The 144,179-nt window shown below is 36.6% G+C and overlaps 9 protein-coding genes, 1 long non-coding RNA gene, 6 other non-coding genes and 1 pseudogene across 16 annotated transcripts; 10 read left to right on the top strand and 7 right to left on the bottom strand.

Moving 5' to 3' along the window:
• Window positions 1-1,270: 1,270 nt before the first annotated feature.
• LOC113283633 (rhodanese-like domain-containing protein 7) lies at window positions 1,271-5,342 on the top strand. The gene is made up of 5 exons (XM_026532962.1): window positions 1,271-1,947; window positions 3,845-4,096; window positions 4,188-4,286; window positions 4,392-4,676; window positions 4,848-5,342. The coding sequence occupies exons 1-5, from the start codon at window positions 1,486-1,488 to the stop codon at window positions 5,220-5,222; spliced, it is 1,473 nt and encodes a 490-aa protein (XP_026388747.1). The 5' UTR covers window positions 1,271-1,485; the 3' UTR covers window positions 5,223-5,342.
• An 835-nt stretch (window positions 5,343-6,177) lies between these two features.
• LOC113283632 (E3 ubiquitin-protein ligase SHPRH-like) lies at window positions 6,178-15,339 on the bottom strand. Its single transcript, XM_026532961.1, has 21 exons — window positions 14,250-15,339; window positions 13,931-14,131; window positions 13,748-13,809; window positions 12,845-13,337; window positions 12,514-12,714; window positions 12,028-12,283; window positions 11,636-11,876; window positions 11,394-11,563; window positions 10,695-11,300; window positions 10,237-10,403; window positions 9,926-10,142; window positions 9,630-9,836; window positions 9,321-9,437; window positions 9,001-9,243; window positions 8,691-8,901; window positions 8,385-8,587; window positions 8,124-8,275; window positions 7,787-8,015; window positions 7,360-7,670; window positions 6,921-7,168; window positions 6,178-6,757 (listed from the first exon to the last, which is right to left on the bottom strand). Exons 1-19 carry the CDS (start codon window positions 15,089-15,091, stop codon window positions 7,407-7,409), a joined length of 5,082 nt encoding a protein of 1,693 aa, XP_026388746.1. The 5' UTR covers window positions 15,092-15,339; the 3' UTR covers window positions 6,178-6,757; window positions 6,921-7,168; window positions 7,360-7,406.
• A 38,891-nt stretch (window positions 15,340-54,230) lies between these two features.
• On the bottom strand, window positions 54,231-54,303 carry TRNAK-UUU. The gene has a single exon. It is a non-coding gene; the product is annotated as a tRNA-Lys (tRNA).
• Window positions 54,304-57,718: 3,415 nt separating this feature from the next.
• LOC113283631 lies at window positions 57,719-75,554 on the top strand. Its single transcript, XR_003327546.1, has 3 exons — window positions 57,719-57,812; window positions 57,968-57,969; window positions 75,545-75,554. It is a non-coding gene; the product is annotated as an uncharacterized LOC113283631 (long non-coding RNA).
• On the top strand, window positions 59,976-63,275 carry LOC113283630 (annotated as a pseudogene).
• Window positions 63,542-66,531, top strand: LOC113283629 (uncharacterized aarF domain-containing protein kinase At5g05200, chloroplastic-like). The gene is made up of 10 exons (XM_026532960.1): window positions 63,542-63,868; window positions 63,963-64,105; window positions 64,205-64,327; window positions 64,497-64,685; window positions 64,769-64,924; window positions 65,008-65,273; window positions 65,361-65,458; window positions 65,669-65,847; window positions 65,952-66,065; window positions 66,168-66,531. The coding sequence occupies exons 1-10, from the start codon at window positions 63,607-63,609 to the stop codon at window positions 66,354-66,356; spliced, it is 1,719 nt and encodes a 572-aa protein (XP_026388745.1). The 5' UTR covers window positions 63,542-63,606; the 3' UTR covers window positions 66,357-66,531.
• Window positions 69,987-73,078, bottom strand: LOC113283628 (protein ENHANCED DISEASE RESISTANCE 4-like). The gene is made up of 3 exons (XM_026532959.1): window positions 72,821-73,078; window positions 72,407-72,609; window positions 69,987-72,292 (listed from the first exon to the last, which is right to left on the bottom strand). Exons 2-3 carry the CDS (start codon window positions 72,579-72,581, stop codon window positions 70,164-70,166), a joined length of 2,304 nt encoding a protein of 767 aa, XP_026388744.1. The 5' UTR covers window positions 72,582-72,609; window positions 72,821-73,078; the 3' UTR covers window positions 69,987-70,163.
• Window positions 75,555-85,373: 9,819 nt separating the features above from the next.
• TRNAA-AGC lies at window positions 85,374-85,446 on the top strand. The gene has a single exon. It is a non-coding gene; the product is annotated as a tRNA-Ala (tRNA).
• Window positions 85,447-90,254: 4,808 nt separating this feature from the next.
• On the top strand, window positions 90,255-90,327 carry TRNAA-AGC. Its single transcript has one exon. It is a non-coding gene; the product is annotated as a tRNA-Ala (tRNA).
• Window positions 90,328-95,139: 4,812 nt separating this feature from the next.
• Window positions 95,140-95,212, top strand: TRNAA-AGC. The gene has a single exon. It is a non-coding gene; the product is annotated as a tRNA-Ala (tRNA).
• A 152-nt stretch (window positions 95,213-95,364) lies between these two features.
• Window positions 95,365-96,153, bottom strand: LOC113283627 (protein NETWORKED 4B-like). The gene has a single exon (XM_026532958.1). It carries the CDS (start codon window positions 96,054-96,056, stop codon window positions 95,586-95,588), a length of 471 nt encoding a protein of 156 aa, XP_026388743.1. The 5' UTR covers window positions 96,057-96,153; the 3' UTR covers window positions 95,365-95,585.
• A 3,863-nt stretch (window positions 96,154-100,016) lies between these two features.
• On the top strand, window positions 100,017-100,089 carry TRNAA-AGC. The gene has a single exon. It is a non-coding gene; the product is annotated as a tRNA-Ala (tRNA).
• Window positions 100,090-104,902: 4,813 nt separating this feature from the next.
• Window positions 104,903-104,975, top strand: TRNAA-AGC. The gene has a single exon. It is a non-coding gene; the product is annotated as a tRNA-Ala (tRNA).
• Window positions 104,976-105,127: 152 nt separating this feature from the next.
• LOC113283626 (protein NETWORKED 4A-like) lies at window positions 105,128-108,230 on the bottom strand. The gene is made up of 4 exons (XM_026532957.1): window positions 108,049-108,230; window positions 107,758-107,967; window positions 107,488-107,632; window positions 105,128-107,078 (listed from the first exon to the last, which is right to left on the bottom strand). The coding sequence occupies exons 3-4, from the start codon at window positions 107,600-107,602 to the stop codon at window positions 105,349-105,351; spliced, it is 1,845 nt and encodes a 614-aa protein (XP_026388742.1). The 5' UTR covers window positions 107,603-107,632; window positions 107,758-107,967; window positions 108,049-108,230; the 3' UTR covers window positions 105,128-105,348.
• Window positions 108,231-112,462: 4,232 nt separating this feature from the next.
• Window positions 112,463-114,893, bottom strand: LOC113280032. Its single transcript, XM_026528670.1, has 5 exons — window positions 114,739-114,893; window positions 113,973-114,124; window positions 113,578-113,819; window positions 112,803-113,486; window positions 112,463-112,537 (listed from the first exon to the last, which is right to left on the bottom strand). Exons 1-5 carry the CDS (start codon window positions 114,891-114,893, stop codon window positions 112,463-112,465), a joined length of 1,308 nt encoding a protein of 435 aa, XP_026384455.1.
• A 14,308-nt stretch (window positions 114,894-129,201) lies between these two features.
• LOC113283625 (mannan endo-1,4-beta-mannosidase 6-like) lies at window positions 129,202-131,468 on the bottom strand. The gene is made up of 5 exons (XM_026532956.1): window positions 130,678-131,468; window positions 130,379-130,579; window positions 130,151-130,273; window positions 129,858-130,069; window positions 129,202-129,770 (listed from the first exon to the last, which is right to left on the bottom strand). The coding sequence occupies exons 1-5, from the start codon at window positions 131,326-131,328 to the stop codon at window positions 129,335-129,337; spliced, it is 1,623 nt and encodes a 540-aa protein (XP_026388741.1). The 5' UTR covers window positions 131,329-131,468; the 3' UTR covers window positions 129,202-129,334.
• Window positions 131,469-134,341: 2,873 nt separating this feature from the next.
• Window positions 134,342-137,895, top strand: LOC113283624 (receptor-like protein kinase FERONIA). Its single transcript, XM_026532955.1, has one exon. The coding sequence runs from the start codon at window positions 134,717-134,719 to the stop codon at window positions 137,513-137,515; it is 2,799 nt and encodes a 932-aa protein (XP_026388740.1). The 5' UTR covers window positions 134,342-134,716; the 3' UTR covers window positions 137,516-137,895.
• The last annotated feature ends 6,284 nt before the right edge of the window (window positions 137,896-144,179 follow it).

Below are 144,179 nucleotides of genomic sequence, written 5' to 3'. Positions count from 1 at the left end.
TTTGGCCCATATCACCGCCCATAACGAAGTCGGAGCTTCTGCTTCTTCGATGAAGGTTGCGAAGAAGTTCCCATATTTAGATCCTTTGAAAGAGGTTATCCAATTACGATAAATGATACCAAAGCCTGGTTTAATATTCGCAGAGATCCATGATGCATCGTAATTAATTTTAAAAGCATTCATAAATGGTGTTGTCCAACTTAAATTTATGTTCGGAATCATGTTTATAGTACCCTGCTTTTCATGCTCTCTAGTTGGTTGCCAAATGTAATGTCTAGTGACATACATTGAACTTGCATAAGTGTGTTGGTTTCATTTTGGAAAACTCTCAGGCACACTCGTTCCAAATGAACCAGCATTTGGTTGAAGCCAAAGCCATTGAGATTACATTCTATTTACTTGCGACCCGTTCCTTAATTTTCAAGTAAAAAAGTACAAAACTCAGAGTTAGAATTTACTCCTTATGTTGTTATTGGAGGCAGTTGCCAAACTTTCTTTGCAAATGCACAATAAAAAAAAAGGTGATGAATAGTTTCAACAGATGAATTGCGAAAAACGCACTAAGTTTCCACATTCAGAATAGATCCCTATTTGTTTTCTTATTGGTAAAGCATCATGAATACATTTCCAAACAAACAATTTTATTCTTTCAGGCATATCCATGCTCCATAAAGTTTTCCAGATCTTTGGAGAACGAGATGAAGCTTGATTTTTTGAATTTTTCAGTTTAGCATATGAATACTTGACTGAGAATTCGTAAGGTTCCACCTCCGTTTGTCGTTCTTTAAGTTCCCATCTTCGGAGCCGTATAGCTTTATTTTCATAATATCTTCCACTACCGGAGTACTAAAAAGATTGTCTAAAGTTTCCTTATTCCACTTTTTGTGTTAAGAGTTAATTAAATCTGACATAAGTATTATTGTGAATATCTCTCTGCTGATTAAAATTATTCCCCGATGCATCTACTATTATCTTTCTGCTGATTAAAATTGTTCTATGCTTTAAAGAATACACTTCCTTATACATAAAGTTTTATCCTCCTCTTCTTTGTTAGTAATGACCCTGATTTCTTTTTTTTCTTTGATCGGTAAATTGAATAATGACCCTGATTTTTTGAAGTACTTTTCTTTCGGAATCCTAACTCGTAGGTCATTTGGATTATCAACTAATTTCTAGACTGCTCTACCTAACATTGTTTTTTCCGCCTTCCAGCTTCCTTAAATCCCAAACCTCCCATACCAATTTTGTTTGTCAAGAAAAATAAATAAAAATAAAATAGATCCACGAATCCTCGGTTCCCAAAAGGGAGGCACCAGGTGCTCTAAAGATTCCTTGGGGTCGGAGCCCCGCCGCCGGTATTCAATTGTCTTGTTCCTGCCCGGACGTTGGAAGGGAGAAACGGTGGGCATATACGGCGGTTGTTGCTCTTATTTCCAGTTCCCAACATCTTCTTCTACTTGAAGCGAGACAGAGAAGAGAGAGTAGATGCTAACAACATCATCTCCATTGCAGCTCCTCTTCCTCCAATTCAAGTACCCAACATCTTCTTCCCCAATATTACGACTACTCAGGAGGAGGAGGAGGAGGATGTTATCTTCATCTTCAACAACAAGCCCTAACCCCAAATTTTCACCTTCAGTGAAAATCCCTTGTGCTGAGATGCCTTCTACTCATCCTCACAACTCTAATCATCTTCCAATCTTCTCCACCTCTAATTCCAACCCTAATGGCATCTCTCACCACCAACAACAGCAGCTCACCTCTATCTCCAAACCCTTTGTTGCTAATAGGGTTTCGAATCAGGCAATTCCAGTTACCACCTCTCAATCATCAGCATCCGAAGCTCCTCCTGCTTCTCCTCTTGTAGTTGTTTCTTTTTACAAGTTTGCTGATTTTCCCGACCATGCTGATTTGCGGAAGCCATTGAAGAATCTCTGTCAACAGCTGGTGAGTCCTTCTATTTTTTTGAATTAGGGGTTTGGTTAAATTGATTATTCCTTTGACTGCTGAGTTAATTTTGATCCTGGGTTTTGAATTTTTAGTGTTTATAAACCATAAAAATTGCTCATTTTGACCTTTTAGACCTGATTAGGTTTTCTCTGTAGAAATCAATTTTGAATGTTTTGTGATGAATTGGTTCTGCACCAATTGAAGAAGATTGGAAAACCTATCATTAAAATAGTAGTTATAATCGATAGTCCTCAGCGAAGTTAGGATGTATCTTAAACTATACCAAGCCAATTTCAAGTAACCCATGCTGTGAACTGTAGTTCAATGTGTGCAGTAACAGTAACATTGTGTTGGAAGACAAGTTTTTATAATTGCATTCTTCAATTTTGTACATATAGTTGCAGCAGGAAGGGTGAGGAGACTTTTAGCCATGCTGCTAGTGTTAATGTTAATGCAGTGAGTGTTGTGGTAGTATCGGTAGAACCTGTGGTGGTGAGGAGACTTTTAGCCATGTTAAGAAATTTTGAGCTGGTTGGTAGTATCTGTTCAGTTTCTTGGTCTTACCGACAAAGGGAACGTGCTTTGAAGGAGGGGTCAAATTAGAGTTCCTTGTAAGAGTTGCATATTGACTTTATATGGCACTTTCGGATGTCGTAAAGAGAGCCCTTTCTTGGTTTTTTGTTTTTGGTAGTTAAAATATGAGGTTTAGTATAGGTAAGTAACTTGAACAGTGAAGTCCCTAGTGATTGTCAACTGCCAGTGAAGTGTGTCTATGCCTTGAATAGGAAATTTAATTTAGTTGATACCTTGATATCTGGTGCAATGTGTTGTTTCTCTCTGTTGGAACATTTCTGTAGCTTTTAGTGTATATAACCTGTTGTTACATTTTAGGTTTGTTATAATGTTTTATATGACTTCATCTACTTTGTGACATTTTGAGTGTCTAGAACTGAATCTCTCAAAGACCAGTTTTGAATGTTTTGTGATGATTGGGTTTTACACCAGTTGAAGAAGCTTGGAAAGTCTAATTACTAGAATGGTAGTAATGAGTGGTTATACACGTTAAGAAGGTTATAATGAACTATATTAAGTGGCTCTATGTGGTTCACTATACTTCCTTGCTTCGTGCATAACCGCTTGTATAGTTCATTATACCTCCTAACTTCGTGTACAAAGCCACTTGCCATAGTATTCACGAACCGGTTTACTTATAGACACTGCTATCTAGCAAAAGAGATCAACAATTTTGAAACAAACTAGCCTTCGTCCGTCACCTTCGTACATAATTTTTGACTGTATTTACAACATATTTGCATTCTTCGACAAGGTGGATGTGAATAAGTTGTTTCTATGGTGCCCATGTGATTGCTTGTAATAAAGTTTCTGATTCTGCCTGCTTGCTATCCTTAGTTACTGTTTGCAGTGCTTCAGCGCTTGCTATCTTTAGTTACTGCTTGCAGTGCTTCAGTGGAGCATCAGAACTATAATGCTATATAACCCCCCAACCCCTTCCCCCACTCCCTTTCACCATTACGTGTCATGATGTAGGTATTGGGCCTGGATGGTGCCACCTAGTGGTAGAAGGGATTGGTGGAAGGGGTTGGTGGAAGTGTAGCAGCTTCGGCATCAGAATATGTCTGCATGCTGTGAGCAGCCCAATGTCTGTGTAATAGCATTGGTAGGAAAAGTAATTTTTATGAGTGCATTCTTCTATCACATGTATAGTTGCAGGAGGATCGGGAAGGTGTTGCTGGAACATTGCTGTAGGTTTTAGTATGTGTAATCTGCTGTTACGTTTTATGTTTTCTATAATTTTTTATATGACTTCATCTACTTTGTAACGGTTTCTGTTTATACCTTGTCATTGGTCCCTCACCTAGCTGATCTTGTTCAGCGTGTTTCAGGTGGTATTATTCTTGCACCTGAAGGAATCAATGGGAGCATTTGTGGGATAAGAGAATCAGTGGAAACAGTTCTTGGTTTCATACAATCTGATGACCGGTTAAAAGGCCTTAGACAGATCGAATCCCCAGTGAGTCCCGAGGAAGAAGCCATCCATCATGGACACACTAGCAGTTCCCCTCTTGGTGCAGGAGAAGATGCACCTTTTCGATGGGATCACGTGCGAGTCAAGGTGAAGAAAGAGGTACTGACATGCAACCCGTTGACCCCTTCTTCCTTTCCATAGCACTTTTATTTGGTTGACATCTTATCATCTAGCGTATCTGTGTGGCCAGATAGTTTCTCTTGGAATGCCATCAGTGTCACCCATCGAAAGAGTTGGAAAGTACGTGGACCCAAAAGAATGGAATGAACTGATTAGTGACCCTGAAACTGTGAGTGATTGCTTTTAGTATCTAGTCATATAAACCATCTGTTGAACATTTGCCTTGATAACCTTATACACGTAGTTCGAATTTGCTGCCATTTGACTCCTGCAGATAGTAATTGATGTTCGAAATTCGTATGAGACTAGGATTGGGAAGTTTAAAGGAGCTGTAGATCCATGTACAACGGCCTTCCGTAAATTCCCATCTTGGGTGGATGATAATTTATTACCAGCTGGCTCTAATGGCGGACAACAGCAGATGGAGGCTGATGGGTCAGATAAAAGTGGAATAGAACAATCCAATGACCAGGCACCACCACGGGTTGCAATGTACTGCACTGGCGGGATTCGATGCGAGAAAGCTTCCAGTTTTCTCATGAGCAAGGGCATTGAAGAGGTAGGTATCCAACGGAGCTCTTCCATTTCCTTATGATTAGTACTATTGAACTTTTACAAGTTAAATGAAAGACACCCAATCAATCGCCCCTATTTTTCTCTTGTTCACTTGAATTTGCGAATTGTATCCCGTATTCACATAAACTTGAGTATATTTTTATTTGGTTGGAAGGTTTACCATTTAAAAGGTGGGATACTGAAATATCTGGAGGAAATTCCGGAAACAGAAAGCCTCTGGGAAGGAGAATGTTTTGTGTTTGACAAAAGAGTTTCAGTTGACCATGGATTATCTCAAGGAACTTTCAAGTTGTGCTACGGATGTAAGCAGCCTGTGAGTGACGCAGACATGGAAGCTCCAGAGTGGGAATATGGAGTTTCATGCCCATACTGTTTCTCCTCGAAATCTGAAGAAGAGAAAGATAGGGCAAGAGCTAGGCAGAGGCAATTTGAAGCATGGGGTGTAATTGGTGGTCCTGATAAGGGTCGCCGACCTGTAAAGGCTGATGGTGATAGTACCAATAACCCTCAAGATCCCCAGTCAGTTTGATATCTTCTTCTACAGTAATTTAGGTCCTTAAAATTGAGGTGTTGTTGTCTTTTAACTAAACCCTTTGATGCATGAAATTTTGTAAAACTTCTGTTTTATTAGATGGATCATTTATCACAATCTTCTAAAAGTATTAAACTGACATAAAAAAAAAGAAAAGAAAAACAATTACTTGATTTAATCATTCTCCATGTTTGAGAGCCTGGAAAACTTTGGAGCATTTGTCAAAGATCTGAGCCCTTCTGTTGTAATCAGTCGCCTCTCGTCCTCCACCATCTTCATCATCATCGCTGTCATTCCCGATTTGTAGCGCCTGTTCTTCCAACAATTCCAGTCTCTCTATAAATTTACTGTCAATCTCCATTTCCTCATCTTCTTCAGATAGATAACTCTGGTTCTTCCTGGGTTCGACGGTGGCAGTGTCAGTCTTTGATGCTAAGGTTCTTGAACTGGCGGGCATCTTGGACAGTCTGGTGCTCAAAATCGGGCTCACTGTTTTTTGCCGAATCCCCTTAGATGATAAACAACAGCAACCATTATGATGAATACGGTACTGAGGAGGATGAGCTGTTGCAGTCTTGCAAGGTGATGGAACTAACGAGATTGGGTATGTGCGCGGGACAGCAGCAGCAGCAACTTCCATTGCAAAACAAATTTCAACTTTTGAGGATGGACTTTTTTATTTCCCTAGAGAGTTGCACTTGAGCAGTCTGGCCTGTCTATCCTAGAGAGTGGTGTTTATATAGATAGAGAAATGCAGCAGCTACGTGTCAAGGAAAGTGATGACCATCACCAGAGAGGAGGCACGCGCTTCAATGTACTAAACAACAAGTGGACTATTATGATAAGCTTTCTTCTCTTATATTGTTAAGTAACTAGACAGTCTGTCTGTCTGCATTGTTTACATCAAAACTGTGCCCTGTTTTTGACCAGCCCAGAAAATACTACACTAAAATTCAATCTGTTACTCGTGTCATGAATCATGATGACTACTACTGCGCATTGATTATGTCATCATATTACATGGAATGGTGTAATATGTTATCAACAAATATAAAATTGGAGCTTTTTAAGTTTCACATGTTAGTTAAATGAGGTGGGTAGCCAGATTACAGAGCATTTTTCATTTTGGACCAAGAAAGAGACGCTAATGCTTCAAAATCTACAGTGGTAAAACTATTAGCAGTGTACAACCACTGCAGAATGCAACTTAACATTGATGGTCAGTTAAGTTCACCATCTTTACTCTTCCTGGTAGTTCACCTCTGAGTGGACTGGTGACTGACAAGTCGGACTGCTTTTTGTGACTCACCTGTGCTTGAAAACCCGCCTCGCAGCGAGAGTAGACGCCTCTTTGGATGTTGAAGTCAGCAACACTAGAAGCATCATCCAACTGTTTACCAGAGAAACTCGAGCATTGCTGGTGTGGCTGAAATGTTTGAGCTCTGGACCTCAAGGGTTTATGGTCTTTGCCAGTTTTCAACGGCAGAGCCCCAACTCAACATAGATGATGGAACGTGATAACCGCATTGAATCTGTATAATAAATAACACAATCAAAACATAATTATGACATAACCAAACAAACACTTGGAAACAATCAAAATTGATTTGCTAACCCCTAAACGTTTAAATCCACAAGAACTAGTAACAAAACCAAACAAACACTTGGAAACAATGAGGTTTAAGTTGTATTTACCTTGAAAGAGTAATGAAGCGAAAAGCTCAATTGTGAAAGCAATTATCTTCTAAGAAAATGGGAAATCACGAAAGGCCTTGTGACAAAACCAATGGCATCAACCAACTCCAGGGAAACATGGTGAAAGGGGAAGTTACGCCGGGCGTCAGGTATTGTGGGTGGTGGTCGCACCGTTGAATTTGTAGTAACTGCTTTACTTCATGTTTGGTACCATTCCCCAGTTAGTTGCCTAAATGGTACTCCTGCTACTGTTAAGGAAGTAGAAGATAGACTTAGGGAGAAATAGAGCTAGAAAAAGGTTCTCGATTCACATGTATCAAGGCAAGTACTGATTTGACTAACAGAAACAAGCTGCTGGATGGAATCCGATATACGCTAGGTAACACAGGGCATCTTAGTGTCAGTTAGAAAATGTAAGATATATAATCATCGCACTTACACTCCAGTCTGCAGATGATTTCTGAACCTGAGAGATGATGCTTCGGCTCACATTGATCGTGTCAAACTCTCCTTCAATCTCCTCTCCGCAGCTAAAGCAGCAGCAACAGCAGGAGGCAAGTGTTTTAGACTTCCTGTCTCAACATTCTTATCTTCTAATTGCATAGAAGGTGTTGCTGAAGAAAACAGAGACTCCACATCTTTAAGCGTCAGAACTGACTGATCTTGATTCTTAGTTTTCCCACTTATAACTGAACTAGTTGATCGGCCTCGGTTCAATTTATATATGCTTTCTTCAACAGTATCTTTCACCTGATAATGAGAGAAAAATGAAACACATATTACAAATAGTGATACATACTTGTTAAAAATATCTTACAAATAGTGACATATACTAAGGGTGCTTAAATATGCTTTCTTCAACGTACTATAAAACGATGAACAAGAGTTGTTTTGTCTTGTCCAATTCGATGCACTCTGTTGATTGCTTGTGCTTCTGTTGCAGGATTCAGAAGTGGCTCTATAAGAATGACATGTTGTGCTTCCAAGAGATTGAGACCATTAGCTCCATGTTGGAATAGAAGCAGCAGTACTTGAATAGACTTTTCTTCTGGTTCTCTTTCACCCTTGAACTTCGAAAGTGCAACATGTGATTTCCTGCAATAGCAGAACAGTAATTATTCACCATCCATATAAAATGATATTCCAGGAAGAAATGATATATGAATAAGAAACTAAGAATCAGTTCCTGGTAGATCCTGTTACCTGCCCCCTTTCATCCGAATATGACTGATGTTGTTAGCAGAGAATGCATGTTCCAATACATCAAGGACATCGTTCCAACTTGAGAAGACAAGAACTTTTGCTTTTGGGTCTGTAGACTTTATCCAAAGGATTCTCTTTGTCACGGCTTCTATCTTCATTATACAGACAGACAAAAATCACAGAAGTTGCAGACATCACATAGCATAGTAGAAGAAAAAAATATGCAAAAAAAAAAGCTAGAGCTAGATAGACATTACAGACCTTTGTTCCATATGAACCTTGAACACTAATAGAAGCTTCGACCATTTCATGACCTTGGGACACACTTGATAGACCAGAATTACAGGCTTTGCTCTGGCTATCATCAGCAAGGGCAATATTCCCAAGATCTGTAGGTTTCCGACAAGTTGGGCACATAATCCATTTATTTCGAGACTTTGATCTCTCTGACATTGCAACCAAACCTGCAAAGCAGTATGCAAAGAAATATGTAGCCAGAGAAAGTTCAGTCAATTAATCTGTGATAGACAAAAAAGATGTAAAAGTTCAGAACCCTGAAAGACTTACATCTACAGCAAGTAACATGCCCACACTGGAAAACCATTCTCTCGTGCTGGAGTTTGTCTTGACAAACTGGGCAAGCCTCATCTTCAGCTTTATTTATAAACCCGTTTTGTTCTCTAGTGTAGGGAGAAGCAGCCGATGAGTTATCAGTGTCCACGTTCGTGGGTGAATTAGGTCTATCTAGTTGAACCTTTTGCTTAGAAAGAATTAATCCCTGAAATATAATTTCATAAAACGAGTCCTTATCAGGGTATATCGGAATTTCATAATATGAAAAAACTAATGAAGTAAGACAGGCTCATATTGGTTGTACCTTCAAATAACGAAGTTGCCCTTTTATAGTGGACAGCAAGGACAAGGAAACAAATTTCTCATTAGAGAATTCGACATTAGCTGCGACTAGTTCTGCTGAACTTAAAGCATCAAGAGAAGTGTCATTTTCATCCTCCCTTAGACGCAACCGTGAAGTTGCCATCTTAATCTCATCATGAGCACGCAAAACTTGAGACTGAGCTGTGGCCAAGAACCTTGCTTGGGTGAACTCCTTCCGCATACCCTAAATAAAAAAAATACACAAATAAATAAACTGGATGCCTTTAGAAATAAAAACATACAGAACCGTTATACAATTACCTCAAGCAGACGTAGATGTTTGTTAGCCACTGACAAAGCTTCTTTTCCTATCAGAGATTTAGTATAGCTTTTTATAACCCCAAGCACAATCTCTAATTCAGAAGGAGATCTTGACACCTGCCCACATACTCATATCAGTATACCAACACCAAATTACCATCAGATACTATGAGCCAAAATGGCTACTACATTGAACTCGGGTCAACCGTCCGCCAAGTGGATAGGAACTAACCTTGAGAAAACAAATTGTACAGAAAATAAAATAATTACAGCTAAAAGAAAAGCAAACAACGGAAAGAATTAACTAACCACTACTTTCGCCCTCACATCCCTCTGCTTCTTATCCTCTTTATTACCATCAAGGGATGAGGATGAGCCATCCTTGGGACGTGATAATCCCCAATAGAAGCGATTCAACTCAGATTTCTTCTTTTGCAAGTCAACTGCCTCCTCAGCGGACGCAATCATCCCTCCATCACCTCCTTTTGTAAGGCGGAAAAGTCTTGCCTCATATGCCTGCAAAAGGCAAGGTGCAGAAATAGACAAAATAAGGATCTCACCTTTACTTGCAAGATAAATATTCAGGGAAAAAATGAGTTATTGACCTGAAATAACTCGTCCAACTCACAAAGAACACATAGAGGACCATCCTTATTATCTTGACAATTTCGACAGTATCTCACACGTGCAATATCCTCATCCCTGGGTTTCTCCATTGTCAGATCAATCTCCAAGACCCTTCCAAGTAAATCTTGTCTAGAGGCTTCTAACGAATCCAGACACGTCTGGATTACGTACTTCAGACCACTTGTACTTTGAAACCTGGTCGTACCAGCCATAACAAATCCAAACACATATTAATGGCGTATCGGGCTAACAGAACATCATGTGAAACATATTCTTGAACTAAAATTACCTTGAAGCAATTCCAGGCGACTTGGAACTATTTAATGTCCCAGAGATAGCATCACAAATTCTTCTGATCAACTCATTTGAGGAGCTCTCTTTCTGCTCCACAAGCTGAAGAGCTTCCAGCCACCAGTTTGTAGGCTGCTTTTGTTGCTCGCCGAACGCGTTGGATACCTTTAGAGACATAAAATGATTACTGACATCAAATACATCTACGAAAAGTTTTATATTCCACATTCAAACAGATTAACATAAAACGGCGTCTATTGGGTTGCTTGTATACTTAGTCATATTTTCTGTATCTTCCCTCAAAGAATGTTACACAAATGTTAATGTTTTGTACGATTGGATCCTTTTATTCTGTTTTGCTAGAGTTATGTCGTGGGCCCTATTAAACAGAAGGTGCAAATCCTAGAGTTATCTTATATGGAGAAAGATGATGTACAATATGTAACAGAGACCTACCTGCATATGTGCATTTCGAAACTCTTGCTGAGCCGAGGAAAGCTTGGAATTGAACATAGACAAGTACTTTAATTTAGTATTTTCACATTCTCTCAAACAACCTTCAGCAAAGGATCTAGATGACATTTGCTGCTGGACATCATTATCGGTACCTTTGTTCCCTTGGGCACCTGTGTGTTCCAGCTCAGAAGCAACATGTGATTCCTCTTGCTGCGAATTCTGACTAGTTAGATATGAAGAGCTATTATCCTCACTTATCTTTTGTCTCTTCATAGGGTGTTGACCAAACTCACTAACTCCATACAGTTTAGAATCTCTCTTTTCAGCGTTATCAGAGAGTTGTCCTCCCATTGAGCAGTGCTCTTGTGAATAACCTGAAGTGACTGGGAGTATCTCAGCCAGATTATGATGAATGTGAAGATTCAGCAAAGGGTCCAAGCGAAAGTCATCAGAGTACTCTTCAGCTAATGCCAATGCTTCTCTGTACATTGATACTGCTCGAGATGGGTCTTGCTCAAGCACAGCTATTCCAGCCAATCCGTTCAAAGAAACAATTAGTTTTCTCAGAGCTTCCTCTCCCTCAGTCTTGGTTTTGCCCACAAGAACCTGCATAACGGGTCCTTTAAATAAAAAACAGGGGGGGGGGGGGGGGGGGGGGAATCAAAGTATCAACTGGGAAACAGAGTTCTTAAGTGTAACATCCAGTATCTCCTGCATTGTCATAGGAGAATGTTGAATAGAACGCAACCCAGAGCTCCCAACTTGAGGATGACAACAGGCCTGACGAAGCTTCAATAAAGACTGCAGCAGTTTCGCAGCCTCATAATGGGTGAGTAAGTGATCGGCTGAGCGCTCGATTGATTCAGAATCTGAAAAGGAAAAATCTTTTAAACGACATTCTTCCATTGGTACTTAAAAGAAGCATGCAAGTTATTAATTACCATGTATTTCGCTTTGACGGGCATTGTCTTTAAAGCTTCGAATAAGTTCACGAGCGTAATTAACACAAGTCTCGTGTTGCCTCTGGTAAAAATGTGCTTCAATAGCTGAGAAAGTAAGCCATGCTACTGAATCTTTTTGTGGGGGAAGCTGCAATTCATCTGATACATCTGCTTTTGATGAACGCCACATGATTTGCTTAAAGAACTTGTGTGCTAGTTGTATCGCACCGGTATCCTTCCTCTGAGAAAAGAAGAAATGCAGGTCACGGAGTAGAAATGAAACATGGATAGTTGTTCCCAGAACAAATTTCAACATAGCAAGATGGGTAGTCTCAAATCAAGATTTAAGAATGGAGCATTTGTTCTAACAGAAAAGAAAAAGGTGTATGTACCTCATATGGATCTCTTATAACTTTAATCCACCACTTGTGAGTGTCGTACGGAGTAGCCTTAAGGAATCTCAAAAGTACATACAAGTCATCAAGGCGACGCTGTATAGGAGTACCAGTAATACACCAATGATACCTAGCATGCAGCCGTAATGCCATTTCCGTAGCATAACCTACATTACTCTCTACCATTTGTGCCTCATCCAAGCAAATCCTCCACCAAAATATTCTTGTGAGGAGTGTGGGTACAACCGGATACCTGCAAAAAGATTAATTACTCCAACGAAAACAAATAAAACAAGAAAGTTGTAACTCCAAAGACATAAATAGTTACTCCTCTTAAATGCTCACTCGTAACTCGTAAGATCTGTTCTAAGTACTAACAACATCGATTCTTAGAAGGAAATATTTATAAAAAGAACAAAAAAACTGTAAATATCAAAAGAAAAGCCAATATCTTGATATCATGGAAGGAAACTTGTGATGTACCTTTTCTTGAATCTCATTAAGCGGCGATCACCTTCATGCCTATCACCATCATGCGATAGATCTCCTTTCAGAACATCGTATGTTGTCAAGACAATATCAGCATTGATAAGTTCGCATATATCCATTGTAGAAGTAGCTGAAAGCGAAGCATTCCTCACACCTTCATATATACAAATTTTGAGCGAACCTGGTTCTATATGACTAAAACAAAGAACGTAAATATATGTGAGCTTCATTGCAAGTTTTTTCGCATCCATTTTAAACAATTCAAAGCCATGCAGAATTTACAGTTCCTCCCAAATGTGAACAATAATTTTAAGACAAAACATACCGAATGATTTCTGCATTCCACTGTTGTAAAATTGAAGCTGGACACACAACAAGAGTTGCCCCAGTATTAACTGGAGAACTAGAGGCTTGAATCAGTTCCAAGCACAATTGGCAAGTAAAATTCCCATCATCTTCAACTATTTTGGTTGAGCTGCTTTCATTATTCTTCACAGATGGAACCTGCTGATGGCCTGTACCCTCTGCAGCTTCATGAGAATCCGAAGGACTACTTACTGTTGAGTAACCAACACAATCTGCATGCTGCCAAGCATCGCAAATATCACATTGTACCCATAATCCTTTATATTTATGGCTCTCATTCACAGCCCCACATATGCATTCGACACGTTCTCTTTTTAATCTCTTTAGGTTACTAATCTGATGTCGGTTAACTTGCATTTGATTGTTAAAAGTTATGTCGCCATCAGATGTTGGCCTGCGATGAGCAAAGATGCAAGCGAGCAGTTCGACAGTTTTTCCCAGGCCCATCTCATCTGAGGTTGCCAAACATGAAGCACGGTTAACAATTAAAAACATGTCAGAGGGAACAAAAATTACTAACAGCGGAGGATGGCAATTCAGCAGCATGAACATGAAGCTAATTTCAACTCATGCATTGTTAAATGTCACCCCATGTGACTAAGCCAAATACCAAATACACACAAAAGTCAAATGTGAGGTATCACAAGAAGCATGAGCTGAAATCCTAATCAACAAATTTCACATATTTCTTAATCATCTCTTGAAAAAACAAAACTTCTGTACTGTTTGTGTTCATTTAGTGTGCTGCTTACAATCTAATTAATGTCGGTAAACTCAAGAGTCATGAAATTCCCATCTTTCAAAACTCAGAAACAGCTGTAAGTTGTAACTGTAAAAAGTAAACTAGACATATAAGCCTTACCCGCAAGAATCCCGCCAGAGACGTACGACGACGATGATTCTGGATGCAATGAAATATTTCCACTGAAAATATATTACAAAAAAGTGGAGTCGGTAAGCAGAAGAAAAGCAATACATGTTTGTATGGCGGCATAAACTCAACATTTTCAATTTTTCAACGGAAAAATTAGAAAAGAGAGAATACCTGTACGGATTGTAAAACATTTTGGACTCTGTATCTAGGAAACAAACAGTTACACTGAGCGGCCTAAAAAATTGATTTTGATAATTCAAAATCTCTGAAGCTCCTTTCTCTCTTTGTACCATCCAATTAGCTGCACGACGCTGGTAAGGTCTCAATGTAGGACGCAAGTCAGGGAGTTCATCATCTAGCATCGGCTCTCCCCTGTGACCACGACAGAATAGTAGTATTAGTCAAATCAGATAACTAATGGCTAATTTGTATCATAAATCTACAAAATGTGAGGACTGCTCAAAAGTGTAAAACCTTAAATATAACTCACTTGGATGGTTTGACTGAATCATAGAACTCTGCAACATCGAATCCAGTAGTACTATCTCTTGGATCACATCCACTACTCCCTTCTACTGTCTCATCCATACAAGCATCAATCTCCATATTCTCAGTTTCCTCAATACCAGTATAAATATCTCCACAAGTCGTAACTTCAGGTCTTAACCAAGACATAACACTCATCATACTCTTTTTCCACGGCTTCCTAGAAGTCTCCAAAAGTGATCCACACAAATCAAATGCAGTCTTCAATATCTCCACTCTCAACGTGATAGATACAAATTCTTCCTCCTCGGAAACCCTAACCTCTTTCACCGGTCTCACCGCCAACATCTTCTGACTAATCAACTGAACAAGACTAGAAATCCCTTCATCTGAACCATCAAAATTCCCCTCAAACACAACCACTTTATCACCCTCACCCATCTCCTTATCCACTAACAACTCCAAAAAGATATCATGAGCAGGCATAACCGCGACATGCCCGAACCGAAAACGATTCGCAAATTCCTCTTGTAAATTACATAACCTAAACCTAAGAGAAAACTCCTTATCTTTTTCAAAATCAAATAATCTTTCATCTCTAGACTTGTAATTAAAATCTTTCAAAACAATTTCAGCAATGTCAAGATGCTCATGAGTAGAACATAATGTCTGATCAATATCTACTAATAAGAAAGGTTTAACTTGTGGTTCTATGTTCTTATTCGAGTCTGCATCTAGGGTTTTATCTGAATTTAGACTACCAGTAGTACCATTAGCTGTTGTTAGTGATGATGATGATATTTTCCCACCACCTGACCTATGTGGTCTGGCTTTCTTCCTACCCATTAATCAATCAATCAATCACACTCTCCTTACACAAAGAATTCCAAACTTTTTACACAAAGAATTCAAAATTATATCGATAAATAGATTGAATGAAGAAGAAATTCAATAACCTGGCAATTTAAGTACTCCAATTTGAAGATGGTGATGAGAATTAGGGTTTTATTTCCTGATTTCTCGCGCGCTTTCAGTCGTCTCCGTCGGTCCTGGTTACTTGAATAGAATTACCATCCCCGCGGTCAAGAGTGGGATTTTTGGGGACTTGATTGTTTTTATTTTTTTGGGAATTACCAGATCGCGGGCCCGCGCGTGGAAAGGTGAAAATTTTGACCGCTAAAACCATAAAAGAGGGCAAAGAAGAAGTTCAAAAAAACCAAAGTCAATTCCGGTGACATAGATAACGTAGAAACGTCATACGGAGGACTCTAAATAAAAAAAAAATGGCCAAAATAAATCCATTTTTCGAGTTTTAAATTGAATGGGTATTAGTTTTTTTGGTACAGAAAAAAACGATTCGTAAAAGAAATTTCATCTGGGGTGTAGATTACGTCGGTCGTTCCCAACTTCGTAGATCGAAACTTTTTGACGCGCCACTCGTAGTGTAATAATTGGGTCTTAAAATTCTAAGGTTCACCACGCAAATGCCCATCCATTAAATTGATTAGTCCATGGATAAGGATTGTCTTAGTGCTTTCTTTTTTCTTTGTCCTTTAAGAATAAATCTCAGTCGTTTGGATCCGACTAAAATCACCTGATTCGGCTGGATTTGACTCAACTGACTCAAAAATAAGCGTGGCAGTGGTTTTGGTCCATGAATCTGGACATTTTTCCAAATGGGTCTAAATCGGGGTTTATGACTGAGTTACGTCGTGAGTCAGATCTGACTCAAACTAAAAAAACAAACAAGTTTTGATATGGCATAGTCAGATCCAAACGTCGAATCAGCAAAAAAAAAAAACATCATGTAATCATGCCCTTTATATTTGTATTAACCTTAAACTAAACGAAACTAATAACGCATTATATATTTATTAACCTAGTCACAATCTCAAATCAAATCAAAAAAACAGTTTCTTCCTTTTTCAGAAACTGGTCGAATTCATTTATTCTCTTCTTCTTCTTTTTTGCGTAGAAAAATCCATCGTCGTCAATTGATTGTCGATTCCAATATAAATGATCCTCGACTAATATCTTTTATATATTTGTCGTACTAAACATATTGCTAGGGATAGGACAATGAACCGTCACTTGAAATTCCATATTAATAAGAATAATATAGCCATATGTTTTACATCTAAAGCATCTTTCTATGGGTTCTATGTTCTGCAGTCGCCTTCTCCTCACAATTACGGCAAGAAATAAGGTTAATTGGATGGTCCAAATCCGCTTCTCAAATGTGAATAGAAACTGCATCTGGTCTCAACTGTTGTAGCTCAATCGTTTTGAATTAAAAACTGATTTGTGAATCGTCACATCCAGAAATATGAGCTAGTTTAAGAGCATATGTTCTTCGACAAAAAAAAATAAAGGAAAAGGATTCAGTTTTACACGGAGAAAAATATGCATCAGAATCTTCATAAGAGAGTTTATTGTTATTGCATTGCGTTTAATGTTTGGTGCTATTCGAGTGCAAAACCTTAAACACAGTCAAAATATTCTGACTAACCAACTGAACAAGACTAAAAATCCTTTCATTTGAAACATCAAAATTCCCCTCAAACAGAACCACTTTATCACCCTCATCCATCTCCTTATCCACTAAAAACTCCAAAAAGATATCATGAGCAGACATAACTGCGACATGCCCGAACTTTAAACGATTCGCAAATTCCTCTTGCAAATTACATAACCTAAATCTAACAGAAAACTCCTTATCTTTTTCAAATTAAATAATCATTCATCTCTAGATTTATAATTAAAATCTTTCACAACAATTTCAGCAATGTCGAGATACTCTTCGTTAGTAGAAGATAATGTATGATCAATATTGTTAGAGCAGTGCTCGGTCAAAATCGCATGCGTTGCTATCTCAAGCATGTTTGTCAATCTTGGTGATCAAAATTATAAAGTCTTGATTTCTAGTCTACTATAGCTAAGGTCTCGGACTAGGATAGAAAGTGTAGTTGAGATCAAGAACTCAATGGCAATCATCATACAAGACGAAGGACTACTCAAGGAACCAGTGGATCTTCATCGACTAAAAGGTATGTGGAGACTTGAACTTATCTATCACTCAAAAGTCTATCTACTCTATCTCCTATCTTGAGACAAAAGTCGTTTTACTATATAGACTAAGAATATACACATGTGACATTTCGAGCTGAGTATATCTCGCTTATCTATTTCTCGAAATGGGTGTTGGTAAAGCTTTCGCTTTAGCCAAGTTCATCTTTACCTAGTGACGAAAGTCATGTTATGTTTCAATCATTTTGGAAATCGCTCTGACGAAAAATAGTTTGTGAATAACAACTATATAACGCCCTCTGAGAATGTTTCAATGATTGAAATGAGAGTTTAGACTATATAACCATTGGGGGATATAAATATTGTTGTGGCAACACATATATGTATAAGTCCTTAGCACTTGAACCGAAGTTTGCGAACTTTGTTGATCAAGTGGAACCGGAACGTGAGAACTCAACTCAGTCCGCGAACCCAGTCCGCGAACTGGTGTAGTTCTCTAACCCGAGAATATCTGCTGGAGTTGAAGCTCAGGTGCAGTCCGCGAACCCATTCCGCGAACTGACGGAAGTTCTCGAACCCGAGAATTTCTGCTGGAGTTTGTTAAATTTAACCGGTAAGCTTGAGTCCGCGAACTAGTCCGCGAAATCAAGAGGTTATGTCTGAAAACGTTGTTCGTGAACTTATCTTAAATTACTAAGGAATGCTTTGGCAAACCGTGGCTTTATAGTTCATGAAATGATTCGAGTGAATCACATCATTTTTGATTCAATTGTATCTTGTGTAGTACATGAGATCTCATAGCAATTGAACAACTCTCTAACTAGTTCATTTGAGTCATTTGGACTAGTTATGATGAAGAAGAATACGGTTGATATGAAAGTTATCATTTGCCTAACCATTTGGTTGACTAATATTGAACCAACCATTGTACACGTTTGGGTACGGTTACACAAACCCAAAACGTCAAGTACATGTGTGTATGGCAAGCTAAGTTTTCAATCTAACGGTTGAGAGATATTAGCTTGTATCTAATCAGGTTTTCATCTAACGGTGAATATTGAATGCTTTGTTAGCAAGCTAACATTGATTGCAAACCCTGATTTGAAAGACTATATAAGGGAAAACTTTATCAACTGGGAAACCTAATCCCCACACATTCTATATGATACTAGTTTGCTAAGCTAGAGTCTATTCTCCTTTAACCTTTGGTTTTCTTCTTCTAAAACCAGGTTAACGACTTAAATACTTCATTGGGATTGTGAAGCCAGACCGATACTACTTTTATCGTAGTTGTGTGATTTGATCTTGTTGTTTCTATCGTACGAGTACAATTGTAATAATTGGCTTGAGATTTCTATCTCCTATAGGCAAGATATAAAAGTAATCACAAACATCTTCGTCTCATTGTTTGTGATTCCACAATATCTTTTTTTCGCTGCGTCGATTAAGACTATTGTGGGGTGATTGATAAAACTGAGTTGTTCTTCGGGAATATAAGACTGGTTTTATCAATTGGTTCCTGTTCACCTTGATTTATCAAAAGAGGGAACAAAAACTTGTAGGTTTATTAGTGGGAGACGAATTTATCTATTACCTGTAGACTTTTCTGTGTGAGACAGATTTATTTATTAAAGTCTTCGACTTTGGGTCGTAGCAACTCTTGGTTGTGGGTGAGATCAGCTAAGGGAATCAAGTGCGTAGTATCCTGTTGGGATCAGAGGCGTAGGAGCATAACTGTACCTTGGATCAGTGTGAGATTGGTTGGGGTTCAACTACAGTCCAGACCGAAGTTAATTTGGAGTAGGCTAGTATCTGTAGTAGCTTAATACAGTGTATGTTTAATATGGACTAGGTCCCGGGGTTTTTTTGCATTTGCGGTTTCCTCGTTAACAAAATTCCGGTGTCTGTGTTATTTCTTTTCCGCATTATATTTTTCTATAATTGAAATAATACAGGTTGTGCATTGTTCAATCAATTAGAATATCCGGCCATTATTGGTTGTTGATTTATCTTGATTGACACTTGGATATTGGTCTTTGGCACCATCCAAGTCATCTCTCTTTGATTAAGACTCTCGAATCATATTTTCTTGAGTAAATCAAATCGAGATATTGAGATAATAACTTCTTGAGTATTTTCTATTGATTGAGTCTAACTGTCTAGTTGATTCTCTAGAAAACAACTCAGAGTTGTCCATACAGATTGCTAATCGAAATATTGGGTGAGGTTGTTAGACCCCCGCTTTTTTAATTGGTATCAGAGCAGACAAACAGGCTTAAGACCTTACAAGTCTGTGTTTGTGGCAATCTGAGTCTGTGGACGAAACCACTGTTGCGCATACTAAAATGTGTCCTAAAGCTTTTGACCATGTCAAGTGTCTTGGAAACACCTCAAAGGATTATTCCTTAGTTGATTCTTCTGAATCCCGAGGTAGAAAGAATGTTCAATGTGATAATGACATTTCTTCCTCTCATGAGGCATGTGACACTCTGGCAGAAGCTGAAAAGGAACTCACCAGAATTTCAAAACATACGGCTGAAGAGATTGATTTTAATGATCATGATCATCTCATTGATGAATTTGAAAAGTCTCTTAATCGAGAACGTGATCTCTATAATATCATAAAGTCCTTCTCTAAGAATATTGAGAAACTTCTTCAAGAAACTACTATTCAATGTGAAAAGATTAGTACTCTTGAGGATATTATTAAAGAGGACTCAATTAGAGAAAAACGTTTGCTCGAGACTCATTCATCAGATCTCAACAGACTTCGTGCTGAAAAAGAGAAACTTTATGCATCTCTTACTCTAGCCCATGAACAGAGTAAATCCTTGGAAAAGGAAAACTATGTCTTAAGGAGAAATTCTTCTATGATTAATTCTCATGAATTACCATATACGAAGAAGTGTTCTCCGGAAGAATATTGTGTCAAGAATAGTTTGCATAACTTCCAATCTTCTCGTATGGCTATGAAGTTTAAACAGGTGCCAATTATTTCTTCACCTCGACGAACCTGTACCTTTTTTGGGAAACAGAATCACTATGCTATTCATTGTTTTGCAAGAAGGAAACAAATTTCTAAGCTTCGTAATTTGCTTCTCTTCACTGTCAATGGAACAGATAGTCAGTCGACTAAAGTAGTGAATCGTATGCCCACAAGAAATCAGAAACCTTATGAGAATGATCTCTACTCTAGATATCATCACAGGGATAAAGTACTTTCTGGCAATTCTTTTTGCAGTATTAATAAGAACATTCCCTGTACTTATAAGGATGTTTCTGATAAATCTAAGTCTAGAAAATGGATTCCTATCCATTCTGATCCTCTTGAACCTATTGCTAGAGGTCCTAGATTTAGTCCTTAGAGAAAGTCATCTGACGGATTTGTGGAAAGAGCCTTGTCTTATCCTTCAAGGATACAAGTCAACCGAAGAAAGGAGAAGAGCACAAAATTCAAACTGTCTGATGATATGTACAAAACCTTTCTCAATGGTCACAGTGGAATCTGTTTCCACCCAATCACCTGATTCCAGGTAATTGTTTCCTTGTGTCTAACCTGAGAGATGCAAGAAAAATAATGAGAATAATCAAGTATGTTGTATATTATTTCAGTTTGAGTTATTTTGTGATTAGCAGTCCGCGAACGCTCGTGACCTCCTCCCGTGAACTCTTAGGGTTTAAATTAGAGTTTATCACTCTTGTTCACGAACGCATATATATTCTTATATTGTGTGTTATTGATCCCTAACTGTTATGAAGAGCTCTGCAAGATCTCAAGAGATTTTATGTCTTGACATGGAGGAATAAAATCGGGAACGTGAGTCAATTCAAGAGCTGGTTCTGAAGAAGATGCTTGAAAGAAAGGATCATAACTCCTGGATTGATGATTCTGTCAAGGATTGAACTCGTTTTCAGAACGATTCAAAGGTCGAGTTTGCAAATCTTCAATTGCAAATGAACCAAATTCTAGATGGTCAGGCCAGAATTCTTGAAAATCAGAATATTCTGATACGGAATCAAAAGAAGCTCATCATGGACTGTGCCAAAGCTAGGCAGCTTTCTCGGGTGGTTGATCGCAAAGTTAGTGTTCTAACTCACGAACATGGTGTGTCTACGGTCAAAAGAATAAAGAAGATCGGCGATACATTCTTTGATGGTTTCATTGAAAGATATGAAGTTCTTAATGAACTCTGATTTCCGTAAGTCTAGTAAATCTTCTATGTTTTTCTATTTTGTTTAGAAGAATAACTAGTGTTTTGGAATAGCCACGATTGTGATTACACATAGCTATATCCAATGATTTCATCTTCTTGTTTTTAGATTTATTGGTTTAAATTCTAAAGTTGTTTGGAAGATGATGGTTGCAGTATTAATCTTTATGATTTTATATATTGCAATATTTTGATGGGATTTGTGTGTTTACGTCCGTGAACTTGATTGTCCCATATTTTGTCAAAAGTAAAGTCGTTCACGAATATATATGCAAATATTGATAAAGGAATGAATGGAATTTTGACAAACACAAAAGTTAAGCTTATATTGTCAATCTTTGATGTAAGATAGGTTAAAATCTTTTGTGATTCAAGGATTAAGTCTATTATGTTGTTATGAATTTAACGATGGAAAAATAGAATAAATCCTTGTTTTGTAATCCACGGTATAGAGCTTAATTGTTCCATATTATTATGTATTACCGTGAGGGCTCCATTGTGTATCTTATGTTGAGCACGATACGACCAAGTCGATTTCCTATTGGCATAGTTGGTTGTTCCATGAAGATGCAATATGTTGAGCATTAAGAACTAAATTGATCAACTTGTGTGGTTATTTAGTTTGTATTCCATGAGTTTTCTCATGTTGAGTACATGTACGGTTAAGGTTGTCATTTCCTATGATAATCTTAGTCGGGGTTCCATAATCTCTTATGTTGAGCCCAAATGAACTAAATCAATCATCTTGTGTGACAAAGGGGGAGATTGTTAGAGCACTGCTCGGTCAAACTCGCATGCGTTGCTATCTCAAGCATGTTTGTCAATCTTAGTGATCAAAACTATAAAGTCTTGATTTCTAGTCTACTATACCTAAGGTCTCGGAGTAGGATAGAAAGTAAAGTTGAGCTCAAGAACTCCATGGCAATCATCATACAAGACGAAGGACTACTCAAGGAACCAGTGGATCTTCATCGACTAAAAGGTATGTGGAGACTTGAACTTATCTATCACTCAAAAGTCTATCTACTCTGTCTCCTATCTTGAGACAAAAGTCGTTTTACTATATAGACTAAGAATATACACATGTGACATTTCGAGCTGAGTATATCTCGCTTATCTATTTCTCGAAATGGGTGTTGGTAAAGCTTTCGCTTTAGCCAAGTTCATTTTTACCTAGTGACGAAAGTCATGTTATGTTTCAATCATTTTGGAAATCGCTCTGACGAAAAATAGTTTGTGAATAACAACTATATAACGCCCTCTGAGAATGTTTCAATGATTAAAATGAGAGTGTAGACTATATAACCATTGGGGGATATAAACATTGTTGTGGCAACACATATATGTATAAGTCCTTAGCACTTGAACCGAAATTTGCGAATTTTGTTGATCAAGTGGAACCGGAACGTGAGAAGTCAACTTAGTCCGCGAACTCAGTCCGCGAACCCAGTCCGCGAACTGGTGTAGTTCTCTAACCCGAGAATATCTGCTGGAGTTGAAGCTCAGGTGCAGTCCGCGAACCCAATCCGCGAACTGACGGAAGTTCTCGAACCCGAGAATTTCTGCTGGAGTTTGTTAACTTTAACCGGTTAGCTTGAGTCCGCGAACTAGTCCGCGAAATCAAGAGGTTATGTCTGAAAACGTTGTTCGTGAACTTATCTTAAATTACTAAGGAATGCTTTGGAAAACCGTGGCTTTATAGTTCATGAAATGATTCGAGTGAATCACATCGTTTTTGATTCAGTTGTGTCTTATATAGTACATAAGATCTCATAACAATTGAACAACTCTCTAACTAGTTCATTTGAGTCATTTGGACTAGTTATGGTGAAGAAGAATATGGTTGATATGAAAGTTATCATTTGGATAACCATTTGGTTGACTAATATTGAACCAACCATTGTACACGTTTGGGTACGGTTACACAAACCCAAAACGTCAAGTACATGTGTGTATGGCAAGCTAAGTTTTCTATATAACGGTTGAGAGATATTAGCTTGTATCTAATCAGGTTTTCATCTAACGGTGAATATTGAATGCTTTGTTAGCAAGCTAACATTGATTGCAAACCCTGATTTGAAAGACTATATAAGGGAGAACTTTAGCAACTGGGAAACCTAATCCCCGCACATTCTTTGTGATACTAGTTTGCTAAGCTAGAGTCTATTCTCCTTTAACCTTTGGTTTTCTTCTTCTAAAACCATGCTAACGACTTAAAGACTTCATTGGGATTGTGAAGCCAGACCGATACTACTTTTATCGTAGTTGTGTGATTTGATCTTGTTGTTTCTATCGTACGAGTACAGTTGTAATAATTGGCTTGAGATTTCTATCTCTGATAGGCAAGATATAAAAGTAATCACAAACATCTTCGTCTCATTGTTTGTGATTCCACAATATCTTTTTTCGCTGCGTCGATTAAGACTATTGTGAGGTGATTGATAAAACTGAGCTGTTCTTCGGGAATATAAGTCTAGTTTTATCATTTGGTTCCTGTTCACCTTGATTTATCAAAAGGGGGAACAAAAACTTGTAGGTTTATTCGTGGGAGACGAATTTATCTATTACCTGTAGACTTTTCTGTGTGAGACAGATTTTTTTATTAAAGTCTTCGACTTTGGGTCGTAGCAACTCTTGGTTGTGGGTGAGATCATCTAAGGAAATCAAGTGCGCAGTATCGTGCTGGGATCAGAGGCGTAGGAGCATAACTGTACCTTGGATCAGTGTGAGATTGGTTGGGGTTCAACTACAGTCCAGACCGAAGTTAATTTGGAGTAGGCTAGTGTTTGTAGCGGCTTAATACAGTGTATGTTTAATCTGGACTAGGTCCCGGGGTTTTTCTGCATTTGCGGTTTCCCCGTTAACAAAATTTTGGTGTCTGTGTTATTTCTTTTCCGCATTATATTTTTATATAATTGAAATAATACAGGTTGTGCGTTGTTCAATCAATTAGAATATCCGACCATTATTGGTTGTTGATTTAGATTGATTGACACTTGGATATTGGTCTTTGGCACCATCCAAGTTATCTCTCTTTGATTAAGACTCGCGAATCATATTTTCTTGAGTAAATAAAATTGAGAGATTGAGATAATAACTCCTTGAGTATTTTTTATTGATTGAGTCTAACTGTCTAGTTGATTCTCTAGAAAACAACTCGGAGTTGTCCATACAGATTGCTAATCGAAATATTGGGTGAGGTTGTTAGACCGCCGCTTTTTCAAATATCTACTAATAAAAAAAGGTTTAATTTGTTGTTTTAAGTTCTTATTAGAGTCTACATCTAGGGTTTTGTCTGAATTTAGACTACTAGTAGTACCATTAGCTGTTGTTAGTGATGATGATGATATCTTTCCACCACCTGACCTATGTGTTCTGGCTTTGTTTCTTTCTACCAATCAATCAATCAATCAATTACACTCTTTTAATTTACACAAAAGAATTCAGAACTTTTCACGCAGAATTCAAAATTGTATCAATTAACACATTGGATGAAGAAAAAATTCAAGAACCTGATAATTTAAGTAATCTAATCGAAGATGGTGATGAGAATTAGAGTTTTGTTGATTTCTCGCGCGCTTTTTCATTCTTCTTCTCTTAGTTATCAGTATGCGCCCCGCGGTGGTTATATGTGGAAGGATGGTGACACCTCCTTTGATGTGGTTATCTTGCGCGCTTTTTGTGTTACTTTTGTTGATGGGTTTTTTGTGGAAGGATGGTGACACCTCTGGGGTTATAACTCGCGGACCGTATAGTAATTAAATTTTATCAAGTGTTAGCATTTGATATATATAGTAATTACTTATATATTTGGATTTATATATATGGTAAGTACTTATATATTTTCTATATATATATATATAAATTACTTTTTATCAAGTGTTAACATTTCATCCAACGTAGAAATGGATTTATGGTTTTGTACTAACTATTTTGATAGTTGTTAAGGATCTAAAATCAATTTTGTCTATATATTTGTGAATGTAGTCACTTCCAAATTTTTGAAGAAAAATGTTACATATAAAAAATTTATCATATGAGTATTGTTCTTTGTAGATGAATTTACTTTACGCTATAAAGCCCCCTTTTTGCATATAAATATTCGTCAGTAATATTTTTTAGTATACAAGTATTACGAAAAAAGAGTTTAAGAAATCATGTAAAAATTCCATAATACATTTATATATTCTTATTATATTTATTATATACATTGATACAAACTTAAAATTAATTGTCTCATGTATTAAAAACATAATTATAATACAAAATGGCTTGTGGTTTTCAGGACCGACATATACGATTCTCATAAAAGGAAACTCAAGTAATTCTAATCTTCGGGAGTTTCCTTTTGTGAGAATGGAAACAAACATATGGGAGTTTCCATTGATGAGAATGAACTGGGAGTTTCCTTTTATGAGAATGGGAAGGTGAATATAATTAGGGATGGACGATCGAGAGTAGAAGAATACTAAACTGAGAATTCAAGGGGAAAGATAAGCACATAAATTACGCATTGAGTTTATTTTAATTAGCATACTGTTCTTCTTCTTCTTATCCTACGAATATATGATGCTAACCAGAATCAGGAACTACCCTTTAAGACTGAAGGGATGAACATCCATAGCTTGTTGCAGTTAGAAATTGAGATTCATCAACTTGGTATAGAAAATTAAAAATTCATGCGAATATTCACAGTTTGGGATCCACGATGAATAAAATTGTTTTAAGAATCAACCACTTGTATCCCAATTTACCTGCAACACTTCCAAATTTAGTAGAATACGATATAAGAGCAATGGTGAGTAGCCACAATCTGATTCAGACACAAGCCAAAGTATCATCATCGGATCCAAAATAGTAGTTCATTATATCTAAATTAGTTATTCTTGTCGAAACTTTCATATTAGTAGGAACTTGATACAGTATCCACCAAACTTTATTGTCGAAGCATTACATGCTGACAGACATTTTGCAACAAGTTACAGTATTTAATAAACTTTTTGTTTGCATAAAAAAAAAGTTATTCTCGTTGGTAATTCTTAACGAGTTCAGCTTTTTGCTTTTATTTTAGATAGATTGATTTAGTGGGGAACCAAAAAATTTGATGATTTTTGTACATTTAGTGTTGTGGTGTATCCCCCACCACCACACACGCACACACACAACACACACGCACATAGGAGAACGTTAGATGCAAAAAAAATATTGACTTTCAGCTAAGTAAAAAATTTCGAGATGGAATTCCTCTAAGAAAAATAAGTAAAACCTAGACGAAAATCAATGTCACTCTTCTTATATGAGAACAAATTGAGGTTTGACAATCATTTTTTTCTACCAACCTAGACGATTTTATTTTTGTATCCACATAAACTTCAATCTTCTAAATCTAACTCTAATATCCAAATCTATAATCTTATATGAATATTATCCAAATATTTTAGTTTAGGATCAAGGCATGGTTTACATGGGACAATATCGAAAAGCCTTTTTTTTTATAGCAGAAATATTTTAGAATCACCAAGAAAAAATCATGTTAAATTTTAGTTACAAACAATTTACGGTTAGGTCGATAAAAAAAGGGTTTTACATTTTCTACGGTTAAGAAATGTGGAACTCACTAACCGTAGGTATGTTTATTCTTCGTAAATGAAGAATTAACCAAGTTGCGGTTAAGATTTATTTTTTCCAGGATGTGGACAACAAAGGTCACAACTTTGCTAACTATATGCTATATTTATAGTTGTAGAGAGTTAAGGCATTACATATTTTTTTAAGCATAGTTTAATGTTAGGAAAAAATGTATTACATCTAATCGTTGATGACTTTGTTATTTTTAAACCAGTGCAAGTGGAGTCTACATTTAATTTTCCAAGTGATAAACCTAATCAATTATGGATTACAAACTTTGAACCAGAATCGGTTAAGTTTGAAGTTTTCAATCTAACTATAGATGAAATGTTCTTTATAATTGACTAGTTGTTCGTTAATTTCCCAGCCGATTAGAAAAATATCGGTTATGATGTTTTCTCGGCCTAGGCGACTTCGGGGTCGAAAACTATACAAATCAATGATTTTTACATATTCAGATGAATTTCAAGTAATAAAAATGAAACTCGAGCTCATTTTAAACGTGTATATATATAAGTATTTGCAACATTAAACTCTTCACATGGCTAATTAGATTTTTCATGTTGGCTTTGGATGGAAAATTCGTACTAAGAAAATACATAATCTACTAAAGATAATTCCATGTTTGTTTGCATCTGACTCACGATCAGGATCTGAGTCAATTCCTGACTCGTCGCGATTCAGATGTCATACCATTTGTTTTCTATTTTGAGTAAGATCTGATTTGATCCCTGACTCAGACCTAACCCCTGACTCGGACCTGTTTGAATCAGGTAACAGATCATCCTTGACTCATGGAACCAAACCACTGTCTCACATATTTTTGAGTCAGATGAGTCAGATCTGACTCAAAACAAACATATTGAGTCTGATATGACTCAAGTCAGGTGATTTCACTCAGATCCAGACGACCCAGACACATACGACTCAGATGAATTGGGAGTAAACAAACATGGTGTAACTATATTCTAAGTTTAATCTAATTCCCTCAATTAACTATAATAATTAACTACTAATTAAATAAAAAAATAGTTCAGACTTTACACAAAATTGTGATAAAGGGTTATTGAACTTACTGTCAAATAACATCATTTCGTCTTATATTTCAGTCCCTCCAAAATTTTAGAAAATAAATAAATCCTAAGAATCGCTAGCGTGGGATGCCAAATTACTGGGAAGGTACCAAAATCTATATAAAACAGACGACTCTCTAGCTTGTCTTATATAGATTTTGATACCGTCTTAACAAACTGATACCCCATTAACATATGAATTTTGGTACCCATTGACAGTGACTCTCATGAAATATCGTTCGGAAAGAGATTCTTACTGGACTTCGACAACTCTAGATCATGTGAATTTTGGTACCTCCTGCTTGGTCCAAATCATGTGATGTTTGATCATACCACTAACTTCATGGATTGGCTAAACTCTTGGTTTAATCCAGGAACAACAACTCTAGATACAATATTTTTGCAACTGCTTGCTGGTACATCTGGAAGGTTAGGTGTGACTTTATCTTTAGTCATATTCAGCCAAATTTTAGACAAACTACCATCAGTATACAATAACATCTATGCAATCATAACAGAATACACCGTAACCAAAACCACCTTCTTATTCAATAAGAAGATAATGGGTTAAGAAATATTGATCCCACAACTTTCTCTCTGTATTCTGACAGTGGAGGAAATTTTTGGTGTAACTAATAAAATCTGTACCTTCCAGGATCCAGAAAATCTAAAATCACTGCTCCGGATTTTGCAGGAAAGATCATTGGGACTAGGATATCCAGGATAATATGGAAAAGGAGGAGAAATAAGAGGAGTTGATCTAGATTTTGCTTGGGGTTAAGGAATGGCAGCACACCAACATAGAAGTACATGCTGAATCCATGGAAATCTTAATTCATTTCAACATGCTCCACCATACTGCAGTTCAAGGATGCTTCCACCTAAGCTGCCATGAAAGAAGTAGGAGGGAGGAGAATTATGAAAACAATCCAAGGCTACATTTTATTTTTTGTGTCTTGGTAGGCCTTAAAGTAATCCACGGACTCCACAACTTAGAATCTTTTAATTTGAATATGTTATGTAAGAACTATAATAGGGAGAGTAGTGGATATTCTTTGACCACTAGCTCTCTTGTGTATTCCTCTTAGGTATTTTTCTAAAGCCCAAGTTTTTCTATAAAAAAAAAGTTATTGCAAGAACTTATCCAAGTATATTTTTGAAATTAAAATCTGTTTCCTTGATCAGATCTTTCACTTAAAGTCTTTGGACTGTTCGAGAGCACCAATTAAGACACAACCAAAAAAAAAGTAAGTAATTTTGTAATGTATTTAATTTGAAACTTCCCAAAGTTTCATTTAATTTGAAAACCCTCCTATACTTGCACAATTTTGTTATCTGTTTTTATTTAGAATCCAAGCATGGTGGGTTAGCATCCACGGTGTTGCGATGGTAAAGACGATACTCCTAGTAGTAATGTGAAGAAGAGTAAGACTACACTTTCAGGTGAGACGGTTTTTCATAAGTGTATGTGCACTTTTCATCATCCACCACGTGTACAGGAAGAGACACGTGGAAGGCATGCAAAACGAGATATCAAAACATGATAACAAGCATCTCATCAGAAAAAGTCACTGGTCAGTAGATCTGAAGGTCAGGGACATAGGATCACAGAGGTATGATGGCTTAGAGGAGCACCAGATAATACCCCTTGGGTGTTAGTACATCCAATCCCGAGGGAGATCCCAGATCAACGGCTGAGAGAGAATTTGACTGACACGGATGTGACCAGACTAAGAGACACTTGTCTGACACGAGCAGACATCCATCTACCCGCATTAAATACCAAAGAGATATACACGTGTCAATCATCTCATGGAAGAAGCGAGGATAACCCTTCGTATTCAATCTTAAACCGCAGCATATGCCGAGACCTCTGCGTAATGGGCACAAAGCACAATAAGATAAGGTTACAACGACACCTCAGAAGTAGGACCCACGTTCCAACCCTATAAATACCCCTCTCCACTAAGAGAGAAGGGGTCGACCAATCCAGAGCAAAAATAGGAAAATATAGGAGAGAGAAATAGGAAGAGTAAGTGATCCCCCTACTTCCGCAGATCTATGTGTACTCTAAAGTCATTTGACTATCTTTGTAATCATTCAATACATAGTGAAACACCAGCCCCGTGGATGTAAGCCTTAGTGCCGAACCACGTAAATCTTTGTCGAATTTATATTTCAGCACTTTACATTCAGCATTGAACGTCATGTGCTTTACATTTATATTTGATTCTCTGTTTACCCTTTTATACGAACATTATTTATGATAATATTCGACTAGACAATGACAAGCCCGAAGGTTTAGAGTCGATGAATCGATATAATCATCCCCTTTACATATACGACGTACAATTTCAGAATTAGAATGTATGCGAATATTGTTTGTGAACACGTGGATGGCTTCGAGATTTATGTGTTCACAATCTGGCGCTAGAAACAGGGACTTTGTCCCGGTAAAAGATTTATCTTATCCTGTGATTTCACCTTAAACGCACATTATGTCTGTGCTCTATTTTGGGCTCAGCGTGCTTTCAAAACCTTTTTTTATTATGGGTTCATGGTCTTTATTTTCACAAACACCTTTTTAAAGCAGACAAATCCACGGCTATCTATCACATATTTTCACGTGAGGCGTTTTTCTTTTTAAAACTAAGACTTAATAATCGGATTCTTGAGTTTTTGCTACGGATCTGCCTTTTCAAAAGTAGTATGAAAACAAGATCCATGATTTTTTATTAGAGGATTTGTATTGCGAAAACAAGACCGATGAAATCTTTATGTTTCTCTTTTATTAAGGCCCTTGGGCAGCTCATTTCTTTTTATTCCACAAATTTTGCGGGTACGAATGGCACCAACCTGATCCTCGTGGATATCTTTGGTTCTCTTTATTTATTCCCCTATGCAGAAAAGGACTAAAAATGGAAAAGACACTAGAGGCAGGAAAAACCAAAGCATCATCAAAGGAGACACCGAGGATTACCCCGGTCATGACCCGAAGTAAGCAGAAAGGAGACAAAGCTAAAACAACTAATCAGAGGCAGGATGCTGCGGAAATCACCTCACCTATGAACACTAACTCCATTGCATCCGCGACTCTCAAAGCAGCAGCAACAAAGAACAATGCAACTATTGCGGCCCTCCAGACTGCAGAAGCTAACAAAACTTTGGTTTCAAACCAAGTCCATCAACAAAGAGAAGGGGTGGCAGAATCTATGACACATCAGCCGCGCATCCGCCAGCCTTCGGAATGCCGTCAACCAACGGTCAGAATCAAACCATACCAGTAGTTTTAGCACTGCGGGTGGAAACTCAACCGAGGGGACCAAACCTGGAGATACCAACAATTGAAGCTGATCCTCAACCACCCTTAATACACACAGTAGACGAAGGGGGAACCATGGCCGTAGGGGTACAAGCCGGAACTCCCAATCAGGGATCTAACCAGTCCCACCGACTGATGGTAGAGCTCGAAGAATTGAAAAAGAGCCAGCAGGTCTACGCAGATGCCGTAGCTCTTCTGGCCAGAGAGAACCAAGACTTAAAGATTGGATTGCCCAAAGCACGAAGACCAGCCAACAACTGGACGAAGCAAATTCTAAGGCACCAGAGCCTAATCGAGACCGAAGAATCATCCTAGCAAACGCCGCTAGGAGAAGCAATGCATCTGATCCGGATTATGCCGCCGAAGACTCAGATTATTATGACAGTGAAGATCGAAGAAAGAAACGCTCAACTGAGCACGAGAACATGGGACATTACCACACAATGAAAGAGCTGCGTGATGAGATGATGGCTGAGATCATGCAGTTAAAAGCCAAAAGAAATCAATACAGTTTTAATGAAAATCAATTTCGCAATAAGTATGCACTAACAATCCTCCATAATAGTCATAAAACGGTAACATTATAATTACCGAAAATCAATAGAATTAATTACGGAATATTAGGTTGAAAAAACCGTTTTGGAAATCAAGAGTTAAAAACAACAAAAAATAAGTTTCTGGATCAGCAGACCTCCCAAGACAACAATAATTTTCTGGAAATCGTTAAGTTTTGATCACAATACAACAAATACTCCATAAAGAAGGGATCGATGATTCAATTATTAGAATGAAACTTCATTGTAAGATAAAAACTAAAAGAAGATAAACATACCCAAATCGGAACAATTCGCACAAAACCTTTCCTTGATTTTTTCTTAAAAATTTTGCATAACATTTTCCAACCTTTTACCTAACAATGACAAACATAGAAGGTAACAAATAGTATTTACTTCTTACATTCCAAAATAAAATTGGAGAAGAAAATTCAAAGAAGATGGGAAAAAATTATTTAAATTTACAGTGACTAATAATAACTTAGTATTCTCAGGATATATATCAAGACACGACTGTTTTGATATATAGCTTTTCGTTGATCTTTTTTCCTAAGTACCAAATCAACGACAATACCAATGCTAATAATCCTAATTGTAGTTATCTGAAAGGCTTTAAGGATGGGTTAAAGACCCGTTATAGCATTGGAGAGCTCGCCACTCCAGGAAAAGTATGGTGGTGTCATTTTATCGGCTACTTCAATCGATGCGAACAATGACATGTTTCATGTTGCCATTTACATATGCATGAATACTTGTTTTGGTACTTGGGACAAGTTTCTTTTCGCTATCGCGCCGTTTCTGAATGGAGTGGGTAAGAATATTTTATTTTTATTTTCCGAGATTTGACCGCTTTTAGAAAGGTGGTGCATTGTACTCTTCTATGTACTCATGACTGTAGTTGCAGGAAATCCTACACTACACCCCTCATATGATTTCATTGTTGATCAACTCATTTTTAGGTTTACACTCTTAATTTTATTGATTAATTTTTGAATGTTCTTACAAGAAAGATAAAGAAGTCAAGAATGATCTCTGCTCTGAACTTTCTCTCTCATGTTTACTTGTTTCTTACTCAAAAAAAAATATCTCCCCCCTTTACAACTCGAATGACTATTTATAAGGAAATACATAGTGGATGACAGCTAATCTGTCCTTTATTTTCGGATATGGTTTGCGACATTCTCGCAACCTTACAAATGTTAACTTCGCAAGCTCTCTAATTTTCGCAAGACTATCACATCTTTCTCATGATCCTTGCTGACGTCGTTTCTGAAATTGTTCTGCGACGCTATTGTGCAATACCATTGATAATTTCGCTGAGACATAATTGTTGCGAGATTATGATCCTACATCTTGCCTCTTCTCATATATTCTCTGCAAAGTAGAGAATGATGTGAGAAATGCCTCAACTGCTTATCTTTTCATATTCCACATTTATCACACGTACTCTCTCTTCCATTTATTTCTCGACACGTCTTTTGTAACCGTTACTTTTTAACCGCTTAAATCTTTCCTATTAACCGTGTTTATTTTCTCGAGGAAAAATTCCCTTTATATATATATTTCTTTCCACTCTCTTCTTCTTTCCTTTTATTCTCTCTGGAACTTCATCGTTCTTCTGCAAATTCCATTATTGCAACTTTTCTTCTTTCCTCTTCAATCTTTTTAAGTTCTTCTTCATCTTCAAACTAGATCTTCATAGTTCGTGATCTTCTTTGAGAAAATCTTTCTGCTATCATTTTTCATGGATTCATCAAGGTTAGTCTTCTCTTTTCTTCCTTATGAATTTTGCTGAAATTGATATATTTGAAATTAATCTTGTTTATTGCCTTATGTGATGTTGTTTATGTGATTCCCGTACTCTTGTTATTTCATCAAAAGCGGCTTCAACACTAAATTTACAGTTCAGAACCCTAACAATCCCAAATCACATCATAAAGTTGTCGCACATAAAAGAAAGTCTGCGAATGAGAAGGTAGTAAGAAACACTATCTTTTTCTAATAACAATATTGTTGCCTCTGTTTCTTATCTAGATTGTAATTCGCAGGGTGATAAAGATCTTCATAAACCTCACAAGAAATCTCGCCACCTCAAGACTGTTCCAACTTCTGTTCCCTTCCACCTACTTATTTCTTCCAAATCTCTTGCGACATCTTCACAAGATAAACCCTTATCTCCAATTCGTGAAGATGTTGCCTCTGATTTCATTTCTTCAAAATCTCCTACGACATCTTCGCAAGATAAACCTTTATCTCCAACTCGCGAAAATGTTGCCTCTGATTTCATTTCTCCAGTTGATCTTTCTATGATTGAAATTCCCCTTGTGGATCCTTCTGCGAATGAAACCTCTTCTCTTCCCATTGAGAATGTTTCTCAACCTTCTATCTCTACTAGTTCTCTGCCCAAGTCTCTTCCTCTGTCGAAAGAAACCGTGGAAGGGATAATATTGCTTTCAAGGTTTTATCTGAGATTCTGGATGATGGCAAGAAGTCTTCTACTGATCCCATCAAGTCTAATGTTTGAAATTCTGAGCAAGCATTTGGGTTCTGAAAAGCTGCTTCGCAGACACTTTAGAAAAAGAATGTAATGCTCTTCGTCTTGAAAATCAGAAACTTCAGAATGTTTTGCTGGATCGTGACAATCTTCGCAAGAAGAATGATGAATTAAGAGGTATGATTTCCTCATCTATGTCTTTAATTTGCCTTTTCGATGGTTTTATCCTTCCCATGTTTAATTATCCTTTAAATCCCTCTTTCGCATGTTAAGCATTAAATCAGAAACGAGTAATGGAGAGATATCAATTTGAATCTGCTGTTGAAGAAGCCCGTGTTGATAAAGAAGTCTTAATGGATCAATATAACCAATTAGATAACCTCTATTCATATTCTCTTGATCAAATAAATAATCTTACCAATGAAAATACCCAATTAGTTCAAAGACAAGATCTATTAAGTAATGAAGTATCTCGTCTTTCTTATTCTTTAACCAAAGCTAATTTAGGGATGGAAACTTTATCATGAGAATAAAACCTTATCTCAAGAGAAGCGAGTTTATTTAAACAAGATGGCGATATCTTCGCAACAACTTAATATTCTCCAAAAAGTATGTGCTGACCAAGAGAAATCTCTTCGCTCTTTAAGAAATGAACTTAAAGAAGTAACAGAATCATCTATCGCTGAAAGAGATACACTCATTCAAGGTAGAATAGCTTTAAGTGTGAAGGCAAATCAGCTTAAAGAACAATATTCCAAATTAGAAGAATCTTATTCTTCTCTTGCGAAGAAAAATGCCTTCCTTGTTTCTAAAGAGAAAAATCTTCAGTCTCGACTTAAAGGTTTAGTTGGAGATAAATTTGATGACGCAATGGACCATTGGGAGAATAGTTGTCTATCCTTGATTCAACACCTTATTTCGCAAAAGGAAGGTAGTCATAAAGTTTGACTGCCTTAATTATCTTTTCTTTGTCATATCTCTCTGAATTCCTTATTTTAACAAAATTTTGTATTCTATTTTTCGCAGAGTCTGAGAAGAATCTTCATTCCTCTATTTCTGACTTGGAGGCTAAATATGCTAAAATTCGCAAAGAGAATGCCTTGCTCGTCTCTACCCTTACTGGTTCTCGCGATCGAGCAGAAAGAAGACTTGATTATCTTGCTTTTTAAAGATATTCAAGATAGGAATCATCAAAGAGCACTTCTTCGCCAAGTTCATCTCCGGCTGAAGTCCTTGTAAATGACATCTTACTGTCCAACTCTCTTCCTCCTACATCAATTGATCCTCTAGAAGTAGATGATGATGAAGTTCCTCGTCCTGCTGATAGTGATTATGATTACGAAAGCGGTGCAGAGGATAATTTCCTGGAAGATGAAGAAGAGGTTCCTTCTAAAGAAGTATCTGCTGGTGTTAATCAGAATGAGAAAAAATTTCTCCTGAAGAAGTAATTGCTGGCGATAATCAAAATGCTAGTCATGGCGAAGATCAAAGCCGAAATGAAGGAGAAGCTTGCGAGAATGTTGGCGAAGAATTTCTGTCATCTCCTGCTACTGATATTAATATTGAAGCTTGAGCTTTTCTAGCTTTGTTTTCTTGAACTGTCTTATTTTTATCACTTTTGAGAGCTACATTTTTCAATAACTTTGAAGTCAACTTTTCCTTTTAATATTTTGTTGATAAGAAAGATAATGCTTCTTGTATATCGATTCCCATACTTGCCTCTCATTATCTTTCTTGCACAAAATAATCTGTTGTGAATGCTTATCATAATTTTTTTATCATATGGTCTTATTTTCCTTCCTAATTAAAGGTCTTATTATGCCATCTCTTGTCATTGCGACAAAATCGCAGGACGTCCTTGCATTTTCATACAAAAACCCATTGATCTTGTCTTAACTTTTTTTTGTATTATGGCCTCTTCAGGAATGTTGCGACAATATGACAGGCCTAAATATTCTTGCGAAAATAAAGCCCCATGACATTGTCGTCTTGCGACGAAATCGCAGGACGTCTTCGCACTTTCATGCGAAAACCCATTGATCTCGTCTTATCTTTTCTTTTGTATTATTGCCTCTTCAGGATTGTTGCACAAATATGACAAGCCTTAATATCCTTGCGAATAAAAAGCCTCATGACATTTGCGTCTTAAGACACTTATCAGCTCCCTAATGGAGGGTGCCGCCCTTATCTCCCCCTGGTTGCCCCTTCAAGGAGGCGTACTTCTACCATACAAGGTTAGCTCCTCCCATCCAGTCTTAACAACAACCAGTTGTTTTCGCAGCCTCTTATCCCTTTTGCCTATAGGGCTTATGGTTACGAGACTGCACCCTAAGTGGGGTTTTCTTCAGGCCGAGTGCAGTATAAGCCAAGACTTGTCAAGAATGGCAAGGACGCTTCAAACGCCCCGGCACCCTTGACTCAACCGTGTACCTCGGCGCCTTGATCAGATTCTGCACTCCTTGAGAGAGTCCTTATTACCTTAGTCGCGCAACCTAAGTCATATGCTTAAGTTGAGAATCCAAGGTGCCTCTCCCGGATGGGCTTTATTGACCCCAAATCTCTATGACTCAGGTTCCCGTGGCTGTGTAGCCTTTCCCTGAGCCATGTAACAGGTACCCTCTAATATGACGTACTTTAGGTCTTACATTTGCCCCTTGCGAAATTTTATTCGCGAACTAGGGTGTACGCCATAAAGGTTCGCCTCTTTCTTTTATGTCATTGTTCTGTGGTTATCTCTGCGACAATTTTGCACATCATGATCTTCTTTTGATATGAGTAATTCTGCAATTATTTTTTCAGAATTCATAACTTCTCAACGCTTCTTACTGATAATATTTTTTCAAATACAACCTGTTCCATGGTCTGTCTAATCTATGACCAACATCTCTCCCTTATGGATCCATTAATCTATAAGCTCATGTTCCAACTATCTCCTAAATGATGTAAGGTCCATCCCATTTTTTCGCTAATTTTCCACCATTTTCTCGCTGATATATTGGTGTTTCTCGCATAACTAAATCTCCTGGTTGAAATTCACGTATTTTGACACGTTTATTATATTCTCGAGCTAATCTTCGCTGATAATTCTCCATATGTTGTAAAGATTTTTCTCTTTTTTCTTCTAATTCATCAAGTTTGTTTAAAATTAAACTCGCACTAAGATTTTTCTCCCAAGCTTCTCTTTTTGTTGTCGGAGTAACATCTTCTGTTGGTAACACCGCTTCAACTCCGTATGTTAAACAAAAAGGTGACATTCCAGTAGCTTCTCTTCTAGTTGTATTATAAGCCCATACTGCATTATGTACTTGTTCGCACCATGGTCTGTGATGTCCTTCCAATTTCTTCTTTAATATATCTGCAATTGTTTTATTTGTTGCTTCTACTTTCCCATTAGCTTGTGGATACAAAGGAGTGGACTTTCCACATTTTATCTTGAATGCATTAAGTAACATTTCTATATTCTGCCCCTCAAACTGTTTCCCATTATCAGATACCAACTTTGCAGGAATTCCAAATCTGCAAATGATATTTTCGAATATGAATGTAAAGATATCTTTGTCACGAATATGTTGTACTGCCTTCACTTCTGTCCATTTTGTGAAATAATCTGTTGCGACTATTAAGTATCTTCTTTGTCCAGTTCCTGGTAAAAATGGCCCCACAATGTCTAAGCCCCATTTTCCAAAGGGCCATACACTGGTTGAAGATGAAAACGGTGTTCCAGGTGCATGTATTTTCTTTCCATGTCACTGACAATCTTCGCAGCGTCTTGATATTTGTCTTGCATCTTCATGCATGTATGGCCAATAAATAACCTTGCATTTTTTCTCTATGTGCCAAAGATCTTTCTCCACTATGATTGCCAGCATCTCCACTATGTAATATTTTCAGCACCTTTTCTCCTTCCTCTCGTGTCAAACATTTGAGTGATGGTCCACTAAAGGATTTTCGGTATAGCAACCCATCTCTTAATTCATAATTAGTTGCTCGGCTTTTTAACTTTTGTGTTTCCAATCTATTTCTATTTCTTGGTGTTTCTCCTTTCGCCAAATATGCATGAAGTTTCATTCTCCAGTCTGCGACATTGTTCAATTGTTCTTCTTTTTCATTATCTATCATCATCACATCCATATCTTCCTCTTCTTTATTTATTGATGGTGACAGAAGTGTTTGTATTTTTATGCATCTCGCAGTTGGATCTGTCATCATGCTTGAGATGAAAGCAAAAGCGTCTGCGAGTCTATTATCCTTTCTTGAAATGTGCCTCCATTTTATCTTTGGGATTTTCGCTGATAATTCTTCAACCAGCTTCTTATATTTCTTCAAGGACGGTTCATTTGTAGTATATTCTCCTTTTATCCGGCAAATAACTAGCTGCGAATCACTAGTGATCCTGGCATTTTCTAGTTTCATTTCTATTGCGAAATTTAAAGCATGTATCACAGCTTCATATTCTGTTTCATTATTAGTGGATGTAAATTCCAATCTGAATGAAAAGGCCATCTTTATTCCTTCTGGCGAAATTAAAACAATTCCAACTCCATTTGATGATCCATCTACCAATATTTCCCATCTATTTGGTTCTGTTAATAAATCTTTTGGATCTCCATGTTCTTCTTCTACATCCATCATTTCTTCTACTGCTTCATCTTCTTCTAAAGGAAATTCTGCCAAGAAATCCGCAGCAACTTGTGATTTTGGTGAAGACAAAATTTCATATTTAATATCAAAGTGGCCTACTTGTGCATTCCATCTCTTTACCCTTCCTGATCTTTTAGAATTCTTCATCACTGATTCAATTGGTACTTTTGTTAATACCTTTATCTTGTGTGCTTGAAAGTATATGCGGAGTTTAAATGATGCATAAACCAATGCTAAGATTAATTTTTCAATCTTTGAGTAATTCTTCTCAGCAGTATTAAAAGTTTTGTTAATGTAATAAATGGGTTTCTCCACTCCTGCGTCTACTCGCAATAACACAACACTTAATGCATGCAACGTTGTCGCAATGTAAATCAATAATTCTTCTCCTGGTTCTGCCTTTTGTAAAATAGTTGTACTCATAAGATGTTCTTTGATTCCTTGAAAAGCCTTTTCACCCTTCTTGAGTATATCGAAAAAATATTTGCATTTGTCTGATGATCGCGAAATGAATCTCCCCAGCGAAGCTAGAAGCCCATTTAACTTCTGTACATCTTTTATTGTTGCTGGTGTTGGCATGTCACGAACTGCTTGCACTTTTTCTGGATCAACCTGTATTCCTTCTTTTGATACAATGTAGCCTAAAATTTTCCCGATGCAACTCCAATAGTACACTTCTCAGGATTCAATTTAATGTTATACTGCCGCATTTGTTCAAAAATCTCCCTCAAGTCTTGTACATGGTCTTTAGCTTCTTTACTCTTTACTAACATGTCGTCCACGTATACTTCTAATGTTTTATGTATCCATTTTGCGAACACCTTCTCTACCATTCTTTGATATGTCGCTCCCGCATTTCGTTAACCAAATGGCATTTTTGTGTAACAATATAAACCTCTAGGGGCAAAGAAAGCAGTATGTTCTTGATCTTCTTCAGCGAGAGGAATTTGGTTATACCCTTTGTACCCATCTAAAGATGATACCCTATCATTTCCCGCTGCAGATTCCACCATTTGAGGAATATCGGGTAACGGAAAACTATCTTTGGGGCAAGGTTTGTTCAAATCAGTGAAATCTATGCAAATCCTGATTCCCTTGTTTTTCTTTGGGACAATGACCATATTCGCTATCCATTCTGGGTATTTAGCTTCTCTTATAATTCCTGCCTCAAGCATTTTCTGTAATTCTTCTTCTATTTGGGAATGGTAAGTTGTTGCGATTTTTCTTATTCTCTATTTAAATGGTCTCGCATTTTTGTTAATCTCCAATTTGTGGCAAGCAATTGATGGATCTATTCCTGGTATCTCATCCATGTTTCCTGCGAAAATATCTTTATATTCTCGCAACAAGTTGACAATTCTTTCTTCTTCTTCTATATCAATTTTGGTTCCAATTCTCAACATTAGAGGCTCCTCTACAGTCCCAACATTTATTTCTTTTGTTGGTTCTGCGGCAGTGTAACTGGGTTTAGGTTCTCCCATTGGTGTTGGTTCTTTTATTGCTTTTATAGGTTCTTCCCCTTCTTCCTAAATTTCGCTGGGTATTCCTTTTCCTTTTTTTGCCCTTATCATATATACTCTAAATTCTTCTTCCTTCTTTGCTTCATTTGCCAATTTTCTGCAAAATTGTTTCTTTTTTGCTTGTTCTTCATAATGTTTTACTTCAATTTGATGATATAATTTCGCATTGTCAACATCTCCTCTAATTTCACCTATTCCATTTGGAGTGGGGAATTTAATACATTGATGCAACGTTGATACCACAACTTTTATCGTATGTATCCATGATCTTGCTAATAACATATTATATGGCGATTTCATATCCACCACGCACAATATTACATATGTTTCGATTTCTCCAAGTGGAATTCACACCACTATTTCTCCTTTAGGTTTTGTTGTGTATTTTCCAAAGCCGTGAACAAAATATGCTGAACTGGACATTTCTTCATCTTTAAATCCCATTCCCCGGAATGCATGATAAAATATTATATCAACTGAACTTCCTGTATCGATTAAAGTTCTGTTCAACATCCATTCTCCTGCGGATTTTATTGTTGTATCCTTCTCTTTTCGTGTAATAGGCACTGTGATGACCAACAGAGATGTATGGTTCAAATTTTCTTTTGGTATTTCTTCCGCCATGAATGCAATTTTTTGCTTTTCCCACTCTTTCAAGGGTGATATTTTTCCTACCGCTATAACTTTCTTTCCTTCAAAATTTCGTTTATGTATTCTTCCTTTGACGTTTTCATGAAATTCATTGATCAAGTTTTTTGTTATCATATTACACTCCAATCTTTTGCCATTTTCATTAATTCTGCTCATCTTTCTTTTAACCGATTCACTGATTTATTTAATCACTTTCTTGATTTGAATATTCTCAATCAACAATCTTCAACTTTCGATCTTCAATCTCCCTGTTTCTAGCGCCATTATGTAGTTGTAGGAAATCCTACACTACACCCCTCATATGATTTCATTGTTGATCAACTCATTTTTAGGTTTACACTCTTAATTTTATTGATTAATTTTTGAATGTTCTTACAAGAATGATCTCTGCTCTGAACTTTCTCTCTCCTGTTTACTTGTTTCTTACTCAAAAAAAAAATCTCTCCCCCCTTTACAACTCGAATGACTATTTATAAGGAAATACATAGTAGATGACAACTAATTTGTCCTTTATTTTCGGATATGGTTTGCGACATTCTCGCAACCTTACAAATGTTAACTTCGCAAGCTCTCTAATTTTCGCAAGACTATCACATCTTTCTCATGATCCTTGCTGACGTCGTTTCTGAAATTGTTCTGCGACGCTAGTGTGCAATACCATTGATAATTTCGCTGAGACATAATTGTTGCGAGATTCTGATCCTACAATGACTACATAACAAGAATGTTTAAATTTGTCTAATGAACCTGAATGTGTTCCTTGCAGGGCGTCAGCTGACTGTTGAAAACAATTTCAGGAGTCATTCCCAAAGACTTTGCCCCGATCAATTGGTAAGGGTATTGAAAGATCACAATTGAAAAGGCGAGGGTACCCCAAATATACCTCAAGCTATAACTTTTCCTTCCTATAAGTCCTTTCCCCGAAAGTGATTGTCTATGGACTGAGTCGAGACAATACAACAAATCGGTTCACACTTTGTGTGATCGTCTATGGATACGAGATCGAGACAATACAACAACAAAGTATGTTTACTTGATACAAAGGTTCGGACCTAACCAAAGTCAATAGGATTCATGTATCAAGTAAATAGGAATTAACGTTTATGCAATTTATTTTAATTATAATAAAACAATTATAATGCGGAAATATAAAGTAAATGACACAGGAAAGATTTTGTTAACGAGGAAACCGCAAATGCAGAAAAACCACGGGACCTAGTCCAGAATTGAATACACTCAGGATTAAGCCGCTATACAAAATAAGACAACTTCGTATAGTTGATACCAAGCAATTAAACCTATAGTTCACCTAGTTCCGTCTGTATTCCCACGCCTCCAACCTGTAAACAAGTCACGTACTTGGACCAATTCCTTTGGATCGTATTCCAAACAGTAAAGGAACAACAAATCTGTTTGGTATCATCTCTCTTCAACCAAGTGATATGAGTTGCGCAGAGCTTCCCTTGTTTATCTTAACATAAACACCTTTGCCAGGTTCCAAGATCTATCTTACGTTGAATCACCCAAAGGTAATCACTAAGATTAAGCCAACAACACTCTTCAAACAAGTGACATGTGTTGATGCCGATCTTACTCAATTAATCAATCCAATCTTCCACAAGGATAAACTAATTATTAATTGGATCCTTTTTTTCCCAAAAAAGTATTGTGCACACCAAAGATTATAAAAACACCAAGTAAGAAATCTTTAATATCTTCTTCGTCTTCAAATCTTCTTAGATCTTCAATAAACACTTGCACATAATCACTTGAATCTCTTGTGATCAATCACGCACAAAACGGAGTCTGTTAACAATGGATTATCACAAGATCATCTTTAGATCTAACAACAGTCTAAAGATCCCTATCGAAACCTTGAACTAGTTTGAGTGAATCTTATATCAGAAGAGAAGATTCTCAAGCATAAACAAACTATGTGCAATCAAGATTCAACCACCGTTAGTCAATCAAATCAATACGGAAACTAAAGATAAACTGCAATATCTAGTTTCCCACCAACGGGTCGCGCTAGAGCTTCTCAATCCCAAAGAAGACTTTAAATTGATTGGTTGTAAGAGATTTCACCTAATTAGATTACTCTCCTCTCCGATAGGCGGCTCACCAGTAACAAAGACAAAAGAGTAAGTCTAATGTTACGAAGGATTAGTTTGCTAGAAATGCAAACTCAAAGTATTTATAGACAAAGAAGTTTGGACACCAAGGAATTTCCAAAACCGAAAATATACTCAATATATTTTTCCATAATTACCCAAATTCGGTTTTCATAATTCCTGTGAATGCACTGTCCAAAAATACGATCCAAATCCTCTTGGAAAATCTTTAATTAGCAAATGCACATTACTAATTCTTATTTTCCATATATAATTAAAAAACCTTAATTAAAAAGATTCTTAACTTATTTAAATTCGATCTTGGGATTTACTTCCTTCTTAGCCTTTAAGGAATATCTATGAACAAAGTAGAATAAGCATTAATGCACCGTGTTCAAATAGTGACGACATCTTACTCTTGCAAGTCTTTACCATGCTTTCTCACTTGAGACCGATTTACCACACTTCCAAACAAGTTTAGAATTGGTTCACTTGACTTTCAAGAACTACGTGATTGATTAAGTTCAACTTAATCACAACTCATGGGTTTACGATTCTATCAAAACAAGTTCGGTTCTACCTCCATGTGTGTACTGTGCATAGTTACACTAGCTTACCAAAGATATGGATGACTAGGTACTAGGATCGGTTCCCCACATATATTTTTTATCTAACTTGTATGCACTGCACATGTCCATGGGATCGGTTCCCCCTTTCCAAAAACGTGTTGCACATGTTCATAGGATCGGTTCCCCTTTCTTCCATAAACCTTGATGCACTTCGTACAAGTATCGGTTCCCCTTGTGATGCACTGCACCTCTTAATAGGATCGGTTCCCCTCTTCCCAATAATAATTTCAGGCATACACAACCCGATCATACCCCAGGTGATTACTTAAGATCGGTTTCACTAACAAGAGTCATACCAATACATAAGTCAGGCCTCATGTAAATAGTTTTACCAAGAACACAAACAAGTCGGGAGCGGTTATACTAATCACACATATTAGTCGTTCATAAGATATGCAATGAAGAACAGCCCCAATAACGCCTGGCGATTTCCTTTTCGGTTCACAACACATATCATGAACTTACTTCCTCAGAACACATGTAAACATTGTTCCCTAGGATGAAATCCTCACCTCATACCCATACATAATCACAATAGCATTCATACGATTATGTCGATGTCTTATATACAAAGTTTAATGGTTAAGCAAGAAACTTCATATTGTATTCCTTAATACTATGTCTATCTAGAGTGTTCATGCTTCGCAGTTTTATGTTTTCAATATGCACTTCCTGAAAGATACGTTAGGTAATGAAACAGTTCAAGTCAAATATCACTAACCTCAAGTGGAAGGATGATGTTGTCTTTGTAGCTCCGCACCTCTTCACATCTTCAAGTCTTCGCAATACTTGTAATGTCTCACCCTAATACTTTCAAGCTAACCTATACGAAGTTGACTCTAGTACATACAAAATCAAGCAACTCTTAAAAGAGTTTTGGTTCACTAAAATATAACAACCAAACTTGACATACCAACGCTTGGTGGGTTCAACCGGGAAATGCTCTAACAATCTCCCCCTTTGTCAATTTTAGTGACAAAACTCTTACAATCATATGGATAAACAAATTACAAGAATTCATTACACATACGCTTGATTCCCGAATCCACAGCACATAACCTGCATTCATTCAATCCACAAAAATGCAGCAGCTGCATTATAATAACAAAGCTTATACTCCCCCTAAAGGTGAGATAGGTAGATTTTCAATCCGCACATCTTTGTTATCCCAATCACATGATATGTTACTCCCCCTTAATCTATGCTTTTCCTCATTCGTTAGATAAACGTTCAAGCACCATTGTCCTCTTCCCTAGTGACACCAATCAACCATAAATTGATACCAGCATCACTTGTTTACTCCATATATTTCTCCCCTTTTTTGTCACAAAAATGACAAAGAAACGAAAAAATAATGTACAACACGAAAAGGATCTTACAAATCTCAAAAATAGACTTGCAACCTGTTGAGTTAAGCACGAGGATTTTACACACCATTTTTGACAACCAATATCAAAACCGAAACTACAAGTAATCACGTTTTGATATGTTATCATGGAAATAATTGCCCGAAGCAATTTTCCCAACTAGTTTAGAAAACCAAAAATCAACTAAGAAACTTAGTCCCTTTGGTAAACCGATTGTATAAATACAACCGCTTCATTCGATAAGACCAAAACAAAGATAAACTCCATTTTTCTCATCAGGTTCTAATTATCCATATAACTTAGACCTTTATATTTCAAACAAGCCAAATACTAGGTTAGTTAACTAGCATTTCCTTGTTTAGGCTTTCGGCCAGACTTGAATAATCGAAACCTCCACTTTGATAAGTCTAACTAAGATCAGAATTAATTTAGCTTAGCTTATCCGGAATCGAATTGGACTAAAAAACTCATCCCGTCAACATATTCATTCGTTAAGCCATAAATAATTCATACAAACCAAAAAATCAACTTGCATAATTATTCACCTCAAACGGATACAATAGAAACAACATATATAAACCAAGGTTTCACTATTGCACCGAAATTTCGTAAGCTTAAACAATTGATACTACACAATAAAGCACAAGTAACAATTGTTTTACTTAACTGGAAGCAATTGAATTAACATAGATATAAAGCACCGCAATTGCACCAAATTTCATAAGCCTAAACTAATGATATCATACAACAAAGTAAGATAACAAAAGTTTTACTTAACCGGAAACAATTGAATCACATAAACATCCACACATACATAATGGAATAAACACACCAATTGTACCAACAATTTCTTTTAAGCAATATATATATATATTATATATATATCAAATAAAAATAGGCTTTTCTTAAAACAGGAAAACAATTAACTAACAAAATTGTTACCTCAATTTCGCATCCAACTTCTCCAAATATAATTCCATCGCTTTCTTCTTCCGGGAGAATTGATATCGAAATACCATCATGTTGTCATTCTCATGCCAAAAACAAAAGAATAACAACAACCAACCTTTACCAGAGAAAGGTTGAAAATCGGTTTTAACAATTGCAAGCAAAAGTTGAAAACCGTCGAAACACATATGCTATTATGCTAAACCAAAACCGATTCAAGATATCGTGACTTTTTCACATATTGTTTCTACAAGAACCCCTCATTATCATTTGATAAAGCCTACCAACATGGGCTAGAACCTAATCCTGCTAAATCAAAAAGTCACCCAAACCATAGGGGTACACAACATATTATGAGATCGAATATCAAGGTAATAAAACCGAAATCAAACATCCCATAAACATACATAGCAAATAAGATAAAGCATTAAAGTACCGGCTATGTAAATCAAAAACTATCACAAGAAAAATTATAAATCAAATAACTTTAGTCATAATAGTTTTTATTCAAATAGACTTATACAATCAATGAAAGAGATCACAAATTGATGTCTATTATTCTAATCTTATTTTTCAAAGATCATCCTCAATTTCCTCAAATTTTTTAGGATCTTCATCAACAGCATCTCGACTGATATCTCGAATTTTACACACAGTACCTTAGTTATGTTCACAGGCTAGAGCATTAACCTTTCGATTAATATTACGAAAGAACTTCATATTGCCGATTCCAAGTTTGATCAGCTTCCTTTGGTTACGAATAACAGTTCTCAGGAGTGCTGCCTGTCTATGATGAGTTTCTATGGTACTGAGGAGAACCTGACAAAGATTGATAATATCAATCTTTGCATCCAAACTGTTTCGGACAAGGAGATTAATAACATATTCCTTTTCTTTTTCTGCATCTTCACAACCAGATTTCTTGAACGCATTATCAAGATGAATTGTTTCCCTATAAGTCATTCCACTCAAAGCTTTCAGTAAATTTGCTTGAGATCTGGTTTGAGAATACATTCTTTTGTATGCTTTTTCAGACACGCTGAGAACTTATACTTGAAATACCTTTAACACATACCAAACATAGATATCAGCCTTACATAAATAATTCTGATTAGATTTGAAAAGATTTTTGTATCTAATGTGTTATACACAACTTTCTCAAAGAGATTATCTTCGAAAGTAATATCATGGGATATATTTTACCACAATTCTTACACGAGTTGTTGTAACACAACCTTTATACTTATAAGATTATCAAATGTTCTTAAGGTAGATCGTGTAATGTCTCTATATTGAATAAGAGATGTTATTAGGATTTTAAATGCCCGGCTACATGTGCTTCCTTACATACGAAGATTGGGCAAGGTAAGGATGCACACTCTAATGCGTTTTAAGCATCAGGATGAGGATTTACCTCATCAAGTCCCCTTTTTGAAGACACTTTCTCCCGATCTTGGGTGTTGAACCCTTCCTCTTTATTAGGATTATTTCGAGATGCAATCTCTTTAATCATCTCCTGAGCCCAGGATGGAATGTTCTCTGAACTAGAAGTCGTGTAGTCACGATCATCCAGTACTCGACACATTATCAATGTTTCTTGTTCCAGACATTCAATATGTTCCCTCAAGGTGTTCATTCCTTGTTGGAAATAACTTTCTAAACACCTGTCTAGATACAATTTTTGACATTGTCTTGTGAGAAAATCCTCAGTAAAGATTTTATTCCTCAAAAGTGAGTGTTCCAGCAAACAAGAGAGAGTTTCACACTCTGTAGTCTGCAGATGAACTTTGTTGCACAAGTTCATTATTTGTTCCTTGCAATCGATTAGATTGTTTCGGAGACAGAATGTAAATCGCTTTTCTTCACAAATCCTTACATATAATTGAACTATAAGTTATATAACATCGTCTAGACTATCAATGGATTTTCCTTTTTCTGAAAGGTTCTCGATTTGATTGAAAAATCACCTCATATTTTTCCCGGATTCAGAACCTGGGCATACTAGTAAATCAAATCCCTTTCCGGATGATTTTTCACGAATTGGACTTGAATCCAAATCAGGTTTCTTGAGTTTTGGACTAACCCCTTTTCGATCAGGAACCTGATATGCAATTGAGTCTTTAGTCATAGACTTTTTCTTTGTCTTTTGAAAAGACTTTTGAGACCGGTTTTTATTGGCCTTCTCTGAGATGTAGTTCTCATTATCTTGCCCCACGTTAACTGAGTTCTTCATAAGTTTAGCTTTGCTTTTCTTATTTTGACTCATATCTTATAGGATGGATCGCACCAAACACATATTGTTAGATATTTTCGTGTTTTCCTGCTCTGATACCAATTCAAAAGGCGAGGGTACCCCAAATATACCTCAAGCTATAACTTTTCCTTCCTATAAGTCCTTTCCCCAAAAGTGATTGTCTATGGATTGAGTCGAGACAGTACAACAAATTGGTTCACATTTTGTGTGATCGTCTATGGATACGAGATCGAGACAATACAACAACAAAGTGTGTTTACTTGATACAAAGGTTAGGACCTAACCAAACTCAATAGGATTCACGTATCAAGTAAATAGGAATTAACGTTTGTGCAATTTACTTTAATTATAATAAAACAATTATAATGCGGAAATATAAAGTAAATGACACAGGAAAGATTTTGTTAACGAGGAAACCGCAAATGCAGAAAAACCACGGGACCTAGTCCAGAATTGAATACTCTCAGGATTAAGCCACTATACAAAATAAGACAACTTCGTATAGTTGAGACCAAACAACTAAACCTATAGTTCACCTAGTTCCGTCTGTATTCCCACGCCTCCAACCTGTAAACAAGTCACGTACTTTGACCAATTCCTTTAGATCGTATTCGAAACAGTAAAGGAACAACAAATCTGTTTGGTATCAACTCTCTTCAACCAAGTGATATGAGTTTCGCAAAGGTTCCCTTGTTTATCTTAACATAAACTACTTTGCCAGGTTCCAAGATCTATCTTACGTTAAATCACCCAAAGGTAATCACTAAGATTAAGCCAACAACACTCTTCAAACAAGTGATATGTGTTGATGCCGATCTTCCTCCATTAATCAATCCAATCTACCACAAGGATAAACTGATTATTAATTGGATCCTCTTTTTCCCAAACAAGTATTGTGCACACCAAAGATTATAAAAACACCAAGTAAGAAATCTTCAATATCTTATTCGTATGAAAATATTCTCAGATCTTCAATAAACACCTACACACAATCACTTGAATCTCTTGTGATCAATCATGCACAGAACGGAGTCTGTTAACAATGGATTATCACAAGATCGTCTTTAGATATAAGAACATTCTAAAGATCCCTGTCTAAACCTTGAACTAGTTTGAGTGAATCTTATATTAGAAGAGAAGATTCTCAAGCATAAACAAACGAGGTGCAATCAAGATTCAACCACCGTTAGTCAATCAAATCGATACGAAAACTAAAGATAAACATCAGTATCTAGTTTCCCACCAACGGGTCGTGCTAGAGCTTCTCAATCCCAAAGAAGACTTTAAATTGAGTGGATGTAAGAGATTTCACCTAATTAGATTACTCTCCTCTCCGATAGGCGGATCACCAGTAACAAAGACAAAAGAGTAAGTCTAATGTTACGAAGGATTAGTTTGCTAGAAATGCAAACTCAAAGTATTTATAGACAAGGAAGTTTGGACACCAAGGAATTTCCAAAACCGAAAATATACTCAAGATATTTTTCCATAATTACCCAAATTTGGTTTTCATAATTCCTGTGAATGCACTGTCCAAAAATACGATCGAAATCTCCTTGGAAAATCTTTAGTTAGCAAATGCACATTACTGATTCTTATTTTCCATATATAATTAAAAACCCTTAATTAAAAAGATTCTTAACTTACTTAAATTCGATCTTGGGATTTACTTCCTTCTTAGCCTTTAAGGAATATCTTTGAACAAAATAGAATAAGCATTAATGCACCGTGTTCAAAGAGTGACGACATCTTAATCTTGCAAGTCTTTACCATGCTTTCTCACTTGAAACCGATTTACCACACTTCCAAACAAGTTTAGAATTGGTTCATCTGACTTTCAAGAACTACGTGATTGATTAAGTACAACTCAATCACAACTCATGGGTTTACGGTTCTACCAAAACAAGTTCGGTTGTACCTCCATGTGAGTACTGTGCATAGTTAAACTAGCTTACCAAAGATACGGCTGACTAGGTACTAGGATCGGTTCCCCACATATATTTGGTATCTAACTTGTATGCACTGCACATGTCCATGGGATCGGTTTCCCCTTTCCAAAAACGTGTTGCACATGTTCATAGGATCAGTTCCCCTTTCTTCCATAAACCTTGTTTCACCTCATACAAGAATCGGTTCCCCATGTGATGCACAACACCTCTTACTAGGATCGGTTCCCCTCTTCCCAATAAGAAGTTCAGACATACACAACCCGATCTGGTTTTTAAGCTACATATAGTAATTACTTATACTAATTGAGTCATCCAACGTACAAATAGATTTATGGATTTATATTAACTATTTTGATAGTTGTTAAGGATCTAAAATCAATTTTGTCTATATATTTGCGGAAGTAGTCACTTTCAGATTTTTGAAGAGAATTGTTACATATAAAAAGTTTATCGTATGAGTATTGTACTTTGTAGATGAATTTTTTTTTACGTTATAAAGTCCTCTTTTTGCATATAAATATTTGTCGGTAATATGTTTTTTAGTATACATGTTAAATATTTGTCAGTAAATTTTTTTTTAAGAGTTCAAACAATCATGAAAAAACTCGATAACATATTCATATCTTCTTATTATATTTACTATATACATTGATACAAACTTAAAATAAATTGTCTCATGTATTAAAAACACAATTTATAATACGAAAAAGCTTTTGGTTTTGAGGATTGACAGACTGATACCATTTTGAAATAAAGATAATTTCTTGCAAAAAAGTGCAAAACTTATACACTTTTCATTCACCCATCTGTTTTTTTTTCTTGAGTAGTTGATATCTTTCTCTGCTACCATATTTCTCTATAGTTGTGCTCTTGTAAGATTTCCAATGCAGTTTTCATCACAATACAACAAATACTCCATAAATAAGGGGTCGAGGATTCAATTATTCGAATGAAACATCATTATAAGATAGAAACTAAAAGAAGATAATAAACATATCCAAATCGGAATAATTCGCACAAAACCCTCTCTTAATTTTTTCTTAAAAAGTTTGCATAAAATTGTCAAACCTTTTACCTAACAGTGACGAACATAGAAGGTAACGAATAATAGTTCCTTCTTACATTCAAAATCAAATTAGAGCAGAAAATTCAAAGAAGATGGAAATAAAATTATTAAAATTTACAACAACTAATAATAGATTAGTGTTTGGATCTTTTATAAGGGGGACCTTTCAAAAGTTGTGTTACTTGACTATCCACATCCTCAGTAGCAGATTGTTTTGTCTATTATTTTAATAACTCATTCTGGTTTTTCGTTTAGGATTATTAGCATTAGGAGTTTGCATGAAAATCTTCTTTGTAAGAGTAGCCTTTAAGCAAGTAAAAATTGTCGGTGATATTAAAGCTGATACTGATTTTTATCTATTGGATCATAATTACAAAAATATGTTGTATAATTATAATGTTTGTTCAAATGTGTCGTTGTTTGATTCACCAGATCTTTTTTACATTTTCATCTCTCATCTTCCTTCTTCCTGAACCTTAATCCGTTTAATCATCGTCTGATCCAAAAAAAGTAGTTCATTATATAAATTAGTTACTCTTGTTGGTAATTCTTAACGAATTCAACTTTTTTCTTTTATTTTAGATCGATTGATCTAGTGGGAGACATTTGCACTTTCAGTGTTGTGTTATATCCACCCCCCATATTAAATTTCAGAAAAATAAAAATTTTGAGATGGGATTCCTCTAAGAAAAATAATAAAAACCTAGCCTAAACTCAATGTTATTCTTCGTATATGAAGAACAGATTGAGGTTTGGTTATGATTTTTTTCTGTCGACCTAGAAGATTTTATTTTTGTGTCACATAAATCTTCTAAAACTAACTCTAATATCCAAATGTCTAATCTAACATGAATATTATCCAAATCTTTTAGTTGGGGGTCAAAGCATGGTTCACATAGGATAATATCAAAAAGAGCCTTTTTTTTTTTTTTTTTTAATAGCTGAAATATGTTAGAATCACCAAAAAAGTCATGTTATTTTTCAGTTACAACCCATTTATGCTTAGGACGATGAAGAAAGGGTTTTACATTTTCTATGGTTAAAGAAATGAGGAACTCACTAACCGTAGATATTTTTGTTCTTCGTAAATGAAGATTTAACCAAGTTACGGTTAAGATTTATTTTTTTCCAGAATGTGGACAACAAAGGTCACAACTTTGCTAATTATATGTTATTTTTATAGCAGTAGAGAGTCAAGGCATTACCTATTTTTTTGAAGTATTGTTAAATGGTAGGAAAAAATCTATTATATCTAATCATTGGTAACATTTGTCGTTTTTAAACCAGTGCAAGTAGAGTCTACATTTAATTTTCCAAGCGACAAACCTAATCAATTATGGATTACAAACTTTAAACTAGAATCAGTTAAGTTTGAAGTTTTCAATCTAACTATAGATTAACTATACAACGTAATTGACTAGTTGTTCGTTAATTTCCCAGTTGATTTAAAAAAAATCGGCTATGATGTTTTGTCGGTCTAGGCGACTTCGGGTAGAAAGCTATACAAATCAATGATATTTAAATATTTTCACGAATTTCAAGTGATAAAAATGAAACTCTAGCCAATACCATGTCATTTCAAACGTGTGTGTGTGTGTATATATAAGTATTTGCAACATTAAACTCTTCGCATTGCTAATTATAATTTTCATTTTAGCTTTGGATGGAAAATTCTTACTAAGAAAATACATAGCCAATACCATGTTTGTTTGCATCTGACCCTCGATATGAGTCTGAGTCAACCCCTAACTCGTCTCAATTCAGATGACAGACCGTTTGTTTTCTATTGAGTCAGATCTGACTCGATCTATGACTCGTACCTGTTTGAGTAAGGTAACATATATAACATCCCTGACTCATGTAACCAAACAACTGACTCACATATTTTTGAGTCAGTTGAGTCAGATCTGACTCAAAACAAACATATTGAGTCAGATATAATTCAAGTCAGGTGATTTCACTTAGATCCAAACGACCCAGATACAAACGATTAAGATGAGTTAAGAGTAAACAAACATGGTGTGACTGTAATCTAGGTTTAATCTAATCCTCTCAATCAACTATAATAATTAACTACTAATTAAATAAAAAAATAGTTCAACCTTTATTAAAAATAGGTGATAGATGGTTATTGAACTTACTGTCAAATAATATCATTTCGTCTTATATTTCGGTCGCTTCAAAATTTCAGAAAACAAACAACTCCCAAGAATAGCTAGCGCTGGGTGCCAAATTACTGAGAAGGTATCAAAATCTATATACAGATGACTCTCTAGTTTGTCTTATATACATTTTGGTACCTCAATGAAATTTTCCATGTTGCACTAAGTTACTGACGGATGTATGCATGCGGTCCGAGAACACTTTAGGGTGAACACCCATCCGAACAACTTCAACAATAAAAGGTATAAAGATTGAAACTTCTCTCCCATTTGGATCAGAAAATTATGGAGGAAATCGGGTTTTAAATTTCCAGAAACCGCACGATTGTATAGCCAAAGGGAATATGCCCAAAAAATGCTTCAGCTCGCGTCTAAGTTTGAGTATAGCGGGACTTGAACCTGCGACCATTAGGTTAAAAGCCCAATGCTCTACCAACTGAGCTGTACACCCGGTAAAGCAAGACACCGGTTTTTGATATCGGCACGCAAAGGTATAATAATAAAGAAACTTATGCCAAGCGGAATAGGTGCTCTGACAGCAGTTTACTTAAATTGGCTGCTTCATTTTGTCTAGTGAGAACGTTTTCTCTTTATTAGCGCTCCGTTGCTCTCATAGGTCTCTTTTCTTTGACTTGGCTCACAAGGTTGTTGACTCGCTTATTATGCATACTTACATATGATAAAAGAAAGACTCCAATTCAATGATCGAGATTGAGACTGAAATGCATATTCCTTCTCGATTGACATCGAGAAAACTGAATGCGTCAATCTCACAATTGTCGAATATCTGGCTTCGGAGAGGATCTCGTTTCTCTTTCTTTCAATCTAGCTCGTACACTCGCTGCCCTATTCAGGCTCGGCGTAACCAGAATGAAGTCTTTCCGATCTCGACTTCATGTTCAAGCAAGAGCCTTATATATTATATCATTAACAAAAGCGACTAATCCTGATCAGGAAATTAAAAGTGATGCCATCCGATCCCATCATGTCATTACTAGTCAATTTGGAAGAAGTCTAGCTTTGAATCTATAGATCTGGAAACCTACTTCAGAGACGCGGAGGAAGCCCCCGAAGGAAGCTCTGCTGCACAAAGATTAGAAAAAAGAAGGAAAGACAGAAGGGGCGAAGAGACTCATATGTTCTACATGTGAGGGGCTAGTCCCAGGAATCATCTTTCTTACTATGATGCGGGTGTGTAACCGCCGGGTCTTTCTCTCTCTTGCTTATGATTAGAGTTCGCACTGGTGATTGGCTTCTAGGCACCTAATTAAGTATAGATACCTATGATCATGCTTCCTATTGAGACACTTCACCACGATACTCGTTGGGAAAGCTTCTAAAGCGAGTGATTTCTCTTTTTCTTGGACATGTCATTCGGATTAGCTAGACGTTGTTGGTTGACACGGCCACTTCATCAACGGGTGAAAAGAAAGCAATGGAATATGAGAAATCATAGACCAGGCTCAGGTTCTGCCTACTAAATTATAGTAACTTGTTTTCCGATGGCTAGTGATGGGGCGCAGAAGTACATGCAGATGGCTCGCCTGTGTTGCATTTCCCTCGTACCTAATTCTCTAGAAACAGCTGATGGCCAACTTCTTACTCCAAGGGGCGCAACGCAATTGGGCTAGCCAAAAGTCTCTGTTTGTTGAAGGACTAAACCGAATCAACCGCGGAGCTAGAAGCGAGGGCCACGGTGAAAGGTGTTGTGACGGAGAAGTGGATTCCTTCTTGAAGAAAGGACCAGCGTCACGTGCTTAGCAAGCAAAGTGGGATTAAATTTCCAAGTAAAAGAGTATATGAGAGATTACGCTTTTGTTATTATCTTATACCCAATCTAGGTGCTTCAAGCCTCTCATCAAGTAGTGAAAGTTGCGAGTCTTGGTCGGTTACCACTTTCCACTATGGGAACTAACTGTGAACCTCCTATCTTCTCTCTTTATACATCAACTAGGATCCCCTACTCTCTAGTTATCGGGGTGGGTTGGAAGATGAAAAAGACATCTCCTATAGGTAGGCGCCACCTTAAGACTGAAAAGTATAAGAGCATGTTGGGTGGGGAACATAAGGGGGCTTAGTAAGCTAGAGTGGGGGAATTTCTCTAGGACTATAAGAAAAGTCTAATACTCTTTCTTTTTATTATACTTCCTTCTTGCTCTCGAGTAAAGAAAAAGAAAGAAATCTACTCTTGGGGAAGAATGACCAGCAGACTCTATGTCATGAATTTATGCTTGAAGCAATGGGAGGAGAGACACAGGAGAAAGCGAAACCGAAAGAGTTAACAATAAGGGATGACTGCTAAGGCCAGACTATGGGTATTGAGGAATGCTTTCAAATAAAAGCCATGTCCCGGAGGAAATCCTATATCAGATTATTACCGGTTCTTTATGACACACGATCTCTTCAAAAAGATTCTTAGCGAGTGGAAGTCAGAGTAAGCCAGCAGGGATCTAGGTAATTTTTTGTTAGGAAAAGAAAAAAAGAGAGGCTGTTTCATCGGCTCGATCGAGGGGAGTAAGCAAGAGTCATTAGCATAGCTTGAGGTACTTGAATCGTAGGCATTCAAGAGAGGCTGGGTAAGGGGCTCTAATGCAATAGGCGAAACAAGGATAACAAGAATTTTATTAGTTCGTTTGCTGGATCTAACCTAAACGCCATTTTCTTTGATAGTTCCGCAAAGCCCAAGTGAATAAAGCTTCTAGATCTCTGTCTACCACGTCTCGACCCCTATAAAAAAAATTAAGGTCTTTTCTGGTGACTTATTGGCTAAATTTGCCTTGGTTAGTCTTGAAACTCTTAAATCAGTCCACCTCGCAATGCTATTCTTTCTAAGGACTAGGTACTTCTCAATGCGGTTTAGGAATTCCCTTTTGCGCATCAACAACTGTCAGAGTGTGGGTCTTGCACGAACGTTGGTATGGAAAGTCTTAGGTCACTAGTTCATTGGATGATGGATCACAATCTAGATATCACAAAGATAGAGATCAAAGAAACTTATGCACTTGAGCGTATGGTATAGATGGCACAAACTCGCCAATACCTAGAACCGGGGTTACTTTCTTCTCTCAGATTGGTCGAATATACTTTATACATCTCATCATTATCAGGATTTTCCTATCTCTCTTAAAGTAGTGACTTTAGCCCGTCCCTTTCAATATAGGTTCGTCTTAGCGGCCCTAGCTTCTTGAGCTTCCTTCTTTCCCCGGACTACTCGTCAGGTCAACAGCTCCCAACCACATAGTATCAGCGAGTATAAAGAGGCTTATTTAGCTGCCCATGACTTTGCTCGCCCCTTATGTATATAGCTGTTTTGGCTGCCCGTGCTCACTGAATAAACACACGGTGTGGATAAACACACTAAGTAAACTCATAATAAAAGAAAATTAGAAACACTAGAACTAACTACACTCGAACAAATATCAAACCTTTTCTTTGAACCTTGTCTCAATGATCGAACTTAAAGATATGAACTGAGTGTCATTTGATGAGTCACTGAGAACAAAGGAGAGGGATATGGAAAGGATGAAATAATGAAAGAAGAAGTCATTGCTAGTAGTAAGGACTTGTTACGATCCATTGGTTCATATAGAATCCATGTCCTAGGTGTATCAAAAAGCATTCTTTTAACTAAGCGTATATAATAAAAACAACCTATAACGCTAGTCACTATTCCCACTGAGGCTAGGAAGTAAGCCCCACAACCCAAAGCGGCGAAGAACAAATAGAATTTGTTACAAAAGACGGCTAAAGGGGGTATTCCTGCGTATGAGAACATAGTAATGGAAAAGGTAATAGCCAAAATAGGATTCGTTTTGGCTAGAGCGCCTAAATACACTATATATTTGACACGGGTTTGCCGTAATGATGAACTATGGCGAATGCATTTATGGTCATTAATGCATAAATAAAGAGACCAATTAGTAGTGATTGAATTCCTTCTATGGTTCCACATGAGAAACCGTCCTAGCACACTGATACCCCATTAGCATATGAATTTTGGTACCCTTCCAGTAAACTGGTACCCATTGACAATGACTCCCACGAAAAGAACCGTCTTTTGGGGACTACTCAGAAATGGAGGGGGACTACTCTTCAATTTTTTGGGTGGATATTAGAAGTAATAATGAGTCACCCCTTATCTAAGTTTTTCTTAATACCAAACTTCCCTTTGGTAATTAAATTAGTTAGTGTTAGTGTAATGATTGATTAGTGATGTTAGATTAATTAGTTGAGTGTTTTTAAAAGAATAATTTTTGAGATTTTTTTTTTAAGATGGTTGATTTCGAAATAAGGGTTTTGGGTACTTAGGTATACTCCAAATTTAGGTAATGTTGCTTGAATTGGAAAAAAACTTTCGAAAAAATGAAAAATTTATAAACTGATTTCGACCATGAAAATAAAGTTCGGTTTCGACATCTGAAGAATAAGTAGCCGAACTCATCTGCGGCTAATGGTTCTGAAGACACAGGTAGCCAAACTCAGCTTTTATGGAGTTTTTGTTTTCAGAGAAAAGTTCGGCTCGGAAAAAAAGTTGCGACGTAACCGAACTAAAAGTTCATCTGGGAAAAAAAAATCAACGTAACCGAACTCAATATATAGGTTTCCAGAGAAAAGTTCGGTTAGGAGAAAAAAATTGCGAAGTAACGAATTATTGTTCGGCTGGGATTTTTTTTTTTTGCGAGGTAACCGAACTTTTCTCTGAAAGAAAAAACTCCATTGAAGTTGAGTTCGGATAGTTCGACAAACTGTTTCACATAATTCCTAGTCGAACTTCTCTCCGCAACTTCCATTTTCAACTCATTTTGATGATTACTACTCATTTTTTCAACCAAGTAGTGGGTTTGTGATATTTGTTTTTTTGAATTGAGACGATGAAGCGGAAAGAATAGAAGAAAATGAACCCTATAATAGTAACGGATTTGTGATAAATTAAAAGTAATGGATTTGTTATAATTTTGATTTTGTTTTTGTTTTGTTAATGATTTAGATTAGATTAAATATATGGTTAGTCATTTTCACACTTTAGGATACCCCTTATAGGCCGACCGAGCGAAGCGAGGGAGGAATCTATATATGGTGACTTTGTGTCAATGTGAAGCATGTTTTTTTTTTCCAATTTGACACAAAAAGATTGTTGGTGTTTGTAACCAAAAAAATTCAATGTGAAAGAACTAACTTGTCCCTCCCTTTTAGTCCAATTACTATAACTCCTTGTGTATCCTATTTTTGTAAAAGTATAATTGGCAACCAAAATTCAATATAACATATCTAAAATTTCGTGCCTTGGAATTTTACATATTTTATCTTATTGGAAAGATTTTAAAAAAATCTACGCAGTGAGTACAAATCAAAATATCAAATTTAGAGTGTTTTACAAAATATTCATATATGTTTATCATTTTAGGCACAATTTTGGAAAATTAAATATATATCCATTATGCAAACCACCACAAAGGATACATAATACTTTATGTAGCCATATTTTGATTTATGCATCACTTATTTTCCGTTGCCACTAATAAAACGATGTACTCCAGCCGTTTCAAGAAAAATGATACTTTCACTAATGCGTAGCCATTATGCAAACCACCACAAAGGATGCGTAAGACATTATGCAACCATATTTTGGTTTATGTATCGGCTAATATTCCATTTCAGGAAAAATGATACTTTTACCTTGTGTCAAGAAAAATGATATTTTCACGCGGTGTCAGGGAAAATGATGTTTTCACCCCGTGTCAGGAAAAATGATACTTTTAGTACTTTCGCGTCGTGTCAGGAAAAATAATATTTCGTGCCGTGTTAAGAAAATGATACTTTCCCACTGTGTCTGGAAAAATGATACTTTCCCACTGTGTCAGGAAAAATGATATTTTCGATTTGTTCGGTCGGCCGTCCCACGGTGGCAGCGGTCATCTAGTAAGTATAAGGTAGACATTCCTAATATCCTATCACAAAGTAGTCCCCTCCAATTTTGAGTAGTCCGAAAAACGGTTCCATGAAAAATCGCTCGGAAAGAGATTCTTACTGGACTTCGACAGAGCTATCCAGCCCAGGCCCGGTGTGATTGAGGTCCAATTAAATGTTTCAGTTTTGAGTCTTCATCGAAAAACCCTAACAGCTGCTTTTGCCTATCTCAGTGAGACAGAGAGTGTGTCAGTGTGAAATTTTGAAGAATTTCGTCGTCCATCGGGGGCAGGAGGGTTATTACGGTGAATACCACCACCACCGCCGCCGTGGCTGAAGAAAGAAAGTGAATCAATTGGAAAAAAGAAAGTGCAATGAAAGGAGGAAGAAAGAATCTGAAGAGAGCAACTGAGGAACAAGGCTTGACTTTACAACAAGATCAGCGTGTTATGCAAGTCGTATCACTACGAGGATCTAATTCCATTGAGGTATTTATTCATTTACTCAATTCCCAATTTTCACAAATAATTTTACAATAATAATTTGAATTGAATCTGAATTTGTCTCTGTAATTGAAAATTGTTTGTTATAATGATTATTAGGTATTGGATGCTGATGGTAAGATATTGCTTGCGCTCTTTCCTGCCAAATTTCAGAAGAGTATGTGGATTAAGCGAGGTTGGTTGGATAGTCTCTACTGAATTAGCCTGTAATTTTGAGATATGAAAGTTCTTTGAATCAGAGTTCAAACTGGATATGAATTGTCTTTTGTTGATTTTTGTTTCTAGGAAGTTTTGTCGTGGTTGACGCAGGATGGATAGAGGAAGCTATTGAAGCTGGTAGTAAAGTGGCTTGTATTGTTACACAAGTTCTATTCTATGAACAAGTTCGTCTGCTACAGAAATCTCCAGAATGGTTAGCACTCTTTATCTATATTCTCCTTGTGAACTAGTTAAAATGTATTTATTAGTGACGATTATGGCTAGGACTTTAAATTTTCCTGTGCGTGTTGCACTAGATGATATACTAAAAGTTGAAAAGGTTTTGTTTAGCTGATAAGCAAATTAGGCAATTGATGGAGGGACACTAGGAATATTACAATTTAGTGTTGATTAAAAATCAAATAATTGTAGGCGCTTATAGTGTTTAAGGAAACGATACTAGTTCATTGATCTAATTTGTACTAGTTTATTTGTACTGGTTTGGTTGTCGTTGTATTTCGTTCGCACCTTATTAGGTTTGTATTATTGAGGTTAGGTTCAGTTCTTAGGGTCGGTTTGGGCTGTTTGTGTTATTTGATAGTCTCTCTTTCTCACACACGCACACACTGTCCGTCTATTAATTTGTTTTATCTGCATCAGACATTAGCAATACTGAGTCTGATATTTTAGTTTCAATATAAGTCGTCCCTTATCCGCACATCATTTTGAAGTATCACATGCTAAATTTATCTGGGTATGATCCAAGTCAATCATAGAAGGATGTCATTTTCAAATTTAATATGTGATATTAAATTAGTTCAAGTGCAGAAATATAGTGCTCGAATAGGAAATAACAGAAAATTCTGTGTTATTTAGTCAGTAATTCTGTGTTATTTAGTCAGTAAATTTCATAAGAATAGCAAACACTTTTAACCTTGTCATGGCATGTGAAGGGGGTGATGCTGTTGAGGAAGGGAGGGTTTCTCTTTGAATCTTTTATTGCACATAACGGGGTTTTCTCCGAATCCTTTCAGCTCAAGGAATGTGTTGGTAGTACAATTATAGGAGTAGATAGTATTCGACCAAAGAAAGAAAAGGAAGAATCAGATGAGGAGGGAGGGAGGGAAATTGCAATATCCACAGTGACTTAATGTGTGTCGGTTGCTTAATTCTTGAAATTTATTATCCTTGTACATTTTGTCGATGCTCAGTAGGAGAACGCTATGATTAGGTAGCTAATTTTGCTTTGCGAGGAAAAATTTGTCACATGCAGGGGGGAAGTTTAATATCATGTGTGAATTGTATATTCTTAAAACGTTTTGTTGCACATTTTATGATTTAGTCTTAATGGATAAATGTAATCCTGACTTTAACAAACTTATTGTCTCGTTTAAGAACTTAAAAACGGAGTCTGAGTAGTATGAGCAGGAGATATTATGTGAAATGCAGAGCTTTCCTAGTAGTCCTGGCTCATAACCTTTTAAGTTACCTATTCGATTCTTAGTTCTCAGCTGATGTTCTTGTAACTGTCATTTTGAGATTTAGTGTTTGATATCTATTTGCTGAATTCGTTCGGTCGCAAGAAAAACAGGGATCTATCTTGAATTGTCAACTACGTGATGCTTAACAATTCATGACCCAAAAATTGTTATGCAATCAATATTGGTATTTGCAAATAAGAAAGAGTAAAATACTTGGCTCTAGTTTTATGGGTGGATTCCCCTTTTGGAGTTGCTTAAACTAAAATTAGCAGCAGATAGCTTTAACTGGATTTATAATATATCTTGTCCAAATTGAAGTAGCAGCAGATAGAGCCAAGTATTTTATCTTATCTCGATACAATCATCATAAGCAGCAGCTGGTTTAGTTTTTTTGGTGTCTGCTGACTGACCCCCTGCACTGTAATTATAGATGGCAATATGTTTTGCAATGTTTTCTTCATTTGGTAAAGTGGCTTTTTTTCTTATTATAATTTTCTGTGATGATATTTTGTTTGTTGGTCTATATTCTGCAACGGATGATGATTATGGAACTTGTGCCAGAATTGTAGATGATGATCTCTTTGGTGACTGAATATGTGTGACATTTGATTTGGGGCATACCCACAGTCTCTTTCAAATATTGTTAACTCTTTCAAATGTAGAAAGAGTAAATTTAGACATTCTCTTAACTGATCCAACTAGAATTCTTACTCGGCATTTCTTTTGGTCTCCCAATGCAGGCCAGAGATCTACAAAGTAACAGTACAGAAGAATCAAATGCCCATCCACAGATACCCAATTTCCAAGCTACTGAGGAGGAATTGAACTCCAGCGATGACGAAGAAGATGATGGGCTTCCCCCTTTGGAAGCCAATACAAACAGAAATAGACCCGCTGAGCTGGATCCTGAACCAGACTCAGAATCAGATTAATATTTGGATTTCTAAGCTAGTGAAAAGGTCAAATGTGACATCTCTGAATTAGATTTTTGTGTTATAATGTTCAACTGGGGCCAACATACTTTGTCCTACAAGCAGCAAGAGTCTGAAGTAGAGGTTGGGTTTGCGGCAATTGGCTGGAGTAGTCTGCAATGCACTTCCCTCACAATCGGGTTGCTGCTTACACTCCAGTGTGCTTTCTGCAAAATTTTGGTAGTCTGTTGTATGGATTTTTGCATCAGCAGGCCTTTTTCCCTTTTTGTCTTCAACTATGCTAAACATGGAGAAATATTGTTAGTGTCCAATGCTGTTTTCTCAAAACTGATAATGTACAGAGTCTAAAAGTGTTGTTGCTTAATGATTACAAGTATATTTATGTGTCGTGTTTCTTGTTCATATCGGCGATACTCCGGTGAGATGGTGGTCCATTACAAAATGGTACCTGAATACTGCAAGCTGATTTCTAAAAGCTTCTTTTGCTTTTATATGTCGCTCAAGATCTCTGTTTCAGCTTCATCTGACGTTGCCCAAATGAAAATTCAAAAATTTGCTACTGTATGTAACTAGGAGTGCCACGTGGAGTCATCCCTTTCACGTTCTTGATGGGTGAAAGCTAGTTAAAGAGCGAGTTAACCAATAAATGAATCGGCAAATTTTCAATAAGAAATTATCCGAGTCTGTCTGTCTGAGCTTCGATTTTTTCTTTCTTACTGGAGTGGGAGTCAAAATGGCAGGAGGAGGAGCTGTGGTGGTTTCAGCCTCCAGGGTAGTCGGAGGTGGGAGAGGTGGTGGTGGAGGTGGAATTACAGCAACAACAAGGTGGAATCATTTGCACAACCCCTCTTCTAAGATTACTAGTACGTCCTCTAGAAACCCAATTCCAATTTCAAACCCAGTCTCAATCTCAATTGGTGGTCGTAGCAGACGAAATCGGTTATCACTGTTTGTTCGTTATGCTCAAACCCAGGATTTTTCATCTCGTTTCCAAGGTAATCAATTTCTTACTTCAATTTCCATCAATGAAGATTCATCTACTCTACTGATTCACTGAATTACTAAGATTATACTGTAATTTATTCATAGATGGTGTTGAGAAATTGCCAAAATTGGTGGAAGATATAGTCCAGACATCATTAAACACAGGTCCGCGCGGTCCGGTTCGGTTAGTTCAAGGTATTCAAGCTTTTCTTGGTGTTGGTGCTGAATGGATTTCTGATGTCTCCAAGGTATAATCACCAACTAACTAAACAACCCCTTTGTCTTGTTTAGTTGTTTTTTGATTTCGTCGAAGGAATTTCAAGATTTTGAGCGTTTTTGGATTGTAGACAGTTAACACTTCAACAGCAACAACAGGACTACCAGCACAAATGCAACTTGGGTTACTTTCGCCTATTTATCTCCGCAAATTGTTCGAACGAATGGGTGTTACTTACATCAAGCTAGGCCAGGTTAGTAATAGTGTGTCTTTATTTTAGTGTTATTGTATCATTTGGTGGTTCTATTTGGGGGATACCGTATGATGGTGGTGGTTGAGTGATAATCAGTAATAGGGTAGTGTATTTTTTGATGTAATGTACATTGCTGATTACATGTGTGTTGTTTGTACAATTTTACTAGTTCATTGCGTCGGCCCCAACCTTGTTTCCACCAGAATATGTTGAGGAGTTCCAAAAGTGCTTTGACAGGGCACCTGCAGTCCCTTTTGAACAAATTCAAGCTATTTTACGGCAGGAGTTAGGGACGACTGTGGAGAGTGTTTACGACTATGTAGATCCAGTTCCGCTAGCATCAGCTTCTGTTGCGCAGGTGATGTTTATACTACCATTTGAATAATGGTATCGGTTTATCCTTTTAGACAGATTATAGGAATTCTGAATTGCTTTGTTCAGGTTCATGCTGCAAAGCTGAGAGGTTCCCAGCAAGACGTAGTGATAAAGGTTTTAAAGCCTGGAATCGAGGACACATTAGTTGCAGACCTCAACTTTATTTATGTTGCTTCCCGAATTCTGGAATTCTTGAATCCCGAATTCAGCCGCACGTCACTGGTAAGTACTGGACTAGTTTCCCATCTTACCCGTCTCCACATGTATGAGTTAAAAAGAAAATCTTACAAATCATTTTTCAGTAGGTTGATATTGTTAAAGATATAAAGGTATCAATGCTTGAAGAAGTTGACTTCAAAAAGGAAGCTGCAAACATCGAGTCCTTTCAAAGATATCTTGAAGCAATGGGTCTCACAAGGCAAGCTACAGCTCCAAAAGTGTATCTGCACTGCAGTACTCGACGAATATTGACCATGGAGAGGCTGTATGGAGTTCCTCTCACTGATCTAGACTCTATTAGATCCCTCGTTACTAGTCCAGAGACAACACTTATAACAGCGCTAAATGTGTGGTAGGTCTCTTAGCAGTGTTTTCACTTTCCCATGTATTTCAGTTTATTCTTGAAAATTTTAACTATTGTGAATGTTTTCCTGTACAGGTTTGGTAGTTTGCTGGCTTGTGAAACCTTTCATGCTGACGTACATGCAGGAAATTTGTGGGTTCTTCGCGATGGCCGAATCGGATTCCTTGATTTTGGTATGTAATCAACTCTACTGTTCCAAGCTGGAGGGTTAAGCTTAAAGTGAATTATGAACACATTCGTTTTTACATCCTATCACCAAAGGAATATTTATGTGACTTTCATGTTAGAAATCATCTGGGTGTGCTGGAGGAGAATTTCCGTTTGTGTGTCTACACTGTGAAAAAGTAATCTCCTATGAGTAACTTAAACCAAATATTACGCAGGGATTGTGGGGCGCATCTCTCCCAAAACATGGGCAGCTATGGAGGGATTTTTGGCATCTATTGCTATTGAAGAATATGAACAGATGGCGTCATCTTTAATTGACATGGGTGCAACAAGCAGCAATGTGGATGCCAAAGCATTTGCAAGAGACCTGGAAAAAGTATTTTCATCGATACAGGTACGAACTTTCTAGAAGTTTAGTACTTTGTCTTTTCAGCGTATTCGTGGGTGCGCTTTTCCCTGGCAGATTCCTCATAAAGTTTCTTTTCGCTTCGGTTGCAGGATTTGGACACTGAAGTCATTGTTGCTGCAGCTAGAGGTTCGGACGCGAGAACTACTGTAGCTGCTAACGTAGTTGTTGATGAGAGGCAGATGAATGCTCTATTTCTTGATGTGGTAAGCAGTTTCCAAACTAAATTATGAATTGTGTTCTCTGTTGACTCAAAATCATATAGAAATGTGAGAACTGGCTAAAGACAGTCAAATTGTGTTTAACAGGTACGAGTGAGTGAATCTTACGGGCTGAGATTTCCTCGTGAGTTTGCACTTCTTATGAAGCAACTTCTGTATTTCGATCGTTATACCCGTCTGTTGGCTCCCAACGTGAACATGCTCCAGGACCAGAGAATCAGCATTGCCTCAAACAGACAACGGAACATCAAAAACAACGCAGATAATTGGCGATGAATCGTCTGCTAGTAGTTATGCACGTCCATCAGCAACACAAGATTAATTGTTCCACTTATACGTTATACTGCAACTTTTAGTAGAGCTTCCAGCAACAACTGGGCGTACTTGTATATGAATCTTACTCTCTTAGTAATACAAAGAAATAAGAAATTCTCAGTGTGACTTTTACAGGTAAAAACTGCTTATTAGTCGTTTCCGACCCACTTTTAATTTTACCGGTTGTACGGTTTTCCGGTCAACTTCCGGTTCGGTCCGTGACCCTAGTCCGCCATTTTTTTTGGTAGCAATATTAGGTTTCCTCTTATGTGCCTCCTCTATATAGAATCCGAAAACTATGTTCTAGGAGCAAAAAATTACCAGAGAGAGTAAGAAGATGAATAACACTTGCGGCAAGGTAATGAACAGTTGTATTGACAGGAAGCCGATGGACAAGCGTAGCGGTCATACCAGTTCCGAAGTTATTATTACTAGCAGCAGCAGAGTTTCCGGCTGCGAAGATATACTGCATGAGATATTGAGCAGGCTCCCGGTAAAATCACTTATGCGTTTCAAGTGTGTAAGCAAACAATGGCGGTTCTCAATCTGCCAAGATCAAGGTTTGATTGATTTGCACTTTACTCGATCAAAGCAACGCTGTTCAGATCTCTTTACCGTTGTTCCGCGTCGTGATCAGGTTGATCCGTTTAGAAGAAGAGGGTTGCGCACTAGTCTGGGTGCCCACGAGTATACGTATCAGCAGTGTTTCTTGTTATCCAATTTGTTTGATAAACATACAACTCTTGTTGAAAAATCAGAGAAAAAAATATTTCACTATACTGAGATTCTAACACCTGTCAATGGTTTGATCTGTTTCGTTAACCGTCGTATAGATTCTGTCTGCATATTGAATCCATGCACTAGAGAAGTAACACCATGGATAGCCTCGTCGCTTCGTCAGAACAAAAAGTACAATTTCACTGCAGACTACCGCACCTATTGCTTTGGATTTGATCCTGCCGCCAAACAACACAAAATTATATGCATTCGGAAGCTACGTGAATCAGAAACATACATTTGTGAGGTCTTAACGGTAGGAGAGAACACTTGGAGACGCATCGATGAAAAGGTACCGTTATTTACCGCTAGTCTTCAAGTTTCATCAGTTTATTCAAATGGTTTTATCTACTGGGGTGATCGTTATTGCGGGATTCCTTTATATTTGAATGCATTCGACGTTGGATGTGAGAAATTTAAAGTGATCAAGGTGCCTAAATAAATTACAGAACAAGTCTATTGTGGTCCGCTGTATAGTTTACTAGAAGTGGGTGGGCATATAGCTTTACTACATCGATGGACCGATAAGGTGGTAAAGCTGTGGATATGTGAAGATGATGATACTTGTAATGGAAGTTATAGCAAGTGGAATGAAGTTAACATAGAGTTACCTTTTCAGTGGTGTAGATACGTAAAGAACAGTAGATCTGCTCACTTCCATGGTGTTGCAGGACAAGACCGGATTATTATAGAATCCTACCCAAGTGACTTACTGCCGAGATTCGATATAAAAAATGTCTCTCTTCATTCTTATGATTGGAAAAAGAAAACATTGAAAGAGGCTGACAATGGTGTGGTTTCGGAGTTCGCTGTTTCCTTATTAAGACCTTTCTCGGAAAGCCTGTGGCCTGTTCTGAAAGTAGGTTCAGACGAAACCGAGAAGTGACTCCTTCTACCATGAAGATACACAGGTGTTAGCAAAGAATGTGTTCGATCAGACATGAGAGTTGTGTCATTTAGTGTTTGTTTTAGTTATTTAGTAGTAAACATTTTAAATAATTCCTTGAATATCTTTTTGAAGCTCATCTTGTACTATTTTTCAAGTGTGCATGCAAACATTGGCTATTGTTAATTTCCCAGTAAAATCCACTGAACTTTTTATTGCTTCTTCTTTCTGTTTTTCAATGATTTACTATTTAACCAACATTGCAAAAATTAATTATACTCTAAACATTGGCGAAGACGAAGCCGAGCTTTACCAAATCATATCGAGACGGGGCGAGGCGAAGCCGAGCTTTACCAAATCATATCGGGGAGAAACGAAGCCGAACTTTACAAAATCAAAAATATGGTTCAAAGACAGGTAGCGATGCATCGTATTTGTAGTTGGTGCATAACTATGGCACAATATTTGTAGTTGTAGATCGAATTGGTGAACCGAGTTTGCGAAGCTACGCCGGGGCACAAAATCTAGTCAACACTAAAGATTTTACCACTGTTTCCGACCGGGACGGCCCAAGAAATCTTGGGTAAGGCTATTTTATCAAGTCAGTCTATTAGTGTATGGCGGCCGCCGTTTTTTTCTCTTACATTTTTTTTTGAAGCGGCCAAACCTCCAGCAATTACTCACTACTCTTCAGTCTTTTGATATTTCGGATATTACTCCAAACCAAACTGTTTACGTATCGCAATGAGGTTATTCAGCTTGGTGCTATACATAGCCTAGCTAGCTGAATGCAGTACTGTAACCTTGAGATAGCTACTCTATTTTGACAGCTTCTCTATTTTCTTACAAATAAATAAGATTATTCCATCCAGCTGAATTAAATCCCATCCGGCCATAAATTGTAGATCTAATCTACTCCATTATTAGATAAAGGGCTCGCTAATGGGCTAATCTTATTAAGCTACTGGGCTAAGTCAAAAATCAGCAGAATATGTGTAGTTAGAAAAAAAATTAAGTACACATATTCTGCCGATTTTCTTTAATTTGGTAACAATATTAGGTTTTCTTTCTCTTACGTGCCTCCAAATACTAGTAGTTTCTTTTGCAATCCCGAGCACCCCAAAGGAGAAGATCTAAAAAAAAAAAGAAAATTTATGGCTGATAACAAACGTAAGAGTCTAAAAGCAGTTGTTAATCCTATGAAATTGAGTCTAGCGAACAAATACTTGTATGGCAGAAAAACAAGGTTCCATTTTTCTATCCCTTGTCTTTCATACCCTCTGTTTTATCTACTGGGGTAATAAGCCGTATGGGATTCCAGAATTCTTAATTGCATTTGATGTTGGACGTGAGGAATTTAGAGTAACTAGGGTTCCTATAGAAGAAATCAGTATGAATCCACCAAAGTGGAGTCATTGTGATTCTTCCGATACTTTAATAGAAGGGAATGGGCATATAGCTTTACTACGGCGGTGGACTAGTAAAGTTGTAAAGACATGGATATGCAGTGATCATGCTTGTACCGGTAGCTACGATAAGTGGACTGAAGTAAATATAGAATTACCTTTTCGATAGGGCAAAAATAGTACTTTCAGCTTTTTTTCATAGTGTTGCAGGAGCCGACCGGATTGTTATACAATCCAACAAAACTAATTTCAGATCACATATAAAAGAAGCCGCGCTGTATTCTTATGATTGGGAAAAGAAGACGTCAACAGGAAAGGTTAAGTTTCCTTATTTCGCGCTGTTCGAAATCAGGTTCAAGTCTTGAAGGCCGCCATCAAATGCTTGAAATTTAAAATCACTAAGCTAGAGGCTCGCGCGAAATTATGGCAAGCAATCGAGGCTATTATTAAAGTCACTGCGATTGGCAACCAAGAAAACTCTACTTCAAGCCAAGGAAGCTGAACTTGCCGGGGATAATAATATTGCTTGTTGACCTATTTTGCTGCTTCATTTTCTGTTTTTCAATTTTTTACTATTCAACCAACATTGCCAAAAACGAACTACTACTGATTACAATTTATACAAATTCACAAGAACTCTAATTCTATTTTCCGTACAACAAACAAGTAAAAACAATGGACTCAACATTCTGCTTCTGTTCACCTTTCTTGATCTATGTCTGACGACCTTTTTATCAAAAGTCTTCTTGGGGAAGGATAACCCATAAGACTATGAAGCGGCGAACCTGAAGTACGTTGCACTTCTTCTCCATGTAGCCTTTTCTCCAGCAATATAGGTCGACTGTTTGCGCGAGAAGTTTCATCCAGTACTGAACTCTCATCTCTGTTACGATTATTCTCTTTAGAGACGGAAAAATCCGAACTTCTCCTGCTGGTTGAATTGACTTCACTGGGTGGAGGAACTGTTGGTGGATTTGGCCGAAATGGAACACTTCTCCCGCTCTGAAGCTGAAAGATAAGTGTCTCGGAGCAAGAACTACAACGCAATTTAGTGCACCTGTTACTCGAAAGGATAAAATCTGCAGGTAGCTGGAGCAGTATCTTGCAGCTATAACAAACTATAATAGGAGCCCCCCCTGCTACAGGAAGACAATGTCTCTTGATATGATTTCGTCTATCGCGATGTGGATACAGATTCTGCTTCTCCACCTTGTGATCCATATGCTGCCTCTGGGCGTGCGGAAGTGGTTGCGAATTGCAAATCCTGGGAGCAAAATTGGAGTTGTTGACAGGACCGGAACCACAAGGATGGTAGCACATATAACCAGGATGAATCTGGCATAGCTGCTCACTGTAACAGCCTTTGGCTACTGGTGGTCTCTGCAGGGAGTACTGGAATTGTTCAGGGCAGCATTGCAAGCTCGTGTAACCAACATGGCATCTACAATCTGAGGCCATTGCGATTTGTGTGGAGTCCCGACCTTGAAACGGCACAGAATTGCTTGGTGGGCATGCTCCAGAAAAGTGCCAGGGGTAGTTTCTGCGATAACAACTCGGATCTTTCTGCCTTTGTTGTGCATGATTACTGTACATTGGCCCCTCATGTTCCTGTTGATGAGCTCCTCCTTTCAAAAATTTCTCATTTCTGGTCTCCAGTTTCAGAGCATAGGATTTACAAAGTCGCTCTCTCAATTCGTCCACCTTCCTCAACAGTTCGTCTTGGTTGTGCTCGACGACCGATGCGCCCTTCTCCACTGGATGTGAATCTGAATCATACATACTTGTCGACGGGCCACCGTTTTCGAAAGCAGCAGGAGGAACCTTTCTGTAGAAGTCCTTGTCTGACATCCGTTGGGATTGCGTCGAGGTTTGAGCTGTATGAAAGCTCTCTGAATTGAGGAGCTTCTCCTCTGCATTGGTGCCATTTGTAATATCAGCTGGTGGTTCTTCATTCAAACTAACGTTGTTTTCCATCCTAGTTTTGACTTGATTATCATTCAGTGACATGGTCTGAAACTTCCTGGAACGAAGTGGCAGTGGTACTCTGGGATTCACCTTGTCATTCAATGGGACATCCCTTCTTATTTGTTCGCCACTAGAATCATCAAATTCGTAAGTATATTTTCGGATATGCTGCTGATGGTGGAGTTGATCATCCCATCCTTCGTAAGAAGAGACACTTCCGTCGTAGGCGTGGAAGCTTTTAGCACCTAGTTTTTCTTCCTCCTCCAACTCAGGCATATCGTTTTCGTGATTGTTAGATAATTCTGTGCTGCTGGGTATATGCATTTCCTCCTCTTGGGACGACCTCTCCTCATCCGTAATTACCACTTGTGTATTAGTCTCCATTTCATCTCTTGAACTGGGATGGTCAGAGTCACGGCAAACGATCTCCTGGGATTTCTCGAGTTGTTCACAACTATCAGTCTGCGAACTTGGCCGATCGGAGTCACCAAACAGGATATCAGGAGATAACAGGACGCTGTCACCTGCTGGATAATGAGTAGTAGAGTTTGCACTGTATCTTTGTGTGACGCCAAATTGAACATCAGGACTCGAGCATCCATCATTATTGTTGCCAACTTCTTCTTCAGCATCGGACACTTGTTTCCTGCCTCGACAATCAAGTTGGCCATTTGGTGAAGTGTTCTGCTTATTGGTTTCCTCCTCCTCCTTATCAGAACAAGACTCGCTAATTGGACTTGTGAGGCATGAATTCGCATTTGTAGAAGTCAATTTGGTAGCTTGAGAAGGTGAAGAAGAAGAATTCTCCAATTCATTGGTGTGATCAGGAATTGAAGCTGCTGGTGGTTCATTTCGAATTTTAGCTGTGAGAAGAATTCAGGAAAATTAGTACTGTAATTAAGAGACTGACAACCAAATTAAAATGGCTCTTGTAGCTATCATTTTTAGCTAGTAGAGATGATTGATTGATGGATTACCTCGTAGTGTTGCACCACATCCACCGCATTTGTACAAAGGAACATTGGGTAACTCGGGAAGAAGGCCACGACATTTGGGACATCGAACTAATCTGACTTTGCCGCCACCACCACCACCGGCAGCAACACGACCAGGAGGCAGAGGAAGAGGAGAAGGAGGAGGATGAGTCGCCATGGTGGTCTAATCTAGTAGAAACCTCAAACTGCAATTAGGGAAGTAAGATAAATGAGAAAAGAGAAGGAAGTGGTAGCTAGTAGTGAATTAATACAGAGAAAAATCAAGTGATGTTAATTATTTATAAAAAGAAATTGATTTAAGAATGATGATGTGTTTCTTAAGACGAAAGTAGGAGACAATTCTACTTATGAAATTGGTTGATTCTAATAAATAAAACAACAAGGAAGATGACTTACATTTGAACAAATCAACCACCAAATGGTTTATGATGATGACGATCGACTATTCACTCTCTCTTTCTCTGTTTTTTCTTTGTATATAATTCCAACAAGAAGAAGGAGGATGAAAAATTAAGAAACTGATATTCAAGATGGCTTTGATTATTACTGATTTCTCTCTCTCTCTCTGGTTATAGTTAAACCCTCCTCAGCACGGAATGGAGAGAGAGAGAGAGAGAGAGAGAGTGGGATTTTATTCAGGAGGAGGAGGAAGAAGAAGACGAGGAGGGAGTTGTAGAAGTCAGCGCGGAGAGAGATGAATGGGACTCTGACGTGTTTAGTGGACCTCCTACGTCTTCGCGTTGAATTATTCAATCTTCTTCTTTCGTTTCCCGATTACGAGAAGAAAAACACGCTAATTATATAAACCGTTTAACTAGCAAGAAAAGGTGTGATTAAATTGGAGTAATTATGATTAACAATGTTTGGTTACGTTTCGTCCATGAAACATACATATTTTCATTCCAGGAAGCAGCAGCATAATTAAATTAACTTAAGCATGGTGTAATTTGACTACTAGCAGTAATTTGTTTAACTAGATGATCATTATTATTATTATTGTTATTGCAGTATGTATGTGGGTTTGGATTGGTGGTGGGATGATTGACCGCCGTCCATATATATATATACGACACCGGCCAAACCCCACTAGAATTAAATGGGTGGCTTGGTTTGTCAAGTAACGTGCCCCCACACAAGTACACGTACCCAAGTTGGAATCAAAAGTTTATGAATGAATTGAAGTGTTGGTTACAACACCGTGGCATATCCATACATCCTATAATTCTTCTAGCTAGCTCTTCCTGTTTACTTTGACAGCCTTGCCTTCCTTCCCAGATATGAAGCTCCGCCCTCTCTCCTCTCTCCTCTCTCCTAACCTGATTTCTCCTCTTGCTCCGGCTTTCTCTCCTGATCTCTCTTTCTTTTCCTCCTAACGGTCCAATAACGGTCATTTTTAGCCTGAAGTTAACCGGATGTACTAGCCGGTGCTTCAAGTGATTATCAAATCACTCGATCCAAACGATCAATGCAACTGCATTGATCAAAATCACTCAATTGACAATCACAGCCTCACAATCACCAAAGAATCACCTGAAATCAAGTCGCCTCAAACTCACAAATCTCTCAATCATTCTACTGCTGCCTAGCACAATGACAAGATGGGAACGTTTCAAAATCTTGACACAAGCTGATATCACAAACAAATCTCTCAAACCCCTCACCATTCACAATTCTAAATCCCCTAGAATAGATTGCACTCAGCAAAATTATCAAACTCTGAAATCTCTACACCTCCTAGAACACCCTGAATTCCACAAACCACCCAATATCCTTTCACTGATGCAGATAAGGTATTCACTTATTGAAACATGTCTGCTGGAAGTTCTCAACATTCTACAAACTATGGATACTCAATCAGCTCTCGACTCAAATTGGCCATGGAAATACTTAAAGCTCTGCAAATCTAAGCTTGAAAGCTTGTCTTCTCAATGGAGCGAGTATGATGACAAGACTGCTACCCAAATTCTTTTAGTTTCTGGTAAGCTTGAAAGCTTGAAAGCTTGTCTTCCCTATGCTATCTTACATTCAAATAATGCTATAACTCTCTACTCTCTTGATTCCAACGAGATAACTGCTATTAGTTGGCAAAACTCAAATGTCATCCATGATAAAGATATTCCTATTCTAAATCAATCCCATGCCTCTATCCAAATACGAACCAACACATCCTTTGAGGTAACTTCAAACCACAATACCCAACTCAGTACCCAATATCAGATTAGAACCATTCAAAATCAGAATCCTACCACACACATCAAAATAAACCTTATTTACAACTGTGATAAAACAACCATCACTAATCAAAATACCTTTAGTCATATAAACAACAACCAAAACACTACCAGATACATGCCCAAATTAAACAAACACAACAAAAGTACTGTTAAATGTTCGTACAAAACCATCAACTTCAAAAAACGGCAAGCCAAACCTTCACACAAATCCACTCACTCCATCTGGAAGGACAAGGCTACCATAAAAATTATCTCCTGCTGCAGCTTCACTACCAACCCAGTCTTGCTATGGGGTAGCCTTCGGCCTTGTCACAGAGTAATTTCCCCTAGGAATAGGCACACGCAAAATCACATCATCAGGCATATCAGAAGAAGCAGTTACCTCTCCGGAACCGAACAAGGCAAGATCAACTGCAGATTCCGCCAACCGACGCATCTTGGGAGAAAGCATAAGCAAATTGGGGAAGACTATAGTGTCTTGTGGATGGCCAAGACGCTCATTCTCTCGTATCTTGAGCTTGTGTGTATCAGGAACTGGTGCAGAGAAGAATCCCTGGATGGCACCACCACTCACAATGTGCTCCTCCCCTACAAGGTTAATGCCTTCTTTGACCACGAATTGACCTTTGTCAGGGTGAACAGCCCAAATTACCCACCCCTCCTTGGCTGCTTGAAGTTGGGGCAACTGGGAACTAAACACCTGAGATTTGGATTGATCATGCACAACAGGCTCCTCTCTCTGGTCACCCTCTCTGCATTCAACATCTGCTTGATCTTCCAAATCTGTATCCTCATCACTGCGTACCTCCACTATCTGCAAATTCCGGAAATTAGAGATTTCCAGATCAACTTCAACACTGAATTCAACGATAAACCAAAATACAAGTACAAATATAAATATCAATACCCAAAACTCAAAAACTACCACAAGTCTATCAAACATCATTACCTGCTTCTCATGCATGCTATGCTTGGTCCTCTTGCATCTTGCCTCATTACTAGCCCCCTGATTAGTCGACATAGCCGGCTGTTCAGTCTGACACAAATTCTCAGTATACCCTCGCTTCGTCATAGGGATAATTGCTGGGGTCTAAATTGGGTACTGCGATATTGGATGAAGGAAGGTACAGAGTTATGGAATTGGAAAATAGAACTGCTAATTTCCTTTAAGAAATATTGGATGAGAAGATCAAAAGTTGATACATCCTATCCACCCGTGTGCCTTCTTCGAGATCAGAAATTTCAGATTTTAAAAAAGATCGTGCCTACGCTATGCATGCAAATACCTATCAAACGCAATCTCAGCTTATTGGTCATGCGTGGGCGACTGCAGACACCTGGCAACGATTCGAAAAACAAATGTTCAAATCGGTCTATCTCCAGTCCGGATTTGAATCCATTTTATGACCCACCACCTTCAAATGAATTTGAAAATCCTATTGGGTCTGTATCTGGGAGCCCAAGAAAATTAGAAGAAGAAAATATCCACAATCACTCTCTCAAGTTCACTCTCATATCTGATTCCATTAATGAATCTTGGAATCTACCCCAACTACCAAATTGCAGTGCCAGCATTATCAAAACCGGATCACACTATATACTCAAAATAAAGGTTAGCAAATGCGCACATTACATGTACCACTCCTCCAGCGAACCACACTCACTGCTCAAGACAAAGGTTTGTAGACACACACATTACAGGTATGGTGTTAACCCAGCTACTGAGTTAAGCAAGGTAAATGACATGTTACATATTTCTATTATCGTCGCTTTCACTTTGAATCCCACTAGTAGAACCCACTCAATGAGAGACAAAAAAGTTTCTGATTATATACGTAACAGTTATGCACACATCACTGTCATACAACAGGCAACCCACATAACCCTCACATATTTTGTCAATGCCAGACTGCAGTCCAAAATTACAAGAATCTTAAAGTACATATGTCTTCCAATCGTCTGCATTATGTACCAAAGGTTGACCTCCTATCACAACCGACACATCATCAAACACAACCACCCACTCCCTCAACTAACCCAAAAAATTACTAGGTGGATGTTAACCAAACCACAACACACAGGTCACTATACCAGCTTAGAGTACACATCTACCTTAGAATACACATTCACTATCAAAATAATCATGATCTCTCAAGATAAATTACAAAGCCTATATCAATATCAGAACATAAAATACTCAGTTATCACATGGATCAACTCTTCTAGGTACTGGTATATGCAAATTTCGATCATCAAGTATTATGGATATTGTCTTGGCTTTGCTCATGCTTACAGGTTCTGCTCCTTCAGATTTCTAGTAGTCCAAGGCAACTTCAAAATATAACATACTCCCATGGCCTCCTCTTCAGGAACTAAGAATACAGAAAATATAAACAACCTAGTGAAACAAATGAACTCCTCACTAAAAATGCCAGCAGACCTCTTCCCTAAAGTCTTTATCAACAAAGATAACATTCTACCAAAGAAGAAGATTGATTGGAAATGGGTTTTCATTGGAAGATTCTGCAGCAACATATCCTATGAAACAAGAGAAATAACAAGATTCATCAATACCAACTGGGAATTACAAAGGAATGCTGAAGTCTCTCTCTGGAAGAAAAGAAGAAATTACTACCAAATCAGGCTGACTAGCATTGAAGACTACAAAATTTTCAGAAAAGGAGGAACAAGAGGAATTTTTAACAAGCTCATTGTTTTATCTGAAGTCCCATCCTTAGGACCAGACTTCATTGATGAATCCAATTTCTATAAAGTCTGCATTTGGGCTTTAATTTAAGAGAATCCCAACTCACATTATCCCAGACATAAAAAACATGATTGCTCCAGTTGGTATTCACCAAGGATCTAAGAAACCTTATGGAAGAGATGAGGATGAGAAGAATCTAGAAGTGCAGATCACTGTGGATGTTACCCAACCTCTAAAATATGATATTGATGCTTATGAAGATGAATCTACATCTCACTGGCTAGAGCTAGCTCATGCTCTCACTGGTATTGCTTTCTGCAAAATCTGCAGAACTCTTGATCACCCTGGACCATTATGCATTGAAGAAGAAGAAAACTCCAAAAGAACTCCAGTCAAACAATACACTTCCATCCCTCTAAACAAGTTCCCATCCACACCCAATTATCCCCTATCATCCAACAAAACCATCACTCCCCCAACTAGCCCAAACAGACCACCATTACTTCATTATTACACTGATAAAACTGGATCTGAAAAATTTGCTATCAAAATGAGGAAAGCACAACAGACTACTCTTCTCAGAAACCACTGTGAAGAACTTGATGGTCCACCACAACATTTGATTTTTCAAGCTGGGATGGATAAACCAATCACTGGAGAAATTCCAACCTCAAACCCTGATGCCTTAGCTTGTCAAAAAAGACATAAGAAGCTGATGGAGAGCTACAAAAACAAAGACACTCAGGGGAAGAAGAAATCCAACATTAAGACTGTAGCAAGAAAGAGATTTAATAATGTTGCCAATCCCACTGAGCCTAAGGAAACCCTGGATCCTACAACCATCTTCCCAACCACTGCACCTTACCAACCAATTAACAATAGTGGATCCCAAAACATCCCCATCTTAGCCTACACATTGATCCTGCAGATCTTTACCAAGCTACTAGTGATTCCCAATCTTATACTAACTACTCTCTTATTGCCATGTCTTTCACAGGTAAATGTGTGGGCATCAGAAACTTCAAAGACTATTCCAATGGAATCAGCAGAACTGAGCGAGCCAGCAGAGGAGCTCAACTAGCACTGACCTGGGGAAAAACCATGCAGCAAGCCAACATCAACTTCGCTGCTGAATCTGAAGTAACAATTCAAGGCATACAAGAGTATTACCAGGAGGAAGTACAACAACGTTTCACAAGAGGATGTCCAAAACAACAAGACAGTTATCACAACAATCATCAAGTTAATTTTGTGCTCGGGAAGCTATCCAAAGTGACAGTTCAACAGAACAGAGCAGCCACTAATCTGGCCAGATTGGCCAGACAGTCCCTCCTCTTCTCTGATTCTACCTGGAGATGAACAAATTTAATTACTATCTTGCATGCTTTACAGTTTCCTACAAACTCCTATGATTTGGATCACTGTAATAACATTAATGTCCTTTTGAGGGATGAGTCTTGCGTTCGAATCAGCACATGCATCATCCTAAAAAAAAAAAAAAAAGCCTTCCTTCCCAGATAAGAACGCAATTAAAAAGAAGAACATTTATTGCAATCTAACTAACTCTTGTCTCTCTAGCTAATTATGGTAAAGCTAGCTGTCCCTTTATCCACATTTAAGAAGCGGCTGGCTGCCTTCCTTTCCTCCATTGTATGTATGTCAATCATGGTCGATGACTGTTCACTGTTGCTATAAAGAGCTAGACATATCTAAGCAGCCGCTTCATATGTATGTATCACTCTCAGTATCCTATTTTAAATTTTAAAACCATCAGCTGCTGACTTTTTCTTGCAAGACAATTTTGACATCATGCTTACCAAGGCATGACGAGAGTTTTACCAAGTCTCTCATCCTCATTCATTATTCTGCAAATCCGTATCCCTCAAGGTCTGTAATGCGCAAGGCAAGATTAGTAATTAGTAGTGTGTTTGACGGGTTAGTCAGTGAGTCAGTCAAGCAAGCACAATAATATATGCAACGTTTTAAGTATGCCAAGCGATCTTCTCATAATCCAAAATGAAATTCCGATGACTCAAAACCGGTAAATTTACTTGTGCTCCAACAATTTTAAATGTCGCTACAATCCTACTATGCGCCTTCTATTCATCCTCTCAGATGCTAATTGGTTGTCATGGTAGAGAGATAATAATGCAGAAACGGGTCTTCAAGTTTTGATGGCCGCGGATATTTACTAGCCAATATGTAGGATGTGGACCCTGCGGCACAAATTAAGAGAGACAAAACCAACAAGTTCACCTTTACACAACAACAACATATAAAGACCGACACGGTGCCAAGAAGGCAGAAAAATCAACATTAATATTCCTATTATTATTAGTGGTGGTGGTGGTTCAAAATTTCAAATAGCTTTTCACCGTGTGGAAAAATGAAAATCAAAACCTTTCTAGTTTGAATTTTGTAGGATAGTGATGGCTGAAGCAGGCTTAACCACCACCACTAAGATCTCCAAAACCAATCAATCTTATTGCGTACAAGTTGGATGAATCTCAACTCCTTGGTCTAGAAGGAACGGGGGACTGTGATGAGCAGTGAGCATCAATCAATAATGGTTTGGTCGCTCTTAATAATAATTATACTCCCTTTGTAATAACAAAGTCATTGCCATTAACAAACTCATTGGTCTAACAAATAAAGTGGGCGCTAGAGATACAAATTCTACCCCTATACATGCTTAATGCACCTCAGCATCAAGCACAATAAACTTGGGATTGGGCTTTATTACTTGCAACAAAGCAATTTTGATAGCCATTCTTGTTGAGCTCAACCTTGTCACTTGGGTCCATTCAATTTGATGGATGTTTTTATGTAGGGATATCAATTATTTAGGGGTGAGCAACGGAATGCGAATTCGGTATCGCCCACATTCAATCCATACAAATGATCGGTTTTTAAAAATGTATTTGTGTCCAACTCAATATCAGGCAGGCATAACACCTGCGGGTGAGACAATCAACTGAGTAGGTGCGAGTGGATTTGGAGATTGGCAAAAAAAAAAAATGATTTTAGTTAAGTTTTCATGTCTGTATGAACAAGTTCTTCCAGCATCTCAAGAGGAATGACATCCTTAATTTTGTATAGTGGGCCTCTAATAATTGCATTCTTTCTATATATATATATATATATATATATTTTTGCATAAATAAGAAACCTTTTCATTAATGAAAATTCGAGGTTACAATAAATTTAAGATTGAAAATAATATTAAAAAGTAACAAGAACATACAAGTACATAATGAATAACGAAAAATCCGACAAAAGTAAGAGAATGATTACAGGAGTAAGACAAATACAAGTATGAATAAGATCCGATTAAATCAGAGGAATAATGGTTTTTCTCGGTATTAAAATCCAACCATTTAGTTTATTTTTCTTATTTAGAAAGATATGCTCCCAGAATAGGAGTGATTTACTCAAATTTCTTGTACCTAGTGATGAAGCTTCCATCTTCAAAGAAATCACCATTGAAGATTTCGTCGTTGGAGAGTATCACTAATGCTCTTAAAACCAACCCAATAACCAAGAACCGACATTAAAGCGAAGATAACTCTTAAAATAGTAGATAAAAACACCATAATGGTGTAGATAGGGAGAAAACATGATAATAACTAAGCTAAAACTAATAACTAACATAAAAGGAAAGAAATATTGAAGAAATCTGCTCAGATCTGGTCCCTTAGCAGAGAAGGGTTTTCGGTGATGGTTTTGTTGAAGAATATGAATGAGTGAGAGAGACAAGAGAGCTTTTTCCAATCATGATAGAAAACATGATCTTCCTTCAATTGGATTCCTTCCTCGTAGAGGTTAAATATTTTTTTAAATGTACCAAATTCGTTTGGAGCGTTGTCGCACAAAGCTTTTGAAAAGATTAGGGTACCCAAATACACCATAATATTTTAAATATCAAACTATAAGCCTGATATCTTAAGTGATCGTCTATGAACATAGTCGAGACAATACGAATTTAATCATATACCTTGTGTGATTGTCTATGGACGAGGTCGAGACAATACGACAACAAGATATTTACTTGACAATAGCTACAGTAATAAAATCGATTAATTACTAGGATCAATGTCAAGTAATTCGGATTAATGCACAAGTGTATTTACTTTATTATAATATAAAACAATTATAATGCGGAAGTAAAGTAAATAACACGACACAAGATTTTGTTAACGAGGAAACCGCAAACGCAGAAAACCTTGGGACCTAGTCCAGTTTTGAATACTCTCAGAATTAAGTTGTTATACAAAATCTAATACCACCTTCGTATAGTTGATACCAAGTAGACTACCCCTAGATATTTAGTTTCCTCTGTATGCCTGCGCCTTCGACTTCTAGAGTCACGCCGTGAATTGCTACTCCTTTGGATCGTATTCCAAACAACAAAGGAATTAATCTGTTTGGTAACCACTCTAATCAAACTTTGGTAAAAGATATGTATGAGTTGTTGACAAAGGCTCTTTCGTTTAAACTCTTTGTCTGGTTAGATCAATCTAAAACTTGATTACCGAAATAACCAATTTCTATGTCCACAATCAATCAATATAGAACTCAAAGAGTAACTATAAAGTGATGCCTATCTTAGAAAACTAGACAATTAATCAAGTCTATCAAAGATAAACACGATTCTAGTTGGATCTCAGTAGATCAAGGTTTACAGGAGTAACACAAATACAAGTATGAAAAAGATCCGAAATCGGAGGAAGAAAGGTTTTTTTTTTCGGAATTAAAATCCAACCATCTAGTTTGTTTTTACTCTATAGAAAGATATGCTCCCAAAATAGGAGTGATTTGCTCAAACCTCTTATACCTAGTGATGAAGCTCCGTCGTAGAAGAAATCACCGCTGAAGATTTTGTCGTCGGATAAGTTGATGATGAAGATTTTATCGTCGGGGACAACAAGATGAAGATTTTGTCGTTGGAGAGCATCAATATTGATCTTAAAACCCAAATAATCTCCATTAAAGAGAAGATAAACCTCAAAAGAGTAGATAAAACAACCATAATGGTATAGATAAGTAGAAAACATGATAATAACTAAGCTAAAACTAATAACTAACATAAAAATCAATTAATAGTGAAGAAATCTTCTCATTTTCGGTCCAAAACGGACCAGATATGAACATAGAATAGTTGTTGGTGATGGTTTTGTTGAAAAAGAAGAGGAGTGAGATGACAGAGGTTTTTCAAATCATGATAGAAAATATGATCGTCCTTCAATTGGATTTCTCCTTCGTAGAGTGAGAGAGAGTGATGTCAGACAAAACTTTGATCTTGGATACCAAAACCTAAGCTACTGATTGCAATGTGTAAGAAAGGAAATCTGGCATCTTCAAGTGACCAAACCGTTCGTCTCTAGGAACATAAATGAAAAGTAGAGACCATTGGAGCCATGAAAAGTAGAGACCATTTGAAATTGATGAAGAAGGAGATCTAGAACATATCACCATGGTAATTCCCGAAAACCTAAGATTATGCAGATTGAAATTTTTGGTTGTTGAATTGAAAGAAGAAAACAAATGAGAGTAAAATTCTTCGTTTTCTTCCTTTATTGTTCCTCTTTTACTGAAACTAAAATTGCTTTAGACAAAGTGAGAAAATGAAATACATGACCTCTTTAGTTTAGTTACTCTTTAGGGAATGTATTATGGTGGAATCCAACCTATTTCAAGTTTGGAAAAAATGTGGAATGTCAAGTCTGATGGCTTCCAAGTTGGAATCATTCACACTTTTCAAAGCAATGTTCCAAGTTTCATGGAAGATACCAGGGAATCCAAAAAAGTGGAATCTGAATCGCATTAAACGTAATTTTGAATCACGCTCAATCTTGTGGTTGGTTTTATTTCTAAATCTAACGATCTTTTTTACGGTCGATTTTGTGGGCCAAGATTGAATGCGATTTGGAATCGCATTTTTTGAAATCTATTTTACCGTCTACCATTAAACTTGAACTTCCATGACCAATTTTAAGTGATTAGGTGTCACGGAATTCGGAAAATAAAATTTTTCCACTATAGGATTGCTTTCATTTTAGTTACCAAAATTACCGAGACCTGGCTTTTGCTCTTACTTTCCCCAATTATCGTGATTTTCCATTACACTAACTACATAATCTATCATCATAACTAACTAACTTATTAATCAAATTTAACGCTTATTATTAACCAGTATAAAAAATAGGTGGATAAAAGGTTCTAAATATTACTTCAAAATAACCATACTTTGTTTTACTATGTAGTCTCAAATTTTTTTACTTTGTGTTTACTATGAAGAGGGTAGAACTTTATTGGCAAAAAAAAAAAACACATAAGACGAGGAGGCTCCTAAGCACAATAAACTCTCATAAAGTGTATGGATACCAGAAGCATAAGTAAGTGTATGGATATCAGAAGCAGGAGTACCTTTGTTTCTCCAAAAGCAAAAATATGTTGCTTCACAAAAAATTAATTTTTTTTTTACTTCTAGAAATCGTTTTGAAATACCATAGCCCAACTGATTTGTTGATTTTTGACTTCTTGATATTTAACATATACAAAAAGCTACTTTTAAGTGTAGAAACTTGAACTTCTGACTTCTTTATTTTTAGATGCAAAAGACCGCAATTCATTTCTTAAGATAACTTATATAACTTTTACTGACAGACCAATCATTCCTAATTTCTTTAACAAACATTCCGGGATGTTACACCAAAAATTAAAAGAGGGTCTGTCAATTCTATTTTTTTTGCAATTGCATGTGATACATTATTTGCAGTTCTTTTAACATGATTCAAACCGAAATGAGAAAAAGATTCGAGCAGAACCTCTGACTTCAAGTTATGCACAAATGGTTGGGGAGTTCTTGGCCTTTCAATAATGTTTGGTGTCCCATTTGTGCTCATAGTCCGAGCGTTAGTGAACAAACAACATAGGGGATGTAGCTCAGATGGTAGAGCGCTCGCTTAGAATGCGACAAAAATAAAGAATAGCAAGTTCACCTTGACACAATAACAACATATAAAGACCGACTTGGTGTCAAGAATATGAAGAAAATTCAACACCAATATTGCAGTTCTTATAATCCTATTAGTAGTAAAGGTGGTGGTTCAAATAAATTTTCACCGTGTGGAAGATGATTGAAAATCAATAATGAGAAGCCAGTGACTTTAACGTGTACAAGTACATGCATTACGGATTCAGATTTTGTCTCTCTCTATCTACCAGCTTAGACTTGGTATTTGCTATTACATAGATGAATTCAAAACCTTAAGATATGGAAGATAAACATACAACCAACTACTGATCAAAAAAAAAGGGAGAGGAATGTAACAAAAAAAAGAAGATATTTTTCGACTTACAAAAGTCTTCTGGTAATATGTTTCCCACCAAATTTGTTACTTTCGAATGGAGATCAAAAGAACCTCTTAGATTTAGATCCGTCATCACTCGTACTTAATGAGAAGAACAAACGAACAAAAACAGATTCATATTATGATTTATGGAAAACATGTGGATAAGCGATTCAAAATGACCATACTTCTTTCTATAATGTAGTCCCAAATTATTTTGGGAAAGCCCTCAAAAAAATCCAGGTGAACAGGATGGAACTTTATTGAAATTAAAAGAAGGGAAAAAAGCACAAAAAGAGGAGGCGCCTAAGCACAATAAATTCTAATAGTGCGTCTGGATATCAGAAGCACAAGTAGTTCAATTTCTCCATAAGCAAAAACATTTTTCTTTCTACCAAACACTAATTTTTTTTCTTCTAAAAGTCATTTTGAAACACCATAACCAAACCGACTTCTCGCTTTTTAACATATGCAAAAGCTATTGCCAAGTTTACATCCAATCACCCTATAAACTTTAGAGTAGAAACTTGAACCTCTGACTTCAAATACCGGAGTTATGGGCTAAATGATTTTGGAGTTCTTGGCCTAACAACTCATCAAAGGCTCATAGCTCTAACCATAAGGTAATATAGGAACGTAGCATAATCAACAGCACAGGGGATGTAGCTCAGATGGTAGAGCGCTCGCTTAGCATGCGAGAGGTATGGGGATCGATGCCCCACTTCTCCATTTTTTTTAATTTTTTTTTTGGCATTTCTGAAAAATGCTGCTTCTTGCAGCTGATAAAGAAGCGAAAAGAAATGCCTGACTGAAATTAACATAACACCATTGATACCAAAAAAATAAATAAAAATAATTAACATAACACCATGAAAAAGCTACTTAAAATAACTGTACGCATTAGATTACCCAGTTTTAGACTCAATAATAACAACATTTCAAGGACAAAGAAACTCAAAATACATACAAACTTACAAAATAGTGGTGCCTAGTAGTAGTCTCTCAACTCTCTAAATTAAAAAAGAAAGAGAGTTCAAGGATGGATTGGATTCTCTTCAATTACGATGTTATACTTACTGTTATGCATCACCTCGGTTCAAGAAGCTAATACTGGAGATGGTGTCTGCTTCCTGTGACCAAGAAATGCATTTCTAAGGTCATCGTAATTGTTCCTGTAATGCTCCATGGAGAAACACAGCTGCCTTATTGCTTCCCGCTTCTCTTCTGCCGCATCTGTTATCACTATTCTCTGCTTCTCCACCTCTTCTTCCATTTCTCTCAGCCTTCTTGCTTGATTCTCCGCTTGTTTCCTAGCTTCCTCGCACGCTGACACTAACTCCACATGCTCTATGTGTAACTTGTGCAAATGCTCTTCCATTGGACAGATCTTTTCATCTCTAGACCCAATATCAGCAACCAAAGAACTTACCTTTGCATTCAGCTCGTCTCGTTCTGCTGTTAATGTATCAAAATTGAGTTTAAGACCATCCAGGGTCTTGTTTAACTCTTCCAGCCGGTTCCCTTTCTCAACAATCTCTGCTTTCAATCTCTCCATCTCGCTGTGCATATCCGCTTCACGATTCTCCTGCAAAACTTGAAATTCTATCTTTTCCTGTTCGATCCTATTACAATCGTCTACTAGTGACTGAATGCGCGACTCGGAATTCTTCGTGAGCACGTATTGACGTTGACAGACGTAATCCGGTAAAACCAATGAAGCCAACCCTACCGTCCAACCTCTGCCCCTAGTTTACGTACCAAGAAAAACATGTGCCTCAACTTTACCATCCACATACTCAACTGCTACGAATTTAAAACAGCACATGGTTATCGTCCTCTATATAGACTCTCCACAAATAGAGAAAAAGCTGGAGAGTAAAAAACAAAATACCAAAAACCCTACCTCCCCGCTCGTATAATAATCCAATAAATTTATTAACGAGGAAACTTTTTATTAGACATTTAAACTTTTTAACTCTAAATTGGATGGTCAACACGGTGTCAATCAACGCCAATTCGTTGACTGGGCACCAAACTCAGATATTGACAAAGTTAGGCACCAAACGCGAAAGTGTACCATTTTATAGGCACCAAACTCGAAATATCCCTTATAATAATGAACTTCTAATCTCTTAAAAAGGTCATCGATTACCTATAATAAAACATGGAAAGAAGGAGATAAGGTTTGCAACCGTTAATAACTTTTCAACAATTATGGGATCTTCTTTAAGCTAGATAATCATTGCAAAATTTGAATAAAATACCATAAACACAAATGACTCAAGGAAGTCCGCAGGCTTCGTTAGATGTTGGAACTCTATGATCAAGACCAAATCATGAAACAGAAAGACTCCCCTTTAATATAAAATTTTTAGAAAAAATATTTCCTGCACAAATTACAGGTCTAGAGGCTTGAGAGTCGAAAAAAGATTGCATTTTGGATGCATTGACTCAAGGAAGTCCAGTGACTTCGTTAGCAGTCGAAATCCTTTTTTTAAAACCAAACTATAACCTATATAAACTCATTTTTATTATAAAATTTTCTAAAAAATGATTGTGGTAAAAAATAATACATTTAAAGGCTCTACATGTTATCCAAATTGCATTTCTACGTATGTTGATTCCAAAAATAATGAGAAGCCAGTGACTTTAACGTGTACAAGTACATGCATTACGGATTCAGATTTATAACAGTTTTCTCAGTTTGTAAGACTGGTATGTACACTGTCTTATATCCGAATCTACAATAGTTCTATATTTCTCTATAAATCGATTCGAAACATTCCCGAATAACATCAATGACATATATCAATATTCCAGGCTATTTCGAATGATAATTCTTGAATCATAATTTTGATTGCGAACAATAAATTGTCCTTAACGGAAATTCATCAAGTATGAACAAATGTTCATTAAGCTTAGTCATATTTTGAGAACTAATTACCAAGATAAACTTGACTCGGAATTCTTGATATGTTTATGATAGCCTAATTAGTTACGCGACATCGTCTAATAGATAGAAAGATGAATATAATTTGAGAAATATGTGGTTCAGTCTTCAATTACCTTTTGTTGAAGAAGTTCTCCAAAAGCTTCGGTTGATCTTCGCCTTCAAACGGTAGTAGAACGCAATGCTGACTGCGGTGATGTCCGTTTATCAACTACACTTCTATCCTAATCCGAGACTTAACTAATTGTAGACTAGAAATCAAGATGACAACTAAATTTGACAACAAGCTGAAGATATCAACAATTGTGATTCGACCGAGAAATGCTCTAACAACATGGTGATTAAAACTCCAGCCCCGTCTCCCATTATTCTTCTCCCCCTTGGCCTCTTCTATTTTACCTTCGATTTCATGTTCAGAAGGACCCTTATTTCCATTTATTTCTTTTCTTATTCTTCCTTTTTTTTTTTTTTTTCTTCATTATTAGTATATAAACCATAGTCCTTATCGCCTTGAAAACCAAATTTCCTTAATTATTGTTTCAATTTCAATAAATCATAATATGAATCTGTTTTTGTTCGTTTGTTCTTCTCATTAAGTACGAGTGATGACGGATCTAAATCTAAGAGGTTCTTTTGATCTCCATTCGAAAGTAACAAATTTGGTGGGAAACATATTACCAGAAGTTTGTAAGTCGAAAAATATCTTTTTTTTTTGTTACATTCCTCTCTTTTTTTGATCAGTAGTTGGTTGTATGTTTATCTTCCATATCTTAAGGTTTTGAATTCATCTATGTAATAGCAAATACCAAGTCTAAGCTGGTAGATAGAGAGAGACATAAAGGTAATCTAGGTGTCCAGCGTTTTGTATTAAATGGAATTACTAGTCTTGCTTGATTTTTTTTTTTTTTTTTTTATTTTGAGAATGTGAAAGATTAACTTTAGAATTATGTTTATTATTAACTTCTCAGGGAGATAACAATTATATTGCAGAGAGGTTTTGATAAATTTTGTTTTATTTTGGGTTGTGTTTTCATAAATGTATTTTTCTCTCTAATTAGGGTTTTTTTTTCCTGGTAATGTTCTTTGTTGATAGTGATAGATGGAGATCTATAAAGGTCAAATTTCAATTTGGGTTTAAATCTAATAAAAAAAAACTCTACTTTTGCTTAGTGTTTCTGATTTTGGCTTGTATTAAAGATTAAAAAGTTAAAGATACACATAATTAAGGTTTTCTTCAATCAAACAGGCAAAAACAACGAATTTTTCATCTGGTAGCCTTAATTATTCTCGTCTTCATAATCATGAAGTGATTCCTTGGTCTCAACAATAGGATCTGAAATTGAAGGAATACTACTCTTTAGGGTTTTAGAGGTTAATACGTACCTTAATATTTTCCTGTCCATTTCTCTTCCCTGAATTTTTTTTTCTTTGTGCAAGAGCAGGAAATTTTGAAACAATAGAGATTATTGGAGCCATGCACTTAATTTGTTTCTTCATAGACTCCAGATTCTCAATTTTTACATCTTTATACTCATCTAAACTACTACTTCTCAATGTGAATTCTGCATTCCCAGTGAAACCCTTCGTGAGGGTTGAAACCAATTGTTTTACTGTTAAAAAATTGGTTTCGCTTAAGATTATACAAATTGAAATGTTTGGTTTTTGAATTAAAAGAAGAGAAGAAATGAGAGTAATTAATATTATAAGTTTATGTGATGTGATCTTCATTTTCTTCCTTAATGCCTCTGCTTTCTGAAACTGAAATTCCTTTAGACAAAGCGAGAGTATCAAATGTGTGACCTCTTTATTTTAGAGTAACTAAAATTTCTTTCATTTTAGATACCAGAATCACCGAGACCTAGCTTTTTCTTTTAGTTTCCCCAACTTTTTATTCTTCTTCTCTAACACACTCTCTTTCTAAACTAAAACTGTAGTGATTTTCCGTTGAGATAAGGACAGCCAACAGGCTCAATAGCCTTCTGTAACTTTTTGGATTTGCATCAATACATTAACTTTGAAAGAAAAAAAAACTACATAATATATAATCATAACGACCTAATTAGTCAGAGTTAACACTTACATGGAAAACATGTGGATAAGCGATTCAAAATGACCATACTTCTTTCTATAATGTAGTCCCAAATTATTTTGGGAAAGCCCTCAAAAAAATCCAGGTGAACAGGATGGAACTTTATTGAAATTAAAAGAAGGGAAAAAAGCACAAAAAGAGGAGGCGCCTAAGCACAATAAATTCTAATAGTGCGTCTGGATATCAGAAGCACAAGTAGTTCAATTTCTCCATAAGCAAAAACATTTTTCTTTCTACCAAACACTAATTTTTTTTCTTCTAAAAGTCATTTTGAAACACCATAACCAAACCGACTTCTCGCTTTTTAACATATGCAAAAGCTATTGCCAAGTTTACATCCAATCACCCTATAAACTTTAGAGTAGAAACTTGAACCTCTGACTTCAAATACCGGAGTTATGGGCTAAATGATTTTGGAGTTCTTGGCCTAACAACTCATCAAAGGCTCATAGCTCTAACCATAAGGTAATATAGGAACGTAGCATAATCAACAGCACAGGGGATGTAGCTCAGATGGTAGAGCGCTCGCTTAGCATGCGAGAGGTATGGGGATCGATGCCCCACTTCTCCATTTTTTAATTTTTTTTTTGGCATTTCTGAAAAATGCTGCTTCTTGCAGCTGATAAAGAAGCGAAAAGAAAATGCCTGACTGAAATTAACATAACACCATTGATACCAAAAAAATAAATAAAAATAATTAACATAACACCATGAAAAAGCTACTTAAAATAACTGTACGCATTAGATTACCCAGTTTTAGACTCAATAATAACAACATTTCAAGGACAAAGAAACTCAAAATACATACAAACTTACAAAATAGTGGTGCCTAGTAGTAGTCTCTCAACTCTCTAAATTAAAAAAGAAAGAGAGTTCAAGGATGGATTGGATTCTCTTCAATTACGATGTTATACTTACTGTTATGCATCACCTCGGTTCAAGAAGCTAATACTGGAGATGGTGTCTGCTTCCTGTGACCAAGAAATGCATTTCTAAGGTCATCGTAATTGTTCCTGTAATGCTCCATGGAGAAACACAGCTGCCTTATTGCTTCCCGCTTCTCTTCTGCCGCATCTGTTATCACTATTCTCTGCTTCTCCACCTCTTCTTCCATTTCTCTCAGCCTTCTTGCTTGATTCTCCGCTTGTTTCCTAGCTTCCTCGCACGCACACTAACTCCACATGCTCTATGTGTAACTTGTGCAAATGCTCTTCCATTGGACAGATCTTTTCATCTCTAGACCCAATATCAGCAACCAAAGAACTTACCTTTGCATTCAGCTCGTCTCGTTCTGCTGTTAATGTATCAAAATTGAGTTTAAGACCATCCAGGGTCTTGTTTAACTCTTCCAGCCGGTTCCCTTTCTCAACAATCTCTGCTTTCAATCTCTCCATCTCGCTGTGCATATCCGCTTCACGATTCTCCTGCAAAACTTGAAATTCTATCTTTTCCTGTTCGATCCTATTACAATCGTCTACTAGTGACTGAATGCGCGACTCGGAATTCTTCGTGAGCACGTATTGACGTTGACAGACGTAATCCGGTAAAACCAATGAAGCCAACCCTACGTCCAACCTCTGCCCCTAGTTTACGTACCAAGAAAAACATGTGCCTCAACTTTACCATCCACATACTCAACTGCTACGAATTTAAAACAGCACATGGTTATCGTCCTCTATATAGACTCTCCACAAATAGAGAAAAAGCTGGAGAGTAAAAACAAAATACCAAAAACCCTACCTCCCCGCTCGTATAATCATCCAATAAATTTATTAACGAGGAAACTTTTTATTAGACATTTAAACTTTTTAACTCTAAATTGGATGGTCAACACGGTGTCAATCAACGCCAATTCGTTGACTGGGCACCAAACTCAGATATTGACAAAGTTAGGCACCAACGCGAAAGTGTACCATTTTATAGGCACCAAACTCGAAATATCCCTTATAATAATGAACTTCTAATCTCTTAAAAAGGTCATCGATTACCTATAATAAAACATGGAAAAAGGAGATAAGGTTTGCACCGTTAATAACTTTTCAAAATTATGGGATCTTCTTTAAGCTAGATAATCATTGCAAAATTTGAATAAAATACCATAAACACAAATGACTCAAGGAAGTCCGCAGGCTTCGTTAGATGTTGGAACTCTATGATCAAGACCAAATCATGAAACAGAAAGACTCCCCTTTAATATAAAATTTTTAGAAAAAATATTTCCTGCACAAATTACAGGTCTAGAGGCTTGAGAGTCGAAAAAAGATTGCATTTTGGATGCATTGACTCAAGGAAGTCCAGTGACTTCGTTAGCAGTCGAAATCCTTTTTTTAAAACCAAACTATAACCTATATAAACTCATTTTTATTATAAAATTTTCTAAAAAATGATTGTGGTAAAATAATACATTTAAAGGCTCTACATGTTATCCAAATTGCATTTCTACGTATGTTGATTCCAAAAATAATGAGAAGCCAGTGACTTTAACGTGTACAAGTACATGCATTACGGATTCAGATTTATAACAGTTTTCTCAGTTTGTAAGACTGGTATGTACACTGTCTTATATCCGAATCTACAATAGTTCTATATTTCTCTATAAATCGATTCGAAACATTCCCGAATAACATCAATGACATATATCAATATTCCAGGCTATTTCGAATGATAATTCTTGAATCATAATTTTGATTGCGAACAATAAATTGTCCTTAACGGAAATTCATCAAGTATGAACAAATGTTCATTAAGCTTAGTCATATTTTGAGAACTAATTACCAAGATAAACTTGACTCGGAATTCTTGATATGTTTATGATAGCCTAATTAGTTACGCGACATCGTCTAATAGATAGAAAGATGAATATAATTTGAGAAATATGTGGTTCAGTCTTCAATTACCTTTTGTTGAAGAAGTTCTCCAAAAGCTTCGGTTGATCTTCGCCTTCAAACGGTAGAACGCAATGCTGACTGCGGTGATGTCCGTTTATCAACTACACTTCTATCCTAATCCGAGACTTAACTAATTGTAGACTAGAAATCAAGATGACAACTAAATTTGACAACAAGCTGAAGATATCAACAATTGTGATTCGACCGAGAAATGCTCTAACAACATGGTGATTAAAACTCCAGCCCCGTCTCCCATTATTCTTCTCCCCCTTGGCCTCTTCTATTTTACCTTCGATTTCATGTTCAGAAGGACCCTTATTTCCATTTATTTCTTTTCTTATTCTTCTTCCTTTTTTTCTTTTTCTTTTTCTTCATTATTAGTATATAAACCATAGTCCTTATCGCCTTGAAAACCAAATTTCCTTAATTATTGTTTCAATTTCAATAAATCATAATATGAATCTGTTTTTGTTCGTTTGTTCTTCTCATTAAGTACGAGTGATGACGGATCTAAATCTAAGAGGTTCTTTTGATCTCCATTCGAAAGTAACAAATTTGGTGGGAAACATATTACCAGAAGACTTTTGTAAGTCGAAAAATATCTTCTTTTTTTTTGTTACATTCCTCTCTTTTTTTTGATCAGTAGTTGGTTGTATGTTTATCTTCCATATCTTAAGGTTTTGAATTCATCTATGTAATAGCAAATACCAAGTCTAAGCTGGTAGATAGAGAGAGACATAAAGGTAATCTAGGTGTCCAGCGTTTTGTATTAAATGGAATTACTAGTCTTGCTTGATTTTTTATTTTTATTTTTTTTTATTTTGAGAATGTGAAAGATTAACTTTAGAATTATGTTTATTATTAACTTCTCAGGGAGATAACAATTATATTGCAGAGAGGTTTTGATAAATTTTGTTTTATTTTGGGTTGTGTTTTCATAAATGTATTTTTCTCTCTAATTAGGGTTTTTTTTTCCTGGTAATGTTCTTTGTTGATAGTGATAGATGGAGATCTATAAAGGTCAAATTTCAATTTGGGTTTAAATCTAATAAAAAAAAACTCTACTTTTGCTTAGTGTTTCTGATTTTGGCTTGTATTAAAGATTAAAAAGTTAAAGATACACATAATTAAGGTTTTCTTCAATCAAACAGGCAAAAACAACGAATTTTTCATCTGGTAGCCTTAATTATTCTCGTCTTCATAATCATGAAGTGATTCCTTGGTCTCAACAATAGGATCTGAAATTGAAGGAATACTACTCTTTAGGGTTTTAGAGGTTAATACGTACCTTAATATTTTCCTGTCCATTTCTCTTCCCTGAATTTTTTTTTCTTTGTGCAAGAGCAGGAAATTTTGAAACAATAGAGATTATTGGAGCCATGCACTTAATTTGTTTCTTCATAGACTCCAGATTCTCAATTTTTACATTATCTTTATACTCATCTAAACTACTACTTCTCAATGTGAATTCTGCATTCCCAGTGAAACCCTTCGTGAGGGTTGAAACCAATTGTTTTACTGTTAAAAAATTGGTTTCGCTTAAGATTATACAAATTGAAATGTTTGGTTTTTGAATTAAAAGAAGAGAAGAAATGAGAGTAATTAATATTATAAGTTTATGTGATGTGATCTTCATTTTCTTCCTTAATGCCTCTGCTTTCTGAAACTGAAATTCCTTTAGACAAAGCGAGAGTATCAAATGTGTGACCTCTTTATTTTAGAGTAACTAAAATTTCTTTCATTTTAGATACCAGAATCACCGAGACCTAGCTTTTTCTTTTAGTTTCCCCAACTTTTTATTCTTCTTCTCTAACACACTCTCTTTCTAAACTAAAACTGTAGTGATTTTCCGTTGAGATAAGGACAGCCAACAGGCTCAATAGCCTTCTGTAACTTTTTGGATTTGCATCAATACATTAACTTTGAAAGAAAAAAAAACTACATAATATATAATCATAACGACCTAATTAGTCAGAGTTAACACTTACATGGAAAACATGTGGATAAGCGATTCAAAATGACCATACTTCTTTCTATAATGTAGTCCCAAATTATTTTGGGAAAGCCCTCAAAAAAATCCAGGTGAACAGGATGGAACTTTATTGAAATTAAAAGAAGGGAAAAAAGCACAAAAAGAGGAGGCGCCTAAGCACAATAAATTCTAATAGTGCGTCTGGATATCAGAAGCACAAGTAGTTCAATTTCTCCATAAGCAAAAACATTTTTCTTTCTACCAAACACTAATTTTTTTTCTTCTAAAAGTCATTTTGAAACACCATAACCAAACCGACTTCTCGCTTTTTAACATATGCAAAAGCTATTGCCAAGTTTACATCCAATCACCCTATAAACTTTAGAGTAGAAACTTGAACCTCTGACTTCAAATACCGGAGTTATGGGCTAAATGATTTTGGAGTTCTTGGCCTAACAACTCATCAAAGGCTCATAGCTCTAACCATAAGGTAATATAGGAACGTAGCATAATCAACAGCACAGGGGATGTAGCTCAGATGGTAGAGCGCTCGCTTAGCATGCGAGAGGTATGGGGATCGATGCCCCACTTCTCCATTTTTTTTAATTTTTTTTTTGGCATTTCTGAAAAATGCTGCTTCTTGCAGCTGATAAAGAAGCGAAAAGAAATGCCTGTGCCTGACTGAAATTAACATAACACCATTGATACCAAAAAAATAAATAAAAATAATTAACATAACACCATGAAAAAGCTACTTAAAATAACTGTACGCATTAGATTACCCAGTTTTAGACTCAATAATAACAACATTTCAAGGACAAAGAAACTCAAAATACATACAAACTTACAAAATAGTGGTGCCTAGTAGTAGTCTCTCAACTCTCTAAATTAAAAAAGAAAGAGAGTTCAAGGATGGATTGGATTCTCTTCAATTACGATGTTATACTTACTGTTATGCATCACCTCGGTTCAAGAAGCTAATACTGGAGATGGTGTCTGCTTCCTGTGACCAAGAAATGCATTTCTAAGGTCATCGTAATTGTTCCTGTAATGCTCCATGGAGAAACACAGCTGCCTTATTGCTTCCCGCTTCTCTTCTGCCGCATCTGTTATCACTATTCTCTGCTTCTCCACCTCTTCTTCCATTTCTCTCAGCCTTCTTGCTTGATTCTCCGCTTGTTTCCTAGCTTCCTCGCACGCTGACACTAACTCCACATGCTCTATGTGTAACTTGTGCAAATGCTCTTCCATTGGACAGATCTTTTCATCTCTAGACCCAATATCAGCAACCAAAGAACTTACCTTTGCATTCAGCTCGTCTCGTTCTGCTGTTAATGTATCAAAATTGAGTTTAAGACCATCCAGGGTCTTGTTTAACTCTTCCAGCCGGTTCCCTTTCTCAACAATCTCTGCTTTCAATCTCTCCATCTCGCTGTGCATATCCGCTTCACGATTCTCCTGCAAAACTTGAAATTCTATCTTTTCCTGTTCGATCCTATTACAATCGTCTACTAGTGACTGAATGCGCGACTCGGAATTCTTCGTGAGCACGTATTGACGTTGACAGACGTAATCCGGTAAAACCAATGAAGCCAACCCTACCGTCCAACCTCTGCCCCTAGTTTACGTACCAAGAAAAACATGTGCCTCAACTTTACCATCCACATACTCAACTGCTACGAATTTAAAACAGCACATGGTTATCGTCCTCTATATATACTCTCCACAAATAGAAAAAAGCTGGAGAGTAAAAAACAAAATACCAAAAACCCTACCTCCCCGCTCGTATAATAATCCAATAAATTTATTAACGAGGAAACTTTTTATTAGACATTTAAACTTTTTAACTCTAAATTGGATGGTCAACACGGTGTCAATCAACGCCAATTCGTTGACTGGGCACCAAACTCAGATATTGACAAAGTTAGGCACCAAACGCGAAAGTGTACCATTTTATAGGCACCAAACTCGAAATATCCCTTATAATAATGAACTTCTAATCTCTTAAAAAGGTCATCGATTACCTATAATAAAACATGGAAAGAAGGAGATAAGGTTTGCAACCGTTAATAACTTTTCAACAATTATGGGATCTTCTTTAAGCTAGATAATCATTGCAAAATTTGAATAAAATACCATAAACACAAATGACTCAAGGAAGTCCGCAGGCTTCGTTAGATGTTGGAACTCTATGATCAAGACCAAATCATGAAACAGAAAGACTCCCCTTTAATATAAAATTTTTAGAAAAAATATTTCCTGCACAAATTACAGGTCTAGAGGCTTGAGAGTCGAAAAAAGATTGCATTTTGGATGCATTGACTCAAGGAAGTCCAGACTTCGTTAGCAGTCGAAATCCTTTTTTAAAACCAAACTATAACCTATATAAACTCATTTTATTATAAAATTTTCTAAAAAATGATTGTGGTAAAAAATAATACATTTAAAGGCTCTACATGTTATCCAAATTGCATTTCTACGTATGTTGATTCCAAAAATAATGAGAAGCCAGTGACTTTAACGTGTACAAGTACATGCATTACGGATTCAGATTTATAACAGTTTTCTCAGTTTGTAAGACTGGTATGTACACTGTCTTATATCCGAATCTACAATAGTTCTATATTTCTCTATAAATCGATTCGAAACATTCCCGAATAACATCAATGACATATATCAATATTCCAGGCTATTTCGAATGATAATTCTTGAATCATAATTTTGATTGCGAACAATAAATTGTCCTTAACGGAAATTCATCAAGTATGAACAAATGTTCATTAAGCTTAGTCATATTTTGAGAACTAATTACCAAGATAAACTTGACTCGGAATTCTTGATATGTTTATGATAGCCTAATTAGTTACGCGACATCGTCTAATAGATAGAAAGATGAATATAATTTGAGAATATGTGGTTCAGTCTTCAATTACCTTTTGTTGAAGAAGTTCTCCAAAAGCTTCGGTTGATCTTCGCCTTCAAACGGTAGAACGCAATGCTGACTGCGGTGATGTCCGTTTATCAACTACACTTCTATCCTAATCTGAGACTTAACTAATTGTAGACTAGAAATCAAGATGACAACTAAATTTGACAACAAGCTGAAGATATCAACAATTGTGATTCGACCGAGAAATGCTCTAACAACATGGTGATTAAAACTCCAGCCCCGTCTCCCATTATTCTTCTCCCCCTTGGCCTCTTCTATTTTACCTTCGATTTCATGTTCAGAAGGACCCTTATTTCCATTTATTTCTTTTCTTATTCTTCTTCCTTTTTTCTTTTCTTTTTCTTCATTATTAGTATATAAACCATAGTCCTTATCGCCTTGAAAACCAAATTTCCTTAATTATTGTTTCAATTTCAATAACATAATATGAATCTGTTTTTGTTCGTTTGTTCTTCTCATTAAGTACGAGTGATGACGGATCTAAATCTAAGAGGTTCTTTTGATCTCCATTCGAAAGTAACAAATTTGGTGGGAAACATATTACCAGAAGACTTTTGTAAGTCGAAAAATATCTTCTTTTTTTTGTTACATTCCTCTCTTTTTTTGATCAGTAGTTGGTTGTATGTTTATCTTCCATATCTTAAGGTTTTGAATTCATCTATGTAATAGCAAATACCAAGTCTAAGCTGGTAGATAGAGAGAGACATAAAGGTAATCTAGGTGTCCAGCGTTTTGTATTAAATGGAATTACTAGTCTTGCTTGATTTTTTATTTTTATTTTTTTTTATTTTGAGAATGTGAAAGATTAACTTTAGAATTATGTTTATTATTAACTTCTCAGGGAGATAACAATTATATTGCAGAGAGGTTTTGATAAATTTTGTTTTATTTTGGGTTGTGTTTTCATAAATGTATTTTTCTCTCTAATTAGGGTTTTTTTTTCCTGGTAATGTTCTTTGTTGATAGTGATAGATGGAGATCTATAAAGGTCAAATTTCAATTTGGGTTTAAATCTAATAAAAAAAAACTCTACTTTTGCTTAGTGTTTCTGATTTTGGCTTGTATTAAAGATTAAAAAGTTAAAGATACACATAATTAAGGTTTTCTTCAATCAAACAGGCAAAAACAACGAATTTTTCATCTGGTAGCCTTAATTATTCTCGTCTTCATAATCATGAAGTGATTCCTTGGTCTCAACAATAGGATCTGAAATTGAAGGAATACTACTCTTAGGGTTTTAGAGGTTAATACGTACCTTAATATTTTCCTGTCCATTTCTCTTCCCTGAATTTTTTTTCTTTGTGCAAGAGCAGGAAATTTTGAAACAATAGAGATTATTGGAGCCATGCACTTAATTTGTTTCTTCATAGACTCCAGATTCTCAATTTTTACATTATCTTTATACTCATCTAAACTACTACTTCTCAATGTGAATTCTGCATTCCCAGTGAAACCCTTCGTGAGGGTTGAAACCAATTGTTTTACTGTTAAAAAATTGGTTTCGCTTAAGATTATACAAATTGAAATGTTTGGTTTTTGAATTAAAAGAAGAGAAGAAATGAGAGTAATTAATATTATAAGTTTATGTGATGTGATCTTCATTTTCTTCCTTAATGCCTCTGCTTTCTGAAACTGAAATTCCTTTAGACAAAGCGAGAGTATCAAATGTGTGACCTCTTTATTTTAGAGTAACTAAAATTTCTTTCATTTTAGATACCAGAATCACCGAGACCTAGCTTTTTCTTTTAGTTTCCCCAACTTTTTATTCTTCTTCTCTAACACACTCTCTTTCTAAACTAAAACTGTAGTGATTTTCCGTTGAGATAAGGACAACCAACAGGCTCAATAGCCTTCTGTAACTTTTGGATTTGCATCAATACATTAACTTTGAAAGAAAAAAAAACATAATATATAATCATAACGACCTAATTAGTCAGAGTTAACACTTACATGGAAAACATGTGGATAAGCGATTCAAAATGACCATACTTCTTTCTATAATGTAGTCCCAATTATTTTGGGAAAGCCCTCAAAAAATCCAGGTGAACAGATGGAACTTTATTGAAATTAAAGAAGGGAAAAAGCACAAAAAGAGGAGGCGCCTAAGCACAATAAATTCTAATAGTGCGTCTGGATATCAGAAGCACAAGTAGTTCAATTTCTCCATAAGCAAAAACATTTTCTTTCTACCAAACACTAATTTTTTTTCTTCTAAAAGTCATTTTGAAACACCATAACCAAACCGACTTCTCGCTTTTAACATATGCAAAAGCTATTGCCAAGTTTACATCCAATCACCCTATAAACTTTAGAGTAGAAACTTGAACCTCTGACTTCAAATACCGGAGTTATGGGCTAAATGATTTTGGAGTTCTTGGCCTAACAACTCATCAAAGGCTCATAGCTCTAACCATAAGGTAATATAGGAACGTAGCATAATCAACAGCACAGGGGATGTAGCTCAGATGGTAGAGCGCTCGCTTAGCATGCGAGAGGTATGGGGATCGATGCCCCACTTCTCCATTTTTTTTAATTTTTTTTTGGCATTTCTGAAAAATGCTGCTTCTTGCAGCTGATAAAGAAGCGAAAAGAAATGCCTGTGCCTGACTGAAATTAACATAACACCATTGATACCAAAAAAATAAATAAAAATAATTAACATAACACCATGAAAAGCTACTTAAAATAACTGTACGCATTAGATTACCCAGTTTTAGACTCAATAATACAACATTTCAAGGACAAAGAAACTCAAATACATACAAACTTACAAATAGTGGTGCCTAGTAGTAGTCTCTCAACTCTCTAAATTAAAAAAGAAAGAGAGTTCAAGGATGGATTGGATTCTCTTCAATTACGATGTTATACTTACTGTTATGCATCACCTCGGTTCAAGAAGCTAATACTGGAGATGGTGTCTGCTTCCTGTGACCAGAAATGCATTTCTAAGGTCATCGTAATTGTTCCTGTAATGCTCCATGGAGAAACACAGCTGCCTTATTGCTTCCCGCTTTCTTCTGCCGCATCTGTTATCACTATTCTCTGCTTCTCCACCTCTTCTTCCATTTCTCTCAGCCTTCTTGCTTGATTCTCCGCTTGTTTCCTAGCTTCCTCGCACGCTGACACTAACTCCACATGCTCTATGTGTAACTTGTGCAAATGCTCTTCCATTGGACAGATCTTTTCATCTCTAGACCCAATATCAGCAACCAAAGAACTTACCTTTGCATTCAGCTCGTCTCGTTCTGCTGTTAATGTATCAAAATTGAGTTTAAGACCATCCAGGGTCTTGTTTAACTCTTCCAGCCGGTTCCCTTTCTCAACAATCTCTGCTTTCAATCTCTCCATCTCGCTGTGCATATCCGCTTCACGATTCTCCTGCAAAACTTGAAATTCTATCTTTTCCTGTTCGATCCTATTACAATCGTCTACTAGTGACTGAATGCGCGACTCGGAATTCTTCGTGAGCACGTATTGACGTTGACAGACGTAATCCGGTAAAACCAATGAAGCCAACCCTACCGTCCAACCTCTGCCCCTAGTTTACGTACCAAGAAAACATGTGCCTCAACTTTACCATCCACATACTCAACTGCTACGAATTTAAAACAGCACATGGTTATCGTCCTCTATATAGACTCTCCACAAATAGAGAAAAAGCTGGAGAGTAAAAAACAAAATACCAAAAACCCTACCTCCCCGCTCGTATAATAATCCAATAAATTTATTAACGAGGAAACTTTTTATTAGACATTTAAACTTTTTAACTCTAAATTGGATGGTCAACACGGTGTCAATCAACGCCAATTCGTTGACTGGGCACCAAACTCAGATATTGACAAAGTTAGGCACCAAACGCGAAAGTGTACCATTTTATAGGCACCAAACTCGAAATATCCCTTATAATAATGAACTTCTAATCTCTTAAAAAGGTCATCGATTACCTATAATAAAACATGGAAAGAAGGAGATAAGGTTTGCAACCGTTAATAACTTTTCAACAATTATGGGATCTTCTTTAAGCTAGATAATCATTGCAAAATTTGAATAAAATACCATAAACACAAATGACTCAAGGAAGTCCGCAGGCTTCGTTAGATGTTGGAACTCTATGATCAAGACCAAATCATGAAACAGAAAGACTCCCCTTTAATATAAATTTTTAGAAAAAATATTTCCTGCACAAATTACAGGTCTAGAGGCTTGAGAGTCGAAAAAAGATTGCATTTTGGATGCATTGACTCAAGGAAGTCCAGTAACTTCGTTAGCAGTCGAAATCCTTTTTTTAAAACCAAACTATAACCTATATAAACTCATTTTTATTATAAAATTTTCTAAAAAATGATTGTGGTAAAAAATAATACATTTAAAGGCTCTACATGTTATCCAAATTGCATTTCTACGTATGTTGATTCCAAAAATAATGAGAAGCCAGTGACTTTAACGTGTACAAGTACATGCATTACGGATTCAGATTTATAACAGTTTTCTCAGTTTGTAAGACTGGTATGTACACTGTCTTATATCCGAATCTACAATAGTTCTATATTTCTCTATAAATCGATTCGAAACATTCCCGAATAACATCAATGACATATATCAATATTCCAGGCTATTTCGAATGATAATTCTTGAATCATAATTTTGATTGCGAACAATAAATTGTCCTTAACGGAAATTCATCAAGTATGAACAAATGTTCATTAAGCTTAGTCATATTTGAGAACTAATTACCAAGATAAACTTGACTCGGAATTCTTGATATGTTTATGATAGCCTAATTAGTTACGCGACATCGTCTAATAGATAGAAAGATGAATATAATTTGAGAAATATGTGGTTCAGTCTTCAATTACCTTTTGTTGAAGAAGTTCTCCAAAAGCTTCGGTTGATCTTCGCCTTCAAACGGTAGAACGCAATGCTGACTGCGGTGATGTCCGTTTATCAACTACACTTCTATCCTAATCTGAGACTTAACTAATTGTAGACTAGAAATCAAGATGACAACTAAATTTGACAACAAGCTGAAGATATCAACAATTGTGATTCGACCGAGAAATGCTCTAACAACATGGTGATTAAAACTCCAGCCCCGTCTCCCATTATTCTTCTCCCCCTTGGCCTCTTCTATTTTACCTTCGATTTCATGTTCAGAAGGACCCTTATTTCCATTTATTTCTTTTCTTATTCTTCTTCCTTTTTTTCTTTTTCTTTTTCTTCATTATTAGTATATAAACCATAGTCCTTATCGCCTTGAAAACCAAATTTCCTTAATTATTGTTTCAATTTCAATAAATCATAATATGAATCTGTTTTTGTTCGTTTGTTCTTCTCATTAAGTACGAGTGATGACGGATCTAAATCTAAGAGGTTCTTTTGATCTCCATTCGAAAGTAACAAATTTGGTGGGAAACATATTACCAGAAGACTTTTGTAAGTCGAAAAATCTTCTTTTTTTTGTTACATTCCTCTCTTTTTTTTGATCAGTAGTTGGTTGTATGTTTATCTTCCATATCTTAAGGTTTTGAATTCATCTATGTAATAGCAAATACCAAGTCTAAGCTGGTAGATAGAGAGAGACATAAAGGTAATCTAGGTGTCCAGCGTTTTGTATTAAATGGAATTACTAGTCTTGCTTGATTTTTTATTTTTATTTTTTTTATTTTGAGAATGTGAAAGATTAACTTTAGAATTATGTTTATTATTAACTTCTCAGGGAGATAACAATTATATTGCAGAGAGGTTTTGATAAATTTTGTTTTTTTGGGTTGTGTTTTCATAAATGTATTTTTCTCTCTAATTAGGGTTTTTTTTTCCTGGTAATGTTCTTTGTTGATAGTGATAGATGGAGATCTATAAAGGTCAAATTTCAATTTGGGTTTAAATCTAATAAAAAAAAACTCTACTTTTGCTTAGTGTTTCTGATTTTGGCTTGTATTAAAGATTAAAAAGTTAAAGATACACATAATTAAGGTTTTCTTCCAATCAAACAGGCAAAAACAACGAATTTTTCATCTGGTAGCCTTAATTATTCTCGTCTTCATAATCATGAAGTGATTCCTTGGTCTCAACAATAGGATCTGAAATTGAAGGAATACTACTCTTTAGGGTTTTAGAGGTTAATACGTACCTTAATATTTTCCTGTCCATTTCTCTTCCCTGAATTTTTTTTCTTTGTGCAAGAGCAGGAAATTTTGAAACAATAGAGATTATTGGAGCCATGCACTTAATTTGTTTCTTCATAGACTCCAGATTCTCAATTTTTACATTATCTTTATACTCATCTAAACTACTACTTCTCAATGTGAATTCTGCATTCCCAGTGAAACCCTTCGTGAGGGTTGAAACCAATTGTTTTACTGTTAAAAAATTGGTTTCGCTTAAGATTATACAAATTGAAATGTTTGGTTTTTGAATTAAAAGAAGAGAAGAAATGAGAGTAATTAATATTATAAGTTTATGTGATGTGATCTTCATTTTCTTCCTTAATGCCTCTGCTTTCTGAAACTGAAATTCCTTTAGACAAAGCGAGAGTATCAAATGTGTGACCTCTTTATTTTAGAGTAACTAAAATTTCTTTCATTTTAGATACCAGAATCACCGAGACCTAGCTTTTTCTTTTAGTTTCCCCAACTTTTTATTCTTCTTCTCTAACACACTCTCTTTCTAAACTAAAACTGTAGTGATTTTCCGTTGAGATAAGGACAACCAACAGGCTCAATAGCCTTCTGTAACTTTTTGGATTTGCATCAATACATTAACTTTGAAAGAAAAAAAAACTACATAATATATAATCATAACGACCTAATTAGTCAGAGTTAACACTTACATGGAAAACATGTGGATAAGCGATTCAAAATGACCATACTTCTTTCTATAATGTAGTCCCAAATTATTTTGGGAAAGCCCTCAAAAAAATCCAGGTGAACAGGATGGAACTTTATTGAAATTAAAAGAAGGGAAAAAAGCACAAAAAGAGGAGGCGCCTAAGCACAATAAATTCTAATAGTGCGTCTGGATATCAGAAGCACAAGTAGTTCAATTTCTCCATAAGCAAAAACATTTTTCTTTCTACCAAACACTAATTTTTTTTCTTCTAAAAGTCATTTTGAAACACCATAACCAAACCGACTTCTCGCTTTTTAACATATGCAAAAGCTATTGCCAAGTTTACATCCAATCACCCTATAAACTTTAGAGTAGAAACTTGAACCTCTGACTTCAAATACCGGAGTTATGGGCTAAATGATTTTGGAGTTCTTGGCCTAACAACTCATCAAAGGCTCATAGCTCTAACCATAAGGTAATATAGGAACGTAGCATAATCAACAGCACAGGGGATGTAGCTCAGATGGTAGAGCGCTCGCTTAGCATGCGAGAGGTATGGGGATCGATGCCCCACTTCTCCATTTTTTTTAATTTTTTTTTTGGCATTTCTGAAAAATGCTGCTTCTTGCAGCTGATAAAGAAGCGAAAAGAAATGCCTGTGCCTGACTGAAATTAACATAACACCATTGATACCAAAAAAATAAATAAAAATAATTAACATAACACCATGAAAAAGCTACTTAAAATAACTGTACGCATTAGATTACCCAGTTTTAGACTCAATAATAACAACATTTCAAGGACAAAGAAACTCAAAATACATACAAACTTACAAAATAGTGGTGCCTAGTAGTAGTCTCTCAACTCTCTAAATTAAAAAAGAAAGAGAGTTCAAGGATGGATTGGATTCTCTTCAATTACGATGTTATACTTACTGTTATGCATCACCTCGGTTCAAGAAGCTAATACTGGAGATGGTGTCTGCTTCCTGTGACCAAGAAATGCATTTCTAAGGTCATCGTAATTGTTCCTGTAATGCTCCATGGAGAAACACAGCTGCCTTATTGCTTCCCGCTTCTCTTCTGCCGCATCTGTTATCACTATTCTCTGCTTCTCCACCTCTTCTTCCATTTCTCTCAGCCTTCTTGCTTGATTCTCCGCTTGTTTCCTAGCTTCCTCGCACGCTGACACTAACTCCACATGCTCTATGTGTAACTTGTGCAAATGCTCTTCCATTGGACAGATCTTTTCATCTCTAGACCCAATATCAGCAACCAAAGAACTTACCTTTGCATTCAGCTCGTCTCGTTCTGCTGTTAATGTATCAAAATTGAGTTTAAGACCATCCAGGGTCTTGTTTAACTCTTCCAGCCGGTTCCCTTTCTCAACAATCTCTGCTTTCAATCTCTCCATCTCGCTGTGCATATCCGCTTCACGATTCTCCTGCAAAACTTGAAATTCTATCTTTTCCTGTTCGATCCTATTACAATCGTCTACTAGTGACTGAATGCGCGACTCGGAATTCTTCAGCTTCATTTCTAATTCCCCTTGACCCTCTTCTAAAGCTGATATGACCCTCTCCAGTTGAGATTTCTCAGCAATAAATTTTAGCTCAGCATCAGAGATGGCTAATTTCAGTTCTGCAATCTCTATATCACGGCTGGATACATTCATTTCTAAGGTCTCATTCTGATCTTTCAGTTCTGCAGCCCAGACCTCGATTCTCTTCAAAGAAGATTTGGTCTCCTCCAGTTCAAGTTTCAACCTTGCAACCTCTTCTTCTTCTGAAAAATGAAGCTTTTGGTCTTCCACCCCTGCATCTTCCTCCAGAACGACATCAGTTGCTACTTCAGTCGATTTACTTTTCTTATTTTCAAGAGTCAACGCTGCAATCTTTTCTTGCAGCTCCAGGACCTGAATTGTCTCAGACTTGACATACGCATCAATTAGTCCATTCTCAATGTTGATTTGTGTTAACCTCTCCATCTCTTCTTGCGTGCAATGAAGCTTTTCATTTGCAACGTTCAATTCTTCCTCGTACCAATGGATTCTGCCAAGAAGATCTTCGCTGTTTCCATTCTCTAGAGAAACCTTTGGCGAAGTAGTCACCAACGAATTCTCTTCCTCAGCCATCCGAAGCTTCTCTTTCACGTCATGGAGCTCAACCTCCAACTCAACAATCCTCTGGCCAAGTCCCATGTAATCACCATTTGCAGCCAGCGGACCCGAGTAGGTGTTCTTAGACGAAGCGATGCTGTCAGATTCTGTTTCAGAGTCTGAAGAAGAATCCGAGTAATCATCCGAATCAGCCCTCTCGGAACTGCCTCCGCGAGACCCAAGAAAGACTTTGAAACCAGCAGCTCTGTTGGTGATGGACTTGCGACGATAATGTCTTTTTTCCTTGGGAGCAGGCACAGGTGGTCCAGATTCAGACCCAGCCTCGGAGACAGCCGAACTCTGTGTTTGGAGCTGATCAGCAGGAATGCTCTTGCTCAGGTGATCAGCCGGGATGCTCTTGCTCAGGTTATCGTAGCGCTCAGCTAACGAGCGATACATGCGATAGAACTCCTCGACCTGTGCAATCAATTCGGGTCTTTTCTGATAATACATTTCAGCCTTCTTTGCAAAGGAATCTCCTTCTTCTTCGATGAGCTTGAGCATCCGGTTGACGCTCCTGTCCATCTCTGTAGTCAGAGATTTAATTGTAACTTTCTTGCTATACGCCATTTTTGCAATTCAATCAAGGATTATTACAGTACTAAGAAGAAAAGAAAACTAAAAAAGCATAAAGCCTTGAAAGAGTGGTTGAATGAATAGTTTTGGGTAAATAAAGAGTATTTGGGGTTCATGGAACTCCACCCCTCTTTCTTGTTCAATTTGCCTCTTCAAAGATGAATGGGATACAATCAAGCATCCCACCACCCCAAGTAGACATGTCTGTCTGTAATTGCATTCCTAATACTATTATCCCTCTTATAAATTGAGTTGAAAATGTGAAGGCATATAAGAAAGAGTCAGAAGATCCTTGTAATTAAGACATTTGTAATGAGTTGCCGAGTTTGATTAAGAGAGAAAGAAAGGCGTGTTGTGTACCTTGGAGACTATCAGCAAGCCATTTGTTTGATTTGGGGGTTATGTGACTGTCAAACCACCAGGAATGTGATTTCCTGGACTCCAACCTCTTCATTGTTCTTTTATTAGACATCATGGTCGGTTTAGGTTATGGCAATTGGCAACCCTGGAAATTTTACAATTGAAATGAATTGAATTATAGACGGCCGGCGAAATCAAGAGTCAGTAATTAGTAATCTAATTATTCAAAACATTTTGGAAATTTGTAAATAAATTAGTTGCATTTGTTACCTGATGAGTAGGAGGAGGATGAATCTGACCAGGTAAATGATGATGGTGGAATTAGGACGGCCGGCACGCTCAGTTGTGGAGATTAATGCTCCATGTTGTTGTGTTGAAAATCTAGTTTCAAAGATTTTTCTTCCAAGGGCGTTGAAGAAAAAGAGCAGGGAAGCACGTCTTTTGGAATAGAAGGAGAGATTTATAAGTTTTTCTTGACTCCTGAAACAAAAATTTAAAACATTAATAAATTGGAATGAGTCATTATTAGTATGATTCAAGGAGGAGGAGAAGAAGACAGACCCTAATCTCCTTCCTTGGTTAGCCTCTTGTTCTTGTTCCTTAGCTTGGTGAGTCCATCTGTGTGTTGGGGTGTTACATGTGGAGGGAGAATGAATAATTTATTAATCAAAAAATGTGAGTCAATGCTTAGCTGAGCTGCCCACCATTAATTGTTTGAATAATTATTGAATTAATGATATTTTAAAAAAGGAAAGACACAGACATATAAATATCCAGAGAAGAAGAAGAAGAAGATTGGAAAGTGAAGGAGACTTGTGTGTGTTTGTTGTTAGATGAGATGAGACACACAGCAGCATAGAGATGCATTATTAAGTGAGAGAGTGAAAGAGTATTTGCTTTGCTTGCATTATTAATGCGCTCGAAAGCTGCAACACCAACCAGCAAAAGCACAAGCAATCCCTGCTCGACCATCATTGGCATTTGCATGCCCAAATCGACATACTTCTTCCCGGATTGTTATAATTATGAATTAATCTATTTTTTTTTTAATTTTACCTTGTGATACTCGCTGCTTATAATTAATTATTACACATAATAATAAGATAAGAAATGTTGGGGGCAGATGAGATTTTTGTGTGTATCATGCTTTGTGTACTGCACTGCTGTCGACAAAAAAAAGAAATTGATCTCAGTGTCTCTTCTCTTGACTTTTTGTACCATTTTCTTGGTTTTACACGGACAGCTACCAAGAAGCAAAAGACACTGACTACAAACCAGCGCGGGAAATCCGTGTGATTTTGAATTACAAAAGACAAATTCAAAATTCAAATGAGTAGGATGATTGCAACGCCTCCACTACCAGTTGGATCATTTTTTGTACATGCTACTCAATTAATCAAATCCAAACCAAATTTATGGTTGGCTATAGCTTAAATATAGCCAAGCCAAATGAGGGTTCGGCTGCACTTCACTATTGAGCATCGCTTAGCCTAATAACACACACCAAAATCGAGTTTCCATCCAAACTGCGCCTTAAGTAAACTCAGAGTCCCATATTTTGTGTCCCAATTATTTAGTTGGATTTAGATAAATATTTGTTATGGGTAAATAAAATCCATAAGAGAAAAGTTTGGAAATATAAAACTGGCTACATTGAGGCTTATGCCACTTAATTGGGGCCTAATATTAGATGACAAAATAGGATCATTCGAAGAAAATTCATAAAAACCCCTTATCCAATATTTATATTAATGCCCAATATATCCTTATTAAATTAGTGTTAATTCAGATTATTAAATAGTGTTTAATCAAGTTAATCCTGATATTAACTTTCATTAATCGATAATCAAAACCTGTAAAAAAATTTAGTTTTTACTCGATCCAGAATCGGTTTATGTTAGTGCATTTGTACACCGATTCTGGGTTGAGTTTTATGGTTAGGAAGATGTAAACCCAGAATCGGAGTTTTATCAATACCCACATAAACCGATTCCAAAAATCGGACATTTTTAATGCACATTAAACCGATTATGCCTTACTTTCAGAAAAAAAAAATATTCATTACATAGTTTAGGAAATTAGCCCACTACATATATATAGGACTCAATATGGGAATTCTAGAATTTGACACATCAAATGCTCATCAATCAACCTCCGAGCACGTCTGTACAACGTCGTATATTCTTTGTGGTGAATGAACTTTCTTTCCCATTACGAATTCTCCATAGCCCGTTGAAACATTCCAGCTGAAATTCAATGAATTCTTATATGTTAGTATGTGAACTAGTGTAGTTGACATAGATATAAAAATGATCGCATTACTCACTTTTTCCCTAAGAGGAGCTCGTGGATGATAGTGGTACACCATATTTTTAACTATTACGTACTCTCGCATTGCCCCTTTAATGTATTGGAATCGAAATGCCAAGTCTCTCCATTTGCGGTTGTTGGGATTCGCGGTACGCCCGTAAAAAAACTCTTTCACTCTCTTCCTAAACATTAAATAGATTTCATTCGGACGTTCACGGAAATTATTAGCAAAGGACTTAACGAGACACAAATCTTCAAACGGCTCTCATTCCATTTTCTAGGCTAAGTGTGTGATATGGGAGTGGCTGAAAGAGGTTGTCCTTATATAGATAAGGACTCAACGGCTATTTTTTTTCAAATTCAAATCAAACAGTCGGATTTTATGTATGTCCACATAAACTGATTGTGTCCTTACAAAATCATATAAATTGTGCCTCTCAACAATCAGACTTTTTTAGAACGCGCAATTGGGGGATAAAAAAACTAATTGGGGGATATGAATTACTAACCCCATCCAATAATATCTGTTAAGGGGTATTTTTTTTGGGACGGAAATACTAAAATACCCTTCTATCTAAATTAAAATTTAAAACTAAAAATCAAAATCAAAATCAAACCCTAACAAGTTCTTAAAGATAGATTAATTTGAATTGTTCTTGAGAAAGAAGAAGAAGAAGAAGAAGAAGAAGAAATGGCTTTATTGAGAAGGGACATGATACCTAATCATATTTAAAGTGTTGTTGTTGTTTTAAAACTTCGTTTGGGTTAGAATCATAAACTTTCAATCCACTCCCGTCTTGTGTTTATGATGAATACCCTACTATTTTTTTGTTCCGGCGTAGTTTTTAGGATGAATACCATGCCGGTACTAGTGTCGGCATGGTTTTTTTATGATGAATACCATGCCGGTACTAGTTCCGGCATGGTTTTTTATGATGAATACTATGCTGATACTAGTTCCGGCATGGTTTTTTAGGATAAATACCATGCCGGTACTAGTTTTGGCATGGTTTTTTTAAGATGGATACCATGCCGGTACTTGTTATTTCATACCAGTTTTCTGTATGTTTTTGTCCTCAAATCGGCACGGTACACTTGGGAATCAACCATGCCGGCACTACTACCGGCATGCTCGATAATAAACTTTTTATGCCGGTAGTGTACTTCCAATTTTCAAAATTGGGGGATATTGTGTACCGGCATGGTGAAAGTATGAATACCATGCCGGCACTGAGTTTTTCAGGCGCAACAATGGCGAATTCAATGAAAAAAAATCAAATTTCAATACATTAATACCTATATATGAGTATTTGGAGCACTTATATGTTCAGCTAGTTTACTTTCCTGGGTTGGTTCTTCACCTAAACCTTCATGATCATAAATATCTTGATTTGATGTTGTTTCATCAACAAATTCAGTGATAATGATTTATTCTAATGATTATCAAACTAATCTATTAACTTAACTAATTATATTTAACCACTAAACATGATTAGTAAGGGGTATATTAGGAATTAGATAAAATGCTTAGATAAGGGGTGACCCTGATTTGATATTTAAATCCAGTTTTTGTATTTTTCCTCTATCCCCCAATTAGTTTTTTTATCCCCCAATTGTGCATTCCTTTTTTAATGCACATGTAAACTGATTGTAAAAGTTACAGAACTTTTCTTCTTGGCTTCAAAAGTTACAAGAGTTTGCTTCATCACAATTGGGTTTTATAAAGGTAAATGTAAACCGATTCTGAAACTGAACCTCTGGGAAATTTTCAGAATCGGATTACATATAGTTATATGTAAACCGATTCTGACAGAAAAAATGCTAAAATCCTCCTTTTTTTCCACACACATTAAGTCATTCATAAACTAAAACCATATTAAGTCATTCATAGACTAGGAGTGTAACCAAACATAATTCGACAATAAGTTTAAGACAAGACATAATTTTTGACTCCATAATTATCCATACTTAAAGACATAAACATGAATATAACCATTCATTCATGAACATCCCCACCACGACCACGTTTCTTAGGTTGGGCGCTGCTCGATGCACCTTCAGACATCTTTTTGGTAGGATCTCTCTTTCTCTTCTTCTTTGGCTCCTCCTCCTCCTCATCATCATCATCATCATCATCCTATTCCTTCTCCCCAAACTTTGCACCAGCTTCTACATCTTCGAGACCGTTCAATTCATCAATTAGGTTTCCATTTGCCCTCCCTGATTTCTAGCTTTGCCCGGGTTATCAAGTATTCGACTCGTCTTCTCTATTTCAATTTCAAATAACAAACATTCAATATATAATGCAAAAATCATTAACAAAATCGTAATTGAGTAAAAATACGCACCAAGTATTGGAGAGCCGTATCTTTTTCCTATATCATGGGCCTCTCATCTACTCGTATCACCCGAGTATGCGAAACATTGAGGTACCACGGCATGTAAACCAGATTTTCCTCGTCATCTGTTCGAGATGGACCAACCAAAGGATATTTGTGAAACGCTATGTTATCCCAATAATCACATGATGGGAAAGTCCGGTGAACAATGACAATATCACTGTCATGTTCTTTGGTTTTTCTCTCATCGAATTTGAAATCCTTGTGCGCCTTTGGTATTTTTTGTTTGTAACCGCATTGTCTTGCGACTTTCGACGGGTTATAAATTACATATCCTCTTGGGTGAAACAAAGGCCCATGATATTCACCTTGCTCTGGGAACCCAACCTTCTTTCCTTTTCCTTTAGCCAAAGCATCCTTGTAAGGATCAAAGACAACATCCTTCGTCGTCAAGTTGTCTAACTGGCGTCTCAAATTCAAATAATCCATTCTTTGTTTCTTCGGCTTACTTTTGTAGGTGTACTTGTTTCCATACTGTTGTCCGTCCCAATCCTTGTTCTCAAAAGCCCTTTTAGCAAATATTGGGAAGTGCAAATACATCCACGCCTGCAGAAAAGCCATATTCCCTCCGAGTTGGTTCGTTTGAGCCCTAGAAGCCTTTTTAACCTGCATCAAAGAGTGTGCAAGGATGGCAGTGCCCCAAGAGTAGTCTTGTATCTTGTCAAATGGTTGCAACAGCTGGATAAAGTTGGCGTTAACACGGGCACCGGAAACGTCAGGGAAGATAACAGCTCTAAGGATATAGAGTACATACGCATTGTCCGTGGCGATGATACGTTGCGGCCTCACCGCTTTTCCCTCATGACTAAGCTTCTTTGTTCCGATAAAGTTGCTCCTCAGCCTCGAGAGATGGAATATCCTCCGCTTTGCCTTGCCTACTAGCATCTCATTCTTGGTCTTCTCCTCATCCCATTGGAACACTTCCTTGGTCCACGCATAAATCTTGTCCCAATCAAGCTCTTGCGCATAATCTTTTTTCTTCACGGCTTTACCTTCTATGCTTAGCCCAGTAATGAACTTCGCACCATTTGGAGTTATCGTCATTTCTCCAAATGGAAGATGTAAAGTATCCGTTTCCCCGTAGTATCTCTCGGCAAAGGCGGAACAAAGAGGTCTATCGTAAGTAAGGTGGACCAAATTATTGACCACAGAAAGCAACCCCGTAGAATTGACTAGATCGACCACTTCCGGAACTTCTCCCCTGATTAATTCATCATCTATAAGTGGTCGTTGCCTCATCTTACTCACTGACGTTCCAGGATTCATAAGACGAACGACATGCTTGTGATCCTATAAAACCAAACAACCACGATGGACAATAATCAAAACACTACACAAATAATAATGTTTACATTACATGGCACAAGGTTTAGGTACTTACTGTGGTATTGTAGACGACGCCGGCCCAACTTCCTTTGTAACCCCATAACAAATTTCCTCCATCAGTTGGTATCCCTAAAGGTGGATCATCAGGGCCGCGAGCAAGCATCTTCAGATCGTCGGGCATGTGGTCACCTTTCTTCTTCTTTGGAACTTCTTTCTTCTGACCTTTTCCTTTAGGGTCTCCTTCTTGTTCTTGAACGACTTCTCTTATCTCTTTATCACTTTCCTCGTCACCTTCTTCTTCATCACTTTCACTCTCATCACTTTCTTCTTCACCACCTTCTTTGTCACGTTCTTCTTCATTACTTTCACTCTCATCACTTTCTTCTTCAACACCTTTCTTGCCACGGGCATCTTCATCACTTTCACTCTCATCACTTTCTTCTTCACCACCTTCCTTGCCACCACTTTGTTCTTCAATCCTCTCCTCCTCACCACCTTCTTGTTCAGTAGGTGTATCAGAATCAGGTTCTTCATGTGTTTGTTCCTCCGCTCGAGGTGGTGGGTCATTGATGTTGATCCCTTTGGATTTACTCCCTGTGCCCCTTCGGTTGGAAGCATTCAAATTTTGACCGTCTATTCGACGAGGTCCCAAAGGCTTAGGAGTAGCATGGTCATGTTTTTTCTTATATTTCTTTTCGGCTTGATTTTTTTGCCTGTAGAATACGGATTTAAGCAACAAAAAACAATGGAATATAATGCATTTTTAAAGTCAGGGTATATAATCGGTTTACTCGATATACATATGAAATCTGATTCCAAACATATAAAATTAAAAATCGGATTTTTTCAAGTGCTAATGTGAACCGACTCATGAAATCGGTTTACTCGATATACATATAAAGTTCGTTTCCAAAATTAACAATCGGTTTTTGTTAAGACATAAGTAATCCGATTCCAACAAAATAAGATCCAGGAATATTGGATACAACAATTGGTCTATTTATACACTAATGTTCCCTGATTCCTTTTCACATGCAGAACAATCGGACTATAAGTTTATGAACGTAATCCGTTTCTGATAAGAATTGGGTTACTTCGTGACTAACGTAATCCGATTCTGTAAACACTGAAATTTTTGGATTTCAAAATTCTCGATTTCTAACCTAAAGCATGTTACTAAAACCTAGTTTAGAGGATTGGGTTGATAGAAAAGTACCTTATTTGACCCATTTCTTCCTCCTGTGCGATACGAAAGGCTTCAGATTGTTCTTGCACTTCCCTCGTTCTATTTCGAATCACTTCAACAAGCTCGGGATCATCGTCACTAGAATTATTCCTGTTAATAGCATACTTAGTTCTTGGTTTCGACATTTTATGGAAGAAAGAAAACGATTAATCGTTTTTGAATCGTCGATCATCGACGATTTTTGGTTTCAAAAAAATGGAAAAAGAGGGAACGGAGGAGATGAATCAGTTTTTATGTTAGAAATAAAAACTTATTTTTGTTACTTAGGTTTATTAAGGATTGATGGGGATAATTTAGTAATATTAATATTTTTTGAGGGTAATTTTGGTAATTTACATAAATATTAGACACCCCTTATCTTTATGAATTGTATAGATGAAGTAATCTATAGGCCCCAATTTAGCCAGGAATATAAAAGGAAAAAAATTTGATTTTTAATAAACAAAAGAGTTAACAGAGAATGATAGGAGTAAAAATAAGTTAAAACTAAAAAAATCGTATACTGAAAATCAGTATCTGTCCAAAAAGCCACGAAAACTAAGTTTTGCTGTGGACCAAAAAAGGGATACCGAGTTTCTGTAAAGCAAATTTTCAAAACAAAAACTCAGTTTCCGTTAGGCATCGCTTAGCTTAAAAGTGGAAAATACGTTGTTCCAATCTTTAGCTAAGCCAAGAGAATTCGCCACTTTAAAGCCAAGCAAAGCCTCATAGTAATTGTCTTTTGTTATATTCATGGAACCCACAATTGGGGGATACCACCACAAATTGGGGAATACTCACAGTTATACAGGACTAGATTAATTTTGACTAAGGTTTTTTATTTTTCTAATGATGAAATGTCAATAATACCATTTACTCTAATAAAAACTAAAAACCTAAATTATTTGGTATCCCTCTTCATTCTTCAATTACCGACTACACCGCTCTTCTTCTTCTACTCTTCTTCCGTACAATGCAATATCGACCGGTACACCAATGCAATACCGACTGATACACCAATTCAATAAATAAAATCATGGCAGGTGAGGGCGGTGTGTGGGTATGATCTAAGTGGATAACTCTTGTGTTCATCGTTAATCTAACAATACCAAATTTCAACCAGATATAATTAACTTTCGTTAGGAATTAAAAAAATCATATGAGAAGAACACCAGATGGATTGTAATTGAAGGTTATGATAAGAAGAAAAATGATTTGGCGTATGAGACAAAGGAAATGTTTGAGTTTTTGTAGAAGCGGACTTACAAGAAATCAAAGCTCTTAATCGGATCACAATAGATCATAAAGGTTCAATTTTTGGAAGGTTGACTACTTAGAATATAATATTGGAATAAGAGAGTATTCGACTTCGTGGTATAAATTAAATTCCCGTTTGGACCGTTTAGATATAATTGAATAGTTGGATTAGTTTCGATTCAATGTAAATCTTGAATTTTAATATAATTTTTTCCTTCTATTTTTATTGTTTTGATATAACTAATCACTGGGTAATAACAGTTAACATACTTGGGGATACCCATGGGTAATTTAGAGATTACCAAGTTTTATTGGATAAGAGGTTTTTCAAATTACTTCATAATTTTTTTTTTAGTATCCCCCGATTTGTGAGAGTATCCTCCAATTATGAGTTCTATTTAAGCTATAGCTAACAGCAAACACGCTACCATAGTGTTTTTCCTACGCTTTTAACCCAGGAAAATTCGGTGTATAGTTTCGCCATGTACCAAATTATGGTTATTGATGATAAAACTCATTTAAGTCCAAAACTTAGAAGAAAAAAAGCACATTTTCATATTATAGACTTTGAACCAGATTATTGTTTATGCTTCCACATTGTGCTAGCTTTTTGTTTCTGTTCTTTTAGATGATATTTTTTATTTTTGTAGTTTAGCCCCTTTGATAAATTAGTGATCCATCTTTGTTCGCTAATGTATATTTATAGAGTATTTTTCCCATCTAAATTCAGTTTTTAGATTGCAACACCCTACCATCGAACTTTTTATATAATTTCTACCGTGATCAATTAGTAAAATATCCATAAAAGGGTTAATTGAAGTGGACAAATAGCATGGTGTGAATGGTATATTCAAAAAAGATTTGAATGTTGTTATTGTACATAACGGAAAGTCGAAAAAGACAAATACCAAATAATATAATCAACATAAATATTTGATTATATATGAAGTTATAGTACGTCTAAAATATATTTTGAGTTAAAAGTTACTGGATATAATATTTACCATAAAAAGAATTAGCATTATAAAATCATAATTATGGTTGATTGAAGATTAAAAATTGAGTGTACATGTGTTAGTTAGAAGTTTACCGTCGTGATCTCCATTCTCTCGTTAGAATACCGTGGCAAGAAAATCACTTTTTTCGTAAGTAGGGTACGTAATAGACGATTAATATCTTTTAGTTCATCATTTCTTCGAGGGACGAAACCATAAAGGTAGTGGGTTGTATAGGTTGACAAAAATATAAGAGCTTTAAAGAATTGGTGAATTTATGGTTGTAAGTTGAGAAAGATTTTCTAATTTCAAAAACCAACAGTAACTATGACTAATCTTCACCATTTAACATAATTTTTGGCAACATATCATTGCAAGACACCAAATGATATAATATAACGGGTTCATGGAAAAGAAAATAGTCGTGTTTGATGTTTAAGTTTGGAATCATAACACTTGCACCAAACTTTACTCGTGCTATGTTTATTCATTTCAAAGATGACTAAAATAATAGTAGGTATCATTTTCCTATAATTACTTACTATCCATGAGAGTCGTAATCGTGTTTTATTAATTTATTTTATTATAAAGATTATAGTCAAAGCCATAATTTTTTTTAAACTAACCTTATATACCACGTGTAAGATCTTTGATTTACTTTATTTTTGGCAATATAACATTTTGATTTAAGTATGAAAACATTGCTTAGATGAATATATAGAGAGAGTGAATGGAGAAAATGGATAGAAGAAATGGTACTAAATCATTCGGGACCAAGGGAAACCAACCAGCATAATACAAAACCAAAGAAGATTTGATAGGTTGAAGGCTCAAACTACTCACAAGTGTTTTGTTTTGGTCAAGTTGGCAAATGATTTAGGCAATGGTCCTGATATGAAGTCATGGTCTGAATTTTGTCAAACTTTGGAAGATCACTGAGTTCCTCCGATAAAGAACCTGTCAATCTGTTTCCATTCAAGAGACTGCAATACGCAGCATATTACAAGTCAGAATAACATTAGGATAGTATCGACTTGGGTTTGATCGAAAGAATGATAACCAATGGAAACAACTTACAACAGCTTCAATGTTTTAATGTTGCCGATTTCTTTGGGTATACTTTCAGTAATTTTATTCCATATGAAATCCCTGCCACATAAAACGAAATACAAAAAAAATATGAAAACTTATCAATCAGCTACAAGAGAACCATGTAAGGAAATAAATAGGCAACAATTTGTTGGGTGCATTGGTGGTTTAAACTTACATAATTTCCAAGTAAGAGAATCGACCAAGCTCGGGTGATAAGGTTATAGTAAGATTCATAACAATTACCTATCGAAACAAGAAAACCAATTAAGATGTAAATTCAGATTGTAATTGGTATTAGCTAGAGATACTAATTAGAGGAAGCAATCACAATTACAATCCAATTAATGAAAGTATAGAGACAAACATACATTTATCGAACGTGTAGATAGTCGTCGATAGGAGAAGAGATATTGAAGCATAAAACACCGGTCCAATTAGAGGTACATGGGTCTGTCTGCTTATTCCATTTCTTCAAGAAATTCCTTGGATCAGTCAGATTTTCTTTGATTGCTAGTAACACATTCATTGTACATGCATATAATTCGACAACTTCAATTAAAAACGAAGAAGATTTCATTTTTAAAACACAAACACCATATATAATTTAAGTATATCATGGTAAAGCCTGAAAGAAGATGAATTAATGCCAATCAACGAGTATGAAATTATGATGAATTAAACACCATAATGTGCATCGTTATTAACTTAGTTTAAAATAAAAAACAATTATGAAATTATGTCTCATGTTTTTAGAAAAGACAAATTATCTTGTGCATCCATGCGCAAGATAACACTCAATCATTGCATCGGGAAGGTGCGAAAACAAATAAAAAAATAAGAGAGATGGTGTAAACTTGCATTGGAGAATGCAAATTAACATAGATTTACCAAATGTGCATTTATTGAGAGTGGAGTTTTGCAATCTCCAATGCAAGATAACACATCTCTCTTATTTTTTTTATTTTTTTTTGCACCTTCCCGATGGAATGATTGGGTGTTATCTTGTGCATGGATGCACAAGATAACAAAACCCAATATATAAATATGGTATTTTTGATGAATTGCAATACTCTTGAGAAAGCTTTGCTTGTTTCTGGTTAGGGGATCCGGTCCCTTTGCTTAATTTCAATACAAATGTGACACTTTCTTTGAAATATATTCAGTTGTAATAAATGAATCATTTTTTTTCCTAATTATAAATAGTTATGTAAGAAAGAAGATGTTGCTCTTACTCGATGTTGGCTACATATTGTAAGGAGAAATATGACCAGTCAGTATTTATGGGAAAGTGTGTGTCAATGGTTTGTAGTGTTTCACAATGAAAATTTAAGAACCAATAAGAGCCTTAAACTAAGAATCAATAAGGATGTCAGAAGTTATACAAAAGTTTTGTGGATGGTTCAAGAAGATAATCCTGGATTGTCCAACGAAGAACTAGTGAGTATCTTCATAACTATGTCTTCATTTTGAACAATTCCATCATAGTTTAATTAAAATCATATTAACTTGTTGTTTATATTATTCAAAACGCCATGGCTCAAGTCCAATTTGTCGAAGAAAACGGAAAAAAGTTTAAGCATTTTGAATGCTATGAACTTTCTAAATTGTATGTTCCTGAGTTCAATCCATTTTATTTGTTTTAATCAAGTGTAGTTTGATGTTACAACTGACGTTATGATATCAACTTTCTTTATATGGAAGTCTAAATGTAATAAGTATATAAAAAGGAAGTCTAACTTAAGGTTTAAATTTTTTCATTAATAAATATTGGCGCTACTTCTTTTACGAGATATAAATGTAGACAATAATAAGAACTTAAATAATGACTTTAATTAAAATCTAACACAATCTTTATCCTTCTGGTTATCTTCATTTGGTGTATTTTCCATTCAACACGCTCGTGAAATGTTTTTTCTTTGTTTTTGGAACTTAGGTTGTTTAACTTTCAAAACTGGAGATTTTCTTTGCCCTTTAGCAGAACATTTTCATGAATTAACTTCTAAAACTTGCAGAACTCTTTTATTTTTATCATTTTCATTTTTTTATAAAATTAAAAAATATCTTATTTACAGCAGCCTCAAGTTTGGTTTCTAAAAAAAGTGAAATAACTTTATGAGACACTTCAAGAGAAAAAAATTTAATGGAAAAAGTTTAAGAGAAGATTGAATTTTTGTATAAGCTGAATATTTGAACGGATTGATTATTTACAGGGGGAAAGTAGTCGTTGTATTTCAACCAAAAGTCAAGCCATCTTCCTTTTGGACACTAGACTTGGGGTGGCCCAACGCCTTTAAGGGTTGGGTTTAGTCTGCAAGTCCCTTCTTTTTGCATAAAGTCATAAAGATATCTTTTAGGGTTAGGGCCCTTTCAAATGTACCAACAAAGAGTATTAGTATAATTTCGCTGATTTAAAGGCATTATAGTAACTTTAAGTATCAACTAGTTGTTGCGCCCGTGCGTTGCATGAGCCTAGATATTTTAGGGTATAATATAATTGACATGAAAGTTTTTTTCAACATTAGTGAGTCGTTGTTGCAAACTATGGTACCTATATAATTTTGTAATAGGTTATCAAATTTAATTTTTTTCGATATACCTAGCAAGTCTAAGGAAAATAATCAGAAAAATTACAACATAGTTAACCCTCCATCGTCATCAGTCTAGCCCATAGTTAACCTTTATGGGCTTTTCTAGGTATGCTAGAGATCGTTTTGATTCATGTTGTCTTGTCATATTTGTAGAGGAGATGGTTGTTTTTCTATAGAGCTATTGGTTGTTTAATTTGAATCGAAGACGAATGTTTTATGCACCCTGAAAACTTAGACCCTCGTGCTGTTTACAAGGGTGTTAGAGGTTGAAAATAAAGTGAGTTTAACCAAACTGCATTGTGCAGGTTGTACTGTTTGACTAAGTGTCTCTGAGTTCAATTGGAGGGTTGCGAAGATTAAGGTTTGAGTAGCGGTTTGAGGTGGGAACTTGCATTACTCTTCTATAACCATTGATGTCCCCTTTTCAAACTATGATTATGCACTTTAACAAACTCATTCTTTGTTTAATATTGATTCTCGAAAACTCTGTTGATTTCTTTAGCCTTTCCATTACTCGGAAAGGACATGAGTTGTTTTGCTTCCCTTTGTGAATGATTTGGGAAATAAGAATTTCCATATGTCGTATACGGATACGCTTCTTCCATTATAACTACATGAATTCAGTTTTTACGCTTATGAGGTGTGGAATTTGGCACCAATATAAACTAATAGGTGTGTAAGGAATTGGTCGACACCAGTATATATATTGCTTGAAGAAGAAGCTTATCCATGTACATGTTTGTATAATTACGTAAATCAAAGGTGTTATTAACCTTTGGAAAATTTGCATTCTTTTCTAAAGTTCAACTTTGATGATTATCTTTGAGTAGTGTAAGTATCCATTGGACTTGTTAGCTCACTCTTTCCACCTCCTTTTAGTGACAGGTAACATTTATGTAAGTGGTATTGATTCGGCCGAAGGAGAAATTGACATTTGGGTCGAGTAAAGGGTTTTAACTTGTATATAGGGAGGTAATTTCCCGTAACTGGGAGCAGTTCTGTGTAGGTAGTCCTTTAGAGTGATGTACTTTTGTTTGTAAGTAAAGTACTAACTATTGTATAGTGTATAATTATCTATCACAAACTCAACAATATGAAAATAGTTAAAAAAATGTTTTGATTATAACGATCTTGGGTACAAAACTGAATACTCTTGTGCTGTTTTTTTTCTTTCCTTTTGTTCACAACTTTAGTGTTTTGGACCCTTTTCTTCATCAACACCTTAAGTATGGATTTAGTGGCTTAACTTCAGATTAGGGATAATGGGGCGCTACAAAGTTGGTATCAGAGCCCATTATTAGTTCTTATATGGGCGTTTAGTAAAAGCTAGAATCTAAAAGACATCAAGAATAAAAATCATACTTTGTATAGTAGTGCTTGTTTGCTGATGTTTGGGAGTAGTGTGCTTATAATATGTCTTATAAAGTTTTAGATATTAAGATTTATGTTCTTGTTGCGGTGACAGAGAATGGCAAACGATACTGAAAATCAGAATTTGGAGGGTGGATCTAGTCAACAAATTGAGAGTAGTAATGTGGAGATATTAATGAAGTCTATGGCAGAGATGAGGCAACACCAACTGCTATTGGAAGAAAGGCTTGGAATTTTTCCTAACTCGGGGAGTACAGGTCAGACATCAAACCAAGGGGATATGATTATGCTCGCACGAAATCAAAATCAATCTGGACAGTTACTTCAGAAGTATTTAAAACTCTCCCCAGAGGTACTCAGTGGCAGTCCTCCAGATCCCGAGAAGGCGGAAGAATGGTTGCAAAATGCAGAACATGTTTTGGAACATGTATTCAATGATAGAGGTACTTGGGTTAATTTGATTACCTTCAAATTTCGAGGACCATCACGGGATTGGTGGAATGCAATAATGAAAGTGGAAGGTGGAACAATGACCTGGAATAGGTTTAAAGAGTTATTCATAGACAAGTATGTACCTGATGCAGCAAGAGATATAAAATTTTATGAGTTCATGTCCTTAACGAAGGGTGGTATGTCCGTTAGTGCTTATAATGATATATTTACAAGATTATCGCGTTATGGAGCAGAGTTGATAGCCACTGATGAGGCTAAAACGAAGAAATTTATCAGGGGATTGGATCCCGAAATGCGAACACAACTTTCATGTTTACGAATCAAGACATATGAGGATGCTTTGAATCGGTCTCTTGATTACGAAAAAGAGATGGAGAATAAGCTTGCAACACAAATTAGAGAAAGGCCGCAACTGTTTTCAGCAAGGCAAGATCCAGCAAAACGGCCAATGTTATTAGCTTCTAATCAGACCTTTTTCAGACCACCAGTAAGACCATGGTCACTGGGGTCAGCATCAGTACCTCCTACAACATGTCCACCTGTAATTAGGCCTCAAGGGAGATTAGGGCACTTCCAGCAAGTACGTCCGGTTGCACCAACAAGTGCTGGTTCGAGTTCCTTCAGATGTCACAACTACGGTGAATGGGGTCATCTTAGGAAGGATTTCTCAAAGAATCCATCAGCTGGGTTAGCTCAACAAGGAGCGGTATATGCAATAAAACCAATAGTTACTTCTAATCAAGAAACATCAGAAAAGAGTCAGGTGTTGTATACAATGATAGAAGGGGATGGCTCGGCGACCGATCAAGTGGTTGAAGGTAAAATATTATTATTCAATCATCTAGTTCATGTGTTGTTAGACACTGGTTCTACTCGATCATATAATAACCTAAGCATAGCAACTGGACTAGAGTCAGACATGGCACGTAACAACAAAAATGTTAGCTTTGACTACACCTTTAGGGAAAAAGAATCAGATATGCGGCTCAGTATCCCGATTTGTTCACCTAAGGTATGTTAGCTTTCTTTTCGAGGACGAAAAGTTCTATTAGGTGTGGTGATTGTAGCGGTCCTATGTTTTGTTTTCTGTTATTAATTTGTCAAGGCACTATTATTACTAATTGTGTTGCTTTTATCTCTATGTTTGCGGAAAGCCAGCCATATGGTTGGATAGATTTTGTCTGGTATCAGTCTTTTTATTTCTATTAGGGTGTTAAGTGTCTAGCCTTGCATGCTTGTTTTGAGGTGTCAATTTAGCTTAGCAACGTGTTAGATTTTTACGAAATAGGATCTTCTGAAGTTTAGTCTAGACACGTGAGAATTTTTTATCTTGACACATAGGTTCCTCAAGTTAGGATTCGTTTGGCAAGAGAAGTAAGATGTGGTTAAAACTCTCGCACTTATTTCTGGTATTCTCTATCTCATTGCATGTAGCTTTTAAAAGAAAAACAGTAAAAAGAGAAAAGGGAGAAGAAAAGAGTGAAATTTGAGTTGAGTTTCTATGCTCAATCCGGAAGGAAGGAAAATTAAGGTTATGAACTCGTCAATTAGTAGGATCTTTGTAGAAAATTGAAGGATAGTTAAAAGGGGTTTCCTTGTGTTCTTGGTCTACGATTAACGATATGAATTTGATCTCGTTTGTATAGCTTTCTCAACTGATTGAATTTGTGTTTAATGATTCTGCAACAAGAGAACTTATATTCAATGATTCAATTACTCCTGATACTACTTAATCGTCTCGATTTGTATATATGAAACTTAAGGTTACTTTAGTAATGGATTTCAACTCTGCCTGAATCTGAAACAGGATAGGTTTAGAACTTGGAATAAAGATGGGATTTGTGAATTCTACGATTTTGTGGAACACCGAGAATTTTTGGGTTTCTTATGAAAGATGCTTTTAAAATCTTTTACTGCTGATTCATGTTTAGGGTAGAACTTTGCTAGGATTTGGAATTGGTTGAACTGAAATACACAACAAATTTTAGATTGACATGAAAATTTGGTTGAACAGAATTACACAGCAACAATTCAGCATTTTTATATACTGTCAGGTGACATTTCGGCACGATCTTAGGGCACTTTAGATAATGAACTGAATTAAGGTTTCTTTTCATGAAATTTAGTCCTTTGATGGACGAATCAATTGTGGTATTAAGTTTCATGTCCTGAGCTTCACGATGTAAGATATTCCTATTTCAGTAACTGCGTTCAACACTCTTGACCAATTCTATTTTTCAGTGATTTTGATGTATATGCATTTTAATCTAGCCGAAGACTTCTATAAAGAATTATTGGCTATCTTTTGAGCAAGTAATCCAACATGACATTGATGTTGCAGTTAGGATTATGCATTTTGAAGTATGCCAACTTGTATAGCAACAGTCCTGCATTTATGGCAGTTCTGTTTTCTCGGGAATTGAAAACTTACAGCTTGATTTAGCCTTGGTTTCTATGATGATTTTAGAGTTTATTTTGGAATCTGGAATTTACTTGTAACTGCAGTGTGTAGTCCTCTTTATGGGCTTTTCTAGGTATGCTAGAGATCGTTTTGATTCATGTTGTCTTGCCATATTTGTAGAGGAGATTGTTGTTTTTCTATAGAGATATTGGTTGTTTAATTTGAATCGAAGACGAATGTTTTATGCACCCTGAAAACTTAGACCCTCGTGCTGTTTACAAGGGTGTTAGAGGTTGAAAATAAAGTGAGTTTAACCAAACTACGTTGTGCAGGTTGTACTGTTTGACTAAGTGTCTCTGAGTTCAGTTGGCGGGTTGCGAAGATTAATGTTTGAGTAGCGGTTTGAGGTGGGAACTTGCATTAATCTTCTATAACCATTGATGTCCCCTTTTCAAACTATGATTATGCACTTTAACAAACTCATGCTTTGTTTAATATTGATTCTCGAAAACTCTGTTGATTTCTTTAGCCTTTCCATTACTCGGAAAGGACACGAGTTGTTTTGCTTGCCTTTGTGAATGATTTGGGAAATAAGAATTTCCATATGTCGTATACGGATACGCTTCTTCCATTATAACTACATGAATTCAGTTTTTATGCTTATGAGGTGTGGAATTTGGCACCAATATAAACTAATAGGTGTGTAAGGAATTGGTCGACACCAGTATATATATTGCTTGAAGAAGAAGCTTATCCATGTACATGTTTGTATAATTACGTAAATCAAAGGTGTTATTAACCTTTGGAAAATTTGCATTCTTTTCTAAAGTTCAACTTTGATGATTATCTTTGAGTAGTGTAAGTATCCATTGGACTTGTTAGCTCACTCTTTCCACCTCCTTTTAGTGACAGGTAACATTTATGTAAGTGGTATTGATTCGGCCGAAGGAGAAATTGACATTTGGGTCGAGTAAAGGGTTTTAACTTGTATATAGGGAGGTAATTTCCCGTAACTGGGAGCAGTTCTGTGTAGGTAGTCCTTTAGAGTGATGTACTTTTGTTTGTAAGTAAAGTACTAACTATTGTATAGTGTATAATTATCTATCACAAACTCAACAGTATGAAAATAGTTAAAAAATGTTTTGATTATAACGATCTTGGGTACAAAACTGAATACTATTGTGATGTTTTGTTCTTTCTTTTTGTTCACAACTTTAGTGTTTTGGACCCTTTTCTTCATCAGCACCTTAAGTATGGACTTGGTGGCTTAATTTCAGATTAGGGACAATGGGGCGCTACAAAAATAGTAATATATAAACAGTTCCATGAACTTGCTGAGGGACACCGGTCAAATGCGTAAAAAGGAGTTCCTCTAAAGGAAAACATTAAACGTTAGTTACATGGCCAAAATGAAGCACATATTCAATATTAACCAAACTGGTTGGCGAAAATTTCAAGACTTACCGTGATGCATGAAAACATTGAACTACATGTTTACCTGATGTTAAGATCATAGAGGAAAAAGGTAACATCCTCGTCAATATGTTTGTTTCCTAAAACTCCACATGTAGTTGTTACAAACTTTATCTTCATCGCAGGCCTTCAATAATTCAATAATATCATAGGCATTTTTGAATGATGGAAATAGTCGAGATAAAACAATCATATACCTTTTGTCTGATTCTGCAATTTAGAATTAAATGATGTTTAGTCCCAGTGATTGCTTATCCAGCTACTGGCGATTCTAGAAGAACTTATTGTTGGATATTTTCAATATTGTTTACCGATGTCTGGAGGGGTCAGGTCGTGGGGTCTAGGGGGAAATGCCCCCTAGCAGAGTGCGAGACAACGTCTCGTAGAAAATTTTCTTGGTTTTGAAATTCAAAACCCAATTCGGTTATCAGAATTTTCTACAGTCGCGTCTCTTTCCATTAATGGATGATGACCTTTGATAGCGTCTTTTAAAGATGAAACGACATCTCCAAAAGGCATGAAACCATTTATAAATAGCGAAGGATTCTTTCCATTACAATCATCAAAAAAACTTTCTCTCTAAGCATCTTCAGAAACAAATACATTGTGTTCTTGGTTGGGTCAAGGGAGTACAACCTTTGAATCCAACAACGTTGTTAGGGCTTCATTGTATCCTGACAGCAATATTTCGCTGACCGATTGTACTCGCCAATTTATTGGGAAGGGTCAAAATAATTGCTGAAATGAATCGCAAGGTCTTGAAGATCCAGTTATACAACATTCTTTTCTTTCTTGTTTTCATCCTCTATTACCCTGATTTTCCAACACTTATTGGCTGCATAGAGCCAACCCTTTACTACTCCTATCAAGCACTCCTCTTTCTTATGGTGAGCAAATTTGATAAAGACGGTACTTGTGCCACCTGCACTCCTAATATATCTAAAGCTTTGTATCTAACCACCAAATCTTTCTCCTTTAGCCCTGTGTTACCTGTCTGGTCATGAGCAACTGAGTCAATCCTACACGAAATTTATATTCGAGAAAACCATTAGGTGGTGCAAGAGTATCATTATATGCCATTCATATTTTTGTTAATTGCAATAAGAAGATAAGTGATTTAAGCTTAAAAAGACACTGAACATATACAGAATAACATTTAAACTCTGAGGTATGTTTGGTTAGGTTGCAATACAAAACCAAACATAAGAAACCACAAATCAAAATTAGAGAAAACTAACAAACCCTAAATCAAAATGATAGAACAAGAACAAACCTTACACTTAAACATGTAGCACACCTATATCGTATTATCACCTGGGATATAAAACCAAAATAAAAATCAAAATCAAAAGATAAAAAGAGGTAGTGGTAAGGAGGCGATATTAAAAGCCTCTGCCTGTAAATCCGAACATCTAACCTGGAGGAATATTAGCAATCCAAAACATACGTACATAATAGACAGAAACCCCCGCCTGCAAAAATCGAATGTTGATATTAAAATCTTTATATTTCCTTTTTTATTCTCTCTCAAATATCTGCACATCCATGTACTATCACCTGCAATATCAACACCAAAGAGAAAGAAATCAATAACTATCATGTTGGGACTTTAGTCCCACATTGGTAGATAGGGCTTAATTGGATAGTTTATAAGTCAATGGGATCCCTCATCTAGTCAACCGGTTTTCGAGTTGAGTTCTACCCATGGGCTTATGACCAGTTTAGGGTCGGTATCCTAACATATGACAACATTATAATTAGGGTTTACAAAACAGAGAAAAAAAGAAAAAGAAATCGAAGAGAAGGAGAAAAACATGGAGAGGGAAAGTTACGGAAAAATAAAAATAAAAAGTGAAATTAGAATTAGGTTTTCAGAGAAGCTTAAACATGGAGAAGGAAAGTTACGGAAAAAATAAAAATACTCGTTACGTGTGTAACAAAATCTGTTTTGATAGATGATCGAGAGCCAAGGCTCGTTTTTTTAGGTATCAAACTCGATGAATACCAAAAAATAAAATAAGCTCGGTGGTGTTATTGGACGGAATATTGGTGGTGTGAATAAACAAGATGATACTACTGACTGAAATATACTCCGGTGGGGCCAAAAACTCTAAGAAGAGAATTTTGTTCAGCTTTTAACCACAACAAAGGAAATTCACCTGAAATCATATTATTAATTAATAGGACAACCTTACAAGCATTCATAGGATAGAGCAGGGACGGAGCCAGCCCATTGTAAAGGTGTGCACTTGCACCCCTGCCTAGCTGGCTCTAAAGCCGATTTTAGGCCCAGTTAGATTTTTTTCACATATAAGCTGATTTTTTGTTTTTTTGAACCCCTAAAAAAAAATTTGAACCTCATAGCAAACTTTTGCATCCTATCCCATAATTCTTGGCTCCAGCTCCACCCCTGTAATCGAGTTATACATATGTATGCCCCATATTCTGAATTTGGACCTCTCAGTACCGGGCTTGAAGGAGCAGGACTACATAGTGCCCAGTAACTTTGGGATTAAAAATGTTAATTTCTCCACATTGTTTCCGCTAACAGAGTTAGTTTGTTTTCTGACGTCAAGAGTGAGAGTTCGTCCTCTGACCAACTGGCCGGGCTATTCCCAGTTGGTTTCAGAGTTTCTTAGTTTAAGCCAACTAGTCGGTTGACTTGACTCAAACTTAACGATTGACTTGATCGTCTGTGCGAGCAAATTCTTTTTGATTTAAACAAAAATAAGACCCGTTCTACAAATTGAATTTTCATCCGAGCTTTCTGTTTAATTCAGCGGCTACGCTATTTTGCGTCATTTTGCTTTTCGGACTTCAGCTTCGAAGAATCTCCACAGTTTATAAAGAGAACCAAAAGTGCCCGAACTACGATTACAAATTTATATCTATATGTAATTACTTACACGCACAGAGGTATTTATATGTAATAATGTACGATAAGAAAATCAATTCTACTACTGGTCGTCTACGTCTACAGATGGCAATGCATTTTTCTTCTTGCTGCAAACCCAACGGCACCTCCAAGAGCAGCGAGAGTTGAAGAGCATAAGCCTAGTGGAATGAAGAGAGATAATGTTTGATGTCGCCGGAGACTTTGATAGAACAATTGCGTATCCATCATTCATGTACTCAGTATCCTCTGGGAAGATCTGCCATAGCAGACTTCCAGCTCCGCTCCCTCCTTTCTTTGTTGAATCCAATATCGTTTTGTACACTGTGCTTATTAACGTGTCTCTGAACGATGCATTGTATCCGCTGTCCCTCACCGATACTCCAAACTCTGAAAATATTACGGGCATCCCACCAAGCTTCTTCTCAGCATCTTCTATGTGAGATTTCATCCACGACGTCACAAATTTTATGTGTGCATTTGAAACCGATGGGGAGATCCTGTTGAGTTGCACAATTTCAGTTAAACAACAAGGAGTGCACGAATCGGTCAAGCAATGCCATACCTATGTACATAAATGTACTTACCAAGAATCTGCGTACATGTGAACCGAAGCAAAATCAATACCCAAAGCCTGGTGGTTCCGGATAAAGTCAGTTCCTACTTGTTGGGCTACCTTGTTTGGATTGAGTTGAACTCTGTCTGGCGTCAAAGGGCCATAAAATCCTTCCACTCCAATTTCCAAGAGGTGGTTCGGATCGATGGATTTAACGTGCATTGCCATTTCTTGGATCCATGCCTATAGGTTTACAACCAAAACTGAAACCATGAGCACACAAACATATAGATATTCGGCTTTTATCATAAACTCAATAGTTACCTGCAACGTATCTCCGGATGGATCAGATGAGCACCTAGCCTCGTTCATCAATTCCCAAGCAAAAATTGTAGGATCATTCTTGTATGTCACATTCGTAAACGTGTTCACTCGATTAAGAAGCGTCTGCAGATACATACAGCACAAGACACCAGTACAAAAGCTTAAAAAAAGAATTATAAGCAGAAGTTACAATTAGTGGAAACAGAAAAAATGAGTTGAATTGCTTGCCTTGACATGATTCTTATAGTAGGTTCTGAGAGTTGGATGCGTGAAGAAATCGTCATCTGAAGTGAGATTAGTAAGACCTGCAAATTCTTTTCCCCATTTCACATATTGGGATTTGCCGCCGTAGGATTCCCAGTTATTGACTAATGACATGACAAGCCTGATCTTATACTTCTTCGCTTCACTTAATACAAAATCCAGTGCCTGTGCAATCACATAGCAATTATAGGATTGTACATATGAAAACATGTTTTGCACTAGTATATGTAAATTACGTATGTTTAGCATGTATATATACGTACCTTGAAAATGTCTTCGTCATAGACTCCAGGCGATTTTTGAAGGGCTCTCCATCCACCATCATTAAACGCCCAAGTCCTACACACAGTGAGTCCCACTGAGGAGGCTTCTTGAAATATTTGACTCACTTTACCTTTGGTCGAATCATCCGCTGCAAATAGCATCAACCAGTATGTATTGAACCCATTGACATAGAAAGGCCTAACCGTATCCTGTTGCTTTGACATCGAAGTTGGCAAAATTACGAATTGATTTCCTTTCCTTGACACCATCTCCCATTCCTGTTCACTCCCCAGCAGATCATCAAAATCTCCATCTTCTAAACCATATTCATCAGAAGAAGAAGTCGATGAGAGATAATTGGTAGTACTACTCTCCACCGACGCTGGTCCTCCCCCTCCGAAGTGCTGATCAGGTGCAACTACTCCGTCAGGAACACTAAGACCAATATCAACACTATTATCGTCAGCACAAACCGAATTGCTGGACGATTTTCCAACGACAAACGATAACCAAAAGATTGACATTATTACTAAGAGATGAATTGATGACATTTTTGTTTTATAACCAAGTAATTTGGGTTTTTCCCTCTGGGTGTTGATCATGTTTACACAATTATTGTTAAACCAACTGCACTTGCTAGCGAGGTACATATATCCACTCTCAAAACACTGTGATTTGTGGAGACAGATGATGAGTGGTAATTAAGTAAGTGTATGGCTTTGAAGCAAAGAAAATTTTGTTTTAAGCTTGCATCAACTTAATTGGTTATATTCTATTCTAACTGGCACACTTGTACATTTGTTCTTAGGATGATGCCACTATGTTTGCAGGTGGAATGGAATAATAAGTATAGCCATCGACATGAAACTGAAAAGAAAAATTGAAAGCAAGCTAAGAGATGAAGGAAAATGAATAAGCAATAAGGGGGGTTACTCAAGTGTGAAGTAGCCGCAATTGCCAATTCATACATATAGTAACAATTATGCATGCTTTATTAGCTAGTCGGAGAAGTAGAGAATGAGCAAGGAATATATGCACTTTAAATTTTTTTAGGCTGAGTATTCATGCATTACTTTGAAGAAAAACAATCAAAAAATCCGGCCCGAAAGATAGTAAAGAGTGGAGTTATCTAGCTAAAAACTTTCTTTACTTACAGAGGAAGCCAAGTATCAAACAAATATCAGCATCCTGCACAAATACTATTACTAGCTAGTCTTTTCAAAAAAAATTGCAAGACTCAAAGGGAGAGGGAGAATGGTAAAAGGAAAGCTTCTTACTTCTTCTTCTCCTCCTCCTCCTCCTTGTGGCAACTGATGCTGGTGGTGGCAAGGGTGGGAGTGATCGTATTCATGCTCATGTAGAGAAACTAAAAGTACTGGTTGCACTCTCTTTCGGCTCCCCTGGTTCCCGAACAAAAGGATGGATTGTAATGAAGATGAGTTTCTCACACGAAGCTGAAGTAAGTTACACGACAGATACTGAATACCTAATCTCACACGTGTACATCATTTTGTCTATTTGCTCTTCTAGTATTTGGCACTTGGAAGTTGGAACTCTCATCAGTTATCAGTCTCCCCATTGCCATCATCTTAGATTGCCAACATACTTATAGCAGGTTTGGACAGAAAAACACAAATGCTTCTGCTTCTAGAATTAGAAGTCCAAAGCAAAGATATGTTGCTTCATGATTTTTTTTTTTTTTAACTTCTAAAAATTATTCTGAAATTTTACACACAAATTAACCTGGCGAAATTGGGATATACCCATATTAATTGGGATATACCCATTTTATTCCCATCCAAACTAGTATGCTAAGAGGTGTCTAAAAGGTGTTAAAATACCAAATTGCCCCAAGAAAAAAACCATGCCGACTAAAAATCCATCTAAGAAAATTTCAAAATATTTTTCCAAAACTCTAACTATAAAAGCAAATCAGCAAAAAAAAAAAAAAATCAAATTTGGATTATACGAGTTTTGAGATTGGGTATGATCCAAATTTTTTATCAACAGTCGCCATGGTTTCTTTTTGCCGACCTTGCCGACTTGTATTAGTCGGCATCTTCCTAGGTTGAATATTATGCCGACTTTTCATCTCTGAAATTTGCATTTACAGGGTCGGCACGATATTCATCCTTATACCTTGCCGAGTATAGTTTAGTCGGCAGATTATGAAATTAATACCTTGTCGACTAATCATGCATTTGTAAAACCTTTCTGTATGTCAAAAATCCGATAGTCGACAAGGTATTTGACTATAAGGTAGCCGGCAAGGTAAAAAATCAATAAGATGCCGACTAGTGAAATATTTACAACAGTCTCGTATATGTGTCAAAAAATAATAAAGTCGGCATCTTCTTCATTCACTGACCTTGCCGACCGGATATAGTCGGCATGTTATTCATCCGTAGACCTTGCCGGCCAGATATAGTCGGCATGTTCTTCATCCGTAGACCTTGTCGGCCGACTTTTCACAAAATTTAGAACGTGTTGATTGAACTCATGGAATAAAAGTTTTAATCTACTCAATTGATCCATCTAGACTCAAGTAATTAAGCTAATCAAATTTTTTAGTGTTAATTAAAAAAGGGTATATTAGGCATTTAGAAAATACATGGTTAAGGGGTGGTTTCTTTTACTTCAAAATGACCTCGCTTTTGTCTCATTAGGTATATCCCAATTAATCTGGGTATACCCCAATCAAGCCAGGCAAAGTAATTTCTTACCTTTTGAATTTTAGAAATCAAAAAATTACTTCTACATGTTTATTCAAGGCGGTATTAACGCACTACATCTCCCGATTACCATCTAGTTTGTCTTATACTCCCTCCGTTCTTTTTTAATAGGCTGGTTTTTATAAATAAATGTTTCAAAAAAATAGGCTGGTTTCCTAATTGGGAAAGTCAAATGTTATTTTAATTTTCTGGGACCTCTTTTCTCTTAACTTCTTTTGATAAGTGTCATGTGGACCATTTCACTTTACTTCTTTTGCTGACAAGTGTCATGAGGATCACTTTCAATGATTTGTTCTCTTAATTTCCTTAGATTTCTCTAAAAACAAAACCAGCCTATTAAAAAGGAACAGATGGAGTACGAAATATGATAACTTCTGAGCGAGAAACTAGAGGTATATGACTTTCCAACGGAGAAATTGGAGGTGTATTTTGAGGTTGGAATCATTTATTGGACATGATCGGAGACATGTTTCCTCATCAGTCACATCCCACCCGGACCTTTATCATTGTAGATAGATGCAATTTCAAAAACTTGTATGGTTAGCATGTACCAGTCTATTTTTGATACCAAGCAAGCCAAAAATGAACTTTTTGTAAGTCAGAAGTTGGATGTGCATACAGAAATTGCTTCAGATATCCGAAACACGCTATCAAACAAAATAATTCTGCATTTGAGTTTTGCTTTTGACTTTTGTTTCTGGTGTCCTATAAACAAAATAGTGTTGCATCCAACCACAATATAACTATCCAGCAGATGTATCAGACAGACCAGCGAAGAAGCATCAAAATGTTCACGCGTTTAGTTTAGCAACACCATTGTTTGTCACAATACAAAGAAAACAGTGTTATCATCTGTTTGTCAACACAACATGACCTGAGTGGACCAGTCAATGTCTGAATATGAGGAAAAAACAATAACTGAGTGGTGGTGGTGGTTTTGTTTCTCTTCCCCATGTGCAAAGGTGCTTATTATTGCCAACCAACTCCAAATTACAACTGTCTCTATTGTTCTCTGTTCTCTCTCTCACTCATCACTGTCTTCCATCTTTCCCTTTTCTTCCTTCTCTCCGAAGCCTTTCTCAGTTTTCAATTCATCGTCCCAAATCAAGCCACAGTTGAGGCTGGTGGAGAGTAGAGATCTCATGAATTCACATTATACTTCTCATCACCAGGTATACATTTTCACACATCTCAACTCAAGTCAAGCCTTCTTATTGGTAAGATCCAGATTTCTGTTCTTATGATTCTTCATATTCTCTAGTCTCTAGTTACATAAATTTCTGCTCACTGGATCAATATTAGATAAATGGTTCCGTTTCATAATTTTAGCTCCATGAATCACAATACTAATAATTACAAGGACAAGAACAAGTCTTCTTCTTCTTGTTCCAACACAAATGCATTTATTGTCTTCATCTTCTGCACCTCAATCTTCTTCTTTTCAATCGATTCCACCTCTGCTGAAACTTCTACTACACCATCATCATCGTATTCATCCACTGATAAGCTTCTTATAAACTGTGGCGCCGCCGGAGATGCTAAAGATCCCGATGGTCTCGAATGGACAACCGACATTGGTTCTAAATTCGCACCATCTGATTCATCTCCACCATCATTAACATCCCCTGCTTCAATTCAAGACCCATCAGTTCCTGAAATCCCATTCATGACTGCTCGTGTATTCCGCTCTGAATTCACATACACTTTCCCGGTCTCATCCGGTCGGAAATTCGTCCGGCTCTACTTCTACCCTGCTTCGTATTCCGGCCTCAACGCTTCCGATTCTCTGTTTTCTGTCACTGCTGGTCCGTATACACTCCTTAGTAATTTCAGTGCTTCTCAGACTAGCCAAGCCCTCAATTTTGCTTTCATTATCAAGGAATTTTCCATCCCTGTAACTGATGAGAATGAGAGGTTGAACATAACATTCACACCCTCTTCCACCTCCAAATCATCGTATGCTTTCGTCAATGGGATCCAGGTCGTGTCCATGCCTGATATTTACAGTAACGACGGTACTAGTGCCTTTATCGTCGGAGAGTCGTCTCCTTTCAGCATTGACAACAGTACTGCACTCGAGAATGTCTTCCGTCTGAATGTAGGTGGAAATTACATTTCTCCAACCAAAGATGCAGGCTTGTTGCGTTCTTGGTCCGATGATTCACCTCACATCTTCGGGGCAGGCTTCGGTGTGACTGATACGATTAGTCCTAACGTCACAATTGAGTATCCTCCAGGGATGCCGGACTATGTTGCTCCTAAAGATGTTTATGCCACTGCTAGAACAATGGGGCCTGATCTGAACATCAACAAGAATTACAACCTCACTTGGATATTCTCCATAGATCCAGGTTTCTACTACTTGGTTAGGCTTCATTTCTGTGAGATCCAAGCGGTTATGACAAAGATTAATCAGAGGGTTTTTCAAATCTTCATCAATAATCAAACTGCTGAGGAAGCCGCGGATGTTGTTGGTTGGGCAGGGAAGAATAGAGTTCCTGTATACAAGGATTACGTCGTTTACGTTCCACAGGGAAATGGTGCTCAACAAGATATGTGGCTTGCACTGCATCCAAACACGGCATCCAAGTCCAACTATTATGATGCCATCTTAAATGGAGTGGAGATTTTTAAAATTAACATCACCAATGGAAGCCTCGCTGGACCTAATCCAATTCCATTGCCTAAACAAGAAACAATTGATCCTGATTCAGCTAGATCATCGGGAAAGTCAAAGAACCAAACTGGAGCCATTGCTGGAGGTGTTATAGGTGGTGTTGCCGCAATCTCCTGTCTTGGTTGCTTAATTTTGTTTCTGGTGGGACGGCGCAGAAGACGTGAAGGGGATGGGAAAGGGAGGGGAAAGGAGTCTAGTGCTGGCGATGGGCCTTCAGGGTGGCTTCCACTTTCACAATATAGCAATTCACATTCTGGAGGTTCTGCAAAGACAAGTGCTACAGGCAAAAGCTATGCTTCTTCAGTTCTTGCCTCGAACCTCTGTCGTCACTTCTCATTTGCTGAAATTAAAGCTGCTACGAAGAACTTCAATGAAGGTCTAATCCTCGGAGTTGGTGGTTTTGGCAAAGTTTACGCGGGTGAAATTGATGGCGGAACCACTAAAGTTGCTATCAAGCGAGGAAATCCACTCTCAGATCAAGGTGTGAATGAGTTCCAAACAGAGATTGAGATGCTTTCCAAGCTCAGACATAGACATCTTGTCTCTCTAATTGGTTACTGTGAGGACAACTCTGAAATGATCCTCGTGTATGACCACATGGCACACGGAACCCTTCGAGAGCACCTTTACAAGACTCAAAACCCTGCGCTCTCATGGAAACAAAGGCTTGAGATCTGCATTGGGTCTGCTCGTGGTTTACATTACCTGCATACTGGTGCAAAACACACCATCATCCACCGAGATGTGAAGACCACAAACATTCTGTTAGATGAGAAATGGGTCGCAAAGGTTTCTGATTTTGGGTTGTCAAAGACAGGGCCAGCTTTGGATCACACTCATGTCAGCACAGTTGTGAAGGGTAGTTTTGGGTACTTGGATCCAGAGTACTTCAGGAGGCAGCAATTGACAGAGAAATCCGATGTCTATTCGTTCGGTGTTGTACTGTTTGAGGTACTGTGCGCAAGACCGGCACTTAATCCATCTCTAGCCAAGGAGCAAGTTTGCTTATCTGAATGGGCCATACACTGCTGCAAGAAGGGAATCATTGATCAAATCGTCGACCCATTTTTGAAAGGGAAGATTGCGCCGGAGTGTCTTAAGAAGTTTACAGAGACAGCTGAGAAGTGTTTGGACGATATAGGAGCAAACCGGCCGTCGATGGGTGATGTTCTCTGGAACCTTGAGTTTGCATTGCAGCTGCAGGAGAGTGCTGAAGAAAACGGTCTAGTGAAAGTGGAAGACTTGAGCATGACTGATGGTCAACCAAACTACAAGAAAGATCCAAATGATTTGAAGTCAGCAGACACATCGAGTACCGTAAATACGACAAGCATGAGCATCGGTGGACAGAGCGTTGCTAGTGAAGATTCGGATGGCTTGACTCCTAGTGCTGTTTTCTCGCAGATCATGAACCCAAAAGGCCGTTAACCAACCGGGAGCAGCAGGATAAGCAAGGGGCGGCTTACAATAATACTCTTTTACTGCTGACGACAAGGTTTGAGTGCATCTCTGGCACAAAATTGACTGATGATGAATGAGCTCAACGGCGCAACCCCAAACAGCATGCTGCCAGGATGGACTGTACAAGGTTACATATAAGTTGTTTTAAAGGCGAACATTGAGGTGATCACTGGTTGAATTCAAACTTAAAGCCATTGTTTGAATCAGTTTATTTTTTTTTTCTGCTCAGATTTCTTACATTACACATTATTTATTTGTAATTTGTTTATTTTTACAGAACTTGTCAGAAAGAAAGTGTACTAAAATTTGTTACTAGTTGATTATACATATATTTTTCTCACCGTGTCTATCAGATTCCGGCAGCAACCTATGTATCATGATATACTAAACAAGATCCCAATAATTTTGTCTCAGTTATATTTAATTACTGGATAAGTAAGTCCATAGAGAGACATTGGAAAAACATCCACATTGAAAAAGCAGGAAAGCTAATCACGGCGTGAAATCTGCTGCTGCAACTTTTATCTAGATAAGACTACTTTAGATTAGAATGCATTTAAATAGGTCAACTAAATGCTGGTAGTGGCGACATCCAGCCCGTGTGAAAGTTGGTGATTCTCCTTTTGCTAATAAGATAGTAAACCTTTTTTTTTCTAGGAAAATAAAATTCATTGATATTAATGACAGATTACAGCTTGAGGGAGAAATTTTGGGTGATTGTTGACATCCCATTCTCCTGAAATTCTCAGCATTCTATTGTGTTTTGCAGCTATGTCTGCTAAGCTATTATGATCTCTCTTAAGATGAATGAATTTAAGAGGAGAAATATCTTTTAAAAGGAAAAGACAATCATCTCATAAAGAGCATGAGGTCCAACTAGTTTGGCCTTTGCTATTATTCAGATAAGCTATAATATTTTTAACATCACTGATAATGTAAAAGTTCTGGAAGTTATTTCTTTTAATCCAACTTGCAGCCTCCAGGATTGCTGCACTTTCAGCTACTTCAGAACTTGCACTCCTTCCTGAGACTAGCTTGCATCCCTTGAAGTCACCTGCTGAGTTTAAGGCCACAATTCCAAAACCAGATTCATTAGCATTTTTGTCAAAGGAAGCATCACAGAAGATTAGAAGACTTTCATGTGATACAGATTCAACGAAATTAGACGCAACATCAGGAACCACATTAGTTATGTTGGGCACAAATACAGGAGCAAAAACATTCATAGTTTCACCCACAGTTCTTATAGCATTTCTAGCAGTAATCTGCGGGTTTAAGTGTATGTTATCAAACACTTTCGAGCATCTGCCTTTCCAGATGCACCAGGCCACAGTAAGGACAATAGACGATTTATCTTGCAGAGTTTTGGATGTGAGCCATTTAGAAATCCATTCCTTAATACTGATGTTAGTATCAGAATCCTGCAAAACAGAGGAACTAACAACATGGATGGTTGACCACACATTTTTAGCAAATTGGCAGTGAAGTAACATATGTTCCAGAGTTTCAGAAACACCAGAGTTACATGATTTACACCTATCATCATGAGTGTGGTTGAATCTAGCTAGTTTACTACCAGTGGGTAGAATATTTTCAAAGCACTTCCATATAAACAATTGGGTTCTAGGCAAAAGATGGGACTTCCAAATAGCCTTATTTGTTTCAAAATCAGGATTGGGACTATAATTATGAGGCAATTCATTAGCTAGCAGTTTATAGACAGATTTTACAGTTAAGATACCATTACTGTTGTATGGCCAAATCAAAGTGTCGCAACCAGCAATTGGAATTCTCATACTGCATATTTTTTGACAATTATCACTAGCAAAAAATGACTCAATTAAATCTATCCTCCAAGTTTTAGACTCATGATTGATAAACTCAACAACTTTATAGTTGGGGTTTGGATAATTGACACACAATGGCTGAGAAGGGTTTAGAATCCAGTTGTCAGTGAAGGCCTGAACTGTACTACCATCTCTAATGTCCCAATAAGCATGTTATTTTAAGATATCCAGACCATGAAAAATACTAACACCAAGACATAGACCAAGGTTTATTATAATGGAGAGGGTGACAGTTCTTAAAATACTTGCACTTGAGAATTTGAACCCACAGATCATTAGGAGAGTGAATGAGCAACCAAGCAGTTTTGGTTAAAAGAGCTAGGTTCATTTTTTTTCAGGTTTCTAAAGCCTAACCCACCCTGCAGTTTATGTGTACACATTTTTTCCCATTTTCTAAAGTAGTAACCCTTATGACCATTTTTTCCCCACCAGAAGTCTCTTTGGGACTGCTCCATTTTGTTAATAATATTGTCAGGGAGCAGAAAAGAGTTCATATGATAGTTAGATGAAGATTTTAAGGTATGTTGAACAAGAATGGATCTGCCTGATTAAGCTAATTGTTTACCTTTCCATTTAGACACTCTAGAATCATGATGAGTGTTTAAATGTGACATACTCTCAGTCCTATTATTGGTAATAAAGAGAGGTATACCTACATACTTTTCATTAAGTTCTATCTTCTTAACATTCATAGCTCTAATAAGAGACACACAATGATCAGGTTGAACATTCTTACTGCAAAAACATGCAGACTTCTCAAAATTTATCATTTGACCAGAAATACTACTAAAATCTCTAATCAAAGACATAAGATTGCTTGATTCATAGTGAGTAGCTTTAGTAAAAAGCAGATGTGATATACTAGGAGCTTCTTTAGTCACTTTCAAACCATGAATTAAATTAGAATGTTCAGCATGTTTGAGATATCTAGAAAATGATTCCATGCACAAAATGAACAGATAAGGAGACAATGGGTCTCCTTGTCTGAGTCCTCTGGTAGGAGAAAAAGAAGTGCATGGAGAACCATTTAAAAGAATGATGGTATTTGTGGTACTTATACACTGAGAAATTAATTGACACCAGTGATCTGAGAACCCAAATTTCTTAAGAACAGCAATTAGGAAGGGCCATTCTACTCTATCAAAGGCCTTAGACATGTCAAGTTTAAGGCCCATGATGCCACATCTATCCTTTTTTTGTTTTCATAGTATGAACTAGCTCATGGGCAATCACCACATTGTTTTGAATGTTTCTACTAGGTACGTATGCAGCCTGGTATGGTGATATAATTTTGCCTAGCAAAGGTTTCATTCTATTTACAATGATCTTAGAGATGATCTTATAATTAGAATTGCATAGAGAGATAGGCCTAAAATCAGCTGGAGTAGTAGGCTTATTCACCTTAGGAATCAAAGAAATAAATGTATGATTCATTTCCTTTAGAATATGTTTGGAATCAAAGGAACTTGACTGTTTCCAAAACATCTTGCTCAAGCAAATTAAGATTTTGTTTATAAAATCCAGGGGGAAACCCGTCTGGACCAGGGGCAGTCCAAGGGGCCATTTGCTTGATAGTGTTCCTAATCTCATCAAGAGTAATGGGAATCAAAAGCTTATCATTGTCCTCATTAGTGACACATCTGTCTATGCAATTTAAAAAATCATCATTCAGAGTAGGATTTGTTGTAGTAGAAATACTATTAAAATGTGTAACAAGAAGGTCTTCAAGAGAATCTCTATCCTCAGACCATTGCCCATTAGTCAATTTTAAGGAACTAATGTGATTGAAATGCCTTCTTCTATTCACATAAGTATGATAATAAGAAGTGTTTCTATCATGGTTCTTAATAAAATCAACCCTAGATTTCTGAGCATAAAAGGACTCTTGAGCTTTTTGAGCCAACTCAAGATTATGTTCAACTTCCTTTATGGTCTCATTGTTCTGAATAGAATAAGGATTATTATTCAGATGCTTGAGTTGATCAGTTAGAGAGCAAACTTTTTGATCAATAGTACCATAGTGGGAAATATTCTATTTTTTAAGCTCATATTTAACATTTCTAAGGCAGTTGACCATTTTAAAAGCATGAGACCCTCTAACATTAGTTTTATAGGCATCCCTAATAACTTGTTGACAAGTAGGATCTTTAAACCAACATTTAAAATATCTGTAGGGTTTTTTTCCTTGATGGTCACTGCAATTAGTAACCAAGAGGATAGGTAAATGGTCAGAGCCTATTGCATCTATATGAAAAAGCTTTGAGTTATTATAGTGATGCAGCCAATGACCATTCACCAAAGCCCTGTCAAGTATAGGTTTGACATTATCAGAATCAGATTGCCTATTAGACCAAGTAAACTGAGCACCTATATCCCTAAATCAGTCAAAAAAAAAACACCCAACTCCCAGTGGCGATGCATTTTTGATTTGGTGAGTCGCAGGGCTTCGTGGCGATGTTTTTTTGATTTGATGAGTCGCTCGCCCCGCCCCGTGAAGATGCATTTTTTATTTTTTGTGCGTGGGGGTTCGCCTCCCCCCGTGACGATGTATTTTTTATTTGGTGTGTTAGGGCAAAAATACGTTAAATAGGTGGACAATATGTGCAGATTTTATTTATTTATTATTTTTATTTTCGTAGAAAATATGTGGAATTTTTTTTCTTTATATAATTTGAAAAAAAAAAATCCTAATGTGGTAGTTACTCGAGTTCCAAATTTAATTTGGACTTCCACAAAATTCCAAACACGGTAAATTAAGTGTTTTCTTTTTAATTTGTAATTTTTAAACCATGCTAAATGCCACCATCTAAATATTGTCAAGTCGTGAATTCCAAATTGAATTGTTTTATTTTTCTAATCTTTTTCTTTCCCTCTGTGTATATAGACGGCTAGAGAATTTGTGCACTCACCATTCAGACTTTTGCTTAATGTGAGTATCCTAAATAGTTGTTTCATTATATGTATCCCATGTAACTGATATCATGATATCATTAATTTATCTCGGTATGTTCCGATGATGAAGAAGCAATTATAATTATACTATGAGATAGCACGATATAATTAATTATCAGATTTTGCAATCCGTAATTCACGATCTCCACCTATATATCTCATGGTGCACCCCGGCCAACTCAACAACAATAACTATATAGATTTTGTACCAAGCTAAATTAGGGAATTAATCAATAACCATCATAAAACGTACCTTGTTCCGCCGTTTTTGACTGTGACCGCCACCTCTACTGCCATAACCACCGACTTCCGGATCTTTATATTCCAGAACATCCACCTGAACACCCTTGCTTCCGAACTGCGGCCACTTATGACTGCGTCCTCTTGCTATGCACCAACACCATGATATCCCCATTGTTACACCACCACAACCATGACATGCACTTTGTTGCAAACCACTTGTTACTGCTTCCTCTTGTTACACCATCACCATCATGATATGCACCTTGTTACAACCCCTTGTTACTGCTGCTACCTCTTGTTACACCACCACGATTAAAACGGCTTACTTTGCCACCCAGATCTCCGAAATTCAATTTGTATTTTGACACGATTTCATTCAACCTAAATATATAGCAAATAACACAACAATAACGCCATAATGTAGTTTAGAGTTTGGAATTTGATCTCTTTTCGACTGAGTTCGAAGTTGAATTTTGTCTTTTTTTTTTTTTTTTTAATCATCCATTGCCTAGTGTTTTCATCCAAACGCTTGTTTCACAAAACTCGAAAAAGCTTTATTTCGGCCAATAGGAAATGAGGGTTTCCTTACCATTCAATGTGGGAGTATTATTTATCTAAGCCTTTAAGTCTTTAGATACATATTGCCGGTCAAATGGGCACAATGTTTTACTGTAGGGGAAGATATTTGGTAGAATTTGGGTGATAATGTAGATTTTCACAGGGAAAGACATTTGGTCAATGGGCACATGTACATTAGTATAATTTTCCAGATTAAGATAAATTTGTTTGACCTGTACATCTGATTGATAACCTAAACTATACTTAAGAACACACCAAACAACTGCTCATCCAAATTCACATATGCCCATTAACCTATAACAGCAGAAGGCCCATAATAGGGAAGCAGCAAGCAAGCAAGGGGCGGTTGACAATTGAATTCATGGTTGCCCCTAGTGTTGATGGCAATGCAGAACATCTAATCAGTTCATGGTTGCTGAATTCAATTGCGGAATGCATTTACAAATACCTGCAGGTGCATTGCACGACTAGAGATTCTCTCTGTATCCCTAACAGATGATCACAATAATAAGGAAGTATGAAAGGGGAACTTAGGGGGAGACTCAAAAAAAAAATATTCTCATCCTCAGGCCCACAATTAATTTTGGGTACTGTGACACCCATAATTATTTCCATGACACCCATAATTATATGAAATTATTAAAAACTTCTGCATGACGGATTATGCATCTGCATAACTGAGTTATGCATCAGGGATATAATTAGCAACTCAACTTGGACATACCATATCTAAAAATCCGCACCTTAGAAATTTACAAATTTTATATGGTTGGAAATCTTTTAAAGAGAGCTACGCAACAAGTACAAACAACAATATCAAATTTTTGTTTTTCATGAAAAAATCGGAGGTGATCATCGTTTTAGGCAAAATTTTCGAAAACTTGATACATAACCATTATGCAGCCACCAAAAAGGATGCATAACGCATTATGCAGACGCATAACGAATTATGCAACCATTTTCTCGACTGCATAACAAAGTTATGCATTTATAACAAGTTATGTAACCAT

The sequence above is a fragment of the Papaver somniferum genome, chromosome 5 (genome assembly GCF_003573695.1).
Source record: "Papaver somniferum cultivar HN1 chromosome 5, ASM357369v1, whole genome shotgun sequence".
NCBI classification, from domain to species: Eukaryota; Viridiplantae; Streptophyta; class Magnoliopsida; order Ranunculales; family Papaveraceae; genus Papaver; species Papaver somniferum.
Note: the sequence above shows the minus strand (reverse complement) of the source record. Positions and strands in the feature narration are given on the sequence as shown.

Excerpts from the sequence above, each read along its gene's own strand:
- LOC113283633 (XM_026532962.1), top strand. The coding sequence starts at position 1,486 with ATGCTAACAACATCATCTCCATTGCAGCTCCTCTTCCTCCAATTCAAG. Across the intron at positions 4,287-4,391 it reads TGATTAGTGACCCTGAAACT|ATAGTAATTGATGTTCGAAA; the intron begins GTGAGTGATTGC and ends TGACTCCTGCAG. Across the intron at positions 4,677-4,847 it reads TGAGCAAGGGCATTGAAGAG|GTTTACCATTTAAAAGGTGG; the intron begins GTAGGTATCCAA and ends TTTGGTTGGAAG.
- LOC113283628 (XM_026532959.1), bottom strand. The coding sequence starts at position 72,581 with ATGGCGACTCATCCTCCTCCTTCTCCTCTTCCTCTGCCTCCTGGTCGT. Across the intron at positions 72,293-72,406 it reads ATGTGGTGCAACACTACGAG|CTAAAATTCGAAATGAACCA; the intron begins GTAATCCATCAA and ends TTCTTCTCACAG.
- LOC113283632 (XM_026532961.1), bottom strand. The coding sequence starts at position 15,091 with ATGGGTAGGAAGAAAGCCAGACCACATAGGTCAGGTGGTGGGAAAATA. Across the intron at positions 13,338-13,747 it reads CTCTGGCGGGATTCTTGCGG|ATGAGATGGGCCTGGGAAAA; the intron begins GTAAGGCTTATA and ends TGGCAACCTCAG. Across the intron at positions 8,016-8,123 it reads ATTCGGATGAAAGGGGGCAG|GAAATCACATGTTGCACTTT; the intron begins GTAACAGGATCT and ends CTGCTATTGCAG.
- LOC113280032 (XM_026528670.1), bottom strand. The coding sequence starts at position 114,893 with ATGTCGAAACCAAGAACTAAGTATGCTATTAACAGGAATAATTCTAGT. Across the intron at positions 114,125-114,738 it reads GAAGAAATGGGTCAAATAAG|GGGCACAGGGAGTAAATCCA; the intron begins GTACTTTTCTAT and ends TTCCAACCGAAG. Across the intron at positions 112,538-112,802 it reads TTGCACACTCTTTGATGCAG|GAAAAGGAAAGAAGGTTGGG; the intron begins GTTAAAAAGGCT and ends CTTTGGCTAAAG.
- LOC113283629 (XM_026532960.1), top strand. The coding sequence starts at position 63,607 with ATGGCAGGAGGAGGAGCTGTGGTGGTTTCAGCCTCCAGGGTAGTCGGA. Across the intron at positions 63,869-63,962 it reads TTTTTCATCTCGTTTCCAAG|ATGGTGTTGAGAAATTGCCA; the intron begins GTAATCAATTTC and ends ATTTATTCATAG. Across the intron at positions 65,459-65,668 it reads AATCGGATTCCTTGATTTTG|GGATTGTGGGGCGCATCTCT; the intron begins GTATGTAATCAA and ends AATATTACGCAG.
- LOC113283624 (XM_026532955.1), top strand. The coding sequence starts at position 134,717 with ATGGTTCCGTTTCATAATTTTAGCTCCATGAATCACAATACTAATAAT.
- LOC113283627 (XM_026532958.1), bottom strand. The coding sequence starts at position 96,056 with ATGCACAGCGAGATGGAGAGATTGAAAGCAGAGATTGTTGAGAAAGGG.
- LOC113283626 (XM_026532957.1), bottom strand. The coding sequence starts at position 107,602 with ATGATGTCTAATAAAAGAACAATGAAGAGGTTGGAGTCCAGGAAATCA. Across the intron at positions 107,079-107,487 it reads GCTTGCTGATAGTCTCCAAG|AGATGGACAGGAGCGTCAAC; the intron begins GTACACAACACG and ends CTCTGACTACAG.
- LOC113283625 (XM_026532956.1), bottom strand. The coding sequence starts at position 131,328 with ATGTACCTCGCTAGCAAGTGCAGTTGGTTTAACAATAATTGTGTAAAC. Across the intron at positions 130,580-130,677 it reads ATGACGAAGACATTTTCAAG|GCACTGGATTTTGTATTAAG; the intron begins GTACGTATATAT and ends GTGATTGCACAG. Across the intron at positions 130,274-130,378 it reads ACTATAAGAATCATGTCAAG|ACGCTTCTTAATCGAGTGAA; the intron begins GCAAGCAATTCA and ends ATGTATCTGCAG.